Source organism: Choloepus didactylus, chromosome 3 (genome assembly GCF_015220235.1).
Source record: "Choloepus didactylus isolate mChoDid1 chromosome 3, mChoDid1.pri, whole genome shotgun sequence".
NCBI lineage: Eukaryota > Metazoa > Chordata > Mammalia > Pilosa > Megalonychidae > Choloepus > Choloepus didactylus.
In genome coordinates this window covers 244,752-388,930 of record NC_051309.1, presented here as the reverse complement: position 1 = coordinate 388,930, position 144,179 = coordinate 244,752, and the positions used below count along the sequence as shown (strand labels likewise).

The 144,179-nt window shown below is 46.4% G+C and overlaps 2 protein-coding genes across 7 annotated transcripts; one reads left to right on the top strand and one right to left on the bottom strand.

Annotated features, from left to right (window-relative positions):
- The first annotated feature begins 26,403 nt into the window (after positions 1-26,403).
- Positions 26,404-27,729, top strand: TMEM271 (transmembrane protein 271). The gene is given in 2 exon segments (XM_037829176.1): positions 26,404-27,196; positions 27,198-27,729. Coding segments are annotated over 2 exon segments (1,125 nt in total). The 5' UTR covers positions 26,404-26,458; the 3' UTR covers positions 27,585-27,729.
- Positions 27,730-34,318: 6,589 nt separating this feature from the next.
- PIGG (phosphatidylinositol glycan anchor biosynthesis class G) lies at positions 34,319-125,584 on the bottom strand. 6 transcript variants are annotated; one of them, XM_037829170.1, is made up of 14 exons: positions 125,371-125,584; positions 125,113-125,294; positions 123,906-124,111; positions 114,904-115,113; positions 112,555-112,743; positions 111,462-111,603; positions 109,852-110,064; positions 104,502-104,719; positions 104,028-104,309; positions 102,060-102,502; positions 91,328-91,513; positions 88,435-88,744; positions 84,857-85,020; positions 60,336-60,552 (listed from the first exon to the last, which is right to left on the bottom strand). In XM_037829170.1, exons 2-14 carry the CDS (start codon positions 125,264-125,266, stop codon positions 60,336-60,338), a joined length of 2,934 nt encoding a protein of 977 aa, XP_037685098.1. In that variant the 5' UTR covers positions 125,267-125,294; positions 125,371-125,584. The 6 variants fall into 6 exon arrangements, with proteins under 6 accessions (XP_037685100.1, XP_037685099.1, XP_037685098.1 ...); XM_037829172.1 differs by lacking the exon at positions 60,336-60,552 and adding an exon at positions 34,319-34,763 and having other exon boundaries at positions 125,113-125,584; XM_037829171.1 differs by lacking the exon at positions 125,371-125,584 and having other exon boundaries at positions 59,942-60,552; positions 125,113-125,266.
- Positions 125,585-144,179: the final 18,595 nt, after the last annotated feature.

Below are 144,179 nucleotides of genomic sequence, written 5' to 3'. Positions count from 1 at the left end.
TTATAAGAGATATTGTCTTTGTCTGGTTTTCATATCAGGGTAATACTGGCCTCACAGAATGAGTTCTGAAGTATTCCCTCTTCTTCTATTTTTTTGGAAGAGTGAGAATAATCGGTACTAAGTCTTCTTGAAATGTTTAGTGGATGCACCAGTGCAGCCACCGGGACCGGGGCTTATCTCTATGGTGGGTTTTTGATTACATATCTGAATCTCTATACTTGTCGTGGATTTATTCAGATTGTCTATTTCTTCAGGACTCAGTTTCAGTAGTTTGTGTCTTTCTAAGAATTTGTCTATTTTCTCTAAGTTATTTAGTTTATTGGCATACAATTGTTTGAAGTATTCCTTTATAATCTTTTTTATTTCTGTAATGTTGGTAGTAATAACCCCTGTTTCATTTCTGATTCCAGTAATTTTAGTCTTATTTTTTTTCCTAGGCAATCTAGCTAAAAGTTTGTCAGTCTTTTGTTAATATTTTAAAAGAAATGGCTTTCAGTTTCATTGATTTTTTCCTACTGTTTTTATATTGTCTATTTCATTGCTTTCCACTCTAATCTTTACTATTTCCTCCCTTTTGTTTGCTTTAGATTTTGTTTGCTCCTCTTTCTCAATGTCTTAAGGTAGAAGATTAAGTTTTTATTTGAAATCTTTCTTCTTTCTTATTATAGGCATTTACAGCTATACATTTCTTCCTAAGAACTACTTTAGCTGCATTGTGTGCATTTTGTCATGTTGTGTCTTTGTTTTCATTGATCTCAAAATATTTCCTATTTCCGTCTTGATTTTTTTCCTTGTTCCACTAGTTAAGAGTGTGTTGTTAATTTCCACATATTTGTGATTAGCTAAAATTTTTTCTGTTTCTAATTTCATTCCATTATTATCAGAGAACATACCTTACATTATTTCAGTCCTTTTCAATTCACTGAATTTTTTTTCCGCTACATTATATCTTCTTTTGCACATAAGGAAAACAACCCATTGACCAAGCAGTTCTAGAATTATTAGTGTTCATTAATCAAGAAGGAAATAAGGTCAAAAAGCAAACTTTGCATCTCTTCCCAAATATATATTGCAAGTTGTGATGGTTAGGTTCATGTGTCTACTTGGCCAGGTGATGGTGCCCAGCTGTCTGGTCAAGCAAGCACTGGCCTAACCGTTGCTGCGAGGATGTTTGTGGCTGGTTAATAAACCAACAGGCTGGTTTATTAAATCATTAGTCAATTGACTGCAGCTGTGACTGATGACGTCAATGAAGGGCGTGTCTTCCACAATGAGAGAATGCAGTCAGCTGGATGTAATCCAATCAGTTGAAGACTTTTAAGCAAGACAGATAGAGGAACTTCACTTCTTTGGCTGCCCAGTGAAGCTTTTCCTGAGGAGTCCATTCAAGTTGCCAGTTTGTTTCCTGAGGAGTTCATCAAACACCTTCACTGGAGTCACCAGTTTGCTGCCTGCCCTGTGGAATTTGGACTCGTGCATCCCCACAGTTGCATGAGACACTTTTGTAAATCTTATAGATATTTATAGATATGTCTTGAACCTGTTTCCCTAGAGAACCCTAACTAATACACGAACATCACAGAAACTTGCAATAACATGTGCAGCAGGGGCTGGTTTTCAACAGAGAGCCCAAACGAGAAGGGTGAGTATCAAAGTCAGACCAGGAGCAGCACCCAGAAGCAAAGCTGCCCAGCCCACGTCCACGCGTGAAGTCCATCGCCCACATCAGACCCAACTCCAAGCACCTCTTCCTCCCACATTCCGGGCCAATCACTTCTTGCTCTTCCAAGGTGGCTCATCCGTAAGCAGAAACTCAAGCAGCTCCAAATCCACTTGTCCAGCTGTGCTTCACCCGGCACCTCCCCAAGCGAGGCCTCGGCTAAACTCCACATAGCAAGCTCCCGGGGCTGTCCAAGAGCCCTCGCCCGTCTGCACCACTTTGCGGCTGGAGCTCTGGTCGTCTGGCTCCCCCGGCTTCCTCATTCGCAGCCCATCCTTTCCCCAGGACCTCACGACTGCTGGGGGAGAACTTCTGCACTCCCTGCAGTGGGCTGGGGCTGCAGCTGGCACAGCTCCCTTTCCCAGCACTGGATTCCTTTGCTCCTTCCCTTCTGTCTCCGTGGCATATTTCTCCGGCAAGTGCCCAGCTCCGCCCTTTCCACCTCCGAGCGGGACTTGGCCTTTGGCGCGGCTTCCTCCGTTGGCGTCAGCTGAGACCCCGGTGAGAGTGGCCGGCAGAGACGGTCTTCCCAGTGGCCTGGAGCTGCCGGTGCCAACAGCTGGCCCAGCTTTCTCAAGGACTTTTTTTTAATGCAGATCTTACAGAGATATATTCGCATACCCTACAGTCATCCATGGTGTACGATCCGCTGTTCACAGTATCATCATATAGCTGTGCATTCATCACCACAATCAACTTTTCAACATTTTCATGACTTCTTAAGGACTTTTTGATCCTGCTTCAGTTTCTGCGCCAATGTGGGGACAATCTTGCTTTTTAAAACCCTTCAGATGTCATCAGTGCTGATATCAGACCCTGCAGCCAATCTGGGAACTGGCTGGGACTCTGCGGATTCCTTATGTAAACACCTGATCTGCCTCTCAGCTCCCCGTGCCAGGCCCCGGACCTGCACCAGGCACCTCCACTCGCCTCCAGCTTTCCTCTGTAGTTTCGGGGCCCTGGGGGGCGAGAAGTGACGGCAGAGGCCACCGTGGAGCAAGCTGCGTGGCCCGAGGGCCTCGGCTGAGTCACGAGCACCCGGCCCTCTTCTCCTCGGCCAGGTCTGTCGGCCTGAAGCTGGCTCCAACAGGTAAGTGTGCTGCACTCCCTACACGCCACTAACGAAGGGTGCGTGTTCCCGAGGGAGCTGAGCCCCTGCCCCTGCGCCCCACCTGCGGTGAGGAGAGCAAAGGGAAGGAGCAGGTCCCCGTCCCTGAATGTATTATGTCCTCCAAAACACAGGCTCCCGGTCCCAGGGGACCACCCGCCACCCCCGGGCTGCACGCCCAGGTGAGCGACAGCCACGTGGACTCCCCGGCTCGGCCAGAGGAGCGAGCAGCCACCCTGAGGCCCGAACCCGAACGCGCAGCGCGGGGCGCGGCGGCCCCAGCCTGTTTCCTGGCCTGGGTCCATCCTGGAGCTCGTGCCCTGTGCACTTGGGAGGTGGAGGCTGCTGCGGTCACAGAGCATCTAGAGAAGGCTGGACTTCTGGTCATCGAAAGGCCCATTTACAAGGGATCACCTCCACGGGAACGGATCCTGGGTACAGAGCTCCAAGCCACCACGTTTGAAAATTAATTTTTACCAGTTTTCGCTCTATGGGAGTGAGCCCACAGAGTTCATCCAGTCGCCATGCAAGAAGTGAGTATCATCTTCTTAACTGCGAGTTGTTCTAGGGCTCCAAGTCTGATCACCTCTCTTTCCTGATTAGAAACCTTAGTGGCCTCCCGTTACCTGCAGAACACATTCAACACCTTCTGCATGGAACAAGGCCCTACAATACTTACTTTGCTTTTCATTTTACACCTGTAGCTGTGACATGACTTGCTATTTCTTGCAAAATCCACTATGAATTTTTATAACTCCTTTGCCAACAACAGGGTCACAAAAGTAGGCCTGAATAAATACTTGATTACCGCCTGTGCTGGTTTGAATGTATTATGTCCTCCAAAACGCCATTATCTGATGTAATCTTGTTGTGGGCAGGTGTATCAGTGTTGATTAGATTGTAATTCTTTGAGTGTTTCCATGGAGATGTGCCCCACCCATTCAGGGTGGGTCTGAATTAAATTACTGGAGCACTATATAAGCTCAGACAGAAGGAGCGAGCTGCTATAGCCAAGAGGGACACTTTGAAGAATGCACAGGCGCTGAGAGAGGAGCTGCAGATGAGAGACAGTTTGAAGACGGCCATTAAAAGCAGACTCTTGCTCCTGAGAAGCTGAGAGAGGATAAATGCCCCAAGAGCAACTGAGAGTGACATTTTTGAGAACTGAAGCCTAGAGAGGAACATCCTGGGAGAAAGCCATTTTGAAATCAGAACTTGGAGCAGACGCCAGCCACGTGCCTTCCCAGCTAACAGAGGTTTTCCGGACACCATTGGCCACCCTCCAGTGAAGGTACCCGATTACTGATGTGTTACCTTGGACACTTTATGGCCTTCAGACTGTAACTGTGTAACCAAATAAATCCCCTTTATAAAAGCAAATCCATTTCTGGTGTTTTGCATTCTGGCAGCATTAGCAAACTAGAACACTATCTGATTCAGAAAAGTTGTTAATTCAACTCTAACTTGAATGTTGCTTGCCTTTTCAGTGGATTGATGAATCAAATGGAAGTGAAACAAGATGAAGTGTCAGAACGTCACCTCATCAATAATGTGAGTAACTTCTTTGTTGAATCACATGATGGTTTTCAAATAGTCAAAGAATATTTCCACAATTTTTGGTGGTATTCACAATGTAATTGCTATAGCCACAACACACTTTTGAGTTTAATCTGCATTTTCATCACTTTATTAAATTTAGATAATCAACAAAACAGTAATCAGCTCTAATGTAGCATTTTTCCGTTTCAGTGCTGTGAATGGTCACCATGAACAATTTGTTCTGCCCGTGTGGAGTCCTGGACATGAGGCTGGGAGGAGGGTGTGGGAGCACCAGGCAGGCCCACGAGCAGAGTGACCTGAAGAATACAGAGGGTAGTGAAATGTCGTGAAACAACGAGAAAGTGGTGCCTTTATGTTTTAATAGAATTTATTTAATTGTAAATTTATATCATTTAATTTTTAGTAATATTTATATTTAACAGGTGGCTTACAAATTCCTGAAAATATAACAGTCAGGTCCTGGGAGCCAGAGTGAACTGGCCGCAGCGCACGTCGGCTGAGGCTGCAGGAGGGCGGCGGGGACACCTGTCCTGTCTCATGGCCCCCGGAGGGGCCGTCGATGAGCTCTCCAGGCGCCAGTAGCCAAACGAGGTGAAGCTTCACCTGCCCCAAGGCTAAGGGCACTCGTGGGGGCGGTGGGCAGAGTTCTGAGATGATCCCAAGATTCCCACCTCGTTATTAGGTCATGTTATATGGCAAACGGGATTTTACAGATGTGAATAATATCCACAGCCAGCTGACTTGAGTCAATCAAAAGGGAGATTGTTTCGGGTGGGCCCGACCTGCCCAGGTGAGCCCTTGAAGAGACGGAGAAGCAGCAGGGGCAGCTCTCCTGGCTGGAAGGAAGCACACGGCCGTGCTGCGAGCTCCGAAGGAGAGTGGCGACCTCCGGGAGTTGAGTCCTCACTCCGACTTGCACACAGCTGAGTTCTGTCAACAACCCGAATGGGCTCGGAGAGGACCCCAAGTGCCTTCACCCCAGCCTGCTGACACCCCGGCGGTGACCACCGACCTACGGAAGCTGAGACAGTCAATTTGTGTGGTCTTAAGCTGCTCAGTTTCTGATAATTTGCTATTCAAAAATAGAAAAACTAATACAATGAACGAATTGAATCCTTTAGTTTGAATTTGAACTCATAAAAGAAAAACTCACGTATCTGTACTCCCTCATGACTTTTTAAAGTGGTGTCAACACACTGAAAGACACTGAGATAGGGACACTCAGCTTTGAATTCAGGAGCGGGGGGGCAGAGACCAGCTGTTCTGTGTGCAGGAAAGAGAGAGAGATGGAGAGATGGGGGAGGCAAGAAGGGGAGTCCAGAAAGAAGCAAACAAGAGCCAGGAGCTGGCGGGGAACCGAGCCAAGAGGCCCGTGTCTCTGAGGCGAGAGGGAGATTTGACGGATGGGGACTTTCTCTGAGATGCTGTCCGCTGTGCGACTCCTCTTCATCTCTCCCTTGAAAACCTGAGTGAATGCTATGTTGTTCACAAATACACAAGAAAGTCGTTTTGGCTTTTGGGTTTTTGTTTCTTTGTTTTTTGGATGGGAGTGGGAGAAGCTCAAAGAAGTGGATGAAAGGACAGTTGGCTCATGCTGCAAAGGAAGTAGTATAAGATCTTTATTAGTAGAAACAATGTTTTCCCATTCCCTATCAAATACATGTTGACTAAATACCTAAAGAACAGTACCCTAATGAGGCATTAAATTACAGCTTCCACAGGGTTTCCCCAGCATGGGCATATACAGAGTAGATGGTCAATAAAGTGGTCGACGTACTTAATGCCACTGAATTGTACACTTAAAAGTGGTCAAAATAGTTCTTATGTCATGTAAAACTATTTTTAGACACTGGAGAGCATCTAAAAGTGGACATAAACCAGAGGAGAATTTAATTCAAAAAAAATTCATCATGAGTCTGTGGCTTCTTGGCACGAAATCACTGCCTCATCCCCATTCCCTTGGCTACAGAAAATGAGGTGGGAGAAGACACGGTGTTAGATGAGATAAACCACAGGGCTTGGAAAGCAGTTGGAAATTGAAAGGCGACATTCCCAACAAGTGTAGGAACCGCAGAAGGAGAGCGATGTGCGCCCACACCTGGCCGGCAGACGCGCCACACGTGCGCCAGGGGCTCGCTCAGGGGAGCACCCACCCTGAGAGACAGGGCTCCGGGGCCAGAGCTGTGCAAAGGTGCTGCGCTCAGCGGCTCCCCACAAAGGCCCCTCAACGGGCCCCGGAGGCCTGGGGTGCCAGAGGCCAAGGCTGGAAGACAAGCCAGAAGTTAGGGGAAACGTGGGGGTGAGGGTGAGCGTTGTCTCTGCCAAATCCTTGGCTGACTGCCGAACGTCACAGGTACAGGAGACACCCAGGAGCACATCTGCAGAGGCGACAACGAGAAGACAAGGACGGGGCAGAGAGGTGAGAAGCTGCACACTGCAGGGGAGAAAAAGCTCACGGACTCCAGGCATCTTAACTTCTCACGGGAAGAAAAACTCAATAATCTCTAGCATAACGTGAAGAATCTATTCAAATCAGCATTTGACCTAGCTTGGTGAATGCTCCACGTGCAGATGGAAAGCATCTGTACTCTGAGCTGTGGTTATTGTGTTCTATAAATGCCAATTAAGCTGATGCGGTTTGTGGTGTCGTTCAGGCCTTCTATATGATATATTTTTTGTCTAGTTCTATCCATGAAAAGTGTATTAAATCTCCAGCTGGTTGTAGATTTTCTATTTTTCCCTTTGTTTTTGTCAGTTTTTGTTAATATATTTTGACACTTTCTTATTAGACATGCATGTTTATAATTGTTATATCTTCTTGTTCTTTGATTTTTTCATCATTATGAAGTATCCCTGTTCGATTCTTATAATACTAATTTTCTTGAAGACTGTGTGCTATTAATACAGCCACTGTAGCTTTCTTATACTTCACATATCATGTCCTTAAATTTTAATTTCCACCTATTTATGTCTTTGTATTAGGAATATATCTATTGTAAACAACATAGTTCTTGGTTTTTTATCCAGTCTGACAATCTCTACTTTTTAGATTGGAGCATTTAATCTATTTATTTTTAATGTAATTACTGATATGGCTGTAGTAAGGTGACATTTTTGTCTTCTTGTCACCTATTTGTCTCGTCTGTTTTTTGTTTCTCCATTTCTTCCTTTCTTCTTATTATTATTCAAATATATTAAAATTTTTATTCCATTTTAATCGCTCTTAGTCTTCTAACCTATAGATCTCTTTGCAATTTTTTTAGCGGTTGCCCTGGGAATTACAATATGCATTAAGGTTTATACTAAGGTATTCAGACTTGCTATTAGTCAATAGGTTCAATACAATCTCAATCAAAATCTTAATACCCATTTTTTTGGTAGAAATCAGCAAGCTGATTCTAACATTTATTTGGAAATGCAAATAGCTAGAACAGCCAAAGCAAGTTTGAGAAAGAAGTAAAAAGTTGGAGGACTTACACTACTTGATTTCAAGATTTACATAGAGTTACAATAATCAAGACAGTTTGGTATTGGTACAAGGATAGATATGTAGATTGATGGGATAGCTTTGAGAATCTAAAAATACACCCAAATTTTACAGTCAATTGATTTTCCATAAGGCTGCCAAGGTAATTCAATGAGAAAGGCGAGTACTTTCCACAAATGATGCTGGAACAATTAGACATTCATGTGCAAAAATTAAAAACATGATCATTATCACATTCTGCATATAAATTATTAATTTGAAATGGATCATAAATATGTGCATGAGTTAGAACAGTACAACTTGGGAGACAGAAGAAGATGGCAGCATAGAGAGGAGTGGAAGCTAGTTTGTCTCCCTGGAACAACTAATAAGCAACCAGGAACAACTAGTAAATAATCTGGATTAACTGTGAGGGGACAAATGTGACCATCCACTCATCATACACCAACCTGAATTGGGAGGAATGCCCAAGATTGCAGCATAAAATCTGTAAGTAAAAACTGCAGATCCAAGCCGGAAGCCCCCTCCCCCCATGCCCTGAACTGCAAAGCCTCAAGGTGCTACACAGCAGCTCTCTCCGAGGAAGTGAATACAGCTCAGCTGCGCTCCTGTGTGGACTGCTCGATACAAGCTATGAATCCTCAACAAGCAGACAGAGGCTTTTGGTGATGACTGACCTCAGAGAGTCAGAGGGTGGCCACGGACTGGCCCTGAAGGGGGCTTTCTTTCCCTGTTTTGGCTCAGTGGAGAAAGCCTCAGCCATTTTCAGTTCCCAGCACTCTGACCAGACAAGGGTAGAGATAGCACAGGCAGAGAGTCTATTTAAATGTAAATAACCTCATCCTAGGGTGTGTATCTTCCCTAAGAGGAAAGAGGTGGGGCTCAGCTCCACTACCCACCTTCCATTCAGAACCAGACCCCAGAGCCTGGGGGAAAACAGCCATGGGCCACACCTCCTTACACCAGTCTGGAGCTACAGGCTGACAGGTGCCACCTGCTGGGCAGAAAAGCACAGTGACCTGAGGCCTCACAGGGTGTACCAATCTTGTAAGACACCCTCAGGGAAACTGGATACTATTCCCTCCTTCCAATACCTGAGCCCATTCTAGTCTAGGAAAACCTGATTGGGGTAACCAAGGAAACCAGATGCCTTGACAACAGAAAACTACAACCTGCACTAAGAAAAATGAAGTTATGGCCCAGTCAAAGGAACAAACTTACACTTCAACTGAGATACAGGAATCCAAACAACTAATGCTAAATCAATTCAAAAAGTTTAGGGAAGATATGGCAAAAGAGATGAAGCATATAATGAAAACACTGGGCATACATAAGGAAGGAATTGAAAGTTCAAAAAAACAACTGGCAGAATCTATGGAAATGCAAGGCACAACACAAGAGATGAAAGACAGAAGAAAATGAAATGAAAGAAACATGTATGAAAATAACACACAACAGCAGATCTCAAGTGGCAGAAGAAAACACTGAGGAACTGGAAAACAATTCACCTGAAAACCTACACGCAAAAGAACAAATAGAGAAAAGAATGGAATGCGGGATACTGATCACGTGCTTCGACTTGGCGGGCCTGGGCTGGGGGACCTGATCAGCCCCTGGGGAGGGTGGTGGGCACGGGCGACAGCGCCCTCCACTGCCCCCCAGGCCTGGGAAAGTGAGGCCGGAGGCAGGCCCCATTTCCTCACCCAAAATACCACCGTAGGGGAGGCTTGCCGGAGGGAACCGCCTTTTCCCCACCCCCTTATCTTGCCCCTGACACTCCCCATTGCCAGAGCAACTCCCCCACCGTCAGTGCGCATGCGCAGTTACCAAAACTACTCCCGCCCCTTGTCATTCAACCTCCGCGCCCTCTCTGAACCAATCCAAGCCTTCGACCTCTATAGCTACCCTGCCCTCTATTCGCCCAATATAAGCTGGTGTTCTCCCCTAATAAAACTCTCTTGGTTTCATCATCCCTCAAGTACCGTGTCCTGCCTGTTCCTTCTCGCCGCCCTCCACACCTTGCACGCCCCCCCGCCGGGGACCTGGCCAAATCCCCCGCCTCGCCCTCGCCTCCGGGAAAGAGCCCCCGCCGCCGGTACCTTCAGAGCAAGCCTGGGAGCCTAGGATTTAGCTACCGGCCGCCACCCCCCCCCCCAGACGAATCAACAGCGACCGCAATGGAAAAATATGAGTAACATCTCTGGGAACTTAAGGACAAAATGAAATGCAGGAATGCACATGTCATTGGTGTCCCAGAAGAAGAGAATGGAAAAGGGCAGAAGCAATAATAGAGGAAATAATCATTGAAAATTTCCCATCTCTTATAAAAGACATAAAATTATAGATCCAAGAAGCACAGTGTACCCCAAACAGAATAGATCTGAATAGGACTATGCCAAGACACTTAATAATCAGATTATGAAATGTCAAAGATAAAGAGAGAATCCTGAAAGCAGCAAGAGAAAAGCGATCCATCACATACAAAGGAAGCTTGATAAGTTTATGTGCAGATTTCTCAATAGAAACCATGGAAGCAAGAAGGAAGTAGGGTGATATACTTAAGATACTGAAAGAGAAAAACCACCAACCAAGAATCCTATATCCAGCAAAACTGTCTTTTAAGGGAGAACTTAAAATATTCTCTGACAGACAATGACAGAGTTTGTGAACAAAATACCTGCTCTACAGGAAACACCAAAGGAAGCACTGCAGACAGAAAGGAAAAGACAGGAGTGAGAGGTTTGGAAAACAATTTTGGGAGATAGTAGTATAGCAGTGTAAGTACACTGAACAAAGATGACTGTGAATATGGTTGAAAGAGGAAGGCTGGGACCATGTGGGACACCAGAACAAAAGATGAACGATGAAGACTGGGACTGTGTAACTCAGGGACACCTAGGGTGCTCAATGATTGTGATACAAGGTACAAATATGTTTTTACATGAGGTAGAACAGATGAATGTCAACATTGCAAGGTGTTAAAAATAGGGTGGGATTGGGGGGAAAATACAATCAATGCAAACTAGAGAGTATAATTAACAGAAACATTGTTTTATGCGTCCTTTAATATAACAAAGGCAATATACCAAAGCTAAATGCATATGGCGGGTGGCATAGGGGAAGGGTATGGGACTCCTGGCATTGGTGATGTTGTCTGACTCTTTACTCTACTTTAGTTTAATGCTATCTTCCCTTTTGTTGCTTTCTAGCTGTCATGTTTTTCTCTCTCTTTTTTCTTTTGCTTTTATCTCTCTAACTTCTTTGACTCTTCCTCCTTCTTTGTGGAAGAAATGGAGATGTCCTTTTATAGATAGTGGTGATGGTGCTGAATACATAAATATGTGACTATATAGGGAACCAACAATTGTTGACTTAGGACAGAATGTGTGGTGTGTGGACAAAATCGTCTTAAATAAGATGGGTTGATGAAGAAACCTTGAGGGCACTATATTGAGTGAAATGAGACAGACACATAAGGACAAATATTGCAGGGTCTCACTGATATGAACTAATTATAATCTTTAAACTCCTAGACATGAATTATAAGTTACCAGGATATAGAATGAGGCTAAAGAATGGGGAGCAGTTGCTTATTATGAGCAGAATGTTCAACCAGAGTGAACTTAAACATTTGGAAATGGACAGAGGTGATGGTAGCATGTTGTGAGAATAACTAACAGTGCTGAAAGGTGTGTGAAGGTGGTGGAAAGGGTAAGCTCAGAGTCATGCATGTCACCAGTAGGAAAGTTGGAGATTAAAAGATGGGAATGTATAAAACAGTGAATCTTGTAGTGGACAATGTCTGTGATTAACTATACAAATATTAGAAATCTCTCTCATGAACTAGAACAAATGTATGACACTATAACTAGAAGTCATTAGAGGGGCATAGAAGAAAAAATATATACCTATTGCAAACTATATACTACAGTGAGTAATATTTTCACATTCTTTCATCAACAGTAACAAATGTACTATACCACAACTATGAATCAATAATGGAGGGGTGGTGGTGGTTAAGGGTATGGGAGGATTTCAGTTTCCTTCTTTTGACTTTATTTCTTTTCTAGAGTAATGAAAATGTTCTAAAAACTGAAAAAAATTAATTGTGGTGATGGATACATAGCTGTATGATTGTGCCATGGGCAATGATTGTACACTTTGGATCTTTGGATGGTTGTATAGTATGTGAACAATCTCAATAAAAACTAAAGAAATTAAAAACAAAACAAAACAAAACAAAAATACAACTTATGGAAGACATAGGAGAAAATATTTGTGACCTTGGTTTAAGCAAATGTTTCCTAGATACAATACATAAACCATTAAAGAAAAAAGTAATAAATTGGGCTTCATCAAAATTAACATGTTTTACTTTTAAAAGATACTGATAAGCAAATAAAAAGGCAAGCTGTTCTAGTTTGCTAAATGCTGCTGGAATGCAAAACACCAGAGATGGATTGGTCTTAAGGCCATAAACAGCAATCGGGTACCTTCACTGGAGGATGGCCAATGGTGTCTGTAAAACCTCTGTTAGCTGGGAAGGCACGTGGATGGCGTCTGCTCCAAAGTTCTGGTTTCAAAATGGCTTTCTCCCAGGATGTTCCTCTCTAGGCTCTAGTTCCTCAAAAATGTCACTCTCAGTTGCTCTTGGGGTGTTTGTTCTCTCTTAGCATCTCTGGAGCAAGAGTCTGCTTCCAACGGCCATCTTCAAAATGTCTCTCATCTGCAGCTCCTGTGCTTTCTTCAAAGTGTCCCTCTTGGCTGTCTCTCCTCTTCAAAACATCACTCACAGCTGCACTGAGTTCCCTCTGCCTGTCAGCTCATTTATATGGTTCCACTGATCAAGGCCCACCCTAAATGGGTGGGGCCACGCCTCCATGGAAATATCTCATCAGAGTTATCACCTACAGCTGGGTGGGGCGCATTTCCATGCAAATCTACTCAGCACCAAAATATCTGCCCCACAAGACTGCATCAAAGAATACGGCATTTTCTGGGGGACATAATACATTCAAACTGACACACAAGCCATAGACTGGGAGAAAATATTTGCAAGATATTTGTCTGATAAAGAGCTTATATCCAGAATACATAAAGAACTCTTACAAGCCAACAATGAGAAGACAAACAATCCAATTTTTTTAAATGGACAAAAAATTTTATCAGGTGCTTCACCAAAGAAGATATATGAAAGGCCAATGGCTTTATGAAAAGTGGATCAACATCATTAGTCATCAGGGTAATGCAAATTAAAACCAACACGAGATTCCACTTTGGACATACCAGAATGGCTGATGTCAAGAAGGCTGAAACACCAAGGGCTGGTGAGCACATGGGATAACCGGAACTTTCATACCTCGCTGTAGGGAATGCAAAATGGCCCAGCCACTCTGGAAAGCAGTTTGGCAGTTTCTTATAAAGTTAAACATAAACTAACAATATGACCCAGCAATTCCATGCAAATTGTATCTCAAAAAGGCATCAAAAAACTGAAGAAATGTGTTGCTTGTGCCCCAGTGGTTTCACTCTCAAGTATATATCCAATAAAACACACACCCAAGTGCATCAGGCTCCAAACTGCTTTTATTCACTTAAGCCCCAAACTGGAAACAGTAAAATGGGTAAATACACTGTAGCATATTCACATGCTCTGGCAATGAAAGTGAATGAACTACAGATACATGCATCAGCGCTGCAAAATCTCACAAAGTTGAATAAAAGAAGTTGGACTGTAAGAATCAGACTTATTCCATTTATGTAAGTTCTAAAACAGGCAAAACCCACTATGGTATTTAAGGGTGCACACGTATGTGATAAAGTATAAATAAATGCAAGGCTGTCTGGAGGGATCTAAAGGAATGCTAAAAAGGGAATTAGCAAGATCCAACACAAGATGAAATTGGCCTAATTGAGCACTTATGTCCTGTAACAAGCTATGTCTGGTACCACTGCAAACACAGGAGGGGTGACTTTGTCACATTCTCTATAATCAGTGATCATCTGCCAGGCACTGTCAGGCTTCTTCTCTGGCCAGACTGGGCTATCAAGTGGGCTGTGAGTGGGGATTACAACGCCCACTCCTCCCAGTTCCTTAATGGTGGCAGTGAGTTCCTGATGGCTGCCTGGTAACTTATATTAATGCACTGCCACCGTGTGTCTAGTGGAAGGAATCTTTACCGGTGACCACTTAGCATGTCCTCTTTGAATGGTTTTGACAACCCAGCACCAGAGACAGAATTCACCCACAGCAGTTTGCAAAATGACATTTTGCAAAATATCAATTCCCAATATATATTCTGGAATAGGAGATATGTACACTGTATACCTCTGAGGTGGTAACCAGCCAATCTGTATTAACATTTTTTCTTTTTTCTGTTTTTATAGCTTTCAAATTACAATTTAACTAGTAGCTATAGAACAAATTTTAAAGGATGCCATGGGTTACAGTTCCATCATTTCAATTCTTTCCTTCTAGCTATTCTAATACCCTAGCAACTAAGAAAAAGAAAATTATATAGATTCAGTATTAACATCCTTTGTTAAATTCCTTCTTGTCTGTTTCTACTGCTTCCCCTAGTTTAATCCCTTTCCCGATCTTCAGGGATGACTAGCCAGTGGCCACCCTAACTTGTTCATGTTGACAAGGGGTGTTGACATTACGGGAAAAGGGAACACATCTGGTTGATGTTCCTGAAGAGGCTATTGCCTCTGGGTTTTGGGACTTAGCTGGCATAGAAATTCTCTGAAGGATTTAAGTTTCTGAAAAATAAACTTAGTGAGTGAAACTTTTATAGAGTCTCAGGGCTCTGGGTATTCTTTAAGGCTGTCAGAATTACTGTTGATTGGGCTTATCATACTGTGGTCATTTGGCATATCTAGGTGAAGCTTACATAGGAGTAACCTCCAGGACAGCCTCTTTTTTAAATGCAATTTTATTGAGATATATTCACATAACATACAATCCTCCAAAGTGTACAATCACCTGTTCATAGTATCATCATATAGTTGTGCATTCATCACAATTAATCTTTGAACATATCATTACTCCAAAAAATAAAATTAAAATACAAAAGAACATTCAAAACATTCCATTCACCTCCTTCCCCCATTTGTTCATTTATTTATTTACTTTTATTTAACACTCACTCATTGTTTTTTTTAAAACTTTATAAAAAAATTTAAAAACAAACAATAAAAAACAACTTTTCAAACAAAATTATAGGAAAAAACAAATAACCTAAAATAACTACATTGTTGCCAACTTGTTCCTACCATACCCCCCAAATTAACAAACAATACTAGATCCTGAGCATTCCCATAACATTAACTTTACCCTCCATAACTGTCTGTTCTTACTAGATTATCGTTCCCCCTTCACTATTTGCTGTCTATCACTAGGTCCCCCAAATTCTACAATATAAACTATTTATTTTACATTTTTCACAGAGTTCACATTACTGGTAAAATATAATATCTCTCTTTTTGTGCCTGGCTTATTTCACTCAGCATTATGTCTTCAAGTTTCACTCATGCTGTCACATTTCATGATCTGGTTCCTTCTTACTGCTGCATAGTATTCCATCATGTGTATAAACCACACTTTGTTTATTCACTCATCTGTTGAAAGACATTTGGGTTGTTTCCATCTCTTGGCAATTGTGAATAATTCTGCTATGAACATTGGTGTGCAGATATCTGTTCGTGTCACTGCTTTCAGATCTTCCAGGTACATACTGACAAGTGAAATTGCTGGATCGAAGGGTAACTCTATATCTAGTTTTCTAAGGAAACACCAGACTGAATTCCAGAGTGGCTGAACCATTATACAGTCCCGCCAATAATAAATAAGAGTTCCAATTTCTCCACATCCTCTCCAGCATTTGTAGTTTCCTGTTTGTTTAATGGCAGCTGTTCCAATTGGTGTGAGATGGTATCTCAATGTGGTCTTGATTTGCATTTCCCTAATAGCTAGTGAAGGTGAACATTTTTTTTTCATGTGTTTTTTGGCCATTTGTATTTCCTCTTCAGAGAAATGTCTTTTCATATTTTTTGCCCATTTTATAATTGGGCTGTTTGTCCTATTGTTGTTGAGTTGTAGGATTTCTTTATACATGCAAGATACCAGTCTTTTGTCAGATAGATGGTTTCCAAAAATGGTTTCGCATTGAGTTGGCTGCCTCTTCACCTTTTTGACAAATTTCTTTGAGGTACAGAAGCTTTTAATTTTGAGGAGTTCCCATTTAACTATTTTTTCTTTCATTGCTTGTGCTTTGGGTGTAAGGTCTAAGAAGTGACCTCCTAATACAAGGTCTTGAAGATGTTTCCCTACCTTATCTTCTAGGAGTTTTATGGTACTGTCTCTTATATTGAGGTCTTTAATCCATTTTGAGTTAATTTTTGTGTAGGGTGTGAGGTAGGGGTCCTCTTTCATTCTTTTGGATATGGCTATCCAGCTCTTTCAGCCCCATTTGTTGAATAGACTCTTATGTCCCAGTTCAGCAGTTTTGGGGCCTTATCAAAGATCAGTCGGCCATAGATCTGGGGGTCTAGCTCCAAATTCTCTATTAATTCCATTGATCGATATGTCTATCTTTGTGCCAGTACCATGCTGATTTGACTACTGTGGCTTTATAATAAGCTTCAAAGTCAGGGAATATAAGTCCTCCCACTTTGTTTTTCTTTTTTAGAATGTTTTTAGCAATTCGGGGAATCTTCCCCTTCCAAATAAATTTGATAACTAGCTCTTCCAAGTCTGCAAAGTAGGTTGTTGGAATTTTGATTGGAATTGCATTGAATCTGTAGAGAGTTTGGGTAGAATTGACATCTTAATGACATTTAGCCTTCCTATCCATGAATATGGAATATTTTTCCATCTTTTTAGGTCCCCTTCTATTTCTTTTAGTAATGTTATGTAGTTTTCTTTGTATAGGTCTTTTACAACCTTGGTTAAGTTTATTCCTAGGTACTTGATTTTTTTAGTTGCTATTGAGAATGGAGTCTTTTCCTGGAGTGTCTCTTCAGTTAGGTCAGTTCTGCTTGTATAGCAACACTACTGACTGTGCCGTTTTGTATTACATCCCCAAAAACACCATTATCTTTGATGCAATCTGTGTGTGCAGATGCATTAGTGTTGACTAGATTGTAATTCTTTGAGTGTTTCCTTGGATATGCAACCCACCAAACTGTAGGTAATAACTCTGATTAGATAATTTCCATGGAGGTGTGGCCCTGCCCATTCAGCACAGGACTTGATTAGTTTACTAGAACACTATATAAGCTCAGACAGAAGGAGCAAGCTTGGTACAGCCAAGAGGGACACTTTGAAGAATGTACAGGAGCTGCAAGAGGAGACAGAATGTGAAAGCAGACTTTTGCTCCCAAGAAGCTAAGAGAGGAAAAATGTCCCAAGAGCAACTAAGAGTGACACTTTTAAGGAGCTGCAGCCTGGAGAGGAATGTTCTGGGAGAAAGCCGTTTTAAAACCAGAACTCTGGAGCAGTTGCCAGCCATGTGCCTTCCCAGCTAACAGAGATTTTCTGGATGCCATTGGCCACCCTCCAGTGAAGGTATCCGATTGTTAATGACTTATCTTGGACACTTTATGGCCTTAAGACCGGAACTTTGTAGCCAAATAAACCCTCTTTATAAAAGTCGATCCATTTCTGTTGTTTTGCAAAAAGGCAGCATTAGCAAACCAGAACACTGACTTATGTGCATTAATCTTGTATCCTGCTACTTTGCTAAATTTGCCTATTAGCTCAAGTAGCTGTGTCGTCGATTTCTCAGGGTTTTCCAGATATAAGATCATATCATCTGCAGATAATGACAGTTTTACTTCTTCCTTTCCAATATGGATGCCTTTTATTTCTTTGTCTTGCTGGATTGCCCTGGCTAGCACTTCCAGCACAATGTTGAATAATAGTGCTGATAGCGGGCATCCTTGTCTTGTTCCTGATCTTAGAGGGAAGGCTTTCAGTCTCTCAACATTAAGTACTATGCTGGCTGTGGGTTTTTCATGCATGCTCTTTTTCATACTGAGGAAGTTTCCTTCGATTCCTACCTTTTGAAGTGTTTTTATCAATAAACAATGCTGGATTTTGTCGAATGAGTTTTCAGCATCTATTGAGATGATCATTTGATTTTTCCCTTTTGATTTGTTAATGTGTCGTATTTCATTGCTTGATTTTCTTATGTTGAACCATCCTTGCATGCCTGGAATGAACCCCACTTAGTCATGGTGCATGATTTTTTTAATGTGTCTTTGGATTTGATTTGCAAGTGTTTTGTTGAGAATTTTTGCATCTAGATTCATTAGGGAGATTGGTCTGTAGTTTTCCTTTCTTGTAGCATCTTTACCTGGTTTTGGTATTAGACTGATATTAGCTTCATAAAATTAGTTAGGTAGTGTTCCATTTTCTTCAATGTTTTGAAAGAGTTTAAGTAAGATTGGTGTCATTCTTTTTGGAAAGTTTGGCAGAATTCCCCTGTGAAGCCATCTGGCCCTGGGCATTTATTTGTGGGAAGCTTTTTGATGACTGATTGGATCTCTTTGCTTGTGATTGGTTTGCTGAGGTCTTCTGCTTCTTCTCTGGTCAGTCTAGGTTGCTTACAGGTTTTCAGGAAATTGTCATGACACTCTCTTGTCTCTATTTGAATTCTCTTAGTCACTAAAACCTTATTTTGTTGCCTTTCTTTTCCCCTTTTTGGTCAAAGAGTGCGGGATACTGATTACGTGCTTCAACTTGGCGGGCCTGGGCCGGGGGACCGGATCCGCCCCTGGGGAGGGTGGTGGGCACGGGCGACAGCGCCCTCCACAGCCCCCCAGGCCTGGGAAAGTGAGGCCGGAGGCAGGCCCCATTTCCTCACCCAAAATACCACCGTTAGGGGAGGCTTGCCGGAGGGAATCGCCTTTTCCCCACCCCCTTATCTTGCCCGCACACCCCCCGTTGCCAGAGCAACTCCCGCCACCACCAGTGCGCATACACTGTTGCCAGACACCGTTGCCAGAGCAACTCCCGCCCCTTTTCAAACTACCTCCGCGCCCTCTTAGAACCAATCCTAGCCTTTATCCCCTCAGCATTGGCTTGTAACAACCCCCGCCCTCTATGCCAGCCTATATAACCTGTGCTCACCCCTGAATAAACCCCCCTTTTTGTTCTACCCCTACTGGAGGAAGAGTGTCTTGTCTTTCCCTTCTCGCCGCCCTCCACACCTTGCACGCCACCGCCGGGGACCTGGCCAAGTCCCCCGCCTCGCCCTCGCCTCCGGGAAAGAGCCCCCACTGCCGGTACCCTCCGAGCAACGCCGAGAGCCGAGGGTTCAGCAACCGGCCGCCATCCCCCCCCGACACAGTAGATGCGACCGCAAAAGAGGAATTCTCAATCCCTTGATTCTAGGTTCAGGCTATTCCTGGAATCTGTGTCCCACATTGCCAAGGAGACTCATTCATCTTGGGGGTCCTGTCCCACATCGGGGGGAGAGTGATGGGTTTATTTTCAGAGTTGGGCTTAGAGAGAGAAAGTCCACATTTGACAACAAAAGAGGTTCTCTGGATGTGACTCCTAAGCATAGTTATAGGAGGGCTCAGCCTCCTCTTTACAGCCATAAGTTACACCTGAACAAGCCTCAAGATCGAGGGCTTGACTTACAGAGTACGGGGTTCCTAAGCTCACATAGCATATGTTACAGCCACAATAGTCCATCCATAGCTTACATTATCCTCACTTTTGTACAATCTTCATCACTCTCCATTTTAAACAATTCTCATGACCCAAAATACCTCCTAGCTCGTCAGCCTTAATCATTTGTCCCTAGTATTTGTGTAGTACTAGTATAGTATTCCTATTAATTATAGTCCCTAGCATGCAATAGGTAGATTTTTCCATATACCTTTGTGTTTTCCACTCTCTGTGCTAGTGTCATAACTTAGAAGTATATCATGCAAACACCTATCCATATTTATGGTGCTGATCTGTGGGAAACATGCCTTTAAATAATCCTTTTCAATCCTATTTGCCTTCAATAGAGCTCTAATACTTATAATCCCATTAAAAACAATCATCACCCCTATGCATTCCCATACCTTTGAGTTCACCATCATTAACACATCTGAACATATTAGATTATCACTCCCCCTCACTGGCTTCTGTCTATCATTAGGTCCCTAATGATAGGTGTACATTGTAAGACATTGATTTTACATCGTTCAGAGAGTCCATAGAAATGGTAACATAATCTCTCTCCTATTGTGTCTGACTTCTTTCACTCAGCATTATGTCTTCAAGGTTCATCCATGTTGCCGTATGTTTCTGTACCTTGTTCCTTCTTTCTGCTGCGTAGTGTTCTGTTAGACCACATCTTGTTTATACACTCATATGTTGAAGGACACTTGGACTCTTTCCATCTCTTGGCAATTTTGAACAGTGCTGCTATGAACGTCAGGGTGCAAATGTCTGTTCATGAACCTGCTTCCAAATCTTCTGGGTATATACTGAGAAGTGGGATTGCTGGATTGTAGGGTGTGCCAGTTTGAATGTATCATGTTCCCCAAAATGACAGTATCCTTGATGCAATCTTGTGTGGGCCAGCGTATTAATGTTGATTAGATTGTAATTCTTTGATTGAGTGTTTCCATGGAGATGTGCCTCACCCAACTGTAGGTGATAACTCTAATGAGATCATTTCCATGGAGGCGTGGCCCCGCCCAATCAGTGTGGGCCTTGATTCGTTCATTGGAGCCCTATAAAAGCTCAGACAGAAGGAGTGAGCTTGCTGCAACTTAGAGACATTTTGAAGATTGCGGTCGCAGTTAAATCGTCTGGGGGGATGGCGGCCTGTTGCTGAACCCTCGGCTCTCGGCGTTGCTCGGAGGGTACCGGCGGCGGGGGCTCTTTCCCGGAGGCGAAGGCGAGGCGGGGGACTTGGCCAGGTCCCCGGCGGTGGCGTGCAAGGTATGGAGGGCGGCGAGAAAGGAACAGGCGGGACGCTTTTTTCAGGAGGGTAAAGCCAAGAGCGTTTATTAGGGGTGAGCACAGGTTATATAGGCTGGCATAGAGGGCAGGGGTTGTTACAAGTCAATGCTGAGGGGATAAAGGCTAGGATTGGTTCTGAGAGGGTGCGGAGGTTAGGATTGGTTCTAAGAGGGCGCGGAGGTTGTTTGAAAAGGGGCGGGAGTTGCTCTGGCAACGGTGTCTGGCAACAGTGTATGCGCACTGGTGGTGGCGGGAGTTGCTCTGGCAACGGGCGGTGTGCGGGCAAGATAAGGGGGTGGGGAAAAGGCGGTTCCCTCCGGCAAGCCTCCCCTAACGGTGGTATTTTGGGTGAGGAAATGGGGCCTGCCTCCGGCCTCACTTTCTCAGGCCTGGGGGGCTGTGGAGGGCGCTGTCGCCCGTGCCCACCACCCTCCCCAGGGGCTGATCAGGTCCCCCAGCCCAGGCCCGCCAAGTCGAAGCACGTAATCAGTATCCCGCAGAAGATGGCCGTTGATAGCTGCAGAGACGTTTTGGAGAATGCAACCTAGAAACAAGCAGCCACCTAGAGAGGAACGTCCTGGGAGAAAGCCATTTTGAAACCAGAACTTTGGAGCAGACGCCAGCCACGTGCCTTCCCAGCTAACAGAGGGTTTTCCGGACGCCATTGGCCATCCTCCAGTGAAGGTACCTGACTGCTGATGTGTTACCTTGGACACTTTATCGCCTAAAGACTGTAACTGTGTAACCAAATGAACCCCCTTTATAAAAGCCAATCCATTTCTGGTGTTTTGCTTAATGGCAGCATTAACAAACCAGAACATAGGGTAATTCAATATCTAGTTTTCTGACTGGCTCGCCAAATGCTCCAACCCAGCTCAACCCCAAGACCAAAGAAGACACCAGGCAAAAAGTTACTCATGCATTTTAATTAAAGACTTATGTACAGGAGGATTTTTCCCAGTGGCAGCTGGTTGGGAGATGGAAGTAAATGATCCACAGACAAGATGAAGAGGAGTGCCCTACATAGCTCAGCAGTGCCTCATGAGATTTGGTTACAAAGGAGCCTCAGCTGAGTCTCATGGAAGTTGATCATCAACAGTGATTAGGCTCAACGACCTCCAGTGTCTGTGCTCTGGTCATTCAGGCTGCTGTGTGCTCAAGACTCCACCCTTTTCCCTAGGGGTGGGGGTTCTGACCCCTGGACTGCCACAATAAGTGAATTAGAAAAAAATAATTCACATTGGCCAAATTAAAGTCATAACTCTAAGAGATCAAATTTTGAATGTTAATAAACATGCAAATATTAAAATAAGATTTAAAGGTGCTAGAGAAAGTATTCAATTCACACACAACTATTCTTGTAATCAGATAAACATTCTTTTCCCTAAGCGTCTGTCTCCTCTTTGGGTTGACACTGTTTACCGCACATGGAGGAGGCTGTAAGGATTAGACCTAACTCTGGGCATGAAGGCACTTGGCAGGGGTGGGTCTTGTGATTTTTAAAATAACTCTCTTTCCCTGAAAACCTACAGAGAATTCATTTCTGTCACTGCTGCAGTGATGGTGTGGTGCTTCTTTCCAGAATGGGTACCCTCCTTAACCCTGGGAACCCCAAATCACCAGACTGTGGGTTTCAGCTGTTCCTGGGGTCCCCACTGTGGCCTGCTGAGGAAGCCAAGAGACAAAAGCTATAGGATGACCAGGGGAACCAAGGCTTCATGGGGGTGTTTCCAAAGGACTCAGCCAGAGAGAATCTAATGAGCTCCTGAAATGTGCATCAGCTTTATCAGTTTACACTCCTTGGTTTTAGGTGTCAGAAACCAACTCAAGAGCAGAGGCCATTGCCATGAAGGGGGAGGCAGTTAAGGGTCCCTATGAGCTTGACAGATAGCCTATTTTAGTTTCCTTATTGCTAAGGCAAATACCATGCAAAGGCTTGGCTTAAACAAGGGGAATTTATTGACTCACAGTTTTAAGGCTAGGAAAATGTCCAAATCAAGGCGTCATCAAGGCTATTCTTTCTCCCCAAAGACCTTGGTGGTCTGGGGCTGGCTGCGGGTGATCCTGGGGTCCTCGGCTTGTCCCAGGGCAAGGCACACGGCAATGTCACTATGTCCTTCCCTTCTTTTCTGGGTTCAGCTTTTTGCCTCCTGGGGCTTCCTCTGCATCTGTCTGAATTTCATTCTCTTGTAAAGGACTCCAGTAATAACAGGATTAAGAGCCATCCTCACTGGGCTGGGCCACACCTTAACTGAAGCGGCCTCCTCAGAAGATCCTGCTTTCAGTGGGCTCACACCCACAGGGATGGATGAAATTTCAGAACATGTTTTTCTGGGGTGCACAGGTCCAAAGCAGCACACACCCTCAGAGTGAAGCTCCTGGGTCTGCAGCTGAGAGGAAGGAGGTACCTGAGGGCCATCCCGGGAGGATGGTCAGTCGTTCCTCGGGGAAGATGGACTGAGTATCCACTGAGGGCCAGGCAGGGCCGGGGGGCTGGGGGCAGACAAGCAAACCGCGATGCATGGGAGACGCTCATGACGGGAAAGGATGGCCCAACCCCCCAGTCCTTATCCCACCTCTACCTCCCAAACCCAGTCTTCCCACGGCCAGCCCTCTAAAACCCAGGCATGACATCCTTCCGCCCTGCTGGGTTCTCTCCCGGCCTCAGGATAAAGCCCAAACTTTCCAGCATGGCTCAAAAGACCCTTTGCAACGGGCCCCTGAAGCCTGTGCCCGCCCCCTCAGCCTGTCCCATCCGGCCAGGGGACCCCCCTGCATGCCCTTGAGGTCTGGCACTCGCTCACCTCCTGGCCTCTCCTCTCCATGCCTCTTCTCCTTGTGAGCAGAGCAGACCGACATATTCTGTCACAGGAATGAGCAGCCTGAGGCTGCAGACCACCCACTCATTCATTTGCTCACTCATTCATTCCACACAGCCAGGACAGGGCTGAGTCCTGATGGGGAGAGGGGAGGGCGGGCAAGTCCGCATAGACCCTGCCTGCCCTGAGCTCCCAATCTGGAGGGTGTTTATGGGGGAGGTTTGTCTGGAGCTGGAGCGAGTGGGGGATGGGCAGGGGGCAGTGCACAGCCCGGGTTTGAATGTCAGTGCCACTGGTACTGGTTTTCTCACCAAATACTCCATGAGGATACGAGGACCATCTCCCACAGGATTTGTTGCGAGGACTGAATAAGAAAGCCCTCGAGGACGTTAGGCACTGGACACAAGTTGGTTACTAACAAGCCTCAGTTAAGATCTGAGACACAAGGAGGCAGAAGCCAGGTGAGTGGGGAGAGTGTGTGCAAAGGCCCCGTGGCAGGAGGGGGGCACAGTGAGTGTAAGGAACTGGAGGTGGCAGTGTGGTGGACGCTGTCTCCGAGGAGGCCAGGCTGAGGGACGGCAGCGACCAGAGAACTTCCCACAGGACTGACCTGGTGCCTTGGGGGGGTCCTGCCGGTTCATTCTTCCCTGGACTGCGGGGGCCCCAGCCCTGCTCCCCCACACAGACGCAGGCTTGCTTTGGGGGAGAAGAATGAGCCAGCGTTAGTTCACTTCCTCCCCCCAAGCCTAATCCATCCGGCGGCAGCGTCACCGCGCGGGGAAGAAGGAGGCTGCTCCACCCGTCTCTGCCCAGGTTGAGGAAAACCTCGTCTCCCTGGAAACCGAAATAATCACTGGAAGCTAGCTCATGGCAACTCTGCTGCGCACCCGCGCGCGTGGGTGCCACGACTATTATACAAGCTGGTTTACACACTGTCCTTTTAAAATTTATACATCACAAATGTGAAGGAAGTCTCACTATTCCTACTTCTCTGGCAAGGCATCGTACCCGAGGAGTCTTAGCTCGCGGTGTTCTAAAAGCTGCATTCCCTGCTAAAAATACAGCGAAGCGCGCGGCTTCTCCTTGTAGCTATCGCCTTTGAAATGAATCCCACGCAAATGTCCAGAGCGCAAACGAAAGGCCCGCACATGCTTTCACTCCGGGCAGATGGTTTCCGCGAAACGTGGGCGAGCGGCCCCTGCAGCCTTGCGCCTGCAGGTGCGGCTTTCGCCGCTCCCACCTCTGCTCTCCAGCACCCCTTCATCGCCCGCGCCCTTTAAGGGCATGAGCGTGAGCTGGGAGGGGGGGGGAGGATGTTTCCACAAGCCAGGAAACTTGCTGAGGTGGGTGGTAGGAATGGGGGTGGGTTCTCCAAGCACCCCTGCACCTCCCGACGCCCCCCTCCCCCAGAGAGCATTCTCCTGCTGCAGCCACCGCCTGCTTCTCCTGCTGGATCCAGCGCAAAGTTATTTAAGCTGCAATTAACCGGCAGGGTGAGTCATCAGCTCCCTGGGCCTCGCTGCTGCAGCAGCAGAAACGGACTGTGGAAGAGGCCACGGAGTCCAGCCCCAGCCTCTGAGGGCCGGTGGGACCTCAGGGGGCCGTCCGGACGCGTCCCCCCACCCTCCACTGCAGCTGCCTACGACCCAGTCGGGCCTCTTTCCAGAAGACCAAGGAGGCACGTAGATGCCTCGGGGCCAAGGGCGCCCTACTCCCGCAGGCCTTCTTCTCACCCGCTTGGAGTTCTCCTGGTCACCTCCCCCCCCCAACCGCCTTCTCATGGATTCATTCACGTGCACGCTTGTCTGGGGGAGAATTCCCTCCGATCCTGGAGAAAGGCTCTTTAGACTAAAATCCACACGAGACTCATCTCAAGTTCCCTGAGGCTTCACCCCCAATTCTGCTGCAATCCTTTTTCTGGGCGGCAGCATCATATCCAACCCCCACCCCCCAAACACGAACATGAGCGCACCCTTCCCAGCCTGGGCTGGAGGGACCAAGCACCCGGGCTCCCTCCCCCTGCTCCCCCCGCACCCCTGGGCTCCCTCCAATCTCCCGCGCCCCCTCCCCGGCACCTGGGCTCCTTCCCCCACATCCCTCAACTCCCTCGCACCCGGACTCCCTCCTCCATCTCCCCCCAACACACAGTCCCCCCCGCCCCCGCCCTCCCCAGGCCAACAACTTCTTCTTGTTTCCCGGCTGCCCGCAGGCCGGGTGGGCGTGGAGAGCGGTCCGGGCCCAGTCGCCAGGGAAGCGCAGGGAAGGGGCTGGGAGAGGTGGGAGGTGCTGTGCTGGAGCCCGGAGAGTCCGGCAGAGAGACCCCGTGGATGGGGGTCGTTCCCAAAACGTCCAGCAGCAGGTGACGCTGCCGGGAGGGGGAGGAAGGCAGAGGGTTCCAGCGAGGGGGCAGCGCGCTTGGGGAGGCGCCGGAGGGGCGCCCAGGGGCGGTGGGGCTTGTGGCGAGCGGGGGAGGGCGGTGCCAGGGCGAGGCGCGCGGGGCCGCGGGCTGCGGGGGGTGCGGAGAGCTCTGGGAGGGGCCCCGCGGGCTGGGGAGGGGGCGCGCGCGCCCTGCGGTCCTCGCCGCCGCATCGGTTCCCGGCGCGGGGCCGCGGCGGCGGCGGGAGGCGGAGGATGCGGGCTCCGGCGGCGGCGCGGACCCGGGAGGACGCGGGAGGATGAGGAGGAGGCCGGCGGGCCGGCCGCACGGCGCCGGGAGGAGGCGCAGGCGGCGGGGGCGGCGGCGGGCGGCGGCGGCGGGCGCGCGGGGTGCGGGCCGGCTCGGGCGCGGAGGATGAAGTGGAGCGTCCGCGGAGCCTGCGCCGCGCTCTCCTCCTGCCTGCTGCTCGCCTGCGCGCTCAGCGCCGCCGCCGTCGGCCTCAAGTGCTTCTCGCTGGGCTCGGAGCTGCGCGGGGAGCCGTTCCGGCTGGGGGCGGCCGCCGGCGCCTTCTACTCCGGGCTGCTGCTGGCCGCGGGCCTCTCGCTGCTCGGCGCCGCCCTGCTCTGCTGCGGGCCTCGGGACGCGCCCCTCGCGGGGCCGGGCCCGGGGCTCGGGGTCCCTGCGGCCGCGACCGGGGCTCCGGAGGCCGCGCCAGGCGAGCCCGGGACCGGTGCGGGGCCCCCGGGGCCGGTGAACAGCCAGAACCTGCTCCTGCTCGGCGTCCTCGTCTTCATGCTCGGCGTCCTCAGCGCCTTCGCGGGCGCCGTGATCGACGGCGACACCGTGTCGCTGGTAGAGCGCAAGTACTCCCACTTCTGCCTGCCCCCGCGGGCGCCGGCCGCCGTCCCCGGCCCGGTCCCGGGCCCCGCGGCCGCCGCCCCCGGCCCAGCCCCCGGAGCGACGCGCGCCCGCAGCGCCCTGGACAGCGCCACGACCGCCAAGTGCCGCCAGCTCAAGGACTACCAGCGCGGCCTGGTCCTCTCCACGGTCTTCAACTCGCTCGAGTGCCTCCTGGGCCTGCTCAGCCTCCTGCTGGTCAAGAACTACAAGTCGTCGCAGGCCCGGCGCGGCCGGCGCGGCCGGAGGAGGGGCGGGCCGGGCCCTGGCGCGGCCCCGCGGGTGTCCGGGGCTCCGGGCGCAGCCGCCCGCCTCCCGGGTGCGGCGGGGCCGGCGGGGCCGGCGGGGGCGGCGGCTGCAGCCGCGGCCGAGCGAGGCCTCCATCCTCTGCCCGGAGGATTCGGACTTCGCGTCCCCGGGGGCCTGCGCGGACTTCGCGGCGCACCACGCCGTCTCCTACATCAACGTGGGCGTCTTCCCCGCGCTCGACGAGGCGGGCGTGGAGGTGAGCTGCGGCGGGCACCCGTCCGTGGAGCTGCCGGGATACGCGCCCTCGGACCCGGACCTCAACGCCTCCTACCCCTACTGCTGCCGGCCGCCCTGCGAGGAGGCGCGCCCCTGGGGACCGAGCGGGCCCTGCTGAGCCCCCCTGGCCGGCCCCGGACAGACCCTGCCCGCCTCTCCTCCGCGGACCCGGCGCAGCCGCAGGAGGGCGGGAGGCTGCGGTGGGGTCGAGGTGCGGCCTCGCCTTGGCGTCGCATCGTCGGGGGCAGCCTGGCCTGGCGCCCCCGAGGGCCGGGCGAGAGTCTCCGGGCTCCCGGGGCACAGAACCGGGCCTGCTGGTGTTAGGATTTCAGTGTCTGGGAAGCTTCTCTTTTCTGTGTCTGTTCGTATCCGGATTCCATTTTAAAGTTTACAATAAATGTCTTGGGGTTGGCTTACCCCAACCACACTTCTCTTTGGCAAGTGCGTTCCCGAGGGCGAGGCGCAGGCTGTGGGGGCCCCGCTTGGGGCGCGGGTCTCCGGTGCCGGCAGGTCGAGGCAGAGGAGGGAGCGCGGCAGGAAGAGCCTGGTGCGCTCCCAGCCGAGGACCTTCCAATGAGGAGAGAGAAGAGAACACCGACCTTCAGGAATGAAGGAAGTGAAAACACACCCAGCAGCAACACTGTACACTGATGTGCCTGCTTTTGTCGATACTTTCTTACTGTGAAGCTTTCCATGAACAGTGAAAATGTTTGGTAAATTTATTGCAATTTAAAATTGGTGAGTTCCTTTATTAAATTACTTGATAAGTTATTGAGGAATATTCATCAGGGTGGAGTTAGAGGATGTTTGGGGGAACGATTGAATGTGGTCAAATGTTGATTTTGAACAGTTGTGTTCTGCTAGCTGCCTGACTAAATCTATCCTTTTTTCTGAAGCTGATTTTTCTGTGTGTATAGACAGATCTGGTAGATTTCTTTTTCTTCTCTTCTTCCTCCTTCCCTCCCTCCATCTTTCTTTCTTTTTTTGGGAAACTATCATGTTTTTTACTGCACAGCAGAGCTTATTTTTGGTCAATACCTATGAATAATTCCATCCTATTTTGGAAAATTGTCAGTTTTTCTTATTGGTTAATCCATTAATCTGATATTTTTTAATATTATAGCATTTTACTTAAAATATACCCTTCACATGGCCTTACTTGCTGTGCAGACCCCACCTTTAAGCAGGTAGGATGTTTGTGTGTGTGCACACAGTACATGAGATGAGCTGTGCACTAGATGTAGGTAAAGACGACGGTGATGTGTGTTCCCATCTGACCTGTTGGGGCGGCTGGGACTTGGCCTGGCCCAGAGCCTTAGGGAACATGTGACCTGGCTCCCATGTGCCCGGAAACGTGTTGTGCCACTGTCCTCCCCAGCGCTGAATGGGGTGCGCCTCCTGCAGAAGGAGATGGGGACACACCCAGTGCTTCCTGGGCTGGGCACCAGGTGAGAAAAACTAGGGAAACAATGTGTAATGTCTTCAGAGTGTATAGGAGTCCAGGTGAAAAAAACGTTGGGGTGTAGTTCCCAGGGTCCAGCACCGGGGTAAGAGCCTCTCCTCACCCCCCAGGAGCTCTGTCCAAAGCCTGTGGCCCTGCTGACCAGGGCCCACATTGCCCTGGCTGGGACCTGGACAGGCTGCCCGCTGCTGGGGGCGCTGGTTAGAGGCCAGTGGAGGAAGGTGTCCCTGGCTCCCTGCAGAGGGGGTGACCTGTGGCCACTGGGTCTGACGTCTGGAGGTGGCTGCTCGGCACAGGCTGTCACTCCGCCATGCCTGGTCAGCTTAAAGAGGCACCAGCGGCCTTTCCTTGCTGTGCTGATGCAGCCTGATGAAAAAGCACCATTCACGGCCAACTGACCAGACGGCTCGCATCGCAGGCTCCTTCAGATACTGGTGTGGTGACCTGAGAAAGGGGGTTCAGCCGGACGTGGGCACAGCCTGCCTGGAACCTCCCGCTCCCAGGACAACTGGCCCACTTAAGATCGCTTAAGCAGAAAACGTGATAGGTTGCACCAAAAAGCAACTTTTTAAAACGGTTTTTCCCCATCTTCATAAAGCGAATTGATTTGGCATGGCCGAGTGTTTTCCCCTATTGGCGTGTAGCTTCAAGGCCCACCTTCCCAGAGCTACGCAGCGGAGCCTCCGGGCTGGTCTGCACCAGGATGGTGGGACACGTGGGGGCTCCCCGCAGGGGCTGCTGGGCCGGGAGGCTCTGCCCGCAGGGGACGCGAGCACCTGCAGCAAACAGAAGACAAACCTCCCAGTACCCTTTTGTTTGCTGAAGTGTTTAGTCTCACATAATATGTACAGCTTCAAATGTTAGATGCCTTAAGAGTCTTTCAAATTTGCAATCAAAATCAGTGACCTCTCCAAAATTTTCAGACTTTTCTTGGGGTAAAATAGAAAGCAGAACATAGGGCAAGAGGATGGGGCCTCTGTCCCGGCTCGGATGGCCTGGGCCCCGGGGGCACCTGGGGGCACACACAGCACTGCTTTCCCGGGCCCAGGCCCGGTGAGCTGCCCACTTCCACGGGCCCAACAGGCAGAACAGCTGCTGCCTTTCTGAGGCAAGCACTCCTGACTCCACGAGTGCTGTTGGCTCCACTTTTATGGAGTTGATACAGTGATTTGGGAAACCAGATGACCAGAGGAACCAGCATTGCAAATATCCCTAAACTCAAATTGTTCCAAAGATGAGTACTCAGGGAAATGAGTGGAGAATCATGAAGCTACCTTCTTGCAGTTAATAGTTCAGCTCTAAATTTCTTAAAAGGTCACTCAACTCATGGCAGCATTTTTTATTCTACTTTTTTGAAATTTTTAGTTAGTTCTTTAGAATTGGCTACTTATACTACTTAGAAAATATTTCCAGTTCTTTACCTTTCTTAAAATGAGCCTTAATCTTCCCCACAAAAAGCTTATGATGATGATGAGATACCAAAATTAAACTAAACACATTTTAGCATTTTTATGTGGCTTTTAATGCTAGTTTCTAAGTTATTATTTTAAACATAAAGAGGTAATTTGGTTCAACAGAAGGAGTTCTCTGCTTGTGTACTAGTTGTTCATTTAAGGGAATAATTTATAAAGACCACCTCAGTGTCGTACACAGAATTGGCAGTGTGTTCATCAAACAGGCCTGTCTTAGGCTCACAAATGAGAGCCCCCAGTCTCAGAGCAACTGGGTTTCCATGTCTTTCTGCCTGTGACAACACTATTCTGAATCACATAACTGAATCTTTTACTGAAAATTCAATTAAATGATCATTTAATTTTAAAAATCAGTTAGACGGTTGATTGTTGTGAAGAACATATTGCTGGTGATTGAGGTTTTTACCGCTGGCTGGTGTCCTGATGCAGTGCAGGCTGAAACTTCAGCACAGACATGCACACGTGCACATGCCTGTATACAAATACGCATACACACACACACACTGGTACACACTTGCCCACATGCACACTTGCATGCACACCCATACACCTGCATGCATGCACGCATGTACACCCACACACATGTACACATACGCACACACCTAGAAACACGTGTGTATGCACAACACTGGCATGCACACACAATGCACACTTGCATGCACACCCATACACCTGCATGCATGCACACGTACACCCACACGTGCACACATGCACACCCACACATATGCACACACCTACAAACACGTGTGTATGCACAACACTGGCATGCACACACAATGCACACTTGCATGCACACCCTACACCTGCATGGATGCACACATGTACACCCACACGTGTACACCCACGCACACCCACACATATACACACACCTACAAATGTGTATGCACAACACTGGCATGCACACACAATGCACACTTGCATGTACAGCCATGTAGACACAGATGTGCATGAACACACATGCATAACCTCCTGGGTATGGGCTGAGGCTCTGGGGGAGCCTGGGCTGGGCGGAGTGCCCCAGCCGTGCACAGGGGCCTGGCCAGCCCCTGGCTCAGCGTCCTGGGATAAGCACATGGGAGCCTTTGAGGTATCCCCCTTCAGCCCTGAGGGGCCTTTTGGTGCCAAGCATCACATCAGGGCACATCCAGGTGGGAGCCGGTGGGGACGGCCCCTCGTCTGTGGTGTCGGCACAGCACAGTGGGGTCACGGCGGGAGGTGTGGTCCGAGGTGGGTCGCTGTGGCACTGATGCCACACGGCACAGCCCCTTTGTGGGACCTGGGCTCCACTCAGATGACGGCCCACGATGCATGTTTGCTCGGGCTGTCTGCTGGTGCTGCTCAAAGTCATCGCACAAGAGGATGGTTTCTCATTAAGATATAACAGAAATTTAACAAATGATAGATACCTTAAGAAAAGTAAATTATAAATAAATAGTTTCCATATCCATGTACCCAATTTTCAAGAGAAAAAGGCAGCAGCCTAATGCCAATTGATTTACTTTATAAATTATCCAAAATCTTGCTCTTTTGCTACCTGTAGTACTGTAGTTGACAGAAAAAGATATCCACAAAATTGGAAAAGAAACCAATTTAATTTAGGAAAACACTATGCAAATATCACGATCTCCCCAGGTTTAAATGCTCCCCAGAACTCTGGGGCTGCAGAGCAGAGCCCTGTGGTTTCTGTCACATGCTTGTGTGTACACCACCATTTTAAAACTGTTCAGGAAGATTTCATAAAATCTCCATGTTTAGAGGGAAATCTACTTATACATGTGAATTTCACGTGAAGAAGTTCTGATCAGATTTGCCACTGAATTCTGCAGGATGTCAGTTAAAGATCTTGCCACACTAAGATCAACAAAACCTGTTTTAAAGCACGATACACCCCACACACCATCTTGTACTCCTGAATCTGTGCAGCTGCAGCCCTGCTGCTTCTGGTGGACTGTCAAAGAAAGTGGCCAGCTCGACCCCAAAGCGCTGAGGCTGGTTAGGGCTGAGCAGACAAATGGACAATCAACAGCTGCCCTGGGCCTCCGTTCCCCGCTGTCTCAGCCCCAGGCTCCCCGTTCTGCCCACAGGAGTCTCGTCCAGGTGGGCGCCTGCAGAGGTGTGTCCCAGCTCCCCACCTTTCCCTGGATCGGGCGCTCATGGGAGCAGATCTGTTCTGAAAGGAGCTTTCTCCCCAGCACCGGATTCCACCAGAACTCGGGCTCTGGGCAGTGGCCTCATCCTGTTCAGGTTCCTCACGAGTGTTTCCACCTGGCCCTGCTCTGCCCGCCGCCAGCTGCCACCCGTCCTGGCCCGCTGGGAGGTCGCCTTTGCTGGGGAGCCTTCCCGGGCCTCACACCTGCTATCCACACCTGCCCTGGATCCCTCCAGGTACGGGGCACCGCTCGCTCTCCTCCAGGGGAACAAGGGGTCTGCATGGGCTTGTGTGGGAACGTGAGGGGCCCTGCTGGCAAGAGCCCCTCTGGAGCCACCACCCAGAACCCACTGCCTTTTTAAGCATAATTCAGGTTATTTTTTCCTTAAATGCGTGACTGCACATTCTCCCACGTTGAAGCTCATCTGCCACTGTGGATCCCACACACATGCATGTGAGCTCTGCCTCCAGGGCCCCCCATGCCGAGCCTGCTGCTGCTGAAGGGAGCCTGCTCTCCTGCACCCCTAACTCACTCTGTGCTCTCAAGAGGCCTCACCTGTGCCCTCCCGCCTGGGCCGCACCCCCACCCTCCCACCTCCCCTTCCGTTGTTCAAACCTCAGCTGGAAAAGAAAAGGAGGCTCTGTGGCGGCCCTCAGGTGCCACAGGCTGGAAGTGACCACTCCCCTCATCTGCTCCCCAATGGTTTGTACTTCCTGTTCAGCAGTTACCATCCGATGAAGATGATAATGCTGCATCCAAACAAGCACTGAGGCAGCGCCTCCCACGGGCTGCCCTGGGATTCGGCAGGAGCCAGGCGGGAGCCCTCCCGGAGCTTACACGGCAGCTTGGCCGTCCCCTCGTCGGGCCAATCTGCGCTGAGGGTTCTGGACCAGGTGCTTTGGAATCCTGGAGGCAGGTCCTTTACAGGTGGGGTCACAGAGGCTCGGGAAACGCACTTCATGCCCCCAGTTACGTGGTGCCGGAGCTGGAGCCAGCAGGCGTTTGCGAGCTCAGCCCCTCTCGGACGCCTGGGACCTGGCCTGTTCCAAGGCTCTCCTGGGCAGTCCCTGTAGGTGCCTTCCAAGGCCAGGTGCAGGGCGGGCAGCGTCGCAGCCCCATCTCTTCCAGGCCTCCGCCCTTACGTCCTGCTGTCTGCTCACCTCCCTTACTCAGGGACCCCAAGCCTGCAGACACCACCTTTCCTCCCAATTGCGACACCCCTTTCTCACCTAGAACCCTGTCCTGCTGCCCCACATGCACTGGCCAACAAGTCTGTCAATTTGGCACTCAGTGCAAATGAACTTCATTCATCTCACTGCTCAGCTGGCCAGATGCCACGCTGGACGCTGGGAAGGCAAGAGGGGCAGCCCCCACCCCAGCCCCTGACACTTCCCCTCCAGTCTGTGCACTGCCCTCAGGCTCGACTGCAAATGGGGTGACGACAGAGTGCCTCTCAAACCCGAGTCTGGGAAAAGACTCTCAGACCTCCAATATCAACAAGTTATCCTATTCTGCTCTTTAATATGTACATATACAAATTGCATATAATCCTACTTATACTTTGTTTACAACTATGCAACCCAAAGTGTAAAAGCCAGAAAACTTAGAAAAACTAAATTTTAACTCAGTATGGCAGACAAAATCACTTTTCCGAGCACCAAAGCAAGGTTCTTCTCACAATAATTTGGTTCTCCGTTTCTGTGCCTGCAGCTGCAGAAACCAGCCCGGTCCCCCCCCTCGCGGCTGCACACACCAGCCAGCAAGTAAACCCCAGGAAGGGCCGAGAGGATGACGCCTTGGCAGGGACAGACTGCTCGGAGCAGGGCCCCCAGAAGGGTCTGCGCCTCATCACGGAGCCACAGGCGAGCGGATGCCTCGGCGCCCAGGCCCTACCTGGTCTCTCGAGGACGACTTGCCACCTGCGGCAATCTCTGCCCGTTCACTCCCTCCCTCAGGCAAGAATTGAGTGCCTACTGCATGCCTCCTTGAGGGGCTAAAGCAGTGCCGCCTGAGAGAAATGGGACACGAGTTATTTTTAATTTCTAGCAGCCAATTTGAAGGGGAAGAAACAGGTGGGATTAATGTTAATAATCACACACAAACTTCTCCATCTTCCCGGCAGCGCTGGGTGGCTTGTGAGGACGCATACTGTCCACGGGGAAGGCACGTCCATTCCGAGTCTGCCTTTCCTCTCTTGGACAACTCTTGTTCTCCTGGAAATTAATAATTGACTATGTTTGTCTGTGAACCTCTCTCTCAGTCTGCTCAAACGTGGCGGGTGATCCACGGTTGCTCTTTTCTCGCAGACCCCCTTCCGCCCACCGTGCGCACCACGAGCCGCAGGCCGTGCAGGCCCCGCGCGGTCCGGGCCGCCTGCCTTGGCGTCCCTCGGTCCCACCACCAGCTCCAGACGGTGCCCGGAACCCCGAACGTCCTACTCGGGTCCCCAGGACACGAGCCTTTCGCCCCCTGCTGCAGCGGGAAGGTGGGGAGGGTCCTGGGGTCAGTGCGCTCCTCTGCGCGGCCCTGCGCGGCTGGCAGGGGTTTCGCCCCTTTTGACTCCCTCGAGGCAGACATTTGAGCTGCAAAATAAGCCGCCACCGTTCCTTTGCTATCCACCTCCCCAAATTGTTGACATACCGTCTGCTATCTCCTTTCCATTCTTTGTCCCTGCTGGTTTATATCTTTTTTTTTTTTTAATTAAATTTACTGTCCTTTTAGAGGAGTTTAAAGAGAGAAGAGGTAATGCATGTGCCTAATCTGCAATGTTCAACAGTGGGTATTACTAGGTATTCTTTCCTTCCTTTGCTGCTGGTTCTTTTATTTTAAACACATTTCTCTAGAGAGAGAGAGAGTGAGAATATAAAAATTTTACACAAATGCATAAATGTGATTATATCATCTGCGGGACACTGATTACGTGCTTCGACTTGGCGGGCCTGGGCTGGGGGACCGGATCCACCCCTGGGGAGGGTGGTGGGCACGGGCGACAGCGCCCTTCACAGCCCCCCGGGCCTGGGAAAGTGAGGCCGGAGGCAGGCCCCATTTCCTCACCCAAAATACCACTGTTAGGGGAGGCTTGCCGGAGGGAACCGCCTTTTCCCCAACCCCTTATCTTGCCCGGACACTCCCCGTTGCCAGTGCAACTCCCATCACCACCGGTGCGCATACATTGTTGCCGGACACCGTTACCAGAGCAACTCCCGCCCCTTTTCAAACAACCTCCGTGCTCTCTTAGAACCAATCCTAACCTCCGCACCCTCTCAGAACCAATCCTAGCCTTTATCCCCGCAGCATTGGCTTGTAACAACCCCCGCCCTCTATGCCAGCCTATATAACCTGTGCTCACCCCTAATAAACTCTCTTGGCTTCTCCACCCTCAAAGAACCGTGTCCTGCCTGTTCCTTCTCGCCGCCCTCCACACCTTGCACGCCTCCGCCGGGGACCGGGCCCAGTCCCCCGCCTTGCCCTCGCCTCCGGGAAAGAGCCCCCGCCGCCGGTACCCTCCGAGCAACGCCGAGAGCCGAGGGTTCAGCAACCGGCCGCCCCCCTCCCCAGACAATTCAACTGCGACCGCAATCATCCATTTCTTCTAGATTTAGAAATCTGTTATAAAGTTTTAGGTTATCTTTTTATAATTTAACCATTTATTAATTCATTTAAAAAAGATTTATTGAGCAACTACTTTGTAGCAGGAATTGTTTTGGATATTGATCATGGTGATTCATTAACAAACAAACCAACAGAATTCCTTTTCATGGAGTTTGCATTCTCTTGGGAGTGTAACCTTTGAATCTTTATTCTTAATCATATACTTTTGATCATTTCTCCCCTTAATCAGAGTTTAAATTATGTAAATATTTTCAAAGAATCAGCTGCTTATGAAGAAAGACTTGGGAGGGTCAAGATCAGAAACGGGGACGGGGGTTGAGATGACTGCACGCCCCTCGGTGGTAGTGGGTCCCGCGTGCCCAGACCAGGCTCCCTAAAAAAGACTGATGCTCATGCGGCTTTGTGGATGGGCTTTGGGGGAAGGGGCGGAGCGACTTGGGCACAGAGCGCTGCGTTTGAATTGGGAACTGAGGACACAGTCGCTGCTGGCGGGGCAGTGGAACAAGTTTGGGGTGTGGCCCAACTAAATGAGGATGAGTCTTAATTCAGATTACTGAAATCCTTTATAAGCAGAAGAAAATCAGACATAGAGAGAGAAAACCACAGAGAGGAGCTGGAAGCTGGAAGTCAACAGAACCCAGAAGAGAAAAGAGAGGACATCACCATTTGATGGGAAAGCCAATGAACCAAGGATTTCTGGCCAGCCAGAATTTTAGGGACCCTAGGAGGAAGCAAGCTTCCAAGCCTCTGAAATGAACAGGGAGGCGGGGCAAGATGGCGGAGTGGTGAGGAGCAGAATTTCGTCTCTCCCCTAGAGCAGCTGGCAATTACCCAAGAACTATCTGAAACAGTGTTTTCGGGGTCTCCAGTAACCAGTCACACATTGGACACAAGTTTGGAATTGGAGGAAAAGCTGAGATCGCAGCGAACATTGTAAGTTCCCCGGACCAGGGGTCTGGCGCCCCTCCCCACCCAGACCTCACAGACTGTCTTGCTGCCGGCTCCCTGAAAGGGGGGGGGGACAAAAAACAGCAATCTGCTGAGGGCAAGAAGGGAGGCTCAACCCAGCCTCAACTGCAGAATTAATTAACAAATTAATTAACTAACTTTGGGAGCTGGGGTGCTAAAGAAGGGCTGGGCTCCGAGAAGTGGGGGCACGTAAAAACGGGCACCCATTCCCAGACTCCAAAAAAGCCATTTTTTTTTTCCCCTACATTTTGTCCCTTCTGGCTTCTCGCTGATCTCTTATCTTTTTGCATTTCAATAGCCCCCGGCAGGGATGGAACTGAGGCGGTTGGAGAGTAATTGTCGGACAGTAGCCCAAAGCATATCTTTAAATGCTCTATTCTGACACTGACAAAACTTCCAGGCTGGGGAAAGACTTTTAAAAGAGACTCTTTTTTTTCTTTTTTTTTTCCTTTTTCCTTTTTCTTGATTTCTTTTCTACTTTTTTTTTTTTTAATCTAAAAGTAATATATGTGGTTATTTTCTATTGGAAAGCCCAGGTTGAGGGACTAGGCTGGGCTTGGGGGAGACAAAGTACCCACAGTGTCTTTGAATTCCATATTCACTACTGAAGGCCTCCACCCCCATCTTTAATTGGCAACTCAGGCTGACCAAGGAATCTACCTGGAGAGGCCCCAAGGAGGAGAGAGGAGAAGGGAATAGTGCCCCTGAGAGACAACTGGAGTTATAAGGATTGGGAGAGTAGAGGGGGGTCCAGCTCAACTGCAGTCCTCCTTCTGGGAATTCAGATTCCGGCTTCAGTCAGCCACGCCCCCGACAGGATCAGAGTCACCAGGAGAACTAAAGGCTCCACACCTCCTTACACTGGTGGGGGAGCTGCGGGCTGGCCAGCGCCCCCTGCTGGACAGGAGAGGAAAAGCACCAATTCTAAAGGCCTCATAGGAGGGTCTCATTCTCAGGAAAACTCCATACCCTCCCAATGAGACCTGGGCCTCACTAGACTGGGAAAATATGACTAGGGTCGACCATATCTGAGGAGACCCACTCACAAAAAGGTTACATAGAGGCAAAGCAAGAAACAGAAAAACAAGAGGGGAAAAATTCTGATCAACTAAATAGAACCTAAGTTAGAGGTCTAGAATAAGTTGAACTGAATAACAGAGGCCAGAGAACAAAGCCAACCAACAAGAAAACCACTAGGTAAAAGACAGAAAACAAGCTCCAAAATAAACTAATCAAGACAATCAGATGCCTAGACAACTTAAGATAACAAGCCATACCAGGAAACACGAAAACATGGACCAGCCAGAGGAACAAACTAATAGCTCAGCTGAGACACAGGAGTGGAGGCAACTAATGCTAAATAAATTTGATGAAATGAAGGAAGATATAGCAAAAGAGCTGAAGGATATAAAGAAGACACTGGCTGACCATAAAGAAGAATTCATAAACTTAAGAAAACAAATGGCAGAACTCATGGGAATGAAGGCCACAATGGAGGATATGAAAAACACAATGGAGGGACACAACAGTAGATTTGAACAGGCAGAAGAAAGGATCAGTGAACTGGGAGACAGGTCATTTGAATTCATACACACAAAAGAACAGATGGTGAAAAAAAATGGAAAAATATGAGCAGGGTCTTAGGGAGCTGAGTGACAACATGAAATGCACAAATATACGTGTTATGGGTATCCCAGAAGGAGAAGAGAGGGGAAAAGGGACAGAAAGAGTAATAGAAGACATATTCACTGAAAATTTCCCAACTCTTATAAAAGACAGAAAATTAGAGATTCAAGAAGTACAACGTACCCCAAATAGAAAAGATCCCAATAGACCTACTCCAAGACACTTACTGGTCAGATTGTCCAATGTCAAAGACAAAGAGAGGATTCTGAAAGCAGCAAGAGAAAAGCAATCCATCACATACAATGGAAGGTCAATAAGACTATGTACAGATTTCTCTGCAGAAACCATGGAGGCAAGAAGACAGTGGCATGATATGTTTAAGATACTGAAAGAGAAAAACTGCCAACCAAGAATTCTATATCCAGCAAAACTTTCCTTCAAAAATGAGGGAGAGATTAAAACATTTTCAGACAAACAGACACTGAGAGAGTTTGTGAATAAGAGACCGGCACTACAAGAAATACTAAAGGGAGTGCTACAGGCTGATAGGAAAAGACAGGAGAGAGAGAGTTGGAGAAGAGTGCAGAAATGAAGATTATCAGGAAAGGTAAAAGGAGAGGAAAAAATAAGATATGACATATAAATTCCAAAAAACAAAATGGTAGTAGAAAGTACTGCCCTTACAGTAATAACACTAAATGTAAATGGATTAAACTCCCCAATAAAAAGACACAGACTGGCAGAATGGATTAAAAAACAGGACCCATCTATATGCTGTCTACAAGAAACTCACTTGAGACACAAGGACAAACATAGACTGAAAGTGAAAGGTTGGAAAAAGATATTTCATGCAAACAACAACCAGAAAAAAGTGGGAGTAGCTATATTAATATCAGACAAGTTAGACTTCAAAAGCAAAACAATTAAAAGAAACAAAGAAGGACACTATATACTAATAAAAGGGTCAATTCATCAAGAAAACATAAGTCATAAATATTTATGCACCAAACCAGAATGCCTCAAAATTCATGAGGCAAACACTGTGATCACTGAAAGGAGAAATAGATACCTCTACAATAGTTGGAGACTTCAATACACCACTCTCATCAATGGATAGAACATCTAGACAGAGGATCACTAAAGAAACAGAGATGTTGAATTGTATGATAAATGAACTAGACTTGACAGACATCTATAGAACACTACATCCAACAACAGCAGGATACACTTTTTTCTCAAGTGCTCATGGAACATTCTCTAGGATAGACCACATGTTGGGTCACAAAGCAAGTCTCAACAATTTAAAAATATTGATATTATACAAAACACTTTCTCAGACCACAATGGAATGAAGTTGGAAATAAATAAAAGGCAGAAGGTCATAAAATTCACAAACATATGGAGGCTAAACAACACCCTCTTAGAAAACCAGTGGGTAAAGGAAGACATTACAAGAGAAATTAGTAAATACCTCGAGGCAAATGACAATGAAAACATAACTTATCAAAACTTATGGGATGCAGCAAAGGCGGTGCTGAGAGGGAAATTTATTGCCCTAAATGCCTATATTAAAAGAGAAGAGAGAGCAAAAATTGAAGAGTTAACTGCTCACCTGGAGGAATTAGAGAAAGAACAGCAAACTAACCCCAAAGCAAGCAGAATGGAAGAAATAACAAAGATTAGAGCAAAAATAAATGCAATTGAGAACAGGAAAACAATAGAGAGAATCAACAAAACCAGAAGTTGGTTCTTTGAGAAAATCAATAAAATCGATGGACCACTGGCTAAGCTAACAAAAAAAAAAGAGAGAGCAGATGCAAATGAATGCAATCAGAAATGGGAAAGGAAATATAACTACTGACCCTGCAGAAATTAAGGAGATAATGAGAAGATACTATGAGCAACTATATGCTAATACACTAGACAATTTAGATGAAATGGAAAACTTCCTAGAAAGCATAAACAACCAACATTAAGTCAAGAAGAAATAGATGACCTCAACAAACCAATCACAAGTAAAGAGATTGAGTCAGTCATCAAAAAGCTCCCAAAAAGGAAAAGCCCAGGACCAGATGGTTTCACATGTGAATTCTACCAAGCATTCAAGAATGAATTAGTACCAATCCTGCTCAATCTCTTCAAAAAAATTGAAGAAGAGGGAAAGCTACCTAACTCTTTCTATGAAGCCATCATCACCCTAATACCAAAACCAGGCAAAGATACTACAAAAAAAGAAAATTATAGACCAATTTCTTCAATGAATATAGATGCAAAAATCCTCAACAAAATACTTGCAAATCGAATCCAGCAGCACATTAAAAGAATTATACACCACGACCAGGTGGGATTTATTCCAGGTATGCAAGGCTGGTTCAACACAAGAAAATCAATTAATGTAATACACCACATCAATAAATCAAAGCAGAAGAACCACATGATCATCTTGATTGATGCAGAAAAGGCATTTGACAAAATTCAACATCCTTTCCTGATGAAAACACTTCAAAGGATAGGAATAGAAGGGAACTTTTTCAATATGATAAAGGCAATATAAGAAAAACCCACAGCTAACATCACACTCAATGGGGAGAGACTGAAAGCTTTTCCTCTAAGATCAGGAACAAGACAGGGATGCCCACTATCACCATTGCTATTCAACATTGTGCTGGAAGTTCTAGCTAGAGCAATTAGGCAAGAAAAAGAAATAAAAGGCATCCAAATTGGAGAGGAAGAAGTAAAACTTTCACTATTTGCAGATGACATGATTCTATATGTAGGAAATCCAGAAAAATCTACAGCAAAGCTACTAGAACTAGTCAATGAATACAGCAAAGTAGCAGGCTACAAGATCAACACGCAAAAATCTGTAGTGTTTCTATACACAAGTAATGTGCAACAAGAGGAGGAAATCAAGAAAAAAATCCCATTTACAATAGCAACCAAAGGAATCAAGTATTTAGGAATAAACTTAACCAAGGACACAAAAGACCTTTACATAGAAAACTATAAGAAACTGCTAAAAGAAATTGAACAAGAACTGAAAAAATGGAAGAACATACCATGTTCATGGATTGGAAGACTAAATATAATTAAGATGGCAATTTTACCTAAACTGATTTACAGATTCAATGCAATACCAATTCAAATCCCAACAACTTACTTTACAGAAATAGAAAAACCAGTAACTAAATTTATTTGGAAGGGTAAGGTGCCCCGAATAGCCAAAAATGTCTTGAGAAAGAGGAGTGAAGTGGGAGGTCTCACACTACCTGACTTTGAAGCATATTACAAAGCTACAGTGCTCAAAACAGCATGGTACTGGCATAAGGACAGATATACTGATCAGTGGAATCGAATTGAGTGTTCAGAAGTAGACCCTTACATCTATGGACAACTGATCTTTGATAAGGCAGTGAAGCCGAAGCAATTGGGAAAGAGCAGCCTGTTCAATAAATGGTGTTTGGAGAGCTGGATATCCATTTCCAAAAGAATGAAAGAGGATGTCCATCTCACACCTTATACCAAAATTAACTCAAAGTTGATCAAAGACCTAAACATTAGCACCAAGACCATAAAACTCTTAGAAGAAAATGTAGGGCAATATCTTAAAGATCTTGTGAAAGGAGGTGGTTTCTTAGACCTCACACCCAAGGCACGAGCAACCAAAGAACAAATAGACAAATGGGATCTCCTCAAAATTAAACGCTTTTGTACATCAAAGGACTTTGTCAGAAAAGTCAAAAGGCAACCTACACAATGGGAGATGATATTTGGAAACCACATATCAGATAAGGGTTTAATATCCTGAATATATAAAGGAATCCTGCATCTCAATAACAGAAAGACAAACAATCCAATTAAAAAATGGGCAAAAGACATGAACAGATATTTTTCTGAAGAGGAAATACAAATGGCTCAAAAGCATATGAAAAAATGCTCAACTTCACTGGCTATTAAGGAAATGCAAATCAAAACCACAATGAGATATCATCTCACACCTACCAGAATGGCCATTATCCAAAAAACAGAAAATGACAAGTGCTGGAGAGGATGTGGAGAAAGAGGCACACTTATTCATTGTTGGTGGGAATGTAGAATGGTGCAACCACTCTGGAAGACAGTGTGGAGGTTCCTCAGGAAGCTAAATATAGATTTGCCATATGACCCAGCTATTCCATTGCTGGGTATATACTCAGAGGAACTGAAACTTAAGACACAAACAGACATTTGTAAACCAATGTTTATTGCAGCATTATTCACAATTGCCAAGAGATGGAAACAGCCCAAATGTCCATCAAAGGACGAGTGGATAAACAAACTGTGGTATATACACATGATGGAATATTATGCAGCTGTAAGACAGAACAAAGACATGGATCATGTAATAATTTGGATGAACCTTGAGGACATTATGTTGAGTGAAGTTAGCCAGAAACAAAAGGACAGATTCTGTATGGTCTCACTAATATGAACAAACATTAATGAACAAACTTTGGGAGTTAAAAGCTGACAACACAGGCGACGAGGAGATAGTAAGAGGGCAGAGATCAGCCATTTGATGCTGAAGGACTACAGAATGTTTAGGATTGATTGCATAGATCCAGAAATAGATAGCATAATACTGTGTGATGGTAGCATGGTATTGTAAGTACACTGAACAAAGATGTCTGTGAGTAAAGCTGAAAGAGGTGGGATAGGAGAATGTATGACACCAGAGGTAAAGATAGATGATAAAGACTGGGACTGTATAACATGGCAAAAACTGGAGTGGCCAATGACTGTTACTAAATATTCAAATATAAAAATGTTTTTGCATGTGGGAAAGCAAATGAATGTCAACCATGTAGAAATTTGAAAAAGGGATGGTATTCGGGAAAAAACATAATCAAAGCAAACTGGAGTCTATGGTCAACAGTAACATTGTAATATACCTCCATTAAATGTAACAAAGGCAATATGCCAATGCTAAATGTATATGAGAAGGGGATATAGGGGAGTAATATGGGATTCTTGGTAGTGGTGTTATTTGCTGTCCTTAGTAGTATATTGTATTGTATGACATGTTATTTTTCTTTTTATCATTTCTTCTTATTGCTAAAAAAAAAAAACAAAAAAACAAATTTTCTTGTAGTAATCAGTATGTTCAAGTGCTGATTGTGGTGATAAATGTACAACTTTATGATGATACCATGAACAACTGATTGTACACTGTGGATAAATATATGGTATGTGAATATAACTCTATAAAATTGTAGGAAAAAAAAAAAAAGACTGATGCTCTTCAAAAGGAAGTGTAGCTGCTGGGGCAGTGGCTGATTCCCTGTCTGGGGCAGGAACACGTGTCTCACCAGAAAGCAAGAGCGCGGCTAGGCACCACGGACCACCAGTGCAGAAGAACAGAGGCCTCCTTGGCAGGTTTTAAGGAAACTCATCTTCTGTGATCCGAGGTGAACTGTGCTGTGGATCAGACTGTGCTCAGGACAAGACTGGGAGGTGAGCAGAGCTACAGTAAAGGCTGGATCCTCAGTGCATCTGCTGTGGAGTCAGGTCCTGGGAGGGAAAGAGGGCCCTCAGCCTGGAATGGGGGCCCCTGGAGGCCCGAAACTTTGGCCCAAGTGCATGGCTCCCTTCCCTTTGCTGGAGGACACCAGCCTGCCCTGCCCGAGATTACGAAGAAGCCCCAGCAGAGGTGGGTACCCAGCAAGACAACATCGACAACCTGGGCAAGGACTAGTCCTGCTAATGGAGAGGAGTTCCTGCCTGATGGAGCTGCTGGGTCAGCAAATACACACCAGCAGGAACTGGGGCAATAAGCCTGAGGATATTCTTGATCATGTGTGTGTGCATGTGCAGGTGTGTGCTTATGCATGTGTGAATACGCATTTTATGTGCACGTGTATGCATGTACATGCATGTGCATGTACATGCACGTGTGTGAATGTGCCTTGTATGTGTGTGTGCATGCATGCGTGTGCATGAACAGGCATGTGCATGCACGAATGTGCCTTGTGTGTGCACATGTCTGTGTGTATACATGTGTGTGTGAATGTGTTTTGTATGTGTGGGTATACACGCATGTGCATATGTGCATGTGTGCGTGTGTGCATGTATGTGTGCATGAACATGCATGTGCATGCATGAGTGTGCCTTGTGTGTGCACATGTGTCTGTGCCTTGTGTGCACGTGTCTGTGTATGCATGTGTGTGTGAATGTGTTTTGTATGTGTGGGTATACATGCATGTGCATGTGTGCATGCACATGTATGTGCATGTACGTATGCATGTGTGTGCATGCACACATGCAAAATGAGGTGGGATGGGAGAGTTTGTCTCCCTGGGGCGTTCACCCACGACTTAGGGTTTCTCTGCCTCAGCAAGGGCAGCCGGCTCCAGTGCTGGGATGTCTCCTGGAAACCTAGAAAATGTGGTGGCCTCTTTCAATGAGTGAAGATGCCAGAACTGCCTTGGCAGAGTGTTGAGAAAGGAAGCAAAAGGTGAGTGAGGTGTGCGTGTTAGAATGGATCTACAGCCATCTTGCCATCTGGGGTTTCCCGTGCTGGTAGACCAGCAGACACAGAAAGGAATAGCCATGTGGCAGGGTTACTGACCCTGCTTATCATGAGGAGGTCAGGATGCTGCTACATATAGGGGCTTGGGGGAGTTCATCTGGGGTCTAGGGGATCCACTGGGTCATCTCCTGGCTTCTGTATCTGGTTGGGAAACCACAGCACCATGGCTTGAAACAGGCATGATAACTGGAATCCCAGGCCCTACGTGGATGAGGGCCTGGGTTGCCCACCAGTCAAGCCCCTTAGAAGTGCTAGCCAAGATTAGGAAAATCCAGAATGGGTGGTAGAGGAGGGAGATAATGAATCTCAATACTGGCCTTGGGACCAATGCAGTCACTAATCCTCTTCTTATAAATATTTTCCCCTGAAACTTGCTACTGGCCACCATCTGGAAAAATCGGTGCAGGGAGCTTAAAGTGAGGCATGAGTAGAAGTGCACCGTGCAGGGAGTGTGGAACTCAGCAGACTGTCAGGGCTCTGCCGGTAGACCTGAGACAGCCTTACCATTTCCCAGCATGGGGACTCTGGGTGAGCTTTCATTCTGCTTGGCCAGTATCTTCATCACTGTTGGACAGCTGCCCTCAGGCTACTGGAGCCCATTTTGCCTTTGGCAAGCCTGGAGATTTGGATATATTATGTCCCCCAAAACGCCATGTTCTTTAATGCAGTCTTGGGGGGTCAGATGTATTAGTGTTGATTAGATTGGAATTCTTTGATTGTTTCCATGGAGATGTGACTCAATCAACTGTGAGTGAAATGTTTGATTGGATAATTTCCATGGAAGTGTTACCCCGCCCATTCAGGGTTGGTATTAATTGGATCACTGGAGTCGTATAAAGGAGTCCACAGACAGAAGGACCTCAGAGCAACTGAGAGAGGCATTTTGAAGAGGAGCTGAAAAGCAACCTAGGAGCAAGCAGATGCCAGCCACTTGCCTTCCCAGCTAACAGAGGTTTTCCAGATGCTGATGGCCTTTCTCCAGTGAAGGTACCCTATTGTTGATGCCTTACCTTGGACACTTTATGGACTTAAGACTGTAACTTTGTAACCAAATAAGCCGCCTTTATAAAATCCATTTCCGGTGTTTTGCAAAATGGCAGCATTAGCAGAACACTTGGTAGGTGTGGTCGCAGTTGATTTATCTGGGGGGGGGGGCGGCCGGTTGCTGAACCCTCGGCTCTCGGCGTTGCTCGGAGGGTACCGGCGGCGGGGGCTCTTTCCCGGAGGCGAGGGCGAGGCGGGGGACTGGGCCCGGTCCCCGGCGGAGGCGTGCAAGGTGTGGAGGGCGGCGAGAAGGAACAGGCAGGACACGGTTCTTTGAGGGTGAAGAAGCCAAGAGAGTTTATTAGGGGTGAGCACAGGTTATATAGGCTGGCATAGAGGGCGGGGGTTGTTACAAGTCAATGCTGAGGGGATAAAGGCTAGGATTGGTTCTGAGAGGGTGCGGAGGTTAGGATTGGTTCTAAGAGAGCACGGAGGTTGTTTGAAAAGGGGCGAGAGTTGCTCCGGTAACGGTGTTCGGCAACAATGTATGCGCACTGGTGGTGATGGGAGTTGCACTGGCAACGGGGAGTGTCCGGGCAAGATAAGGGGGTGGGGAAAAGGCGGTTCCCTCCGGCAAGCCTCCCCTAACAGTGGTGTATTTTGGGTGAGGAAATGGGGCCTGCCTCCGGCCTCACTTTCCCAGGCCTGGGGGGCTGTGGAGGGCGCTGTTGCCCGTGCCCACCACCCTCCCCAGGGGCGGATCCAGTCCCCTGGCCCAGGCCCGCCAAGTTGAAGCACGTAATCAGTGTCCCGCAGGTAGGGAAGGCAATGGTTGATGAATGTGGAGCAATCAATACTTCAGTTTCCAAGTCCCTCTTTGGAATAACTCTAAAGTGAGACACATAGTCTCAAGAGCTCCCTGTGAAGCCAAAGTTGTCCTCCAGTGGAGTTTATTTGATATCACATCGTCACTTGGCTTTCTTCCTCTCCTGGGTCCAGTTCCTTGCACCCGCCCCCACATACACACCAGTTTCTCCTGCAGACACTTCTGAAAAACTCACTTTTACATAAATGTTCATCTCAGGATCTGCTTCCGGGGAGTTCAACCTGAGACACCCCACAACCCTTTACATATGAGGATGTATATATTTTATATGTCTGATATATCATGGTAAAAATGTGGGAAAATGCATGCCTAGTTCTTAGAATTAGTTCACCTAGTGGTACAGGGATGGACACACACACACACACACACACACACACACACACACACACACACACACAGAGTTTTGTGTTTGTGGTAGTCACTTGTTAATTTTATCATTTTATAAGAGTAATCTGATTGAAGGAAGAAAGGCATCCAGAAAGAAAAGAAGGATGAAAGAATAAATATTGGAAGGAGTTCTGGCTTCTGCTAATGATCAGACTAACCTTCTCACAAATAATAATTATGAAATCTGAACAAAAACCTGTAACTATTTGAGGCACTGGAGGGTTACTAAAGCAGACAGAAACTGGAAGGAAGTCTACTCTTGAAGAATAAACTGAACAGATGGGATTTATAAGTTTGAGGTCTTCTGCTTGAAAGTACTTCTTGAAGTGCCATAGAGACCAGGGCTGAAAGAGCAGCCAGAAAGCTTGGAAGAAACCTGGAATGAAGGGAGAAACAGACGTGATGAGCCCCAAAATATACATTTAAAATCCTTGGCTAACCACTGAAATATGCAAGTCCAGGGGTTACATCAAGGTGCCCAGCAGAAGTGCAGCACCTGGAAGCTGAAAGAACTCAGCAGAAGTTTCAGCAGAGGAAACACAGTTTGAAGTTTGACTCCAGCCAAGTTAACTGCCTTCTAGAACAAAATTGCTCTTCAGAGGTACTTGGATCCAGAGTCTCTACAACATATCATTCATAATCCACTTAAAAATAACTAGACATGCAAAGAAAGAGAAATGTGACCTATAATAAAGGAAAAAAAGCCAATAGTCAATGGAAACTGACCCCAAGATGACCCAAATGTTGAAATTAACAGATAAGGGCTTTAAATCAGTGTTTACAAATATGTTCAGGAACTTAAAGAAAGATACATAAATAACAAATAAAGAGATGTTATATCTCAATAGAGGAATAGGAACTACTAAAAAGAACAAAATGGAAATTCTAGAGCTGAAAAATACAATCGCTGAAATAAAAATTCACTGGAGGCTTTTCAACAGATTGGATATGGCAGGAGAGAATCAGTGAACTTGAAAATGGATCAATAGAAAATTTACAATCTGAGGAACAGATAGGAAAAAAAAGACTGAAGAAAAGTAAATGAAGTCTCCGATACCTGTGGGTCAATATCAAATAGTTTAATGAATATGTAATTGGATTACCAGAGGAACAGTAGACAGAAAATAGGACAGAAAAATATTGAAGAAATAATTGCCCCCAAATTCTCCAATTTAGTGAAATAAATCAACTTAGAGATACAAGAAATTCTAAAAGCTAGCTAAATACTGAGAAATCCACATCAAGGCACATTACAGTAAAACTTGCTGAAATCCAAAGATAAGGAGAAAACCTTGCAAGCAAAGAAAGATGACAAGTAATATACAGGAAAAAAATGATACAAATAATGGCTGACTGCTCATAAGAAGAAAATAGAATGACATCTTTAATGTGCTGGCAGAAAAAACAAGAACTGTCAACCTAGGATTTTATATGCAGCAAAAGAATCCTTTTAAATAAAGATGAAGTAAAGAATTTTCACACAAGCATATAGAGAGAATTCACTGCCAGCATAAGTGCATCACAAGAAATACTAATGGCAACTTGAGTCTACACTAAAAAACATAAAGCCACTAGAAATTATATACATATGTGTGTGTGTGTGTGTGTGTTTCCTCTTTTAATTTCTTTAAAATATATATGACTTCTAGAACAAAAATTATAATACTATATGATGGGTATGTATGTAGGTAAAATATATATGACAACCATAGTACAAAGGAGGGGAGGAGGTTAAATGGAGCCATATCATTACAAGTTTCCTTTATTTTAAGTGAAATATTACAGTATTAACTCTAAGGAGACTGTGGTAAACTGCAAAAGATGCATAATATAATCCCCAGAGAAAACACTAGAAATTAATACTAAAAAGCCAATAATGAAAATAAAATGGAATACTTAAAAGCTAGTAAATTAATCCCAAAAAAGGCAAGAAAGTAGGAACAGAAGAATAGCAGCAGCAGAAAATAAAATTGAAATAAATAGAAAAAAGGCAGATCTAAATCCAATCTTATGAATAATCACATTAAATGTAAAGGGGCTAAACACTCCAATTAAAAGGCAGAAATTATCAGACTGGATAAAAAAAGCAAGACCCAACTACTTGGGGTTACAAGTGCCAAACTCTATATACAAAGACAAATAGGTTGAAATTAAAAGGATGGAAAATATATACCATACAAACACTAATTATAAGAAAGGTGGATAGACTGTGCTAATATCAGAATTGTGTCTAAAAGACTAAGAGTATTACCAGAGATAAAGAGGGACATTTCATAGTGACAAAAAGTCAGTATGTCCAGAAAATCTAACAAATATAAATGTGTATGTGTTTAGCAACAGATCTTCAAAATATGTGAAGCAAAAACTGAAAGACCTAAGAGAGAAACACATAAATCCACAATCATGGTTGGAAATTTTAGCAACCCTCTATCATTAACTGATAGAATAAGTAGACAGAAAGTCAGTAAGGATATAGAAGAGGTAATTGACATTAATCATGTTGACCTAATTTGTATTTATACAACATCACACCAAACAACTACCAAATCTACTTTTTTCTATTGAATATGGAATGTTCATCAAGATAACCAAATGTTGAGCCATATAAGTATTGTAGAAAATATTTCAAACTGAATCTCAGTAAAATAAAGCATATGAAAATATGTAAATGCAGCAAAAATAGGTGCTTACAGGGAAATGTATTGATTTAAACACTTACATTGGAAAGCCAAAAAAAAAAAAAAAAAAAAAAAAAGGCTTAAAATTGACCTAAGTTTCCATCTAAAGAACCTAGAAAAATTAAGTTAATAAAATGAGAATAAGTAGGAAATGATAACTAATAAAGATAACAGCAGTAATTAATAGAAACAGACAATGGAGAAAAGTTGATTCTTTGAAAAGAGTAATTAAATTAATTCCCAGAAGTAGCAAATAAAGATAAAAGAGAGAAAGTGGAAAGAGAGAGGAGAGGGAGAGGAAGAGGGAGGGGGAAGAGTGGGAGGGAGGCAACTACCAAAATCAGGATGAAAGAGAGGCATCATTACAGATCCTACAGATGTGAAAAAGATAAGAGGATGTTAAGAAGAAATTTACACCAATTTAGGTGAAATCAAAAATTCCTGAACTTTTGAAAACACAACTTAGCAAAACATTGGACACAAAATGAAACAGAAAATTTTAATAACACTATATGTATCAAAGACACTGAATTTGTTATTGAAAACTTCCCAACAAAGAAAACTTCAGGCCCAGATGGTTTCACAGGTAAATTCTAACAATAAGGAAAAAATAATACCAAATTTACATAAACCCTTTCAGAAAATAGAGGAGAACAGAATGTTTCTTAACCAATTTTATGAGCCCAGAATAACCTTCATACCAACCCCTGTAGGAATATAGATATGAAAATTAATTAAATATTAGTGAATCAAATCCAGCAATATATAAAAAATACATCAAAACTAAGTGAGTTCAAGGTAATTTAAAATTCAAAAATATAAATGTAAATTCACCATATTAACAGAGTAAAGGAGAAATACCATATGTTCAACTTAATACATGCCCAAAACACCTTTGACAAAATCTAACACCTTTTCATGATAGAAAGCAAAACTAAACTAAACTACACTCTCAGAAAACTAGGAATAGAGGGGAACTTTGTCATTCTGATAAAGAGCATCTCTTGCATCATATTTAAGGATGAAATACTGAACCCTTTCACCCCAAGATTGGGAACAAGGACATGAATGTCCCTTCTCACTATTTCTATATAACGCTGTATTAGAGGTCTCAGTTCAATAAGTCAAGAAAAATAAACAAAAGGCATAAAGACTGAAATAGAAGAAATTAAACTCCCTATTCACAGATGACATAATTGTTTATGTAAGAAATTCTAAGAGGTCATCAAAACATTTAATAAAATTAATAAGTTTAGCAAGGCCTCAAAATACAAGGTCAATATACAAAACAAAATAAAACAGAAAAACAACCCAACAAACAAAAAAACACAAAAAACCAAAAAACAAATGAACCAAAAAACCCTATTGTATTTTTCTATTCCATCAACAAACAATTGGAAAACAACATTAAAAAGACAATTGTATATACAGTAGAATTAAAAATACCAGAAAAAATACAGGAATAAATTTAACAAAGGATTTGCAAACCTCTGCACTGAAAACTATAAAACATTGCTTATAGAAATTTCTCTCTTTTTTTTGCTGAAGAGTTTTTTTTTTTTTTTTTTTTTTTTTTATTTTGATTGTTCACATACCATACAATTATCCAAAGATCCAAAGTATACAATCAATTGCCCTGGGTACCATCATATGGCTGTGCATCCATCACCACAATCAATTTTTGTTCAGTTTTTAGAACATTTTCATTACTCCAGAAAAGAAATAAAGACAAAGAAGAAAAAAAAAAAAAAAAGAAAAAAAGAAAGAAAGAAAAGGAAACTCAAATCCTCCCATATCCCTAACCACCCCCCCTCCATTGTAGACTCATAGTATTGGTATAGTACATTTGTTAACTATTTATGAAAGAACATTGAAATACTACAAACTATAGTATATAGTTTGCAATAGGTATATATTTTTTCCCTATATGCCCCTCTATTATTAACTTCTAGTTGCAGTGTCATACCACAGGAACTCACATTCATTGCTGGAGGGGATGCATAATGATACAGACACTTTGGGAAACATTCTGGCATTTCATACAAAGTTAAAGATATCTCATCATGTGACTCATCAATCACACTCCTAGGTATTTACCCAAGTTTGTTTGACAAGTATAGATAACATTTTAAAAACAGCACAAATATTTATAAGGAGTTTTAGCTGTAATGAAAAAATAGAAGAAACCAAGATGTATTTAAAAAGGTGAATGGAAAACCCAACTGTGGTACAACCAAGCCCTAGGGCACTACTCAGCCGTAGAAAGGAAGGAGCATCCTGCCACACAAGGACATGGATGCATCTCAAATTCATATTTCTAAGAGAAAGAAGCTAGTCAAAGAAGGCTACGTACTGCATGGTAAGATTATATCTATTAATTCTGCAAAAGGAAACATTACAAAGATGATAAGATCAGTGGTTGCCAAGGATTCATGATGGTAGGGTAGAAGATTGAATAGGTAAAGCGTTCTGTATGATACTGAATAGTGGATAACTGTCACTATGAATTTCCAAAACCCATAGAATTTTACAGCACAAAGTATAATTCTTAATGTAAGTAAAGTTTAAAAAATCACTTGATGTAGATGTTATTCAAATGCGACTTAAGAATCTAAATGTATTACAAATATATGAAGGAAATTCTCTGCAAGTTTTCTAAGTGAAATCTATAAGAATATGGGGAAAAGCAACTGTGAGTAAGCAACGAACTCTGATAAAAGTTCTTGCCCATGGGAGTACTGGTTAACAATTGTGTAGCTACTATACATGTACAATGGAATTGAACAATCAACTCAAGAGATGAGAGATGGTGGAAAACAGGTTTTTCACTGTTGGAGTAAGAGGTTACAGATAAATCAGGGGAAAAAGCTAGTATGATCCATTTGGTGATGGAGTAGAGTTAGAGACATGGGTATGAACTCATAATTAGCTTAACACAGGATTGTTCCATATAGAAATACTGATACCAGTTAAGTACACACACACAGCTTAATATAAGCAGATGGATTTCCACACTGGCACCTGTGAATGTAGAGATACACTGAAATACGTAGTGTATTTCACTCAGCACCTCCTAACAAAGAACTTGGTCCATTCCAAAGTAGTAAGACTACTACTACTGAGACTCTATAAAAGTTTCACTCACTAAGTTTATTTTTCAGAAACTTAAATCCACCAGAGAATTCCTATGCCAAACTGCGGTCGCGTCTACTACGTCGGGGGGCAGCCGGTTGCTGAACCCTCGGCTCTCGGCGTTGCTTGGAGGGTACCGGCGGCGGGGGGCTCTTTCCCGGAGGCGAGGGCGAGGCGGGGGACTGGGCCCGGTCCCCGGCAGAGGCGTGCAAGGTGTGGAGGGCGGCGAGAGGAAACAGGCGGGACGCGTTTCTTTGAGGGTGAGGAAGCCGAGAGCGTTTATTAGGGGAGAGTACACGTTTATATCGGGCGGTTTAGAGGGCGGGGTAGCTGTAGGGGTTAAAGGCTTGGATTGGTTCTGAGAGGGCGCGGAGGTCGTTTGAAAAGGGCGGGAGTCGCTCCGGCAACGGGGAGGGCGGGAGTTGCTCTGGTACCGGGCAGTGGGCGGGCAAGGTAAAGGGGGCGGTTTTCTCCGGCAAGCCCTCCCCAATGGTTGTACTTTGGGGTGAGGAAATGGGGCCTGCATCCGGCTCCACTTTCTCAGGCCCGGGGGGCCGTGGAGGATAGTACTGTCCGTGCCCCACTACCTTTCCTAGGGGCTGATCAGTTCCCCTGGCCCAGGCCCGCCAAGTCGGAACTCGTTAACAGTGTCCCGCACCAAACAATCCTAAAACCCAGAAGCAACAGCCTCTTTAAGAACATCAACCGAATGTGGCCCCTTCCCCATAAAGTTAACACCCTTTTTAATATGAATGAGTTAGGGAGGCACTGCCGAGACACACCTGAAGATCAAGAAAGTGATTAAATAAGAGGAATGGGTAGCAACAGACAATATAGGATTTTTTAAAAGGATTGTAAGTACTGAATATATAGGGTATTAGAATAGCTGGAAGGAAAGAACAGAAATGGTGGAACTGTAATCCATAATATTCTTAGAAATTTGTTCTATAGCTACTTATTAAATTGTACTTTGAAAGTTATCACCTTTCTGTATATATCTTGTATTTCACCATTAGGAAATAACTGAAACTGGAACTGTAACCAATAACATTCTTTGAAATCACCTATGTAACTACTTGCTATATCATACTTTGAAAGTTATCACCTTTCTGTATATATGTTAAATATCACAATAAAGAAATAGCTGAAAATGTGGAACTGTAACCCACAACATTCTTTGAAATTTGCCCTCTAACGACTTCTTAAATTGTACTTTGAAAGCCGTCACTGTTCTGTATAAATGTTAAATTTCACAATAAAAAATTTATTTAAAAAAGTACATTTTTACATTGAAGACACCTGAGAAAATCCAGGCAGATGACGAAGGTTAGCATCCACAGTCACAAGTCATCTTGAGAGTATGAACCCTTCCCATGCAGTGATGGGAAAGGCATTTCACCAATGTCGTTTCCATCCTGATGACATCAGCCCACAAAGCAAGTGCGGCCTCCATCGAGGAGGCTGGTCCTCTGGCACTACAGACTCCATGTCTGGCACCACTGAATACAACAGTTTGCTTTTAGCTTTCTCCACGATCACTTGAGATGCCTTCACGTGAAGCTCATGGATGTCGCTGAAATTCCTGCCTTGGTGTACTTGCTCAAAAACCTCTGTGAGTGGTCCCCGATAGGCAGTCTGAACTCTCAGCCTGGCCATGGTCTTTGAACAAGAGTTTGATACGGGAATTCTTCCCACTTTGGAACGGACCAAGTTCTTGGTCAGGAGGTGCTGAGTGAAGATGAACTACTCTGGCACTTCCACCAGTGCCAGATGCCTGTTCTTCAGTGAACACAGTCTGGGGAAGAGGAGTGGCCATGCAGCATCTGGCGGCCTGGCCACTGTGACCTTTGCCCTTGAAGGCACAGGGACGTGCACCCCATTCTCCATGCAGCGGAATCACAACCGGAGCTTGCACAAGGCACTTTTTGGGAACCCAGCCCACAGTTGGCCTTCCTTGTTGTGCATTATTCCTACCTATTTGTTGCAGGTTTCTTGGCAGTGCCCAGGATGCTGCCTTGTTCCTTAAAGGCTGTAAATTGTAACTCCTAAAAAATGTGTATGTGTCATGAATGGATTTTATACAGTGGCCGTCAGTATGTAAATACTTCCTTGTGCTCCTTTTTTTTCCCCTAAAGATTATTTTCTCTTAAACATGTCCAGATGCTAACACAGCAGACCTCATGAATTTACACTGGAGAATGTTTCACTATATAACTATCTCATAATTTGCCTGTTGGTTTTTCCAACACCTGCTTATAGAAATTTAAAAAGGCCTACTTAACTGGAGAAATATATCATGCTCATGATTGAAAGACTTCATATTGTTAAGAGTTGTTTCTCTCCAAATCAATCTATGGATTTAATGCAATCCCAGTATTAATACCCACACATTTCAAAAAATAGAAATTGATATGCAGATTCTAAATTTATAAGGAAATTCAAAGGACCTAGAGTAGCCAAACAACCTTGGAAAAAAACAAACCTGGAGAATTTGTTCCATCCAACTTCAAGACTTAGCTATAGCTACAGTAGCCAAGACTCTACGGTATTACGTAAGAATTACGTAATCCATGGAACAGAGTCCAGAAATTGACTGTCATTTGTATCATTAATTAATTTTTGACAAGAAACCAAAATAACTCAGTGGAGGAAAAAAAGTCTTTGCAATAAATAGTATTAAAATAGACAGGTATTTATGCAGAATAAAAAGGAAAAAAGAACTTGACTATTACATTACACCATATACTATTTGAGAAGGATCGCAAACCTAATATAAAAGCTACAACTGTAAAGATTTTAGAAGAAAATAGAGGAGTATCTTTGTAACCTGAATAAAGATTTTCTTAGACAAGACACTGAAAAGAATAACCATAATAGAAATAATTGATAAATTAGAATTCAACGAAATAAAAAACTTTTGTTCATCAAAGGCACCCATTAAGAAATGATTAAACAAGCCACATATTGGGAGTAAATATTTCCAAAACACATCTGATAAAGAACTTGTATCTGGAATTATAAAGAACTCATAAACAATTCAATTTAAGAAACGGTCAAAGGACTTGAACAGGCACTTCACCAAGAAAGATACAATAAGGAAACAAAAAAAGTTCCTGACGTCACTGGTCAGTCACTGGTCACCAAGAAATGCAAATTAAAGCCATGGCGATATACTGCTACACGACCTTCAGAACTGCTGAAATCTAAAAAGACTGACAACACTAAATGTGGCTAGGATGTGGGGCAACTGGAACTCTCATACATTGCTAGAGCAAATATAAAATGGTACAACTATTTTGGGAAAATATCTGGCAGTTTCTTAGAATTTAAGCATCCATTTACTCTATGATCCAGCAATTCCAGGCCTAGGAATTTCTTTAAGAGATATGAAAACATCCACAAAAAGACTTGTACAAGAACATTCACGGCCATCTAATTCCTGCTTACCAAAAACTGGAAAAAATTCCAAGGCCCATCGTGGGAGAACGGATAGACAAAGTGTGGTGTGGCCTTACAGCGAGACCCCACTCAGCTACAGAAAGCAAAGAACTTGATGCACACACAGACATCGGTGAGTCTCACAGACATTCTGAGAGAAGCCAGAAACAAAAGAATACAGACCATATGCCTCCATTAATTGTAATTCTACAACAGGCAAAACTAATCTAATTTAAACAGTGCTTTTCTCTGGGAAGGACCAGGATGGAACTTTCTGAAAAGAGGGGAACATTCTGTCTTGACAGAGGTGCGGGTTACCAGACATATCCACTCATATACGAATCCACTGTATAGCTATGACCTGTGCATCTCAGTGTATGCAAACTGAATGTATTACTACTTAAAGTATACTTTGAAATATATCACCTTTTTGCATAAATGTTATATTTCACAATAAGGAAATAACTGCAACTGTAGAACTGTAACCCGTAACATTCTTTGGAATTTGCTAACTACTTTTTAAATTGCACTTGGGAAGTTAACACTTCTGTGTATATGTTATATTCTACAATAAAAAATATGACTAAAAAACCCAATAAATATAAATCTTAACAGAACGTGTGGGGAGAGTCCCTGTTGTGTTACAGATACAACCGGTTAAACACTGGCTCTCGCACTGACATTGTGGAAAGGGCGCTGACAAAGGGGGGTGAAGAGGTGAAACAGAGGGTTCCAGGTAATGAGGACAGCACCCAGGAAGGCAGGGAGGCATCACCCACATCCCACGTTTGGGTCACGACGGGCCGTGCCCTCCGCGGCACTGAGGCTCAGTGTGCGAGGCTGACAGCAGCTGACGGAAGTGCCAACCGCCAGGAGGGGTCTGGATTCTGTTCCAGGGAAACGAAGTCAGCCTGGGAAGGTTTCGACTGGGGTAGGGGAGGGGGTGTGGGCTGGCTTCATGTTCAAACCACTGTGTCTGCCCTGGGGGCCAGTGACCTGGGCAAGGTGGTGGTGGCACCTGGGGCCAGGGTGACAGGGCACTGGGACGGCACGTGCAGGCACCTCTGGGTTGGTCTCCGTACACGGTGCAGACGAGAGCTCAGGCACGGAGAGCAGGAGGCTCCTGTCCTCACATCCAGCCCGAGGGGCCACCAGCCCTGGATGCTCCCGAAACTTGGCTCCAACGTGCTTTGCACCAGCGGCTGAGTTGGCCAAGGACCCGCAGATGTCACTCTCTTCCTTATCAGGAGCTAGCAGAACACAATATCCTCGGTGAAGCAGTAAAAGGGACCCTGAGTACAACTCGTTGCCCTGATCTGATGAAACAGGACGCAGGCAGAGGCCCACACAGATCTAGGCACTGGTCTCCAGGAGAGCTGGGAGCAGAAGCTTTTTCATGGATGGTGCTCTAACTAACTTGAAAGGATGACTGACAACCTGGCAGTCACATTTGGGTATTTGGCATTTTCTTGAAAATGAACAAAGTGGGACTGTCACTTCAAGGAAAGCACACTATTTGCTGTCAATGATAAAATTTGAGTTTTTCATGTAAATGTTAAAGAAGTTTGGAAAAGTTGTATCTGCCACTGTGAGCTTCCCAATACTTAAAGACTTTTCTGATGAGGTTGCGGGTGATATCAACAAAATTTAAAAAGTGATTTTTGGTACTGATCTGGGAGGTTTACATAAAATTCAGGGAGCCGTTACTGACCACATGATAGTGCAGCTGTTGCACCTCGTTCCTGGGTAAAGATCTGTGCAGCGCTCAGGCCTGACAAGTGGATTTCAACGTACAGACCACAAAAGCTCATCTGCATGGTTTCAGACTCCATGTTGCAGATAATCTTTTCTTTTTTAAAATAATTTTTTCTTTGAAATAGTTTAAGACTTGGAGCTCCTTGTGCCCTTCACACACAGCCACAAACACTGTGAAACCAGCTGACCAATTGACATCTGTCCGATCTTATAAACCCCAGTGCAGATCCTATTTGGGTTTTCATGTATTCATTTCTTTTCTTTTTCCAACTAATCTTTCAGAAACTACCAGTTGTTGAGTCTGGGCATAGTACTAAAATGAACATCCACAACAGTTTGCAAAAAGCTATCAAAACCCACTTTCCTTTCTAATGCCTATCTGTGCAAGGATGGACTTTCTTCTTATACGTCAACCCAAAACACCTATCACAGCCGAGTGAGCACACAAGCAGGGATGAGGAACTGCTGGCCTCCGGTGAAGCCAGGCATTTAAGAGATTTGCAAAAATGTAAAATAAAAAAATTTGTTTGTCTTGGAAATCATAGTTATTTTTCTTAAATACATGCTACATTAATACACAATAGTTTTATTATTTTTTAAATGAATAAATATTTTTAAAATTTCTTAGTTTTAATTTCCAAAACCATCTACATTCAATGGCTATAACCAACATAAACAAAAGCTCTTTGGGGTCCCTGGTAGTTTTCAAAGCGTAAACAGATCCTGAGAGCCGTGTACCGAGTGCCCCTCCCTCACAGAGCACCCCCTCCTCTAAAATTCAAATACACCCAGACAAAGGCCGGAGCTTTTTTATTCACAGATGTAAACACACACATATTTGGGTCATATCAAAACTTATCCGCTATAACTCCCCGGGATGATTCTGGACTCAACGTTGTGGGATTGAGAACATCTTCCTGACCAAAAGGGGGAGGCGAAATGAAACGAAATAAAGTTTCACTGGCTGAGAGATTTCAAATGGAGTTGAGAGGTCACTCTGGTGGACATTCTTAGGCTCTATATAGATATCCCTTTTTAGGTTTTAATGTATTGGAATAGCTAGAAGTAAATACCTAAAACTATCAAACTCCAACCCAGTAGCCTTGACTCTTGAAGATGATTGTATAACAATGTAGCGTACAAGGGGTGACAGTGTGATTGTAAAAACCTTGTGGATCGCACGCCCTTCATCTAGTATTTGAACAGATGAGTAGAAAATGGAGACAAAAACTAAATGAAAAATAAGGTGGGATGGGGGGGATGATTTGGGTGTTTTTTTTTACTCTTATTTTTTATTCTTATTCTTATTCTTTCTGGTGTAAGGAATAGATTGGGATGATGAATGTACAACTATTTGATGGTACTATGAACAGTTGATTTTACACCACGGATGACTGTATGGTATGTGAATATATCTCAATAAAACTGAATTAAAAAAAAAAAAAAACTCATCAGGAGGCAATTACAAGTTCAGAAGTTTCGGAGGGCCTGTCAAGAAAGGGAAACACTCGTGATATAAACTCAAACAAATTATTTCTAAGTGACCTTTTTTTAGAAAGAGAAAACATATTATTAATCCATTTGCTATTTAACTTAAATTCAAGTGCAGTAGTCCAAGAAATTGATATTCATCAACTCTGTAGAATTCACGTCTTTTTTGTTAGAATGATCTTTTTCACTTCTCAAATCCATGAAGTAAACAGCAGACTTAAAAAATATAGTATTTTTCCAGTGTCTTTAATAGCTTAGTTTAAGATTTTGTTAGCTTGGTTTGATCCAAAGCTGTGAAAAATATACAAATAACAGCTGTAATGAGAAGATGCATTCCTTCATAGAGAAGTTTTGGAGAAAATACACTCCATATAAATAAATGATAACGCAGAGACGTCACCAAAATGATATATGCACAAACCGGAATAGAACCCATCAGTGCATAGCAGAAGCAGGCGTGCCTCAGTGCTGAACTGCTGTTAATAAAACAAAGAAAACATGCATTAGTGTATGCCACTTACGTATCGGACAAGGCAAGGCTAGATACGTAACTATATTTTTATTTTGAAAATGACTATGGTAATTTCTGCTCCTGGGCACCTTCGTTCATTGACTCACTCAGACATAATAATTACTCTGTTTACTGAGTGCCAGATCTTCCTCTAGATTCTCCAGAAAAGGAAGAAAAGAAGGGAAAACCCAGTCCCTGCTCCCTGGGAACTACATTCTAGTGAAGGGAAGACAAAGTGCAGCAGACGGGAGCGTCGGGGAGGGCTCCTGTGTTCCAGAGCACACACCCTCGAATGCCCCTGACATGACCCAAAGCTTTATAAAACGACCTGGGGTCCTGGACGAGATGGTCATTTCTGTGTCCCCCACCCCCACAGCAATCAAGATTGGCAAATCTGGGCTGGGGCCACGTTAGCATCTCCAACACGCTGCCACAGAGAAATACCTTAGAAGACACACCTCCCAATGTTGCATTCATTCATTTTTAATATGTACTTGTTCTACTAAACTAATACATCACAAATATGATAAAATAAAAACAAATAGAAAATCACAAGGAAAGGAGATACAATAAACAAAAGTAGAAGTGTTAAACTCTCCTTCCTGCCCTTCCGAGCATCCTGTCTGCACTCACCGCCTCGGAGACGATGCTCCCTGCGGGACACTGATTACGTGCTTTGACTTGGCGGGCCTGGGCTGGGGGACCTGATCAGCCCCTGGGGAGGGTGGTGGGCACGGGCGACAGCGCCCTCCACAGCCCCCCAGGCCTGAGAAAGTGAGGCCGGAGGCAGGCCCCATTTCCTCACCCAAAATACCACCGTTAGGGGAGGCTTGCCGGAGGGAACCGCCTTTTCCCCACCCCCTTATCTCGCCTGGACACTCCCCGTTGCCAGAGCAACTCCCCCACCGCCAGTGCGCATGCACAGTCACCGGAACTACTCCCGCCCCTTGTCTATCAACCTCCGCGCCCTCTCTGAACCAATCCAAGCCTTTGACCTCTACAGCTACCCCGCCCCCTAAGCGCCCAATATAAGCTGGTGCTCTCCCCTAATAAAGCTCTCTTGGCTTCTTCACCCTCAAAGAACCGTGTCCTGCCTGTTCCTTCTCGCCGCCCTCCACACCTTGCACGCCTCCGCCGGGGACCGGGCCCAGTCCCCCGCCTCGCCTTCGCCTCCGGGAAAGAGCCCCCGCCGCCGGTACCCTCCGAGCAACGCCGAGAGCCGAGGGTTCAGCAACCGGCCGCCCCCCCCCCCAGATAAATCAACTGCGACCGCAGCTCCCCAGCTGTTCACCAAGCAAGTAACAGAGAAGACGAGAGTCAGCAGAGGAGAAACAAGCCCTGAAAGCACTTTCCTGTCCTCCATTTGTTTTCAAACCATTAATATGATAATTACATGAATCTTTAAAGCAGGATTCCAAGGCCCTCTATTTTTAAGCTGAGTACTTTTTAAGTTCTTTACTTTTCAATACTTCATGGTTATTAAATTTTAGCTAACATATATTTAATGAGTTACTGGAATCTTATTACTGAATATAAAAGTACTTGCTAGTATTCAGGCAATAATGCTGAGTTAACCCAATGGATGCCACTGGCATTACTGCTACTGTAAAAATCCTAAGAAATCTGGGCCTGAAGGAGCAGAAGAGGCCTGGGAACCCAAGAGAGGGGGAGAGTGGGTTTTGTGCTCCCCTGCTGACGGGCGACAGTGTCATGGGGCTCACTGCCTGTGAACGAGCAAGAAGCAGCGAGGCAGTCGTAGTCACATCTGACGTATTCTGATATTCACTTCTTAAAAGTTTAAGGAGGGGGGATGGTGGGAAGATGGCGGAGAAGGAAACTCCAGGAATCTGTCCCTCCACCAAAACAACTGCTGAACTGGCAGGGACAGTCTGAATCAGCTATTTTGGAATTCTGGAGTCTAGTGGGCACTGTGGAGCATCCAGGGAAGAGCTTGACAAAAAGGCTGGTAAACTGTGGTAAATGCTGGTAAATTTCACTGCCTCCCCCCACCCCCAGGCACGTGGCAGGCAGCAGTGGGGCAGCTGGCTGGCGCCAGGGTGGGCTGCAAGGACCTCGTCCTCTGGAGTCTGGGGGTGTGTGGCCCACTCCCTGCTTGTGAGCAGCTACTCAGATGGCTGGGCCGGCTCTGCGGGTGGCCCCTGACTTACCCCCTCAGGGAAAAGCTGCAGAGGAGTCTACAGACGTAGGACCCGCCACCTCCCCTTTTACCCTTTCTTCTCTTTTTCTCTTTCCATTCCCTGCTTGGGTGCAAAAATAGTCCCGATTTAGCTCCACCCTCCAACAACAACAACACCTCAAACCAAAAAACCCTGGCCACCCAGGAGTGAGAGAACTAGATTTCCGGAGTTATAACAATGTAATATTCAGAATGTCCAGTTCTCAGCAAAAATTTAAAAACACACAAAGAAACAGAGGGTATGGCCCAATCGCAGAAAATTTTTTTACCAGAAACCATCCCTGAGGAAGTACATTCTAGCCAAAACTTTTAAATCAACTGTCTTAATTATATCCAATGAGCTAAAGGAATCCATATACAAAGAACTAAAGGAAATTAGGAAAATGCCATCTGAACAAACTAAAGGGATAGAAATTACAAAAAGGAACCAAACAGAAACTTTGGAGCTGCAAAGTACAGTAACTGAAATGAAAAACACACTGAATGGATTCAACAGCAGATCTGAACAGGCAGAAGAATGAACCAGTGAACTTAAAGATGAGACAATAGAAATTATCCTCTGTGTGTTTGGTAAAGCTGCTGAAATGCAGTATACCAGAAATAGACTGGCTTTTAACAATGGGAATTTACTAGTTCACTAGTTTTACAAGCTTACAGTTCTAAGGCCATGAAAATGTCCCAATTAAGATATCAGCAGGACGACACATTCTCTGAAGACCGGTTGCCGGTGAGCCTGGGTTCCTGCGTCACACGGGAAGGCACATGGCAACGTCCGCTGGTCCCTTGCTCCTGGGTTTTATTGTTTTGGCTTCTGGCTTCTGCATCTGTGGCTTTTTCTCTAAACTTCTCTGGGCATTTCTCTCTGTTTCCTATGTGTCCCTTATCCTCTTATAAAGGACTCCAGGAAGAGGATCAAGACCCACTGGGACATGCCTCAGCTGAACCTCACCCAAAGGTCCCACCCACAATAGGTCTGTGCCCACAGGACTGGATTAAAAGAGCACGGTCCTTTCTGGAGTACACACAGCCTCTGAACTACCACACCCAAAGTGAGAAGCAGAAAGAAAAAGTAATGAAGAAAAATGAGCACCACCAAGCGTACCAACATACACATCACTGGAGTCCCAGAAGGATGAGAGAGAGAGAAACGGGCAGAAAAAGTATTTGAAGAAATAACAGCCCCAAACCTCCCCAATCTGATGAAAGATATGAACACACAAATCCAGGGAGCCTGATGGTCTCCAAGCAGGACAGACTCTAAGAGATTGAGACAAAGACACATTATAGCAAAATTGTCAAAATCCAAAGACAAAGAGAGAATGTTGAAAACAGGAGGGAAGTAACTTGTCCTGTACAAGGGCTCCCCATTAAAGCAGATTTCTCATCAGCAACCATGGAGGTAAGAAGAGGGTGGGAGGGAAATACTTAAAGTCCTTAAAGAAAAAACCAAGAATTCTAAATCCAACAAAATTATCTTCCAAAATGAAGGAGAAATCAAGAGATTTATGGATAAGCCCAATCTAAAAGGTCATCACCAGCGGCCCTGCCAGAGTCCTTCAGACTGTAAAGTACCCTAGACAGTCACTCAAGGCCAGAAGAACAGGTAAAAATGAAACCCTGTGTTATCGTCGATTTTATTTTAAAAGCTGCCCACGCCTTGCTGGGGCAGTCACAGACACTCGCCCACTGGCCCACTCCCAGCCCTCGCTCACAGTGCCGCTTTTCTATACTGTGACAAGGTTTCAGTCTGTTTCCATCCACAGCCGGGGGAGACGTTAGGTCTAATGAGAAGGCACAGCCAGACCTGAGACCTGGAAACTGGGAACAAGCAGCCCCAGACGCTCCTCAGGGCAGGGCCCCCGGTGTGGTAGGAACACCTCACCCTCGAGCAGCACAGGCGTGTCTCTCCTCTCTGACGAGAAGAGATGCCATCCGCCGACCCGCCAGAGCAGCTGGCCTCCGGAGATCAGGCACGGAAGCCTCACCCCCTGCCTGTGGACCTCTGCGCCGTGTGATAACGTGGTCCTTTGCTGGAAGCTTCCGTCATGCCTGAGCCTGTGTCCCTACGACAAGCCACTCAGTCTCACTCCACAGCCTTATACGACTTGAAAGGCAAATGAGTAAATAACAATCATAATATATAGGCAAATAGTCTCTAGAGATGTAATTTGCAACAGTGACAATATAAATAGGAGTGATGGAGACAGAGGAATAGGGTGTGTGTAAACTCCTGAAACGAAGTTGGTACTGGTTGAACTAGGTTGTTATTAGTTTAAGTTGTTAACTACAAAGGTAACCGCTAAGAAAATAAAAAAATGGAGAAGAGGAATGAAGAAGGGAATCAAAATGGTACACTACAAAAAAGAAACTAAATACAAAAAGAGGCAGTAATGGAGTAATTGAGGAACAAAAAACATACAAGACACACAGAAAACAAACAGCTACATGGCAGAAGTAAATTCTTCCTTCTCAGTTATTACCTTAAATATCAGTGGATTAAACACCCCTAAAAAGGCAGAGATTGGCAGATTGGAGGAAAAATGTCTCTTCTAGACAGATGGATATGCTGTCAGAAAGGGACCACTTTATATACAAAGACACAAAGAGGTTGAAAGTAAAAGGGTGAAGAAAGCTATTTCATGCAAACAGTAATCAAGAGACCCAGGGTGGCTAAATTATTGTCAGACAAAATGGACTTTAAGTTAAAAAAGAGTACAGGAGATAAAGAATGATATTATATACTAATAAAAGGTTCAATCCAGCAAGAAAATGTAATGATTATAAACATAGATGTACCTCACAACACAACCCCAAAATACATGAAGCTAAAATTGACAGAATAGAAGGGAGAAATAGATATTTTTACAATAACTGTTGGAGACTTTAATACACCATTTTCAATAATTAACAGAACATCTGAACAGGAGATCAGTAAGGAAACAGAGGACTTGAACAACACTATTAACCAATTACACCTAACGGACATATACAGAACATTCCCCCCTCCACCCACCCACCCACCCAACAGCAGCAGAACACACAGCTTCTCAAGTGCACATGGAATATTTCCCAGGATGGACCATATGTTATTCCACAAATCAAATATTAATAAATTAAAAATTTTGAAATCATACAAAATATCTTCTCAGACCACAATGGAATAAAGCAAGAAATCAATATCAAGGAAAACTGGAAAATTAACAAATATGTGGAAATTAAACAACAAATGGGTCAAAGAGGAATTCACTAAGGAAATTAGGAAATACCTTAAGATGAATGAAAACAAAATCACAACACACCAAAACTTATGGGACGCAGAAAAGGCAGTGTTCAGAGGGAAATTTATAGCTCTAAATACCTTAATTAAAAAAAAAAGAAAGATCAGAAACCAATAACCTAATTTAACATCTAAAGAAACGAGAACAAGAAGAGAAAACTAAACTCAAATTCAGCAGAAGGAAGGAAATAGTAAAGACCAGAGATAAATGAAAAAGAGAATACAAAAATAACAGAGAAAACCAACAAAACCAAAAGTCAGGGGTTTCCAGTTGGCCAAGATGGCAGCAAAACACTCCAAGGTGCTGTCCCCACAGAATCTCTGAGCGACTGGCAACACTGGCAGAGCCACCTTCCCCCCAACTACAAAACAGTTAAAGGACTGCAGTAACCAAGTGAATCCAAATCAGGAAAAGAGGTTTAAAGATGGTGAGAGAAGTGTGTGGCACCCTGCACTGCCAACTTGGGCCCCTGGTCTTATTCTTGAGGGGGCAGAGTAGCCCTGTGCGGTGCCAAGCTATTGGCGGCAGCTCTAAACCTGAACCAGGAAGCTCGTCTGGGGCTCCTCTTCCCAGAAACTGCCCTGCAGGCAGAAGCAGCTTGCAGACAGCCAAAGCTGTGTAAGAAACAAGTCTAAGAGGCCCTGTGCATGGGCTTACCTGCTTTAAGTCATAACAGAGCACAAGGAGTGGAAGAAAGTCTGTTTCATAGGGAGTAGAGGGGACACTCGAATTCCTGTAAACAGGGGAATTCCTAAGGCCATGAACAAGAACAAGCCCAGGATAAGAAGCAGATTCAGAAAAGACGGAGGGGACTCTGCACTTCACATGTGCCTCGAGTTGATCTTCTTGATAGGAGGCCTAAACTCTGAAGGCAACCACTAGCCAATGCAGAGACAATTTTCAAAGTCTGTGAAAGGTGTTTTTGTGTTGGGTTTGTTTTTTGTTAGCTGCTGGCACTCGAGGAAATCTCTGTCCTAACACTAGTTGGACATAAACTTAAGGAAGGGGACAGCTCAGGAACCAGATTCTGGAGTTAACTCTTTAAAATATTAAAATGTACAGTGTGCCACAAAGGAAAGAAAATGATGGACCATCCAAAGGAACAAGATAAAATCCAGAAACCAGCAATGTAGATAAGACTTAGGACATATAGGAGGAAGACTTTAAAAAAATGATCTTCAGTATGCTGAAGGAGATAAAGGAAAACATGGAAAAGAACCAAAGGATCTCAGGAAAACAATGAATGAACAATATGAGAGTCTTGATAAAGAGACAGAAATTTTATTAAGGACCCAAACAGAAATACTGACATTGAAGACTCCAATAACTAAACTGAAAAATTCCCAAGAGGGTTTCAACAGCATATTGCAAGTGGCAGAAGAAAGAATCAGTGAACCTGAAGACACCTGAAATAACTCTGGCTGAGGAGCAGAAAGGAAAATGAAACAAATAGCAAACAGAATCTAAGAGACCTGTCAAACACCATCAAGCACATTGATAATACACATTATGGGAGTCCCAGAAAGAGATGAAGAAATAATGGCAGAAAAATTCCCAAATTCAATGAAGGACATAAAGATGCACATTCGAGAATCCCAACAGGCTCCAATCAGGATAAACTCTAAGAGAACCACACATGCCCAGACATGTAGTAGTCAAACTTCCAAACACAAAGACAAGAAGAGGGTTCTGAAAGCTACAGGAGAAAATCAACATTTTATGTAAAAGGGGAGACCAAATAAGATTAAGTGCTGACTTCTCATCAGAAACCTTGGAAGACAGCAGTGGGACAAAATATTATATCCGACCAGACTGTCTTTCAATGAGGGAAAGATCACAGCATTCATAGACAATAAGACCTGAGGGAGTTTGTTGCCACTAGTCCTGCCCTACAAGCAATGCTAAAGGGAGCCCCTCGGGCTAAAAGGAAGAGCACTGGACAGTAAATCAAGGCAGCACAGAGAAATAACGACCTTCCGTAAAGTAATCATATGGGTGATTATAAATGCCAGTAATATATTATTGTATTTTTTGGTATGTAACTCCACTTTTTACTTCTTAAAGATTCTAAAATGGAAATACATAAAAGGTAATGATAAATCTGTGGTTTGGACATGCACTATATAAAGATATAATTTGTAACAAGTACAACAAAAAGGTGGAACGGCAGAGAGGTGTATGCATGCTATTGAAGTTAAGTTGGTTTCAAGTCATACATAATTATTATAGATAAAGGATGTTAAATTTTAGTCCTATGGTAACAACAAAGAAAAAATTATGAAAAATATATACAGAAAGAAATGAGAATGGACTCAAAATGGTACAATTACAAAAATCAAACAAATATGTAAGTAAGCATTAATGGAGGGATTGAGGGACCAAAAAAAAGTATATGAATTACAAAGACCAAATAGCAAAAAGGCAGAAGAAAGGCCTACATTATCAATAGTTACTTTAAATGTAAACAGATTATACTTTAGTCAAAAGGCAAAGATAGGCCAAATGAATAAAAACCATTACCCAACTATATGCTGTTTACAAGAGACAACCACCTTAAATTCAAGACACAACTAGGTTGAAAAGAAAAGGATGGAAAAAAATATACCATGCAAATTATAACCAAAAGAGAAATGTTTAAGCTATACAAATTTCAGACAAAATAGACTTTAAGTCAAAAACTGTTACGAGGGACAAAAGGTCACTATATTATATAGAGATAAATGGGGTAAATTCAACAAGAAGACATAATAATTATAAATATATAAGCACTGAGGGGACAGCCACAAAATACCTTAAGCAAATACTGACAGATTTGAAAGGAGAAATAGACAGTTCTACATTAATAGGAGGAGACTTTCACTAATGAATGGAGGCAGGAATTTGAAGGGCAGGGAGTAGTTGCACAACCCGAGTTTTCCCCATGACTTCAGACGCCAGAGCCTTGTTTGGAGACCTGCCCGTGGGGAAAGGGACAGTGGAGAAGTTCTAGCTGCAGTCAGACCTGCTGAAAGTGGACATCATCTTCTGGGGCTGCACTATCACAGCTTGGGGGTCAAAGACAAGCAGAGAAGAGCCTCAGACATGGTCCTGGCTTTGCTGAGTTGGAAGGGTACCTCCAGAAGCAGCCTTACTTTAGAGCAGTGGTTGGGAGGACAGCCAACTGGACCACCAGGGGACATTCATGCTGATGGGAGGAAGTACAAGCCACCAGCAACGGGCCCAACAGTCTGCACGGAGGACCAGAGGGTTTGCTAAGATCCTCTGGACCCCTCAGGGGCTGTCAAATGGCGTCTAGTTCTCACACATCAGTCTAGACGGTGAGGAGGGCTATCATGGAGAGTTGCAAGTCTGGGTGACAAACACACTGGATGGCAGGGAGCACAGGCCGTTAGACCACACCATTCAGCCTGACCAACCGTTCTTTTGTTGTTGTTGATAACAAGAATTAGTAAGGTTTACTGAATACTTATCATGTACTAAGTATTTGTAGCATTGTTCATGTAATGACTCATTTAACCCTCAGAAAGCCACCTATGAAGTAGATATTATTACAATTCCCATTTTATTTTAACTTTATTAAAAAATTAAAAAACAAAGAAAAAAACATTTCAAACAAAACCAAAACAAAGAAATAAGAAAAACAAATAACTAACCAAAAGTAACTACATTGTTTCCAACCTGTTCCTACCATATCCCAAGAAAATTAACCAACAATAACCAAAGGAATAAGAAAAACAAATAACCTAAAATAACTACATTGTTTCCAACTTGTTCCTACCATACCTCCCCCAAAATTAACAAACAATACTAGTTCCTGAGCATTCCCATAACATTAAGTTTACCCTCCGTAACTTACCCGTTCCTATTGTGTTATCGTTCCCCCTCCATTAATTCCTCTCTATTGTTAGTTCCCATACATTCTATATTACAAACCATTTTTTTTTACATTTTTCACAGTGTTCACATTAGTGGTAACATACAATATCTCTGTTTTTGTGCCTGGCTTATTTCACTCAGCATTATGTCTTCAAGTTTCATCCATGTTGTCATGTTTCATGATCTGGTTCCTTCTTACTACCGCATAGTATTCCATCATGTGTATATACCACATTTTGTTTATCCACTCATCTGTTGAAGGACATTTGGATTATTTCCATCACTTGGCAATTTTGAATAATGCTGCTATGATCATTGGTATGCAGATATCTGTTTGTGTCACTGCTTTCCGATCTTCCGGGTATATACTGAGAAGTGAAATTGGTGGATTAAAGGGTAACTCTATATCTAGTTTTCTAAGGAAACACCAGACTGTCTGCAAGAGTGCTTGTACCATTATACAGTCCCACCAGCAAAGAATAAGAGTTCCAATTTCTCCATATCCTCTCCAGCATTTGTAGTTTCCTGTTTGTTTAATGGCAGCCAATCTAACTGGTGTAGATGATATCTCATTGTGGTCTTAATTTGTATCTCCTGATTAGCTAGTGAAGATGAACATTTTTTTTCATATTTTTCAGCCATTTGTATTTCCTCTTCAGAGAAATGTCTTTTCATATCTTTCGCACATTTTTTAATAATTCAATTTTATTGAGATATATTCACATACCATACAGTCATACAAAGCACCCAATCATTCACAGTAGCATCCATCACCAAAATTAATTTTTGAACATTTTCATTACCACATACATAAAAGTAATAAGAATAAAAATTAAAGTGAAAAAGAACAATTAAAGTAAAAAACATCACTGAGTGCTTTCTTTTTTTTTTTTTTGCCCCCATTTTTCTACTCATCCATCCATACACTGGACAAAGGGGAGTATGGTCCATATGGCTTTCCCAATCACATTGTCACCCCCCATAAGCTACATTTTTATACAATCGTCTACAAGATTCAAGGGTTCTGGGTTATAGTTTGATAGTTTCAGGTATTTACTGCTAGCTATTCCAATTCATTAGAACCTAAAAAGGGTTATCTATATTATGCGTAAGAGTGACCACCAGAGTGACCTCTCAGCTCCTTTTGGAATTGTTCAGCCACTGAAACTTACTTCATTTCATTTCACATCCCCCTTTTGGTCAAGATGTTCTCCACCCCACGATGCCGGGTCCAGATTCCTCCCCAGGAGTCATGTTCCACGTTGCCAGGGGTATTTACATCCCTAGGTGTCAGATCCCATTTAGGGGGAAGGGCAGTGATTTCACCTGCCAAGTTGGCTTAGCTAGAGAGAGAGGGCCACATCTGAGCAACAAAGAGGCATTCAGGAGGAAACACTTAGTTTGTACTACTGTCTTTGAGTTGTAGGATTTCTTTATATATGTAAGATATCAGATTTTTTGTCAGATACATGGCTGACAAATAATTTTTCCCATTGAGTTGGCTGCCTCTTCATCTTTCTGACAAATTTCATTGAGATACAGAACCTTTTAAGTTTGAGGAATTCCCATTTATCTATTTTTTCTTTTGTTGTTGTGCTTTGGGTATAAAGTCTAAGAAGTGACCTCCTAATACAAAGTCTTGAAAATGTTTCCCTACATTATCTTTTACATACTGTCTCATATTGAGGTGTTTAATCCACTTTCAGTTAATTTTTGTGCAGGGTGTGAGGTAGGGATCCTCTTTCATTCTTTTGGATATGGATATTCAGCTCTCCCAGCCCCATTTGTTGAATAGACTCTTATGTCCCAGTTCAGTGGTTTTAAAGATCAATCACCAGATCTGGGGGTCTATCTCCATATTTTCAATTCAATTCCATTGATCAATATGTCTATCTTTGTGCCAGTACCATGCTGTTTTGACTTGTGTGGATTTATAAAAAGCTTCAAAGTCAGGGAGTGTAAGTCCTCCCACTTCATTTTTCTTTTTTAGAATGTTTGTAGCAATTCAAGGCATCTTTCCCTTCCAAAATAAATTTGATAAATAGCTCTCCCAAGTCTGCAAAACAGGTTGTTGGAATTTTGATTGGAATTGCATTGAATCTATAAATGAGTTTGGGTAGAAGTGACATCTTAACAACATTTAGCCTTCCTATCCATGAACATGGAATATTTTTCTGTCTTTTTAGGTCCCCTTCTATTTCTTTAAGTAAAGTTATGTAGTTTTCTATGTATAGGTCTTTTACATCCTTGGTTAAGTTTATTCCTAGGTACTTGATTTTTTTAGTTGCTATTAAGAATGGAATCTTTTTCTTGTGTGTCTCTTCAGTTAGGTCATTTCTGGTGTACAGAAACATTACTGACTTATGTGCATTAATCTTGTACCCCGCTACATTGCTAAATTTGCTTATTAGCTCAAGTAGCTGTGTCGTCGATTTCTCAGGGTTTTCCAGATATAAGATCATATCATCTGCAAATAATGACAGTTTTACTTCTTCCTTTCCAATTTGGATGCCTTTCATTTGTTTGTCTTCCCGGATTGCTCTGGCTAGCACTTCTAGCACAATGTTGAATAACAGTGGTGATAGCGGGCATCCTTGTCTCGTTCCTGATCTTAGAGGAAAGGCTTTCAGTTTTTCGCCATTGAGTACTATGCTAGCTGTGGGTTTTTCATATATGCCCTTTATCATATTGAGGAAGTTTCCTTCAATTCCTACCTTTTGAAGTGTTTTTATCAAAAAAGGATGCTGGATTATGTCAAATGCTTTTTCAGCATGTATTGAGATGATCATTTAATTTTTCCCTTTTGATTTGTTAATGTGTTGTGTTACACTGATTTTTTTTTTATGTTGAACCATCCTTGCATGCCTGGAATGAACGCCACTTGGTCACAGTGTATGATTATACTAATGTATCTTTGGATTTGATTTGCAAGTATTTTGTTGGGAATTGTTGCATCTATATTCATGAGGGAGATTGGCTTGTAGTTTTCCTTTCTTGTAGCATCTTTACCTGGTTTTGGTATTAGATTGATGTTAGCTTCTTAAAATGAGTTTGGTAGTGTTCCAATTTCTTCAATGTTTTGAAATAGTTTAAGTAAGATTGTTGTCAGTTTTTTCTGGAAAATTTGGTAGAATTCCCCTGTGAAGCCATCTGGCCCTGGGCATTTATTTGTGGGAAGCTTTTTGATGACTGATTGGATCTCTTTGCTTGTGATTGGTTTGCTGAGGTCTTCTATTTCTTCTCTGGTCAGTATAGGTTTTTCATGCGTTTCCAGGAAATTGTCCATTTCCTGTACATTATCTGGTTTGTTGGCGTACAGTTCTTCATAGTATCCTCTTATAATTTTTTAAATTTCTTTGGGATCAGCAGTAATATTGCTTGTCTCATTTATTATTTTGTTTATTTGGGTCTTCTCTCTTTTTGATTTTATTAGTCTAGCTAGGGGCTTGTCAATGTTGATCTCGAAGAACCAACTTTCGGTTTTATTTATTCTCGCTTTGTTGTTGTTGTTTTCTATGTCATTTCTTTCTGCTTTAATCCTTGTTATTTCTTTTCTTCTGCTTGGTTTAGGATTAGTTTGGTGTTCATCTTCTAGCTTCTTCAGTTGTTCCATTAGTTCTTTGATTTTAGCTCTTTCTTCCTTTTTAATGTATGCATTTAGAGCTATAAATTTCCCCCTCAATACCACCTTCGCTGCATCCCATAAGTTTTGATATGTTGTGCTCTAGTTTTCATTCGTCTCTAGATATTTAGCAACTTCTCTTGCTATTTCTTCAAGCCACAGATTGTTCAGGAGTGTGTTGTTTAACCTCCAGATATTTGTGAATGTTCTAAAGCTCTGATGGTTATTGACTTCTAATTGTATTCCACTGTGATCAGAAAATGTGCTTTGAAGAATTTCAATCCTTTTAAATTTATTGAGGCTTGTTTTATGTCCCAGCATATGATCTGTTCTGGAGAAAGTTCCATGAGCACTAGAGAAGAATGTGTATCCTGTTGATTTGGGATGTAATGTTCTATACATGTCTATTAAGTCAAATTCAGTTCTCACATTGTTTAGATTTTCAATTTCCTTATTGATCCTCTGCCTGGTTGATCTATCTATAGGAGAGAGTGATGTATTGAAGTCTCCCACAATTATTGTGGAAACATCTATTGCTTCTTTCAGTTTTGCCAATGTCTGTCTCATGTACTTTGATGCACCCTGATTGTGTGCATAGACATTTATGATTGTTATTTCTTCTTGTTGAATTGTCCCTTTTATTAGTATATAGTGACCTTCTTTGTCTCTTATAACATCCTTGCATTTAAAGTCTATTTTATCTGAGATCAGTATTGCTACTCTTGCTTTCTTTTGGCTGTAGCTTACATGGAATATTTTTTTCCATCCTTTCACTTTCAATTTCTTTGTGTCTCCGGGTCTGAGATGAGTCTCTTGTAAGCCACATGTTGATGGTTCATATTTTTTTTTTCAGTATTACCAATTTTTATTCAGAAACTTTGTGTAGCAGCACACAAAGGCAATATGAAAAGCAGATGTCAATTTACTAATTACTATAAGGATAACCTTAGCTGTTTCTAGACATGATGTATTTATATTGATTAAATATGAAGCTTCTCTAGATTGTTTTAAGTGTGGGCAGTCATAAATTTTGACTAAACACTCTTCATTTTATTCCTCTCCTGCAGGTATCTTTTTCCAATATCTCCAAGAATAAAATTCCTTGATATGAATCTTTTTGGCTGGAATCTTAGCCCCTTTGAATTCCACTGCGGCAAGGTATTTTGCAGAAAAGGTTTTGGTGAATTACAAGTCAACTTAACCTCATATTAGATTCTCAAATTCCTGAGGTCACCTTACCAAATGCTCCTCCATTATCTTCACATCGGGGAGCCGGAAATGGGCATGTCTCAGGATTCGCCTCAATTTATGTCCTGACTCTCTGCTTTGCATTCTTAGCTTTGGCCTCAAAACAGGGGCTGATAGCACCAGATTAAACCAGGGCAAGTGAAAACAACAGAAAGATGAGCTCGTTGGAACAAAACTCGATGGTTCATATTTTTTTTAATCCATTCTGCCAATCTATATCTTTTAATTGGGGAGTTTAATCCATTCACATTCAATGTTATTACTGTGAAGGTATTTCTTGAATCAGCCATCATAACCTTTGGTTTTTATTTGTCAGCTGTATTTTTTCCCCTCTCTTTTTTTTTATGTAACCTTACTAAAACTCTTTAGTTCTGAGCCCTTCTCCATACCTCTCTCTCCCTTCTGTTTTTCTCTGCTGGTAGGGCTCCCTTTAGTATTTCTTGTAGGGTAGGTCTCTTGTTAGCAAACTCTCTCAGCATTTGTTTGTCTGTGAAGATTTTAAACTCTCCCTCAAATTTGAAGGAGAGCTTTGCTGGATAAAGAATTCTTGGTTGGCAATTTTTCTCTTTCAGCATTTTAAATATGTCATACCACTGCCTTCTCGCCTCCATGGTGGCCGCTGAGTAGTCACTATTTAGTCTTACATTGTTTCTCTTGTATGTGGTGAATTGATTCCCTCTTGCAACTTTCAGAGCTTGCTCCTTCTTTTCAGCATTTGACAATCTGATCAGAATATGTCTCGGAGTGAGTTTATTTAGATTTATTCTGTTTGGAGTTTATTGGGCATCTATGATTTGCATATTTATGTCATTCAGAAGGGTTGGGAAGTTTTCCCCAACAATGTCTTTGAATACTCTTCCTAGACCTTTACCCTTCTCTTCCCCTTCTGGAACACCAATGATTCTTATATTTGTGCGCTTCATGATGTCCATCATATCCCTAAGATCATTTCAAATTTTCTGATTTTTTTCTCCATTCGTTCTTTTGTACTTTCACTCTCCAGAACATTTTCTTCAAGTTTGCTTACTCATTCTTCAAGTTCATCCAACCTGCTGCTATGTGTTTCTAGGACCTTTTTAATTTGATCAACAGTTTCTTTTCTTTCCATAAGCTCATCTATTTTTCTATTTACTCTTGCAAATTCTTCTTTATGCTCTTCTAGAATCTTCTTGATGTCCTTTATATCCTGAGCCATGATCTTGTTGTTTGTGATTACTTCTTTGATTAATTGCTCCAAGTTCTGTGTCTCCTCTGGTTTTTTGATTTGCTTTAGAATTTTCTGTTATTTTTGGCCTCTTGGCATTTGCTTATCTTGATAGGGTTCTTTTAAGATATGCAGGCTTATTTGAACAATTATCTATAATTTGACACAGCTAAAGCTTGGTGGAGTGCACTTTCCCTGACCTGCTAGCAGATGGTGCCCCCGAACCACCTATTACCCTCAAGTCAGCTCTCCCCAACATCATCTATGCAGGGAGTGGGGGTCCAAACCTTGTGGAGGTCCAATCAGTACACCAATTTTCCGTCTGCAGTTGGGACTGCCAGCCCTGAGGGAGGGGGTGTGCTCTGTGCAGTTAGGGAGGGAAGACAGCTTTAAGACCCAGAGCTCCCAGCTGTTCCTGGGGCTGCGACTGTAATACCCTAGGGTTGTTGCATGAGTCAATCCTTTAGCTCAGATTCCCCACAGTCTCTCTGTTGCAGATCCACAAGCCCCTGGGACTGGTGGTGGGCTCTTGCAACTTCCATGCAGGACCCTGCCTCTAAGCTGTGCACTCCGCAGGCCTCCATGGAGGAAGACTGAGCAACATCACAGCGAGCAGAATCCCCAAGGGAAGCTCTCGGCCATGGTGCCACAAAAGGGTGCCTTCCAGACTGCTGAAAAGATGGCTACATGGGGCTTGGTAACTTCCCACTTCTGCAGTACTCCGCCTGCTGAAGCGGCCCATTCCTGTCTCTAGGACAATTAGCTGCGGGTGTGCAAAAGTCTATCATCCACGCCAGATACTGGGGCGGGTGCCCAGGGCATGGAAGGCACTCCCCACCGCGCCCGAATGCACAGCTCTTGTTGTGGGATCTGCAGCCACTTTCCAGGTTTTTAACTAACCTGCCTCCAAACGCCGACCCCAGTTTTCTCCCCACTGCAGTGTGGCTCAGCTGCCATTTCCCCAGCAGCCTCAAACACTTAATCAATTCTGAATGCAGACTCTCTGTTTCGCCAAGTGCACAGTCACTGTGGATATAGCGGACCTTGTCCAGCCAGCAGAACCCTGGAACTGCTATTCTGGAGCACTTTCTATCTCTTATCTAGAGGAGTATTTTGCTCTGTCTCTCCTAATCCACCATTGTGGATTCTCCTCAACCTGGCAGGCCAGGGCTCTCCAAATATACATGACCATGAAGTCGTCAGAGGAGCTGATGCTTCTTCGCCTGTGGATGAAACCCTGATTCCTACAGGTTGGCAAATTTAAACTTTTCGTGGGATTGGAAAGCTGGAGTATGATTCAAGGAGCATTAAAAACTTCATTTACATAAAACTGTCTTTCCAGTTGGCCTGCCAAAATGTCCGTACTTACCCTTATTAGTCACTGGTTTTGGTTAAGTTTGGGTGAACATGCAATTTAACTTGCAAGCCAGGACAGTTTTGAGAAAATGTATTAACAACACTTAATTACATATGTGAATGTGGTTAAAAGGGGAAATACAAGGTTGTGTGTATGTCACTAGAATAAAAATTAAAAAAACAACAACATAGGACTGCACAACACAAACAATGAACTTGATTGTAAACCATGGACTTTAGCTAATAGTAAGATTATAAGAATGTTCTTTCATGAATTGTAACAAATATGCCACACTAATGCAAGGTGTCAATAATAGGGTGGTATATAGGAACTCTGTATTTTACATATTTTATGCATGACTTTTCTGTAAATCTACAACTTCTTTAACTAAAACAACAACAACAACAAAATACAAACTGAATCCAACAGCACCTGAAAGGATTACCAAGTGGGATTTATTCCAGGAATGCAAGGATAATTTGATAAAATCCAATATCCTTTCATAATGAGAACACTCAGAAAACTAGGAAGAGAAAGGCAATTTCTCAACATGATAAACGGCATTTATAAGAAACTCACAGCAAACATCAAACTTGATGAAAGACGAAAGCTTTTCCCCTAAGATCAGGAACAAGAGAAGGATGTTTGCTGTCACCACTATTATTCAGCATCGTCCTGGAAGTTCTAGCCACAGCAATCAGGCAGGAGAAAGAAATAAAAGACGTTCAAGTTGGAAAAGTGCGGGATACTGATTACGTGCTTCGACTTGGCGGGCCTAGGCCGGGGGACCTGATCAGCCCCTGGGGAGGGTGGTGGGCATGGGCGGTAGCGCCCTCCACAGCCCCCCGGGCCTGAGAAAGTGAGGCCGGATGCAGGCCCCATTTCCTCACCCAAAATACAATCGTTAAGGGAAGCTTGCCAGAGAAAACCGCCCCCCTTATCTTGCCCGCCACCCCCGTTGCCAGAGCAACTCCCGCCACCGCCAGTGCGCATGCACCGTTGCCAGAGCAACTCCCGCCCTTTTTCAAACAACCCCCGCCCTCTATGCCAGCCTATATAACTTGTGCTCACCCCTGAATAAAGGCTTGCTTGTTCTACTACCCTGAAAGGAGAGTGTCTCGCGTTCCTCTCTCGCCGCCCTCCACACCTTGCACGCCTCCGCCGGGGACTCGGCCAAGTCCCCCGCCTCACCCTCGCCTCCGGGAAGAGCCGCCACCGGTACCCCTCAAGCAACACCGACCGCAGAGGGTTTCGTGGGTGCCCGCCCCTAGCTGCGACCGCAAATGGTACACGGGCACGCTCGATTCAGGGGCAGAAGTCTCTTGCATGCCCGCTCAGTATGCCACCATGTGCATGGTTCTCGATGGTCCCTCGGTAGTGGGAGCCACCGGTACCTCCACTTCTCTTCAGGCCATGGGACCCATTAAGTGGGAGGATGAAGAAGGCCACTCAGGCACCTTCCGCCCGTTGTTCCTACACACCATAGACCAAATTTTATGGGGCCGTGATATCCTCGCCGCCTCTGGGGCAGTGCTTACCACGCAGCCCCCCCAATAATGTGCGCCACTGCTCGTTTAACACCTCCAGCGCCCGTTCCTCTGCAGTGGGATACTGAGGAACCTATATGGGTAGAGCAGTGGCCCCTTCCCACGCACAAATTAGTTGCACTCCAAGCCCTTGTCCAAGAACAATTGGACGCAAGCCACATAGAACCTTCTACTAGTCCCTATAATTCGCCAGTGTTTGTTATTCATAAAAAAGCCACAGGGAAATTTAGGCTCCTCCATGATCTGCGGGAGATCAATAAGCATATTCTTCCCATGGGTTCCCCGCAGCCTGGCCTCCCCCATCCGGTGGCCATCCCGGCTCACTATCACGTAGCCACCATTGACATCAAAGACTGTTTCTTTTCCATCCCACTACATGAGCGAGACCGCCTGCGCTTTGCCTTTACAGTTCCCGTCCCCAATCACGCGGGCGCGGCTAGCAGGTACCAATGGAAAGTCCTCCCTCAAGGGATGCGTAACAGTCCGGCCATCTGCCAAATGTATGTTAATCACACAGTGGCCCCCCTGCGAAAGCGGGCCATGCTCATCCACTACATGGATGACATCTTGGTGGCCTCTGAGGACGCCGAGGCGCTTCCTCTAATCCTCAAAGACCTCACCACTAATTTAGCTGACCTCGGCCTTACGGTTCAGCCCGAAAAGGTTCAGATTGTGCCGCCATTGGCCTTCTTAGGGTTTAGCATTGATAAAACCATTGCCCCGTCCGCTCCCCAGCTGGACATACCAGATCGGGTCACCATCACTGAGCTCCAACAGCTCTGCGGTCAAATCAATTGGCTCCGCTCTGCGTTGCCGATCACCACCGCGCAGCTCCAACCACTCTTTATGCTGCTGAGTGTCCCAGAAGCCCCGCCGCTAGCGGTCTCCCAGCGCATTAAGCTCACCCAGGAGGCAAAGGAAGCCATTGCCGCCATTAACAAGGCGCTCGCCGCCTGCTGTCTCAACAGGTTCAGCACTAGAGAGGGCAATCTTATGGCACTCATCCTTCCTACGCCCGGAACACCCATGGGCTGCCTGTGGCAAGATGGCCCTCTACTTTGGGCGCACCCCGCTAAAAGCCGGCTTAGAAAAATTTGCCCCGCAGTGCGGCTCTGGATCAGCCTAGCTTCAGATCTAGTCACCCTGGCTGTTCATGTATTTGGAGCGCCGCCGGAAAAAATTGTTTGGCCCCTGGACGCAGGCCAAACCCACCTGCTTATACGTGATAACCCGGACATGCAAATCCTTTTAGAAGGATTTCATGGGAAATTCAGCTGCCACTATCCTAGCCATCGACTGTTACAGGGGCTCGCCAAGCTTCCTTTCCGCAGCCCCTTCCACCCTTTCCCCTCCTCTGCACCCATCCCGGGTGCCACTACCGTCTTTACTGACGCCTCCAAAACCCGTTTCGCCTTCCTCTCTTATCCCCCAGACCACCCAAAACCCCACCTATTTAGCTATGTCAACCTTCACTCAGTCCAAGTGGGGGAAATCTTGGCGGTGTCATACACGTTAAACACCCATTGGGACCACCCAGTAAACATCTTCACTGACAGCCTCTACACTTATCAGGTCTGCCGAGTCCTCGTGTTTTCCACCTTTTTCCCAGGAAACTCGGCCATTGATAAAGCACGTAATCAGTATCCCGCAGAAAAGAAGAAGTTAAATTATCCCTATTCACAGATGACGTTATCGTATACATACAGAATCCCAAAGAATCCACAAGAAAGCAACTAGAACTAAGTTCAGCAAAGTTGCAGGATACAAGATCAATATACAAAAATCAGTTGTGTTTCAATACAACAGTAATGAACAATCTGAAAAGGAAAGTAAGAAAAAAGATTCCATTTACAACAGCATCTAAAAGAATAAAATAGCCAGCAATAAATTTAAACAAAGAGGTGAAACACTTGTACACTGAAAGCTACAAAACACTGCTGAAAGAAATTAAAGAAAACCTAAATAAATGGAAAGGCATCCCACGTTCAAGGATTCCGAGAAGTAATATTGTTAAGATGCCAATACTATCTAAAGTGATCTACAGATTCAATGCAATTCTTATCAAAACTCCAGCAGCCTTCTGCAGAAGAGGAAAAGTTGGTTTTCACATTCATATAGCATTGCAAGGGGCCCCAAATAGCCAAAACCATCTTGACAAAGAATAATAAAGTTAGAGATCTTGCACTTCTTGATTTCCAAACCTACTACAAAGTGGCAGTAACTAAAACCAAGTGGTACTGGTATAAGGATAGACAGACATACAGACCAATGGAGTACAATAGAGAGTCCAGAAACAAACCCACATACTCATGGCCAGTTGATTTCAGACAAGGCAATCAAGTCCATTAAATGTGGAAAATAGTCTCTGACAAATGGTGCAGGAACAACTGGAAATCCACATGCAAAAGAATGAGTTGGGATCTCTAACTCAAAACGGATCAGTGACCTAAACGTAAGAGCTAATACTATCAACTCTCAGAAGAAAACATAGGGAAATATCCCTAGGACCTTGTATTAGGCAACGGATTCTTAGACTTTATGCCAAAAGTATGAGCAACAAAAGATGAACTGAATTTCATCACAATTTAAAACTTTTGTATGTCAAAGGACATTATCAAGAAATTGGAAAGACAACCTACAGAATGGGAGGAAAATGTGTAAACCGTAAATCCAATGAGTTTAATATCCGCAATATATCAAGAACCCCTACAACTCGACAACAAAAAAAGCCAACTATCGAATTAAAAAATGGGCAAAGAATTTGAAGTCATGTCTTAAGAGAAGATACACAAATGGCCAATAAGCACATGAAGAGATGCTCAACCTCATTATCTGTTAGAGAAATGTAAGTCACGAGCACAACAAGATACCACTGCACACCCACTAGGATGACCGCCATCACAAACACTGAAGATAAAGTGCTGGCGAAGATGTGGGCGAACAGGAGCCCTTGTACATTGTTGGTGGGAATGTAAAATCGTGTAGCTGCTGTGGAAAACAGTTGGTGGTTCCTCAGAAAATTAAACTGAGAAATACCATATAGCCTGGAACTCACTTCTAGGTGTATACCCCAAAGGACTGAAAGCAGGGACCCCAGCACACCACTGTTAACAGCAACATTATTCACAACTGCAAAAAGGTGGAAGCAACGCAAGTGTCTGTCAGCAGATGAAGGGTTAATCAAAATGTGGAATATCATACGACAGAGTATTACCCAGCCAGAAAAGGAAGTGCTGGCACCTGCTACAACATGGAGGAACCCTGAAGACATCATATGAGTGAAATACGCCAGGCACAAAAGGACAAATATTGTACGATTTCTTATATGAAATACTTAGAATAAGCAAATTCATTGAGACAGAAAGTAGAATAGTGGTTACTAGGGATGTGGGGAATTATTGCTAAATGGGTATGAGTTTGGTTTGGGATGATGAAAACAGCCTAGAAATAGTGGTGAAAGTTATACAGTATTGTCAATGTACTTAATGTCAAAGAACTGTCCACTTACATGGTTACAATGATAATTATGTTATGTATATTTTACTCACAATAAAAAAAAGTCACGGAGAAAATACTTTTAAAAATCAAAGGAGAAATGTTCCTTAATTACAGAAACGTTCATACAATACTCTCCAGCTGATATGATGCTTTCAGTGCATGCCTGCCTTTTTTTTTTTTTACCCAAAAAACAACATACCTGGCTGTGTAATAGCCCACCATAAGCTCAAAGCCCCAGGGCAGGCTGATCCTCCCCAAAGATCTATGGCGAAACCTGCAGAGAGAAGCATCTACTGCTCTCTGTGTCTGGCTCTCACTCAGCCTGGTTTACTGCTCGGCAGGTGTGGACATTCAGAGTTCTGGGGCAGACGCATGCACCCTGCCCTCCTCCCAGGCCACTGCTGGCTCCGAGCCCTGGTTTGCTCGGGTTTGTTTACACTCCACCTCCCAGAGACACGTAGTAGGCCGTGAAACCAAATCAAACCACACTTATTCCCAGAAGGATGCTGGAGGCAAGTGTGGACAGGAGCAGGCTGCAGGCTGGTAGCTTCACGGCCTGACGCCGGTTTCTAAGTAAAGGAAAAGTCTGGAAAGGCGTAGCGGAGGGGGTCCCTGCTGGTGGTGTACGGAGTGGCCATCACTTCCCTCGGCCCCAGGCCAGCACCCCATTTGCTGGTGGCTCCAGTCTGGGGAGAAGAACAGCAATGACAAGTAGGAAGTACGTGCACAGACTGCCCCAAGCGGCCACAGGAGCCCGAGGAAGCCTGCAGGCGGCTGGGGAGTAAGTTGTCACGTGGAAAATGCTGGAGGAGAGGAGCTCCAAGCCGGCTCCCAGGAAGGGGTGCTCTGAAGCAGCCAGTCCCGAGAGAGCCCACTGCGCTCCCCCCGCAGGAGCCCTCAAATCAATGCCAAGTGAGTGAATGAGCGCGGCCATTCTTGGGCTTGTGGCGTTTTCCATGACAGCTGGAAATGAGTGGAGACGTCAAACCGGGAGCCAGAGGAGATGGGAGCCGCGAACATGAACCAGGTGCTCAGAAGCCAGCTGGTGACAGCTGGGGGAGAACCAAGCAAGGAGCAAGAGGATCTGGTTCTTACAGATGGGGTGAAGGAGCCCACAGAGAAGAAGCCAAGGTCAGAGTGGAAGCTGCCAGAACCAGTGGGTATAAGGAAGCCGAGCTCTCTAAGGGTCAGCGGAAGGCCTGCAGAGTCAGGGAGTCAGCGCAAGGGGTCACAGCCCACAGCAAGACTTTTTTTTTTTTTTTTAATAAGGGGCAGGGAAGCGGGACTGGGGAACCGGATGACAACACTCCCACATCGGACCCTGAGAGTAGAGACACGAGAAAGCAGGAGCTGTGTCTTCCTGGGAGGATGGCCAGGAGGATGGGGTTAGAGGGCCTGTGGGGTCAGGAGGCGAGGAGGATGGAGCAGGGGAGAGCAGCGCCTTCCTGGGCTCAGGGCCCCTCTGCCACTTACTAGCTGCAGCTCTCATGGCCCATCCAGAACGTGCAAGAGTCTGGTTCCACCACCCCAGAAGCAAAGACTCACACTTCCTGAAAAGGCAGTTATATATACCAATTGTGGTACTAATTACTGAGAAACAAAGGAGCTACTGGGAACTACTGCCTGCGACTGGTGGCAGGACAACGCCAGGACAACGGCGAGGGCAGATGCACCAGGGAGGGCCCAGAATCACGCAGCTCCCCCACATTACAGGTGCGAAGACCAAGATCAAGTCCCAGAGCCTGCCTGGTGGGCAGGGACCCCCGTCTGGCTGGAGGACGCTGCCCCTCACAGGGCCTGGAAAAACCACAGGGTCTCGCTCGCCCGGATGTGCCAGGCCCCGAGGCCACTCTGTGAGCAGAACCCCTCAAGTTCCAGCAAGGTAACAGGGAGAGGGACCCGCCAGAGCGTCCGGAGCCCCCAGGGGTGCACTGGAGCAAGGCCCCGAGGGAAGTGAGGGTGGGACAGTGTGGGTGTGGGGTAGCGTGGAGCCTATAGGGGCACCTATACACGTGAGGCCAGCATGTATAACCCCTGTTCTCCGTGTCAGCACCAGCACCCACGGTGGGCAGAAAGGGTGACGAGGACGTGCCTTCCCCCAGCAGGCAGCCCCTCACGGGCTCCCTGGGGATCCTCCCACTTTCTAGGGTTTGTGGGAGCCAGAGCCCCAAAGGCAAAGAACTCTCTCTGTCTGCGTGGCCACAAGCAGAAACACCTGGGACGGCAAGAAAGGAATCTCCCCTCCTCAGCCTCCAGAAGCCGTGCTGCGACACCACCTGGAAAGAGGTGGAGGCTGAGTGGACCCAACACACCTCCACGGCCAAACCCCGCCTGGGGAGCGGCCTGGGGCCTCCGCACTTTGCACTGTCCCTTCTTTCTCGAGGAAAAGAAATGGATAAAAACGCCCTTTGGACTCCAGAAAAACAAAAGACGCAGCTTTACCTGCTTGTTTCTGAACTCAGGTAGTTCACCAGGTGACTGGCCCACAGGATAGGGCCCGCGTACGTGGCAAACGCCGTCAGGAGGATGGTCGGGATCTCCACGTAGTCGTCCAGGCCCACGAACCCGGCCGAGACGTCCACGGAGGCGATGTTGTTGGAGTTGCCCTGCAGCACATGGAGGTCTGGTCTCAGGGCCCACGGCAGCCACCGGGGCCGCGACACGCACGAGGCAAAGCTGCCGCGAGCCAGGCGGGGACCCAAACCCCCGGGCTCGGGAGGACCAGGGGGCGGGCGCAGCAGCTGTGCTCCTCACGCGCCCGCTCTCCACTTCTGGTCTCACTGACCTCGGTGGCCCACATCTGTTTCCGGGGCTTTCCCCACACCCTCCCTTACAAGATGCAGCGCACATTCTGCCATTCTGTGTCTTCATCCAGGCCCATCTGAGGCCCCTCCCCAGAACCACACGTCTCAAACCCAAGATGACCACCCTGCGCCCCATCCCTCAGGCCCCTCGCCTGCACGGCCAGCGGTCATCATGCCATCCTCATCTGCCTCCAGAAAGTACACTTGCTCCCACTCTTGCCCTCCCCTTTCAGTTCACAACTCGGAACCAGAGGAGGACGCTTATCTGATCATCGTCTGACCAGCTAACTCCTTTCGCCAGAGCCTGAGAAGTGGAGGCAGAATTGCTGAGACAACCAAGGCGAGCAAGGAGGGAAGCGGGAGGGCCGGTTCTCCAGGCTGCCACAGCCCTGAGGGCCACCATGATTGTTACAGCAGCTAAATCGGGCACAGTGGCACGTTCTCGGACTTTGCTTGAGCTAATTTAATCCTCTCCATCGGCCTCATCTGTTGGACACCAAGAGATCTGAGATCTGTCTGGGGCTACCGGGCACTGCCCCCCACTGGCGAGGGTCACTGGGCCAAGGTGGGGGCAGCAAGCAAAGGCTCCCTTTCGAGGACCCGAGAGCAAGGGGAAGGAGAGCGACAGGCAGAAGGCCCCAGGCGAGGACAGGGGAGAGACAAGAGAGGATGGGGGGGCCCTGCAGGACCTGGGGTGCCCTCTGGGCCGTTCTGCTCTGCTTGTGCTCACCCAGAGCTTGCTCCCACTCTCAGACCTGCTGTGGGATCTGTCCATCTGGAAAAGGGCTGCTCTCTCCCGGGGCTCGTCACCATCAGATAGACACTCTGGCTGAGCTGGGAACCATCTCTGAATTTCCTAACCCCAGTGGACATGTGCCAACTCGGTGGGAGCAGGTTGCACTGCAGAGGTGACCCCTCACCCAGGGTCATCACTGCTGGGCAGTGTGGCCACAGCTCAGGTTTTTCCGGCACCGAGGCCACACTCCAGGCCATGGCCTTACGCCTGCCTGGTGATCCCTGCCCAGGTGGATGCCCGTGCCGGCACCCCCACTGCAGCTGTGAACGCAGGTGAGCGTGCCCGCAGACATACGCCCTGACTGGCGCTGTGGCTTCAGTCTGGGTCTCCTCCCTGGCCAGAACCTGCTCCGCATTCCTGTGCATGAGGGAGGGGACACAGCACTTTCTTGTGGCATCAGAATCCCACTCCCTACTCCCTCCTGGCAGGCTTTCCGAACAGGGGTGACTGGCACAACAGGCTGCAAAACTGCTTCCAGATACGGACAGTGGAAACTGGGACTGACATAGATCACTTGGGTATTTCTGAAATGAGCCCTTTTGCACCAACACGTAGTTTAGCAACAAATGGCTAAGTACCCACAGTCTTCACACAGGAGTGCAATTGAACAAACGCCATGTGTGGCGCAGCAAGAGGTCCAAGGTGCCCTTCTCCCTCCTCTCCCACTCTCTCGTCTGCTTGGTACCAAGTGGGGACCTGATGCCTCCTGTGCGTCCCGTAGCTGCAAAGCCCATGGCCTTCTTGATCACTGCTGCTGCCAGGCACGTGCCCTGACTTTGAAATACAGATGCGAGACGCCGTGAGGACACAAAGAACCAAAACAGTACGGGGTGTCGCTCAGAGGTCTACAGGGCTGGGGCCACGGTCAGCCAGCTGCTGTATGTGCAGGGACCGCCCCAAAGGGGCTGGGAGCATGCCCCGGGTTCCCAGCGAGACCAGCGCGGGCAGTGTAGGGCGTGGGTGGGCGTGCAATCCGTGCCTCCAGCCACTCGCCCCGCGCTCACTGGGAGCCTCGGGGCAGTGTTTGTGGCCCTGCAGGAAAGGGGGCAAAGTGCACTGGCACCTCTCGATGCCACTCGCAAGGCCCACGAGTTCCAGGGACAGTCCTCTGGCCCAGACCTGGATGAAGAGCAGCACTTCTGGGCAAAACACTGTTCCACACGCGCGAGGTAATTTCATGCTCACAACAACCCCAGGAGGAGCTGAGTGTTTATCACACCCATTTTACGACCAGGCCGTCTGGACACCGGAGCCCAGGCCTCTCGCACCCGGCAGTTCTGCTGGGGTGCTCAGATCGCCAAGCACACCTGCCTTTGCTTCTCCCACAGGTAGGCGGCACAAGGCTGACAGTGGGGCAGACCCACATCCCAGGAGCTGCACCCTGGAGTGAAAGGGAAACGAAGACGAAGGAGACTCAGAGGGGCCAGCGAGGAACCGGGAGGGTTAGGGACTCTGTCCACATCACACCACGACTGTGCAGATTTTGGTAACTTTGCCAATCTCTCCCCCTTTTTTGGTTGCTTTTATCTAAGTTGGCTTCAGGGTCAAAGGAATAGAGAAAAGCTGAGCAACTGCGGGTGGGTGAAGCTGGGAAGGCCACACGGAGTGAAGAAGTAGAATGGGGAGAAGCAGTGGGAGAAGCAGCGAGAAGCCAACGGCCAAGCAGCCAACTGACCTGCTGGGGCACCCCAACCAGAGAAGTCTCCCCAGGACCAGCGGCGAGCCAGCACCACAGAGAAGACGAGCAAACAACCCACAGGTGTCAGAGAGCTGGTCAGCGAGGCCCAGGGCTGGGAGGGGACAGGGACCGCGGCCCAGGAGGGACCACTTGGTGGAGGTGCTGGGTCCCTCCAAGGCCAGGGGCTGCACCCGGTGTCCACGCGCCCAGAAGGGCAGGGTCTCTGGGCTGCAGAGAGGCAGCCGTCCATCTCCACATGTGAACAACCAGGTCTAGCTCAGGGGTGGCTTGGGCTTGTCTCCAACAGGCCTTTACACATAGAGAGAACACGTTAGTCCAGCCGGGTGGGAGGTGGTGGACACTGGATCGCACCCCTGACACCCAGGGGCAAAGGGCCACGGAGAGCACAGCTATTTTATTCATTCAGTAAAGCAACAGGAAAACATGATGTGCTTCCTTAACTGCTTTCCGTAAATAAATCTGCAGCTAACCCAGTAGACAATCAACACATTGTCTCGAGCACTCGTGTATCTACACATACAATGTCTGTTTTAAGTAACTATTTTATTTTGTAAAATACATGCATTTTAAACATAATTCACCATGCCCTACTGACCAACAGTTCTTTCACAAAGAAACATAATTTTCCAACTTACGGTTAAAAATTTTCTCAAAGAAACAAGAAATAAACAACCTGTAAAAAGATAACTGTCTTCTACCTACAATGATAATGAAAACATACCTGGAAATAGAAGAATGCTTGGCCGAACCAGTAGTGCATTATGGTAATCTCAGCTGCGTCGTGTTTTAGGGGCTTCCAGATGAATTTAGTCATTAGGATCTGGATCAAGAGGCTGAACACCAACACGGGAAGATTGTGGGGTCTAAGCAGCAGTGCTGCCAGGAGAACCAACCCGCTGTGTATTTCCCACAAGCCCACAGTCCTGGAGCTGGAATCTGCAGCGACGACTTGAGATTTAAGCAGGTTTCTGGTGCCCGTGAACAGAATGCCAAGGACAAGGACATAAACAAAACGAGCTTCAACAACACCCCTAAGGAAAGCAAAGCAAGTTAGGTCGTTAGCACCAGCTAGAAAAACTCAAACACATATTTTCCATGGAAAACACGTCTAATTCAGAAACATGTAAAGGCACCAGAGCTGCTGCTAAACCCAGAGCCCCCACGGCCCTGCAGGTAACTGCGGAAATGAGGCCTGTCTGCCCCCGTCGGCGAGGCCACCCTGCGCCCGTGTGCCCACAGACCGCGGGCACGGGGCAGGGCCCACACCGGGGCCTGCGAGGGGCAGACGGGAGCTAGCCGGGCTCTACCCCCTACCAGCCCTGCAGTCTGGGGCAAGTTAATTAAGACGCCCGAGGCTCTGCCTCCTCATTTGTAAAATGAAAGCAGGACCTACACCCTACAAGCTTATCCTGGGAATTAAATGAGAGAAAGCACATTCAGTAAGTATTCACTACTAATATGAATTAAATATTTTAGTGCTCCATTTACAGTCATCTGCAGAGTACAATTCATACACTATACTGAAGAATTTCACCTTATGAAACATATATTCTTAAAACATAATGTTTTAAATAAATTTTTATACACTAGAGAAGATGATTGTTTCAAGTAACACTAAGTAAATAAATTTTTAAAGAAAATCACCGTAACGTTTTGAAAAACTGAATTTTCCTATATAAATTTTTCTTAGAAAAGTTTATGTACTTTTTAAAAAATTCCCCTTTTTCAGTATAATCAGTTTAATTTTGCGTTTCTTTGCGTAGTCTCCGCATGTGCCTACTACACAGGAGATGTGGATCCAGCCACAGTGGAGGAGCTGGCGGGAGGCAGAGCCTCCACTACTGAGACACAAAAGCAGGTCCCAAAGCTAGAGCTGGTGGCCACCCCCACGGGGCCCAGAGGAGAGGAGGAAGGAGCCGCGCCTGTGCTGGGGACGGAGGGAGCCAAGGGAAGGGGTCACCGGGAGCCTCCACAGACCCTCCTGCCCCCAGCGGGTGCCCCAGACCCTTCGGCTGTGGGGGCCGTGGGCTTCTGTGCAGAAGAACGTGGAAAGGGTTTTGGAATGGCACTCAGAGACAGAAGCTGGGGGAATGGAGAGGAGGGGGAGGCTGTGACCGGGCTGCGGGGGGTGGGGGGAGGGTGCATTTCAAAGGAAGACCATGAACCAAGCAGAGCCAACTGAAAGAAACGTCACACTGGCTATTTTCTAGACACCAACAAGGGACAAGCTCCTGTGAGCATGTGAGGTAAGGGGAGATGGGCGAAGTCCGGAATGAATGAAGCTAAACCGAGCATGGAGACCATGACGAGAGCCTCAGCCTCCGAATCGACAGCGCCTGAGTCTTCGCCACTGGGGGTCCCGGCACCTCCTCGCCTTCCTCTCCTGCCTGGCCCCGACCCCCTCGGCCAAGCCCCAGCAGCACCTTGGCTTTTCCCACAAGCGTGACCAGCAGCTGCCGCTCAGCCTCCCCACGGCTCCAGAGGTGCCCTCTGCACCCACTGCCCCTCGCATGGCTGCAGCCTCAGCTGAGAGGCCTGTTTAGAAAAGCAGCACGTGCTCTCCCCTGATCACAGAAACAAGACCTGTTAGTTCTAGACACAAACAAGTGTAAAAAAGAAGACTGCAATTCACCCAATTCCATGTCCTAAAGGTAGTCAGAAGCAGTATTTTATACATTTGTGTTACATGTGAATATGAAAAAAAAAACATATACATTTACCAAGTTGGGATGATGTTAGTTTTACATCAATTCTTCCACACATCTTTAAAAGTCCTATGAAAATTTACTATTTAATTGCTCTAGGTTTCCACTGTGTAGCTTAAACACAATTCAGATACTCATTCCATGAATGTTAGACAAATTACCTTGTTTTTTACTTTTTGCACCTGTAAACAAATGCTTCAGTAATCACCCTTGTAACTCAATGTCAGGTTACAGGTACATCTCTGATTATATCCTTGAGATAAATTCTGTAACAGGGATGACCAGCTTTCTGTTTATCCCTCTCAGACGTGAAGCAAGCCTATTTCACACATCACCACTACTTTGATAAAGTTTTGCCTGAATTACTGTGACAGCCTGCTGACCCGTCTCCCACCTGAGAGTCCTCTAACTGAGCCTCAAGTCTGCCCTTCACAGGCTCAGTCAGCATTTGTTCCTGACCCCTTAAAAAGGTTAACTGTACATTATGTGGAAAATTTAATTTTCTAACATACTTCATTTCTCAACCACTATTATTATCCTCATAACTGTAGTTGCATCTTGACTAAATAAAATTAAATCCCAGCAACTAAATGTTGCAGTTAACTTAAAAAACAACTCAGACCTGCTCTGTCTGTTCTATGACATACTCTGCAGTTTTATTTGTTTTCTATTTTTAAAATAAATTTCAATGACCTTGCTTCGCAGTTATTTATCTCTCAAAAAAAAAAAAAAGTGCTCACAAAATCGGATAACCAAGGTTTTCTTTAGATGGGCTGCAGTAATTGCTGTGAAATCAGAGCCTAAAAAACCACGTTCTAATGCTCTGAAGATCAGTAAGGCACTTTTCCATACTAAAAACAACGAAACAGATCTAAAGCAATAGAACCACGTGTTCGGCAGGGCACCTACTTGGAGACGTTGTCCCGTTGCCACGGGAACAGCACGTTGCCTACGGCAGCCCGGTAGCAGTAGACACCCACCAGTCCGAGGGCCGTGGCGCCCCTCGATACGGGGGAGCACCTCCTCTGAAGCAGAACGAAAACCATGACGAGGGACAAGGCAGCCAGGACAGAGAGTGCTGCTTTGTGATCAGAGCTGAAATTACATGGAAAATGCCCCAAATTACTACAAACATAACTACTGATGCCATGAATCTATACCAACAAGCCTTCTAAGGACTGTATTAAAACAGCTGATTTTACTGAAAAGAAAAAAAAAAGGAAGGAAAATTCCTGATTATGCTGGTTTCAATCTGTTATGTACCCCATAAAAACCCATGTTTTTTTATGCAGTCTTGTGGGGGCAGACCTATTGTGTGTGGGATCTTTTGATTAGGCTGTTTCCATGGAGATGTGGGTGTGATCTTTTGGTTAGATTATTTCCATGAAGGTGTGACCCCACCCATTCAGGGAGGGTCTTGATTAGTTTACTAGTGTCTTAAGAGATCTAAGAGCTGACACAGACCCAGATGGTTGGAGATGCTAAGCTGAGATGAAGCCCAGAGTTTGCCCTGGAGAAGCCAAGTGAGAAACCACATACGCTTAAAGAGAAAACCACTGGAATCAGAAGCTGAAAGCAACGCAACCCGGAGCAAAGGACCAGCAGACGCCAGCCATGTGCCTTCCCAGCTGACAGAGTTGTTCTGGATGCCACTGGCCTTTTCCTTAGAGAAGGTATCTACTTTTCGTTACCTTAATTTGGATATTTTCTTGGTCTTAGAATGGCAAATTTGTAAACTAATCACCCCCCCCCCCCCCCGGAAAAGCCAATCCATTTCTGGTATTTTGCAGTCTTAGAAAATAGGAACACTGATTATTTAAATTCAAACAAAGGTTCTTAAAATGAAATAAATAAAAGACTCTTTACTCAAAATATTTTTAATTCACAGAGATTTTCCCACCATTAGCTCTGGACTGGCTGGGGCCGCTGTCCTTGGCTACCCCTTGCCCCGTTTCCTGGGGCCGGCCCCACTCTCCCACCCCACAGAGAAACAAGGTGCTGTGGAGGCACCTGACACGCCACCTACTACAGCAGTTTAACCACCGCCGGTCCTCCCCATTCACAGCAAAGACATCACATGCCCTCCACACCAGCCACCCCTCACCCACTCACCCCCCGGCCTCCCGGATGTAGGCTGTCACCATCCCCAGAAGAGAGGGCGCAGGGGCTAGGGCAGCCACTACGTGCGGGGTCAGAACCCACCCGAGAGCCCCCCGGCCCGTGCCGCCACACCACGCTGCCCTGGCCCTGAGGTGTGGCTCGGGGAAGGCGTCTCTCCTGCTGTTAAAGGACCAAATAGTTTTTTCAAGGTTCATACAATAAATAGAAAACTACTTTTGAAAAGCTAAGGAATGTGACAGTAGCAAACTGGCAGAGTTGGCAGCTCTAAACGCCTGTTCCTCCATAGAAACACTGAAATCAAGCAGAAACCATCAGGACTGTGCTTGTCAGAACCCTGGAAAACAGTCAAAGGGTTACAGCAACCAAGTGAACACTGAGTCAAGAAAAAGGCAACTTTAAAATGGTAGGGAAAGCTCTGTAGTATTCTCACTTGCCATCCCCTATCCCCTCACCAGCTCAGAGGCGATTCTGAAGACAGCAAGCTGCGTCCCCAGAGTGGAACCCTGGTCCTGGCTCCACAGGGACAGGGCACAGCTTGTTTACATGTTACCGTGTTTTTCTGTTCTAACCTGCTTAGTTTGAGAGAACTATAATCCTCAAGGTAATCACTGATAACCGAAAACTATACAGAAAAGGAAAGAAGGAAACCAAAGTGGTATGCTAAAAAACAGGCAATAATGGAGAAATTAAGGAACAAAAAACATACAGAAAACACTAACTAAATGTCATAAGTAAGTCCTTCCTTATCAATAATTACTTTAAATGTAAATAGATTAAACTCCCCAATTAAAAGGCACTGACTGGAAAAATGTATTAAAAAAACATGAGCCATCTATATGTTGTCTACAAGAGACAAACACACAAAAAGATTGAAATACAGAGATGGAAAAAGATACTCCATGCAAACAGAGAACCAAAAGAGGGCTGAGGTTGCTATATTATTGTTAGACAAAATGACTTTAAATTTAAAAAAAGCTGAAAAGAGACAATGAAGGATATTATTTATATACTGATAAAAGGTTCAATCCATCAAGAAATATAACAATTACAAACATATTCAAAGCTAAAAACAAAGCCCCAACATATGTGAGCAAGAACTGACATATTTGAAGGGATAGACAGTTCTACAATAATAGTTGGAGACTTTGGTGCCGCACTTTCAATAATGGAAAGAACGAGACAGAAATCACTAAGGAGACAGAGGATTTGAACAATGCTATAAACCAATTAGACCTAACTGACATACATAGCACACTTCACTTAACAATAGCAGAATACACATTTTTCCCAAGTGCAAATGGAACATTCTCCAGAACAGACCATACGCTGGCCACCATTAAATCTTAGTAAATATAAAGGATTAAAATCACACAAAGTCTTTTCTGACCACAATGGAATGAAAGCACCAATCAATAACAGAAGGAAAACTGGAAAACTCACATGTGGAAATTAAACAACATATTGTTAGACAAACAATGGGTCTAAGAAGAAATCACAGAGGAGATTAGAAAATATCTTGAGACAAGTGAAAATGAAAACATATCATGCCAAAATTTATAGGATACAGTGAAAGCAGTGTTCAGAAGCAAATTTACACCCATAAATACCTCCATTAAACATGGAGGAAAATTTCAAATCAGTAATCTACCTGTACATCTTAAGGAGCTAGAAAAAGAAAAGCAAATTAAACCCAAAGCTCACTAAAGAAAGGAAATAATAGGATTACGGGGGAGATGAATAAAATAGAGAATAGAAAAACTAATTAAAAAATAGAAAAGATTCAATTTACTAACATCAGAAATTAAAGAGGAGACATTACAAGTGACAGAAATAAAAAGAACTATAAGAAAATATTAAGAACAACTGTACACCAACTGGATAACCTAGATGAAACAGACAGATTCCCAGAAGCATGAAAAACTACCAAAAACAATTCAAGAAAAATAGAGACTCGGAATAGACCTATAACAAGAAAGGATATAGAATCAGTAATTAAAATCCTCCCCCAAAAGAAAGTCCAGGACCAGATGACTCCTCTGGTGAACTCTATCAAAGATTTAAAAAAGAATTAATACCAATCCTCAACCTCTTCCAAAAAATTGAAAAGGCAGAAACACTTCCTAAGTCATTCTATGAGGCCAGCATTATCCTCATACCAAAGTCAGACTAAGACACTATAAGAACACTACAGACTAATATCCATTTATTAACATAGAGGCAAAAATCCTCAACAAAATACTAGCCAAGAGATCTCAGCAGCATATTAAAAGGATTATATACCAAGATTAAGTGGAATTTATCTTAGGAATGCAAGGGTGTTCAACATACAAAAATCAATGTAATACACCACATTAACAGAATGAAAAGAACCAAACAATCATCTCAATTAATACAGAAAAAAGCATTTGATAAAACCCAGCACGCTTTCTTAATGAAAACACTCAGAAAACTAGGAATAGAGGAGAACTTTCTCAACATGATAAAGGGCATACATGAAAAACCCACAGCTAACATCATATCAGTGGTGAAAGACTGAACACTTTTCCCCTAAGATAAGGGACAAGATGAAGGTGCCTGCTTTCACCACTTCTAGTGAACATTGTACTGGAATTTCTAGCCAGAGCAAACACACAAGAAAAAGAAACAAAGGCATCCAAATTGGAAAGCAAGATGTAAAACTATCTCTAGTTGCAGATGACGTGATATTATACCTAGAGATCTCTAACAAAACCACAACAATTTTGGATTAACACACAAAAACCAGTTTTATTTCTATACATTACCAATAACCAATCCAAAAAGGAAATTAAGAAAACAATGCCATTTACAACAGCATCAAAAATAATAAAATACTTAGGAATAAATTTAATCAAGGAACTACATGACTTGTACACTGAAAACTACAAAACATTGCTGAAAGAAATTAAAGAAGACCTAAATAAATGGAAATACATCTCATGTTCATGCATTGGAAAACTTAATATTATTACATGACGATGCTACCCAAAGTGATATACAGATTCAATGCAATCTCAACTCCCAATGGAAAAACCCATCCTAAAGTTCATATAGAATATCAAAAGACCCAGAATAACTAAAGGTATCTTCCTAGCTAAAGAAGAACAAAGGTACAGCGACTCACCCTTCCAGACTTCAAAACTCACTACAAAGCTACAGCAATCAAAACAGTGTGTTACTGATCACAGGACAGACATATAGACCAAAAGAACAGAATTGAGAGTTCAGAAATAAACCCTCATGTATATGGTCACTAAACGGGAAAAAACAGTCTCTTCAACAAATGGTACTGGGAAAACTGGGTGTCTTACTGTAAAACAATGATCCTTACCTCATAGCACATACAAAAATTAACTCAAAATGGACCATTTAAGAGCTGAAACTATAAAACTCTTAGAAAACATAGTAATCTTCATGGCTTTGGATTTGACAATGGTTTCTTAAATATATCAAAAGTACAGGCAACAGATATAGCCAGCAACAACTAGTAAATAGTCTGGAACAACTGTTGGGGAGCTCCGTGACTGGACACGCACCGTACACCAGCCGGGAATGAGATCGCAGCACAGAACTGTAAGTGAAGCTCCCAAAACTGGGGAGCCAGTGCCCCTCCCCCACGGGCACTGCAGGCTGAGTTGGAACACTTCCCTGTGGGAAAAAGAAGCAGACTACTAGGAGCAAGGGAAGGTAGCTCAACCAAGCTCCAACTACAGTTTTAATTAACAAATCTGGACTACTGAATACAGCTATGAGCACAGATAAACCCAGAGCAAGCAGGAAAGGAACTGGAGGTTTCTCCCGGCAGAGAGGAGGCAGGGTTCATGGGAAAAAAAATACATAAATAAAAAAAGAGGCTTTTGGAGTCTGCTGAGCTCAGAATACTGGACAAGGGCTGTGTCCCAAGAAAAGGAACACATAGAACCGGGTATGAACTCTGGTCAATCGGTCAAACTGGGGGGCTGGGGACTGGCTCTGAAAAGGGGATTTCTTTTTTTTCTTCTTATTCTAAGTAGCTAATTAGAGAAAGCCCTCAGGCATTTTCAATTGTCAGAGCTGTTCAGGGAAGGGTGGAGTTAAGATAGAGAGAAGGAAGAAGTCAAGTGTAGGAGACAATTCCCTAAAGGGCTTATCTTCCCTAAGAAAAGGGGGAGGCAGGGCCCAGTTCAAGTGGCTGCCCTGCCTCAGAGAACTCAGACCCTAGGACCTGGGGTGGGCGAGGACAACAACACAAACAGCTTAAGCTTGGCTTCTGACACCCTCAGCCCCTGGCAGGAACAGGGTCTACTGAGAATTAAAGACACTGCACCTCTTTATGCCACTGGGGAGCTGTGGGCTGACATGCGCCACCTGCTGGGCAGGACAGGAAAAGCACAGACTCTAGAGACCTCACAGGAAAGTCTGACAATCTGCTGGGCCTCACCCTCAGGGAAACCTCATACTGAATAATACAGCCTCCTCCTAAGACCTGGGCCCATCTGGTCTAGGAAAATCTGATTGGGGTAATCAAGAAAACCAGATGCCTAGACAACAAAAAATTACAAATCACATTAGAAAAAAATGAAGATATTGCCCAGTCAAAGGAACAAACTTACATTTCAAATGAGATAAAGGAGTTGAAACAACTAATTAAAGATCTTCAAACAAATATGTAAATCAAATCAATGAGTTGAGGGAAGATATGACAAAAGAGATGAATGCTGTAAAGAAGACACTGGGGGAGCATAAGGAAGAACGTGAAAGTTTGAAAAAACAATTAGCAGAACTTATGAGAATGAAAGATACAATAGAAGAGATGAAAAACAAAATGAAGACATACAATAGCAGATTGAAGAGGCAGAAGAAAGGATTCAGGAACTAGGGGATAGAACATCTGAAATCCTAAACAAAAAAAGAACAGATAGGGAAAAGAATGGAAAAATCTGAGCACGGTCTCAGGGAACTGAATGACAACATGAAGCACATGAATATACATGTCATGGGTGTCCCAGAAGGAGAAGAGAAGGGAAAAGGGGCAGAAAGAATAATGGAGGAAATAATCACTGAAGATTTCCCATCTCTTATGAAAGACATAAAATTACAGATCCAAGAAGCACCGCATACCCCAAACAGAAAAGATCTGAATAGACCTACGCCAAGACACTTAATAATCAGATTATCAAACGTCAAAGACAAAGAGAGAATTCTGAAAGCAGCAAAAGAAAAGCGATCCATCACATACAAGGGAAGCTCGATAAGACTATGTGTGGATTTCTCAGTAGAAACCATGGAGGTGAGAAGGCAGTGGCATGATATATTTAAGATACTGGAAGAGAAAAACTGCCAACCAATAATTCTATAGCCAGCAAAACAAAAACTGTCCTTCAAAAATGAGGGAAAGTTTAAAATATTTTCAGACAAACAGACGCAGAGAGAGTTTGTGAACAAGATACCTGCTCTACAAGAAATACTACAGGCAGATAGGAAGACAGGAGAGAAAGGTTTGGAGAAGAGAGTAGAAATGAAGACTATCAGTTAGGGGAGAGAGAGAGAGAGAGATAAAGAGAGGGGGGAGAGAGAGGGAAAGGGAGAGAGAAAGAGAGGGAGAGGGAGAGAGAGAGGACATATAAAATCCTTAAGACAAAATGGTAGACAATAGACATTACACTGAGTGAAATTAGCCAGAAACAAAAGGATGGACACTCTATGGGCTCACTAATATGAACCAACATTGATGAAAAAATCTGAGAGTTCAAGTTGAGAACACAGGTTGTCAGGAGATAAAAAGAAGTTACAAAATGGGCATTTGATACTGAAGGAGTACAGAAGATTCAACAGGATTGTTTACATAGATCCAGAAAGGATAGCATAATACTGTGTGATGGTAGTACAATATTGTAAGTACTCCGAACAAAGATGAGTATGAGCATGGTTCAAAGTGGAAGGCTAGGGGCATATATGACACCAGAAGGAAAGACAGAAGATAAAGCCTAGGATTGTATAACTCAGTGAAACCTGGAGTGGTCAATGATGGTGATTAAATGTACAAATATAAGAATGTTTTTAAATGAGGGAGAACAAATGAATGTCAACTTTGCAAGTTGTTGAAAATTGGATGGTACAGGGGAAAAATACAATCAATGCAAACTAGAGTCTATACTCAATGGTAACATTGTAAGATGCTTCCATTAATTGTAACAAAGGCAACAGACCAAAGCTAAGTGTTCGTAAGAGGGAGATATAAGGGAGTGATATGGGATTCTTGGTGGTGTTTTGTCTGACCTTTTAATTGTCTTTTATTTTATTTTTATTTTTTTCTATTTTTTCTATTTATATTCTTCATTTTTTTTCTCCTTTTTCTCTTTCTTTGTGGAAGAAATGAAAATGCCCTCCTATAGACTGCGGTGGTGAATGCATAATTATGTGATTATACCGGGAATCACTGATTATTTACTTGGAATAGATTACATGGTGTGTGAATAAAACTGTTTAAAAAATAAATAAATAAATAAATAAATAAATAAATAAAGCACAGGCAACAAAAGAAAGAATAAATTGGACTTTATCAAAATTAAAACCTTTTTGTGCTTTCAAAGATCATCATCAAGAAAGTGAAAAGGCAGAGCAGAGAATGGCAGAAAATTGTGAAAATCATATATCTAATAGGAATTTATACTTAGGACATAAAAAGAACTCTTACAACTCAACAATAAAAAGACAGATATCCAAAAAATGGGCAAAGGATCTGAATAGAAATTTCTCCATATAAGATAAACAAATGGCCAATAAGTACATGAAAAGATGCCCAATATCATTAGCCACTAGAGAAATGCAAATCAAAATCACAATGAGATACCATCTCACACCCACTTAAAAAAAAAAGGATTCTAGGATGGCTAGAATTAAAAAAAATAGAAAATAAGTGTTAATGAAGATGTGGAAAAATTGGAACCCTCTTCTATTGCTGGTGGGAAGGTAAAATGGTACAGCCACTGTGGGAAACAGTTTTGTGATTCCTCAAAACATTAAACATGGAATTACCATATAATCTAGCAATTCCTAGGTATATATGCAAAAGAAATGAAAACAGGGACTCTAACAGATACATATACAATAATATTCATAATTGCACTATTCACAATAGGCAAAGGGCAGAAACAACTCAAGTGTCCATCAAGAGATGAAGAGTTAAGAAAAATATGGCATACCCATACAATGGAATATCATTCAGCCATGAAAAGAAATGAAGCTCTGATCCATGCTACGACACAGAGAGCTCTGAAAACATGCTGAGTAACATAAGCAAGACATAGAAGGACAAATACTGTTCGATCCTACTTATATGAAATACCTGTAATAGGGAAATTGATAGAGAAAGAATGTAAATTGGAGGTTGCCGGGGACCGGGGACAAGGGGGATGGGGAGTTACTGCTTAATGGGTACAGAGTTTCTATATGGGTTGGTGAAGAATTTTGGAAATAGTGGTGATGGTTGCACAATGCTGTGAATGTAATTAACACTGACTTGTCCACTTAAAAATGGTTCAAGAGGCTATATATACATATACTTCTAAGTTCAATTAAAAAAAGCCAAAGAAAGAAGTCACCCACATCAGGGCGTGGGGCAGCTTGGGACAGAGCGGTGGTGACGGGGCCACTCAGGGGCCTGAGCCCCAGGGGCTGCCAGCACTGTCCCAGCCTTACCCCGGGAGGGGGCCACGGGTGCTCATTACTGTGGTCCTTTAAGTTGCATGAACATTTACACGCTCTTCTACATTGCCGCATCTCCCTATTAAACGAGAAAGAACTAGGGAATGAGGAAACGGAGAAGGCACGTTTATACATCTTGTGTGGGGCGTTTTGCTGAGAGAAAACGGAAATGGAGCAGATGCTGGAGTGGGAAGTGGGGTCTGCAGAGTGGTTTCTAAGGATGTGTGATGCTCCACCCTGTTCTAGTGGTGGGAATCATTCTGTTATGGAGGAAAACGGGCGCTACAAGAGATGGGGGGCCTCTGCTAGGGAGGACGGCAGCCCACCCTGGAAAGCAGACGAGGCAGGGTCACAGCGAACACACCAGCACACACACTTTTGTGCATTTAGTCTCTTCTAGTGCTTGACTTTTCAAAAAAAGAAGTGAGGTCAGTAGGTGAGATTGTTTCCCACGGGAGGCGGGGCTGCGTGTGAACAGGGGCCATGCAAGCCCGCCCAGGTGTGGCCATGGGCCCTCCCGTGCAGGTGTCTTAAACCCTCTCTGTGTCTCTGCAACGGGACCCACGTCACTGCAAAAATGTGATGAGCCGATAGCTGGGCACACAGGTGCACCAACAAACATCGCCCAGTATTACTGTGGTTACCAAGGTTTTGCAAATATATTTCATGTGTGATAGGCAACTTCACGTATCAAGGTTTCTCTGTTTTTGAATTATTTCCTTAGGACAGATTCCCCACAAGAATAGAATTATGTGGTCAGAGGAAAACATAATTTTATAGCTTTGATGTATGCTTCCAAACTATCTTTCCAAAGGTTGGGGCCAGCACGCGGCCCAGTCGCCTCACATGGGCACTGAGACGAACTTTTCATTTACTTTGCTTCAACCTTAACAAGTATAAAATCACACCCATCGTTCATTTAACTGGAAGTTTCCCTGCTCTTTCCAAGTTAACACCTAATATCCTGTGATTGGCATGCAGGAAATTTTTATAGAAGTTCTTCACAGCAATCAAATATCGACCCATGTTTGTCATACTCTGTAAATATTTTTCCCTTTTGCTGTTTTCCTTTTACTTTAGTTTTCTAAGTATTCACTGTCAGACAATTAAAATTTATAATATGGCCAAATCTTGATCTTTTCTGTTCTAATCTCTTCTATTACTTCAACTGTTATACTGCTATCATCTGTCCCTATATGCTACACTATCTACTAAATTTTCTAGCCACTTGTATAAAAATTAGAAGGGAGTTAAAGATTCAGCCCATCGCCCCCCCCCCCCCCCCCCCCCCCCCCCCCGGCTCCAACCTGTTCATTTCAGGGATGGGACAAAAAAGGACAGGACAGGGCGGAGAAAGGAGAAAACCTCCTTGTGGCAGCTGGGATCGCTCAATTCCGTGGCACTTTCAGCCTCTGCAGTGAAACTTCCCTCCACCCTCAGGAGTGGGAAGTGTCTGCCAGGCCCCCAGGACACCGCGCAGGCATGTCCCCTGCGCAGACAAGGAGCGAGAGCCGCAGCCCACAGCACAGCCACCCGCGGCCCGGAACAAGCTGCCAGTGAATTTCTACTCAATCATCATTTTAAAACTTACAGGTCACGAACAACTGTGCTGACTCAGCACAGGAGGCAGGCCTCAAAGTAACTTCACTTTTCAAATTCAGTTCATGAGTTATGGTCTAGTCTTCTGTTTCTGTGAATTTCAATACTATTCCTATCCTTAAGAAGAAAAGCAGGTCTAAATTTAGAAAAAGAAAGCTGAGCATGTCAACAGTCGGCCCGGGGGCCCTAGCTCAGGCCAGCGGACCGGAGCTCTCACCTGGCGAGCCAGTGCCCGAGGGCAGGTCGATGGGCCCACTGCACACCTGTCTGGTTTAGCGACCGAAGCAGCCGACAGCAGGTGAGTACTGCCCAGGGGCTTGCTAAGACCATCCACTTCTCGTGGGCCCCCAGCACGTCAGAGGCAGAGGAGGGCTGCTGCGCCCCGTCGCCCTCTGAGTCACTCCCGCAGCTCCTGAAGGGCAGCACGGGTGCGGCGCCGTCCGATGCTCGTGCCACGGGCAGGTCAGGGTCGTTGCCTAGGAAGCAGTTACTGTAGACCTCCCGGCAGAGCGCCAGGCACAGGGTATTGACGAGGAAATACCAGGTCTGGTGCTCCTCCTCTATAAAGCTGCTGGCACCCAAACTCAGGACATGGCCCACGGTTCCCGACAAAATAAGAAGGTCTAATTCCGACCACCGGGAACTGCAGTGAGCTGGAATCTGTAAAAAGGAAAATGCATTTTGTAAGTGATAATCTGAAAACTACATACATCTTGCTGCACGTTCTTGAAGTACTTGCTCACTAAAAACAATCCCCTGTACAGACATCTGCTGCCCCACATGCTCAGCACCCGCTCCCCCTGCTTTCTGGGAACAGCCTCATAATCCTTTTCTCTTTGGATACGGTCTGGAGGGACTATCGGTCAGCACAGCCCACTTGCCCCAGCCGGGGGGTGGTCAGTCAGCTATCCTCACCCTTGAATGCCAATCTTAAGCAGAGTGATAAAGAGACTGAAAATGGTTAGAGACAAGTTGCCCTGGCAGGGGTGCTGCTCACGGGAGCACTGCCAGCCCTGGATACCCCCCTGCCTCCTTTAACCATGTCCATTCTGAGCCTGGGTCTAGTTTTTGTTGCTTACAATCAAAGAACCCTAACAAGTCATTCCCCCACACCAGTCAGTCATCTAATTCCTCCACAGATTTCCCAGAAAATTTCCACGAAATGGTTAATCCTACTGAAATGACAAAGTTGGCAACATGGTACTATCCCTTAAATATACTAACTTTAAAACATTTTAAAGTTAAAGGACTCGATACTGTCATTTTCCTTTCTGGTAAATATTTATTGTGTGCAGCTAAGTATATGATACAGATATCATGAGCCTAGTCAGGCACTGGAGGTCCAAACATGAATGAAGACAGAACCCCTGCTCCAACGGAAAGAAGCTTGGATGATAAATAAGACAGTGTGGCGGGCTTGGCACACACAGACACAGAGGAAAGCACGTGTTTGTCCTCATAGGGAGGGGAGGCAGCAGCAGGCTGCACGGGGCGTGTGTGTGAGTGCACACGCGCTGATAAACAAGGTGCTGAGCACATCTTGGAGGTGCTGTCTTGGGTCGCTAGAGCCCAGACTGCAGGCACTGTGGGTCCACTCTGACTATCCAGCTCTTCCTCACCACCCCTGCTACCACCATCCGGCTAAGGAATGAAGCTCTCGCGCTGAAGACCAGGTAAAAGTTACACTCTAAGAATTTCAACGGAAAGCTTTTTCCTTGAAGAGAAAAAAGAGACACACGCTTAAACAGCAGAACAAATCCCTGGGGAGGGGTATGTGCGAGAGTGGTGGGGGCCAGGCTCCCTGAGGCCTTCCTGGGGTGCGTAGCGAGCTGCACGTCTTCTTTGTGAAACGGGCCTGATCTGTACACTTCCCTGGGCAGCAACTGCCTAGTCCTGAGGCCTGCAGCTCTTCACAGGCACCTTCACTAAATTCACAGGGACCCTGTTTAACAACTAAAATATCCGTAAGCTGCACACAGGGCTGCGCTACCACAAGTCCTTCTTAGAACGCACGGTAACTGGGCTAGGCGCTAGCATCCCGTCTCCTCTCCAGGGCACCTGCACAACACTGGGCCTGGGACCTACAAGGCATTTAACCGATGCCTGGTGGGTGAAAGCTCAGCTGAATCCACAAAGAACAGCCTGCACGTAAAGACAGTCCCACATTCCCAGGAACGGGTCTTACCGTACTCGGAGGCTTCACGGTGACAGACGTCCTTGTAAGAGCAGAAACCACCGCACAGAGCAGCAGTGAAATCAGCACCATCACCCCGCCCGCCGTCAGCCACGACAGGCTACAGAAGTAGCAGGAACTCTCGGCCGAGGTGCACACGATGATGTGGACGGCAGAGAGAGCCAGAAGCGTCAAGTAAAACAGCAGAGAAAATAAAGGGGACGACAGGGGGACTTCCAGCTCGGCCTTGCTGCCCAGTGCCTTGGGGATGCTGAGCAGAAGCAGAGTCAGGACCTGGAGCAGAGAAAACACGATCAGCCCACTGATGCTAGCTCAGAGAAAGTGCGCCACGTTTAACCAACAAGAAAACGCAGGCTTTCCTACTTCTAGCCCTGCATAAATAGTGTGTATGTTTTTAACTATCATATTTTGGCTGTTAACAAACTAATTTAAAACCTGAGCTGCAACTTTGACCCGAGAACCCACCTCCAAAACCACAGCTGTCCCCACGGCCATCGAGTAGGCATCGTATGGGGCCACCTGTCTGCTCAGCGAGAGGCTCAGGGTCTCCAGCGCATCCCGGTACTGCCTGCGAACCTTGGCACCCAGGTGGGAAAGCACTTCGGAGTTACTTTCTTCTAAGTAGAGTTTGATCCAGTTCCCATGCAACCTTTCCGACATTTTAAACTGCTCAAATCCAGGATCTAACAAGAAGAGGAAAAGATTTTTTACATATCACAGATACACATTTATAATTTCAAAACACAGTTATTCACTGCATATGGCAAAGCCTTCATTTTTAAGAACCAACGGCTAACGAAGATGAACTAACTGCTGTGCGGGTGGGGAATGGGGAGATCAGCAACATCTCTGGCAAAATGGCAGAAGCTAAAAATGCTCACCTACTCATCCAGAGCCTTCTTGTGTAGCTGCCACCCGCCAGCCCCTCATGACACTAGGCCTAGGGCAGCACACAAAATGCACCCGGTCATGGAGGTGCACCACAAACAAATCTAACAAGTGGGATCCGGAGTGCCTTGCTGTGGGCAGGTGCTGGGAGGTGGGAAGGGTGGGCTCTGTGGTAAATGGGGTGGTCGGGGAAGGCTTTTCTGAAAGAGTAACATCTAAGCAAAGACCTGAAGGCTTCACTTCTAATTTTTCTTTTCTGAAAAGTTCTCTATCTAAAAACCCAAATCAAAAAGACCTCTTCATGCTACCTCCATATCACCCCAAGTCACACAGGGCCAAACCCCAAGGCCCGGGGCCCTCTCCAGCCAGTGGGTTTTTAAAATGAGCATTTGTAAACACGATTCAGACAAATCACAAATTAAATTACCTTTGGACACGGTTCATGCCCTTGAAAACACGCAGACCCTGCGCTGGGCTCGGGACCGGACTCAGGGAACACATGTGTTTAGGTAAATCGGCACTAGCATGACACCACCACAGGGAGGTCTAAAAAGGCTCTGCCTCTTGGACAGGCCACGTCCATGACACGGAAACACCAGGGCGACGCGGTGTGTTAGCCTCAGCTGGCCGAGGCGGGGGACGAGGGACAGGCCTCACCAAGGCCGAGAGTCCTGGGAAAGAAACTGGGTCTCCCTCCACTCCACGCAATTAGAAAGGGAGAGCAGGCAGGGGGAGAAGGGAGTCCCTTCTGTTCCTATGCCAAAGGGACAGAGACTCACGAAAATGAAGAAGAGAAGTAATTCCCCTAAAAGAAGAGAGGAGGGGGAGGAGGGGGAGGGGAGAGAAAGGGAGGGGGAGAAGGGGAGGGGAGAGAAGGAGAGAGGAGGGAGGGCAGCAGCTCACCCTGTCTGCCCTGGTGAGGGCACCCAACACAGGCTCCTACAGAACTCTGCTTTTCCGGCACGGCAATTATCGTGATTGACATTGAACAATCAGGACGTATTTGTTTAAAATCTGTCTCCAGTATAGGGCTGCCAGCTCCGAAGGGATGGGGACCCAGCCTCCGCCCCAGGCTGGCTCATGTAAGTGGGAGCTCAATAAAGCTCTGTTGACTGAGTGAAAGGACTTAAAAAACAAACCTGTAAGGTAAGTTTAGGTGCATTTTGTTTATCTCAGGGCATGATTGCCTCTGCACCCCCGGGGCAGCTGGGACACAGGTACCCACAGTGCCTTCCACATCTCTCCAGGCCCTGCCTGCTCTCTCTCTGCTCCCTCACCTGGCCTCACCTCCTTCCACCCCTTTTCTTTTTTTAAAGTGCAGTATCATAAATCCTGAAATGCATTACATTAATAGACATGTGGTTTCACAAATACTTAACACAAATTCTTTCTAGCCCAGCACTGCACGAGGACAGAACGGGCAGGTGGCCTCACATCTCCGCACCAGGCCCACTCCCCAACGCCGGCTGCCCCGCTTCCCTCTTGCTGGTGCCCCCCACTCTTTAACCAAGTTCCCCTCTTCCCAAGTCCCCTGTGGGAAGGGATGCTTCTTAGCCCCCTTCTGTCCATGATGGCAAACTATTTCTCTACTATGGAGCTGTGTTTTCTAGTTTATCCGCACCCACTGCAAAGCAAGGGCCTGAGAGATACAACCCAGCACTCGTTGCTTCTGACCCCCTCTGGCTGCAGGTCCCTCCTTTCCTGAGCTGGCTGTTGAGGCTCCGCCGGATCAGGCTCACTTCTGCCGAGCCTGGTCTACAAATGCCCGGCCGTGGCATTGGATGTGCACTTTCTGCTGCTGGCAGAGCCGTTCTCAAGGGTGGTCGCAGCTATGCCTGTGCACAGACTCCATCCAATCCCCAAACGTCTGCACCAGTTACTCTGGGAGCACCTGAGGTCCAGCCAAACCCCCGTCTCAAAGCTGCCAAGACCTGGGGACTATGGCCAAGTTCCCGCACATCCCCAACACTTCCAGACCCACCACATGCTGCAGCCCCCAGAGGTGGCCCCATGAACCACGCACTCACTGGGCCTGGCCGTGCTTTAGGCATGGAACTCATCTCATCTCCCCATCAGCTCAGTAACACAAGGACAACGACGAGGCCCACCCCATAGTGGAGACAACTGAGGAACAGAGAGGCTGCGTAACTTGCCCAAGGTTGCAGGGCTGGTGAGTGAACGCTGAGTCGAAACTCACTTGGTCTGATCCCAAAGCAGCCTCAGCCACTACTCTCCACCCTTCTACCCCCAGAGTGACAGAGGCTGGGGCGGGGGTGCCCTGTGCTACTTGCCACCCTCTCAGCCCACCATGGAGTGACAGAAGCTTGGGGGGAGCCCTGTGCTACTCTCCCCTTTTTGAACCTACCACGGAGTGACAGAAGCCACGGAGGAGCAGGGGGCAGATCTGAGCGTGCAAATTCCTACTGAGCACTGACTGTATGTCAGGTGCTGTGCTTGGTGCGAGGGAAACAATGGTGAACAACTGGGAATCATTCCTGCCTGTTGGGACCTGTAATTCAGTGGGGTTCACACACAGACACAGACATAATTACAAACTGGGAAAAATACTATATACAAAAACCAGAGGGTATAGTGATAAACTCTGGCAGTGGGGACGGAGTCTGCTTTATTTCTGGGAGTGGGGAAGGCAAGGAAGGCCCAACATTTAAGCTGAAAAGAAAAGAAGCCCAGGAGCTAGCCAGGCAGGGCCAGGGAAGGCCATCGCGGCCCACGGGAGGAGCAGGTGGAAGACCCCACCGGGGCCGAGAGAAGCCAGACGAGCGACGGGCAGGCCGTGGACCTCCCGCTCGGTCCTCAGGCCTCGGCGTGGGTTCCCAAGAGCATGCAGGGTCAGAACACGGATTGAGTTTTATTTTGGAAAACGTAATCATGGATTGTGCAGACAAAGGGCCTCCTAGGGTGTCAGACACCAGGAATGCTTCTTACCCGAGACTGGCCTAACTGCTCTTCAACAGGCGACTTCCTCCCACACCCACCTTGCTCTGAGCCTCTCCCTGCTGTTTCTGAAATAAACAACCAACCCCCTCTGCTGACGCTTGTTGTTGTTTTTACCGCTTGTCAGGAAAAAGGACCTGTGTTAACAGTAACAGACATGTAAAGGCTACCAAGCTAGTAAGTTATTTTGGAGGCAAAACAAAACAGAGCAACAATAAAATTAACCGTTGTTCCTGGTATTGACTGAAACACACTGTGGCCAGGCCTTGCCTTGAGCGCACCCCTCCCCGGCCTTCTCACAGAGCCCCTCTGAGGACTGAGAGCCGGCGCTCGGGCAGTTCTCTCTGCCGTCTGCTGGACTTGGGCCCCAGAATCCCTCACCTGATCGGGCTTGTCTTCTGCAAGAGACTCAGCAGGCCAGTTTACACCTCACAGCAAACTCATGGGGGTTCAGTCTACTTGGCTGTGTCCCACTACTTCCAGCAGCAAAACCTGCCCACATCACACTGAATACAGCAGCCTCCTCCAGGTTCTCAAACAAGCCCCAGTGCCAAGCACGTCCCCCCTGGATTTCCTGGATGTGCACAGCAAGTGCTTTGACAGCTCTGCCCTCCTCTCCGGGATTGTTCCTGTCAGCAGCTACACACCCTCTAACAGCTCCCAGCTCAAAATTAAAAACAAAATAACCCCTCTTGACCCCACAACCAACCAGTCTGTTACCCACTCCTCCCCGGGGCTGTCATATTTGCAGACTCCACTTCCTCTCGTCTCACACTGGTCCCCTTTCCAGTGAGGCTTTCAACCAACTCTCCACACAAACTGCTCTAGAGGAGGTCCCCACTAACTGTGCACCGCCAGATGCAATGGTCACTTCTCAATTTCTCGTTTTTATTTTATTCAACACAGCTGCTCACTCCCTTCCTGAAATTCTTTCTTTACTTGGCTTCCTGGATACCAACCACATGCCACCCCCACCCACAAGCTCCAAGTCTTGTACGCTCCCCACCTCAGTAATTCTCTTCTTTGGGTTGTTCAGGCTGAAAATCCTGGAGTCAATCCTGAAGCCTCTCATTCTGAGAGCTCGCTTCCAGTGCATCAGCAAACCCTGTTGGTGCCATCTTCAAAACACAGCGGAGTACAACCGCTGCTCCGACTCCACTACTACTGCCGACCATCACCACCACCCTCACCTTTCATGCCAGTCACGCAGCGGCCTCCCAATGTCACCCACAGCACAAGGCAGAGGCCTCAACATGGCAACCCGAAGCAGCCTATTATGGTCTCAGGCCCCACCTGGGACTGTGCACTAGCCCCCCCATTTAACTCAAAATAAAAGGCCTGACCTGGTCCTCACGTCTCTCCAGCCTCATCTCCTGCTTGGCCCAGGTCCCTCTGCTCCAGCCACTCCAGGCCCTGTTTTCTCCTTGGCCTCGACGTGTCCCCACGGCAGCGCCTGGTGCCCGCCATCCTCTCCGCAATGCTCCCTCCCAGATCCCACTCGGTTTGCAGGTCCTTGCCCTAAGGTCAGGCCCTCCCCAACCACCCCTGCCCACTCCACTCCCTACCCCCTTCCCCAGTTCTGTTCTTTTCCTATGGCCCTTATCACCACCTGGAAGACTATTATTGAACTTTTCCCCTCTCTCTCCCCTTTCATGAGAGCAGAGCCCTTTGGAATGTTCAGTGCTGCCCTTCCAGTGCTTTGAATAGTCCTGGCTCTTAACAGAAGCTTAGTAAATATTTGTTGAATGTATAAACTTATTAAAGAACTTGATTTAGATATTGCAACTGTGGGTGTTGCTAATGGCGACAGTTAGGGTTCTAGGAAAATAGGAACAACAATCTGCATAATCAGAGAGATGACTACGAAGAATTCCCATTACCAGATGCACACTACAAAAGTACCACTAGGAAAGCACTAGCTCAGTGGAAGCATAAAGTCTGAATAGAAGTTGGAAACTATTAATTAGCTTACCTTTCTTATACAGTGGCACATTCTCTTGCAACAATTTGACAAGCTGCACTGTATTTAAATGTAAAAATCTTAATTGTTCTCTCATTGGCCTTCTTTCTACAATTGGGAATAAAAGACTCCCCACACTGTTCTTTGGAATCGGCAAACCAAGCCCTACTGCTAGTGTCACAGCCAAGTCAGTCTGTTGAACGTGCTTTGGATGTCTGATATCACCTAGAAAAAAGAAAACAGTTTCTTAAGTGACAGCTTCTAGAAAGTGTCAAGCTGCAGTCATTCCTGAATTTGGCCTACTATAACTAATGTCCATTCAATGTAGATTTATACAGAAGAGAAATTACCTAGTTGGTTTTTTATCTCAATAAATTTACTACCTACCCATTGTATGCCAAGCACAGTACCCTGAAGTAGCCTACAATATACTGGAAGGGACTCAACACGGAGCGAGGAGCCAGCGACAGCGTGAGGGGCAGATGCCCAGGGATGGTCACTGCAGAGGAGCAGCTTCCCTCACTCCCTGTGCAGGGGCAGAGGACCGTCCCGCTCTTTGGGATTCAGAACGCTTTGCACACCGCTCTCGACACACGCACACAAGGAGCCTGAGCCAGAGCCACTCGGAGGCCGGTCCTCAGGGGCCCTGAGCAGAAGCAGGCATTCCCACTGCGAGAAGAGGGGCTGGGTTCAGCAGGGGCCTTGTTCTGTAACCAATTCTGATAAGCCAAACAAAACCAAGCGATGGGATCTGAATCTGCTCAGGCCTCTGCCGAGGACAGGAGGACCTGGTGGACAGCACAGACAGCAACTGGCAAAACCCAGACTGCAGCAGACTCCAGGGGACAAAAAGCAGGCTCCTTCCACAAACAAACTGCAGGAAAATAAAAGAGGATGAAGGAGAAACCTGTAGATTAAAAGAGGCAGCCCAGAAAAATACACCAGGAAACAGAAGTTAAGCCAGAAAGGAGACTGGGTGAGCCCTGACACTCAGGGAGAAACCCGGAAAAGTGCGAAGTGCTAGAGGCACAGTGGTCAACCAGGCTGAGGGACACTAAAGGGCTGAGTGAGGAGAGGCCAAGTGTCCACTGGCTTAACAGCAACACGGGGAGAACGGGTGAGCCCACCATGAGCAGTGTTGGCAAAGCGAGCAAGTGGCGCCTCTGCGGTGGGAAGACGGGACAGGGCAGCAGCCAGGAGGCCACAGAGAGGCAGGGTGGAGGCCTGTGGGCTACGGGTGGACGAAGGGGACATGGGTGCTGTGGGGTGGGAGACACTGGAATATGTCCTTAGTATTCAATGTATTCAAAATAATGGATACGTTCTTACAAGTTCAGGCATTGACGTTCCCTTCACTCATGTAAACTGCCTATTTTATTAATGGTTCCAGAAGTCCAGGCAGTAACATTCATAAACGAAACTCCTCAAGAGTATTTGCATTTTAAGAACTGAACAAGGAATGCAAATTCCAAATCCTGACTGTCCCTCACCCCATTAATTTATATTCTCGCAGTGATCAGTGTATTTCAAAAGTATGCAGCTTCCAAAAATGACTTACAAATTCAATTCCGAGTATGGAAAACAGAAATGTTTCAAGGAGTTAAACATTCCCAAATTCTCACCAGTTTTCCTTTCAAAGGCAGAACTGATGAAAATCAGAGGCGTGTTCACTTCTCCAACTGAAGAGGCCCCGTGACTCCCCGTCTCCGACATGCCGTGGTCGCCGCACAGAACCAGTGCACTGGGCGGGAGCACTCCTGCCTCCTGTGAGCCGAAGGGAAGAGCACAGCTTCAGAGTCCAGCTTTACTCTACAAATAGCAGGTCCTTCTAAACGAATCGGACCGTTCTTCCTAGGAGCTGATAAAGAAGTCAAAGTCACGACTGAAGCAAGGAGAACGGGACGCATTTGGCATCCGAGTCCAGTCCCAGAGCACAGGGGCGAGTTTAGGGCTCGGCTGAGATCAGAGCTTCTGTCTCTGCCACTTCCTGGCAGTGGGGACTTGGGCACATTACTTCTTGTGCCTCAATTTCCTCATCTGTCAAATTGAGATACCAGGAAAATCTATTTTGCGGGACTGCTGAGGATGAAACAGAGAGAAAGCGCTCCGAGCCGCCCAGAGTGCCCAGGAGGCTGCCCCTCCACCCTGCCCCCTCGAAGTGGACCTGCCAGGCAGGCTCTGCCTCTTCCTTCTGCTCTCTGCCCGGAACACCCCTCCGCAGACGCAGGCGCACGCTGCCCCTCCGGCCCCTCCTCCCTCCTTCTTCCCCTCCATCCCTTCCCCACCCACCTACCGCCCTCCCCATACCCTCCTCCTTTCCTCCCACCCTCCCTCCAAGTCTTCCTCACGGCTCCCCTGAGGCAGGTGCCGCTCCTCCGCCCTCATCTTCCCCTATGGCACTGGTTACTTTCTAGCATACGTGTAATCATACTTAGTTATTACGTTTCTTCTTTGCTATTTGTCTTTCCCAGTCAGAACATAAGCTCCCCAAGGGCAGAGATCTTTGACTCTTACTGATCTGACCCCAAGGCCCAGGTACTCAATAAATACCTGTCGAATGGGTGAGTGAGCGAGCAGGCGCTCTCACACTGGCACCAGCGGTAGCTGTCCTCTAGGACCGCAGGGAGCTCATGCGGGTTTCCCCGCGTGTTCTCTCCCAACGATGGTGGGTACGTGGAAACCCATCACCACACAGGACTTCCAGAAAGCGCCTACCCTGGACAGCAGAGAGGTGTGGATCCGCATGAGGACGCCGTCCATCTCGCTGAGCTTGCGTCCTACGAGGGGGCTCTCCGGCCCAGACGCGTGGCCGATGTGGTCCAGGCCCAGGTAGTGGAGGATGAGCACGTCCCAGTCGTCCCTCTCTAGCACTTTATCCAGGTGTCTCGTGACGTTGTCGTCAACCTTTAAGGGGGGGAAAGGCCGAATCAATCTTCATTCCCCAAGGCCATTTTAAAATCCAGGGGAACAGGACCCATAGGAATTGAGCAGACAAAAAAATTAAAGTCATAAAAAAATTAAATAAACATTTGCATTAAATTAAGCTTTTACTAATATAGTTTTTATGAATCCAGGTTGCAGATGGAACATATTATGCAGATAATTAAAATGAGCAAAAGTTGTTCTAGAAAAAACTTATTGTGGAATCACTCCTAGACTTAACTAAAGCTCAGCAAATCATCAAGTTAAAAAGTCCCCAGATGGTTACTGAGGTAACCAAGGGCTAAGCAAGTTAATTAACGACAAGGCAGGACCAGAACGAGGGGCAACAAGCAGGAGGCGCCGTCGTGCCCTGAGCCAAGGGAGGGAGGGGCCCAGTGCTGACGACGGCCTTTATGTCTGAAACCGGCACCTCGTGGAGACGAGCAGCCGAGCCCCCGCCCCGGCAGAGCCGCGAGCCTTGTCAGCCCTGGTCCCTCGCCTCGGCTAGCTCACCTCTCCCACTAAAAAGGTCCACCACAAAGAAAAGTGTTTGAGTGATTCCCTCCTTCCTTACTGAAAGGCAACTGATGTGTCTGCACAGGGAAGTGTGGTGGTGTGAAGCCGCATGGACCCCACAAAAGCAAGTTCTTAGAGCCACAAAGTCATCGTGAGGATCATTTGGTGAGTAGCCGCTGAAGTTGAGACTGACCCACCTCATTCAGCGTGGGTCTTAGTCCTCTCACTGGAGTCCTTTGTACGAGGATAAAAGACAGAGAAAAGACACAGAAAACGTCCCAGAGAAGCTCGGACAGAAAAGCCGGGGCAGCTGAGAGACGGAGCAGCCGGAAGCGGAAAGCAACGGAACCTGCGAGAGACGGCCCATGGATGCAAGCCTTCCCACATGACCGAGGAGTCCCGGGCGCCGGCAGCCTGTCTTCAGGAAGAAGGTCTCAAACTGCCGATACCTTGATTCGGACATTTTCACAGCCTCAGAACTGTTAACTTGTGTGTTAATAAATCCCCATGGTAAAAGCCAAGTCATTTCTGCCATATTGCATTCCATCAGCATCAGCAAACCCAAACACTAAGATTCAGAAAAGCCCATCAGCGTTGGCAGGAGTGCAGACGCCCCCGGGCCCAGCAACCATGAGGGTGTGGGTGAGTGAGGCCACCCCCTCCCCACACTGAGCACCTACCCCTGCCTCACGAAACCCCACAGCACCCTGCCCCCGGACCAGCCTTCCTCTGCCACCAGTGCCAACGTCCTGATCCATGGACCTCGCTGGCCATTCCCCTGGTGCCCCAACCACTCACAGGACAGACTCGCTCTACCCGCCTCATCTCCCCTCACTGGGCCCACGCTCTGGAGAGCCCTGCTAGGCCTTGTAGGTCTGGGGCTCTGCTAAGTGCAAATTCTGCCACCTCATTGTCCACTTGGGAAAGTGCATGCCCTGAGCAGAATGTGGCTCCAACGGCTCCTCCACCGTGAAGCCCTGTCTTCCAGCTTCCCAGCTGCAAGAACAAATACCTTATGATGGGCTGGCTTAACAACAAGAATGACTGGCTCACAGTTTCAGAGGCTAGAGGCTTGCTTCCTCCCAGGATCACTGGCCTCATTCTTGGGGTTCTTGGGCTTTCCAACACACGGCAATGCACATGGCGGCATCTTCCTTCTCTTCCAGGTTCTGTTGGTGTCCAGCTTTGGATGCTCCTGTGGCTTCTCTCTCCGTGGCCTTCTCTATAAGGCCTCCAGGAACAGCATTAAGACATTGCCCAATTCAGCTGGGCCACACTGTAACTGACGAAACTGATGTAACCTCATCAAAGGGTCCTATTTACAAGGGTTAGCACCCACAGGAATGATTAAGATTAAGAACATGTTTTTCTGGGATACAAAGCTCCAGGCCACCACACCCCTCCTGATTCTTTTAACTTCCTCTCCACGAGGCCTTAGCTGTTCCAAGCTTTGGGCTCCAAAGAACTGTATGTGCTTCCATTGTTTACACGAATAAGTTTTAAATCTTTCTACATTCATTCCCAATATATTAATAAAAGCCACATACAAAATAATACTGGTTCTCATTACATAACAGAGTGCCAGGCTCTATCTAGTACAACATACTTTCCATTTTAAAAACTGACCTCTGTATAATCTGACACAAAAAATGAAGTGGTTCCATCGTATTCCGTAAAATGCTCTGGGAATAATTTGACCCATGTTTCATCTCCATAAAAGATAATTCTTTTCCCAGCTGCTTTTGCCTGCCTCAGCACACTGTCTTCCAGTAGGGCCGGAGAATCGAAGTTCCTCACGACATCAACGAAGCCAGGGAGGCTCCCTGTCATCAACGCCTGCAGGAAGAAGCATTACGAATTAGGCCACACAATAAAGGCTGTGGAGAGAGAATGGCACTCAGGGTCACTTTCCAGGTGAACAGGCGAGCGTAAGACTAGGGCAGTACCAGACCAACAAGAGGACAGCAATCAGGAAAAAGAGGACAAAGCTGAACAGCACACTCAACACTGGAGACTTACAATGGTTAAGAACAATCCTTTCCGCTGATAAGAGGTAAAGGAAGACACTGCAGAGACAGCTCCAGGAGAGCACCAGCCAGAGGAGAAACTATGGATTAGCCACAGAACTGAGCAGAGAGCAGCAAGTGTGGTGAGCACTGAAAACACGAACGTGCGTCTTCAAGCCCACCGCCAGGTTCCCACGGAAACTTCACATTTGCTTCCTATGACAAGCCAACTCCAAGCACTGATCTTACACCCCAGCTACTCTAACGTCCCACCTAGAGTGAGAAAACAGACTCACACAAGGAGGAAAACAATCTTTAAGCATGAATGCTGAAAGTAATTCTCAAAGCAAGCTGGCCAGTGGTCAAGGGTGGGGCCACCCATTCGCCACACCCCAGCTTCAGTGCTGCATCTCACTCTGCGGGGTGGGTGGATACCATAACAGGGTCGGGGGGCTCTAATTCCTCCCACGGCATTTTTCACACCTTTCATGACTGAGAATTAAGTCAGTCATTTCATGTTAATAATTTTCAACTCAAGGCTATAGTGCTGGGTACTGGGTCTCTGTGAGCTGGATTCATACAACAAGCTCCAACACTGCAGCCAGGGGGCTGTGCAATGAAAACAGACAGTGATCTAGGTGATGAGGTGATGCTAACAGCTGTAATCTTTTGCCAAGACTCAACAGCAAATAAACGCAAGCATGAATTGACTGGGCTTCTGGAATTCCCGTGAGGAGGGCAGCAAATTCTCCTCCCCCAAGTCAACATTCAAACTGGTTAAAATGGACAAAAACAACTACTTCAGAACTTCGGAAATTCACCAAAGATATACAATAACAAATTGAGGAATACATATTCAGGAGAAACTACTGAATCTCTGTAAGACCAGCAAGTGTCTGGCATTTTAATGAGGTGCTGCTCCCACCCCCCGCCAGCTCTGCCACACCACAGCAACGCAGACCAGGGGGTCTGACGTGATCTGGCGTTCTATGAAAAAGCCCAAGGATGTGGTAAAAAAACACAACAGCAACTGGTAGGAACAAGGCAGAAACCTCTGTAGTGCACACAAGTCCAGGAAGTAAAAGTCTTGGTAACTTCAGACCCAAATCTGTTCATGAACAGAGGATCCTCTTCCAACGGGAGGGCAAACAATGTGCAGAGCGGGCCGAAAGAGAAGTCAATTCACCTGGCAGCTGTCTGAAGCAAGGTATCCACAGCTCTTCTTCAGCAACCAGAGTTTCTCTAAGGTGGGAGCAGCAGGGAGCAGGGGTCAGAAAACTGACTTAGTCATATACTTGATATCCCTGTCTATCTCAATTGCGAAACGAAGATCGTAATTGCTCTTCCTACAGAGCATACCTACAAGTGCACACAAAATATGATGCTAATATCGTTTACTGGTGCTCCTTAAAATCAGGGCCCCTGAATACCAATCGTGGACCTGAGGATTTAAACAAAGATTACAGTTCCTTGGGCTAATGCTATGTTAGAGGTATAAAAGTAAAACACTATGCTGTGACACTGGATTACCTCATTTTGCAGTCCTCAATCACGCTCAATTTGCTTTCTGAGCAGTGCAGGGACACTGTTATTCCATGTGGCCAGGATGAGGGACCCCCTTACACCTGTTAACCCCACAGGCACTAGCTGACCTCAGAGAGGCCTTGCCTTAGAGTTAGAACCAGTTAGAATCGTGCCTGGAGTAAGGTCTACTTTAGATGCCCGGCCAATGCCTAGAGCAAACCCTGACAAGACTGACAGGAGAGAAAGAGTTTGGAGGTTGAGTCCTGCTAAGTTTCTGGTGAGGGACAATACCACCTTGGGTGTCTTCACACATCTGCCTGGCAGACTGCATTTTCCAAAAACGGCCAGAGTATTCCTGGTCCATGCTCTTCCAGACCATGCCACCCACATGGAGAGGTCGATCGTTTCCCCTTTCTCTGAACCTCAGGGGGTCCCTGCTTGCCCGTAACACGCAATATGCTTTCTGCCTGGTGTGCTCTCTGAGAACGGTCACTGTAGGACCCCGGTCAGCACGCTGTAAAGAAGCCCAAGGAGCCCGTGTGGGGACACCACACGGAGGAAGTCAGGATCCTGGCCAGCAGCAGCTTCAACCACCACACATGGGTGAACCAGCCCCTGGCGACTGTGGCCCCAGCTTTCTAATCTTCCTGCTGGGGCCCAAGACGTCAGGAGCAAGGACAAGCCATCCCTGACCCAGGGAATCAGAATGTTCCATGTGGTTTTACACCTTTAAGTTTTGGGGTAATTTGTTGTGTAGCCAGAGTCACTGCAACATGATGCATTAACAAAAACATAAACATGTGGCAGTAGCTGCGGTTGGCTGGTGGGATTTAAGAGCCTTGAAGAGACCGTTAACGGAGGTGATGGCTCCGAGGAAAATGTCACTGGGATCTGGAGGAAAGGGGATGCTTGTTATGAGAAGAGGTTTGAGTGAACTTTCTATGGTGATGAAAGCGTTCTGTATTGTTCTGTATCTTATGTGAGACGGTGGTTGCATGGGTATACAAATTTATCATAACTCACAAAGCTAGAGACTTAAAAATGTGCACACTTTATTGTTTGGAAGTTGGATCCCAACACAATTGAGTTTTGAAAATGTGAGCTTTCACCAAGTTGACGGAGTGAAACCCGCACTCCAGGGTTTTGTTTTTCCACAGAAACTTTAAACAAGCAAAATCTGGCAAAACCATCTCACTCAGAGCTTTCTGGAAAACAATTACAAGGCTGCAGTGAAGGGGCTAGCACGAAATCTAGACAAGGCAGGAACGACTGTGGGAAGACGGTGGAGCAGGAAGCTCCAGGAATCAGCCCCTTGACAAAAACAAGTAACTGGCAGGAACCATCTGAACCAACTATTTTGGAATTCTGGAGTCTAGTAGACACTACAACACCCAGGGAAGAGCTGGAGAAAGACGCTGGTAACCTGTGGTAAACACCAGTGAGTTTCACCCTCCGTGCACCAGGCTACCATGCCCCCACCCCTAGCCATACAGCCCGGGCTCCTGGTGCAGCGTGCTGGGGCCAGGTGGGCTACGACGACCTCGGCCTCCAGCTACAGAGTGTGTGGTCTGACTGCTGAACAGAGGTCTGGATCAGCTACTTCCGACTGCTGAGGGAGCCGGCTCTGAGGGCAGCCGTTAATCCAGCTCCCCTTAGGCAAAGGCAGCAGAGGCAGCACCTGCTTGAGGCGCAACACCTACCTTTTTTCCTTTTCTCTTTTCATTTCCCATTTGGCAGCATACAGAGTTTGGAAAAGTCACAGACTGACAGCTCCAACCCTCAACAACAACAAAATGAAAAACCCTAGCAACCCCAGAGAAATGGGAAAAAAGGATTTCCAGAAGTACAAGAAAATAATATTCCAAAATGTCCAGTTCTCAACAAAAATTACAAAACACAAAAGGAAACAGGAAAGTATGGCCCATTCACAGGAAAAAAAAAGAATTTTCCAGGAACTATTCCTGAGTGAGTTCATAAATTGGAATGATCAGTCAAAGACTCTAAGTCAACCATGTTCTACATGTTCAATGAGCTAAAGGAATCCATATACAAAGAACTAAAGAAATTACAAAAACATTGTCTGAACAAAATTAAGAGATAAAGATTATAAAAAGGAACCTAACAGAAATTTTGGAGGTGCAAAGTACAGTAAGTGAAATGAAAAACTCACTAGAAGAACTCAACAGCAGATTACCAGTGAAAACTCGGCTAACACAAAGACAACTGAAATTATCTAGTGTGAGAAGCAGAAAGAAAAAATAACAGAGAAAAAAATGAGCAGAGCCTGAGGGACCTGTTGGACACCATCAAGCAAATTAACATATGCATGCATCACTGGGGTCCCAAAAGACGAGAGGGAGAGAAAGGGGCAGAAAACATATTTGAAGAAATAATGGCCGAAAATCTCCCCAATTTTATGAGAGGACACGCATACACATATCCAGAAAGCTCTGTGATCTCCAAGCAAGACAGACAAAGAGCTCTACATCAGGACACATTATAGTGAAAATGTCAAAATCCAAAGGCAGAGAGAGGATTTTAAAAGCAGCATGAGGGAAGTGACTTGTATCATACAAGGGCTCCCCATTAAAGCAATTTCTCATCAGAAACCATGAAGGCCAGAAGATGGTGAGAGGGAAATAAAGTCCTTAAAGAAAAAACTGCCAACCAAGAATTCTATATCCAACAAAATTATCTTTCAGACTGAAGGAGAAATTAACAGATTTACAAATAAGCAAAAGCTGGAAGAGTTCATTACCAGAAGACATGACCTACAAGAAAGAGAGTCTTGACTACAGAGTATAGAGCAAATCCCTTTATCTAAAGGCCATGAGGGGAAGACTTATTGGCAAAGGAGACTTAGAAGGGGCAGGCAAAGGCAAAAGTAAAACTAGTAAAGTCTGCTGTCATAGAAGCCAAGAGAAGAGAGTGCATCAAGGAAGGAATGGTCAACAGTGCAAATATCACAACAAAAAAAGAGACAAGAGCTAAAAACACTTACCCAGTTAAGCAAAAATAAGGTCATTAGCGACCTTAATGAGTGCCACTTTGGTGGTTGGGATGTGGGGAAAGATGAGATGAGAACAGACTGAGGGGGAGGTGAGGAAATGGAAAGTAACTATAAAGCGTTCTTTTGAAAAAAAGGCTAGGAAGGGGAAGAGACAGTGCAGTGGTTGAAGAGAGAGGTGCAGCCATGGAAGGGTTATTATTTAAGCTGGGAGAGGACTGGACATGGTGAAAAGGCAAGTTGAAGATACAGGAGAGAGTGCTCACAGCAGCACAAGCTGTTCCGAACACGTCAGACGGAACGGCTAGCCGTAAATGGGAGAAAATGATGAGTACACGTGCAGGCTGGTTCAGGTTTGCGCACAGGGAGCCAATGGGCTATGCCTTCTATTTAAGATGCTCCTAATTTTGTGCCATCATAAGCAATGCTAAAATGAATGTCATTATAACTACACTCAAATGACTGAGTCAGCTCACATTCACACCCACAGCACACAAGAGTGCCCGCTCACCTCATTCCTGTAAAGAGCAGACATGGTCAATCTTTAGCTTTTTAAAATGCTGTAGGAAAAAATTGACCTTATGGATTGTTTTTAGTTTGCATCGCTTTGATTATTAATAGAGCTGAGAATCTTTTTATGTGTTTACTGGGTGTGCTGGTTTGGATGTATTATGTCCCCCAAAACGCCGTTATCTTTGATGCAGTCTTGTGTGGGCACGAAACGTATTGGTGTTGATTGGGTTGGAGACCTTTGACTGGAAGTTTCTCTGGAGATGTGCTCACTCAACTGTGGGCAAGATCTTTCACTGGATAATTTCCATGGAGGTGTGGCCCTGCCCATTCAGCGTGGGCCTTGATTAGTTTACTGGAGCACTACATAAGCTCCGACAGAAGCGAGCTTGCTACAGCCAAGAGGGACACTTTGAGGAATGCACAGGAGCTGAGAAGAAAGGAGCTGCAGATGAGAGACAGTTTGAATTCAGCTGTTGAAAGCAGACTCTTGCCCCGGAGAAGCTAAGAGAGGACAAACACCCCAAGAGCAATAAGAGTGACATTTCTGAGGAACTGCAGCCTAGAGAGGAATGTCCTGGGAAAAAGCCATTTTGAAACCAGAACTCTGGAGCAGACACCAGCCACATGCCTTCCCAGCTAACACAGGTTTTCTGCACACCCTATTGTTGATGACTTCCCTTGGACACTTTATGGCCTTAAGACTGTAACTTTGTAACCAAATAAACCCCCTTTATAAAAGCCAAACCATTTCTGGTGTTTTGCATTCTGGCAGCATTAGCAAACTAGAACACTGGGCCATTTCTTTTTCTTTCTTTGCAGATATATTTATATCCTTTGCCCAGTTCCCATTGGGTTGTTTGTCCTTGATTTGATCCTCTTCACATAATATGGACCTTAACGTTTTCTATGTTATGTCCACCATAAAAGATTTTTTCCACTTTATTGTTTGCAGTTGACTTTGTTTACTTCTGCCATATAATTGTCTGTTTTCATGTAATCAAATCTGTGTATTCTTTCCTTTGTATAAGTGTACTTCTCACACTACTTTGGATTGCCCCCGATATTTTTAAAAAGGGCAAGTACTTTTTAGGATCCCCTCATCCCAAGTCAAATACAGGCAGCAATCAGAGTGTAGCTGGGAACTAGGAAACCTAAGGGATGGCTCAAATTTGAAATCTCTTTGGATGCTGTCCCTTGGGTGCTGTGGCCTTGCAAAGTATAGCCTTCCCAGAAGTAAGAAAGGCTCTGCAAGCATTACTTGAAGAGGAGTTTGACCTCTTGTCCTATTTTGCAATATAGCTGCATAACCCACTATGGCCAACAGGCTCTGGAATCACTGATGCTGACTGTGTGATGTTAGTCCCTCAGGTCTCCACTTCCTCCTCTGAAAATGCTGAAGCCAGCAGTGCTGACTGACAGGCTGCTGTGGGAGTGCATATGAAAGTACACGAGCACGCAAGGCCCGTGCTTTACCTGCCACAGTACATGGCACAACTGATAAGCAGCAGTAGCTCTTTATTGTGACTATAAATTCATTGAAGACAGCAAAGGCACTAAAATCATTCACAGACAGTGGTCAATAAAAGTCAGCTAACATTATGCCTATAAATTCTCTGAAGAAAGAGAAGGCATGCAAAAATTACATATATTTTTTTTAACTTACTGCAACAACTTAATCTTTGAAAAGATTACCAGGAACTAGTAGAGGATTACTAGGTTGGTGTTTTACGACGATTAAGTTCTTTCTCTAACTATAGGTGGAGCAATGGATTACACCCCTTGGTCATCAACAGTCCATCGCACCAAATTCCTGAGCTGTGTGACTCTAATTCCAGGTGAGGCCCTCTTGTCCTACTCCTCCCAGATGGGAATGAGGAGCAAGATCCTGCATAGGGCTAAAGACAAAAAAAAACCATTACCTTTGGGGTGAAGCTCCTGAGAGAGAGCAGAAGTGAAACGGATGGGCTGGAGTCTGGGTACCCTAAGAACCACACAACCGGTGCACAAGCATGACTACAAATGAGAACCCCATGCACTCATTTATATACTCTTTTACAAATCTGACTAGTTCTTAATTAGCATTTTTCTTAACAGAACAGAGGAAAAAGGGGCTCACTTCCACAATCAAGAGATCCTGATGATCAAGGAGCCTGGAGGCTTTTCTTCCAGCCTTCTACAGAACTGGACCCACCAGAGACAGCAACTCCTCAGAGATGCTGTCCTGATCATCTCTATCAAAGTTGCTCTCTCCCTTTCCCCCGACACTCTATCACATGCTCCTTAATCACTCTCTGAAACAATCGCAATGATTTATTTGTACACTTACATTTTTTTCTGTCCCACCCATTAGAAGGTAAACTCCATGAGACAGGACCATTGCTGCCCTGTTCTTCACTGCATCCCTCTTGTCTACAACAGTGTGTAACATAGTAGATGCTCAATAAACACTGCTGAACGAAGGACACGCCATATCCAAATGCAGCAGAGTGAGGAACTCAAGAAAAAAGTCATGAAAGATGTGGCACTGATCCCGTCCACCACAGGCTGCTTTATTAATTCAACAAACATTTACTGAGCACCTACTAAATGCCTTCCCCAAGCCTTAAGAAATAAAGAAGTGGCTCTTTCTCACCAAATAGTAAGATGTCACTTGATCAGCCTTTGATGTACGGCTCAGTCAGAGACTTTTATGCCATACTAACATGCAATATAACCACAAACAAAATTTTAAATTCCTCTTCCCTCTCCACCCCTACTCCTTTACTTACCCTTCCAGACTCAGCTTAAATATAACTTCCTCAGGCAGACTTTTCTGAGCACCCAGTCTAAAAGCTGCACCTTCCTACCCATCACAGGTCATCACCTGTGGTTTTTTTCTATCGTTGCACAAAATCCCACTTTATAACTGGGCACTGATTTGTGTGTTTATTTGTTTCATGGCTGTGTCTCCTCCCAGAGACCGAAAGCTCCATGAGGGCAGAGACACTGCTTTCTCCCAAATGTGTATCCATTACAGCATCAGCACATGGCAGCGCTCAATAAACAGTTCTTGATCCAATCAATAAAGCTCCCCATTTTTCTTTACCTGTGGTTCTTGGTAAAGCATTATGCACTTCAAAGCTACCCTCAGTAGGGTGAACACCTGAAGTAGAAACAGCAGTAACTGTTGAGGCCAGACGGTACTATGTATATGATTTTGAACAAATCTTTTAACTTCTCTGAGTTTGTTTCTTCACCAACAAAGTCAAGAGTTGTACTGGGTAGCCCTAAAGATTCCTATCAACTGTAAAACCTACAGGATCCCAACAATTAAAGAAGAAAGCAGGGTGCCAAGGAGAATGGATGGCCTGGCCCTGGAGATCGTCTCCTTCATGTTTCCCATGAAGCCTGGGCTTTGGCTACTTTGAGGGGCACAAATCATGAGTCTCAACTCCAACCTATTGGTGTGCACTCTTTTGCACTAGCAAACTAATTTCCAGTTAGCTAAAATAAGATTTCAAACAAAGACTACAGAGAGTCCTTCTAAACCTCCCAAAGAGCCAAACCATCATTATAGAACATTAGGCCAAGTTCTTTACCTTGATTCGAGGCATGGTAACAGTGGGTGGCTTTGCTTCAGCCACAAAACTGTGAGATGCTCCTTTTTCCACGAGATAAGTTAAATAGGGCATGAATTTCACACCCTTTGACCCAAACACAAAATCATCTCTCAAGGCGTCGATTAGCATAATAACAACTTTACTGAAGAGAGGTGGTGGGAGCTTAGTCCAGTTGGAACTGGCTCCTAAAATGCATTTGAAAGAAGAAGAAGAAAAAAAAAAGAAATTGAATTTTAATCTTTTTTTTTAGCATTCAAGGACCTTCATAATTTAGCTTGTGCCTACTTCTCCAGCACACATCCTGTCATAGCTACATATCCTGGCCCAAAAAGAAAAAGGCCTGTTCTTGCTAAGCATTCTGGGGTTGGGAGTAGGGAGTAAGCTCAGGAAGCCCCAGCAGTAGTGAACTGCCCTTAGCTGAAGCGAGAACGAGCATGAAACAGAACCGAGCAAGGGTAACAGGTAGTACATGAATAGCAATGCTGGAATAAGTGTGGGCATAGAAATGAAACCAGGTTTTATGTAGGGCAGAGGACTACACAGGGGAGTCCCCACATGGGGTCGTGGAATGGAACACTTAGAAGATGACTTAAAACACAGTGTTGCAGGTGGGGGGTGGGCCAGCATTTACAAACCCTGCTCATATGGTCAGGGAGTGGCATTGGGTGGACCCCGTCCAGAAAAGGAAAACCTTTACCTGGGATGTACTGCTGGGCAGGTGAGGGCTAGGGAGGGGGCTACGGCAGGGAGATCATAGAAGACAAGGTGAGGGGGTTGGCAGGAATCTTATCTGATGTGTCCTATTGGGCAAAAAGGGTGCCTGGAGCAAGGCTGACCCAAAGGCCTGCTCAGGAAAGGAGGATCACTGGATGAGTACAGCTGGGCAAAGGCGGGAGCCTGGTGTGGCGCTCAGGGAGAAGGGTCGAGGTGGGGGAGGTAGCAGTGATTGCCACAAAGCTGTAGTGGGAGGAACACGGGAAGGACACAGAAAAAGAGGCTGGAGAGCTAAGAAGGGTCCTGGAGGTGGGGGACCAGAGTGGAAGAGGAGACAAGGGAAGAGAGAAAGGACCCCCGGTGAAGCGGCCCCGTCTGTGATTGGGAGCCCAGGAGGAGGGTCCTCTGGGGAGAGCGGGCCCCGGGGAAAGGGGTCCCAGTGCATGGGGAAGGTCCAGAGACGGGTCCGTACCAGACGAGGGCTCTGGCGCCGGGGGTTCGGCTCGGTGCTCGGTCCTGGAAGGGGAACGCACGGGAGCCGGGAAGAAGCCCCGAAGGAAGACAGCGACCCCGAGCACCTCGATCGCTACGCAGCAGGCGGCGAAGGTCCCGGAGCCCAGACGCATTTCGCCAGGCTGCCCGCGGGACCGGAGCCTGCCCTTGGGACCGGAACCTGACCGCGGAGCCGGAGCCCGCTCGCGGGACAGGACCCCGCTCGTGGGACCGGAACCTGCTCGCGGGACCGGAACCTGCCCTTGGGACCGGAGCCTGCCCTTGGGACCGGAGCCTGCTCGTGGGACCGGAGCCTGCCCGCGGGGCCGGAACCTGACCGCGGGGCCGGAGCCTGCTCGTGGGACCGGAACCTGCCAGCGGGGCCGGAACCTGCCAGCCGGGCCGAAGCCTGCCGGTGGGACCACAGTCTAAGTCTTGCCCAGCAGCAGGTGCTTCCGGTTCCGACGAGCGGCCTCTGAGCATGCGCGAAAAGGTAGGCCTGTCAATAGCGGGTTCCCAGAAGCTTACGTCACGCACGTATTTCTTAGCGCGCCGGAAATACGCAAGGGGGCGTCCCGCTCCAGAGAGGGTCGCCTGCAAGTCTCCGCCCCATGCTCCGCCCCCAGAGTCCCCGCCCCCGAGAGGCCCCGCCCCTGCTCCGCCCTCCCCGCCGCCCACGTAAGAGTTTCTAACTACTGTTTACTTTTCGGGCGTATTGAACACCCACTATATGCCATACCTCATGCTGGGAGCGTTCACACGTATCACTTCATTTCTTCCTCGCATTAGCCAGGTGGTAAGTGGAGAAATTGAAAACCTCGGAGCCCTTGTGCTCTTGGGGCCGGTCTGTCGGGAGGTGTGGCTGCGAGTGGGGTTTGCCGTCGAATCGCAGAGCGGGCCCGGGCTTCCGTGTCTGGATGGCGCTGGTGGGCGTGGTCGGTGCCCCCCAGATACCCCGTCACAGGCTGGTGCGTGCACGCACCGCGGACAGCTCACAGCTGCAGCCTCCTCCGCACGAGTGCCCTTGGCTGGTGGGGAACTGCGGAGCCCTGGAGGTCACCCCCACCCGCCATGCTGGCGCAGAGACCGACCGGGGCTGGGACCTAATGGCACAGCTCCTTGGTCTCAAAGGGGTTTCTCTGTGGTGCTGAGATTTACCCACGGTTGACTTTCTGCCAGGCAGTAGGTCAAGCCCTTCGCTTGATCATCACAACAACCTTCAGAAGTAGGGAGTCATTCCTCTTTATTGCAGACAAAGAAACCGAGGTGGTAGAAGTAAAGTGGCATGTCCAAGTGACCCAGCCTGGGAGCCAGGGGTCCGAGCACCAGACTGACCAGAGCCTGTGCTTTGCAGCTCCACATGCTGCCGACATCTCAGAAGGAAAGGATCTTCTTCCTTCCGAGGGCCTGGTATTAGTTTTTAGAACAAATCATCACAAACTTAGCAGCTTGAAACAACCCACATTGATTACCTCTTAGTTTCTGTGGGTCAGCAGTCTGGGTATGGTGGCAATCAAGATTTTGGTCAGGATTGGGTTCTGATCTGGGGACTTGACTGGGAAAAGACCCACTTCCAACCTCACTGAGGTTGTTGGCAGAATCCGTGTCCTTGCAGTGGCAGGACTGAACACCAGCTTCTCGCTGGCCGTAACCTGGAGCCTGCCCTCAGCCCCTTGCCACCTGCTCCTCCCAACAGGTCCGCTTACTTCTACAAAGCCAGCAAAGGAGTCTCCAGAGAGTGTCTGCTGTCAAGATGGACTCTTGTGGAACATACTGTAGTGATGGAAGCAACATCCTCGCCCACTCGCCACATTCTATTGGTTGGAAACAAGTCGCGGGTCCTCCTACACCCAAGTGGAGCAGATTATACGGGGCCATTGACACAGAATGTGCAGATCATCAGAGGTCATCTTACAGCCCCCAAGCATGCACACACATGCACACACACACACATGTGCGCACACACACATACACACTGCCTGCCACGGTCCTCCCTCCGCCCCTGGTGATCCCCATCTCTCCCATGTCCATAATAAGGATATATTCACCCTTCCCAAAGTCCCCAAAAGTCTCATCCCATTAAAATCAGTTCAAAGTCCAAAATCTAGTCCTCTAAATCAGGTCTAGGAGCAGATGAAGACGAGGCTCCTCAAATGTAAGCTATTGAGAATGGCCCCTGGTCCAGGCACCTGTGAAACTAAAGAGACAAGTTATATGCCCCCAACGCACAGGACAATAGCTGCAGACACAGCTGTTCAAAAAGGTGTCTCCGGTGCTGAGCAGCCTGAGATCCAGCCAGGCAGGTGTTGGCTTTTCCTCGACGATGCTTCAAGGCCTGGGGGTGGTTCTCACTGATCTCAGCTCTGCCCTCCAAGTCATCCTGCTTTCCTCACAAAAAGAAGCTCTATGTGACTGAAAGCTCTGCTGTGTCGACTCTTCTGAGGTTTCAGAAAAAGGTTGTACAGTCACACTGTTGGCTTTTCCTGTACGCCACATTTTCAGAAGCCATTTGTTGGTTTAAGCATCATTGCCACCTGGAGAGAGTGAAACTTGTCAAAATCAGAAAGTCCTGGTTCCTTTTGTTTAACAGTTCTTCCCTCAACTTATCTCTTTCCTCTCACGTTTTACCATAGGCATCAAGAAGAAACCCATGGCACCCTCAATACTCTGTTTGGGAATCTCCTTAGCGAAATAACCAAGTTCATCACTTACAAATTCTGCTTCCCACACAACTTCAAGAGACGATTTCACTACCCTTTCTGTCGCTTCGTACACTACGCCTTCTTCCAATTTCCAATCACGTGTTCCTCACTTCCTTTTGAGCCCTCACACACAACAGCCTTAAAGTCCAGGTTTCTACTTAAAATTCAGGGTTTCTCTATCATGCTTCTCAAAACTCTTCCAGCCCCAACCACTGCCTGGTTCTGGAGCCACTCCCTCATTTTTAAGTGTTTGTTATAGCAGCACTTCACTTCCAGGTAACCAAGGTCTGATTTGTATATTGATCTCCTACCGCAGAGTAATTGCTAAATGACTATAAGTTTTGCTTAGGATGATGAAAATACTCTGGAGTTAGTGGTGAAAGTTACACAGTTTTGTCAATGTGCTTAATATCACTTAAAATGGTTAAAATGATTTTTACATTCTGCATATTTTACCGCAATTAAAAATAAATTTTAAAAACCACTTCAAAACTCTATTTACAATAGCAACCAAAAGAATCAAAACTTAACAAAGGCCACAAAAGACCTATACAAAGAAAATTACAAGAAACTGCTAAAAGAAATCGAACAGGACCTAAAAAAATGGAAGAACATACCATGTTCATGGATTGGACGGCTAAATATAATTAAGATGTCAACTCTCCTTAAACTGATTTATAGATTCAATGCAATGCCAATTAAAATCCCAACAACTTACTTTGCAGAAATAGAAAAAACAATAAACAAATTTAGTCAGAAGAGCAAGGTGCACTGAATAGCCAAAAATATCTTGAGAAAGAGGAATGAAGTGGTAGATCTCACACTACCTGACTTTGAAGCATATTACAAAGCTACAGTGCTCAAGACAGCATGATACTGGCATAAAGGACAGAGATACTGACCAAAGGAATAGAATCAAGTGTTCAGAAATAGACTCTCACATCTATGGACAATTGATCTTTGATAAGACAGTCAAGCCAAAGAAACTGGGACAGAGCAGCTTCTTCAATAAATGGTGTTTGGAGAACTGGATATCCGTCTCCAAAAGAATGAAAGAGGACTCCTACCTCACACCTTATACAAAAATTAACTCCAATTGGATCAAAGACCTAAACATAAGTGATAAGACCATAAGACTCTTAGAAGAAAACGTAGGGCCACTACCTTAAATATCTTGTGATAGGAGGTGGTTTCCTAGACCTTACACCCAAAGTGTGAGCAACAAAAGAACAAGTAGACAAATGGGATCTCCTCAAAATCAAATACTTTAGTACATCAGAGGACTGTGTTAGAAAAGTAAAAAGGCAGCCTACACAATGGGAGACAATATTTGGAAACCACATATCAGATAAGGGTTTAATATCCCGAATATATAAAGCAATCCTACAGCTCAGCAATGTCAGGCCCCAGAAAAAGAGTCTAACGTATAGAAGGAATGTCTGATCCATGGGCCCTGCTGCTTATCCCATAAATACCAGGTGTGCCATAAACTAAGGGTTGAAGGCTGTTTTAGGAATCCCAGTCACAGTGGCACCTAGACTCCAGGAGGTGGACAAGGCAAGATCAGATATGCCCATAAAGATGAATGACCACAAACAAGCCAAAAGGCCTGCTTCCTCCACATAGATAATACAGTGCACATCAAAGAAGAGAAGTGTGTTAAAACCCTAGTAACCAGTCAGCAGAAACTGATAAGCACTCACCCAATCAAGGCCCAGAACACACTCAGCAGGGCCTTCCCCCCCAATACCCAATGTGGGTTTTTCCTTTAAAAAATGCTGCTCTCAGAAAGAGGGCCGGAGCCATTTTTCCTTTCTTTCTTTTCTGATGGCTCCCACCTGCTTTCTTCTGCTTTCTTCCTCTAATAAACCCTAAACTCTCTGCTTAAACCATGACTCACTGCGTTTGTGTGGATTCTTGAACAGCTCTGAACCTAATAAGCAACAGAAAGATAAACAACCCAATTAAAAAATGGACAAAAGACATGAACAGACACTTTTCCAAAGAGGAAATACAAATGGCTCAAAAACATGAAAAATGCTCAACTTCACTGGCTGTTAGGGAAATGCATATCAAAACCACAATGAGATACCATCTCACACTTATCAGGATAGCCATTATCTGAAAAAAAAAAAAAATTACAAGTGCTGGAGAGGATGTGGAGAAAGAGGCACACTTATTGATTGCTGGTGGGAATGTAGAATGTTGCAACCGCTCTGGAAGGCAGTGTGGAGGTTCCTCAGGAAGCTAAGTATAGATTTGCCATACAGCCCAGCTATTCCATTGCTAGGTATATACTCCAAGCAACTGAAAGTGAAGACACAAATGGACATTTGTAAAGCAATGTTTATTGCAGCATTGTTCATGCTTGCCAAGAGATGGAAACAGCCCAAATGTCCATCAATGGATAACACAGATAAACAAACTGTGGCATATACACATGATGGAATACTGTGCAGCTGTAAGACAGAACAAAGACATGGAACATACAATAACATGGATGAAACTTGAGGACATTATGTTGAGTGAAGTTAGCCAGAAACAAAAGGACAAATACTGTATGGTCTCCCTAATACGAAATAACACTAATGAGCAAACTTTGAGAGTTAAAAGCTGACAACACAGGCTACCAGGAGATAGAAAGAGGGTAGAGATGAGGCATTTGATGCTGAAGGACTACAGAATGTTCACCAGGATTGATTGTATAGATCCAGAAATAGATAGCTAAATACTGTGTGGTGGTAGCACAATATTGTAAGCACATGGAACGAAGATGTCTGTGAGTAAAGCTGAAGGAGGTGGGATAGGGGAATGTATGACACCAGAGGTAAAGATAGATGATGACGACTGGGACTGTATAACTTGGCAAAAACTGTAGTGGCCAATGATTGTTGCTAAATGTACAAATATAAAAATGTTTTTACATGTGGGAGAGCAAATGAATGTCAACCATGCAGAATGTTGAATAAGGGATAGTATTGGGGAAAAAACATAATCAAAGCAAACTGGAGTCTGTGGTCAACAGTAACATTCCAATATGCTTCCATTAAATGTAACAAAGACAATATACCAAAGTTAAATGTGTATGAGAGGGAGGTATAAGGGAGGGATATGGGATTCTTGGTAGTGGTATTGTTTTTTGTCCTTACTATTATTGTATTGTATGATATTTTTATTTTTCTTTTTATTATTCACAAAAAAACACACTTTTTTGTAATAATCAATATGTTCAAGTGCTGACTGTGATGATAAATGTACAGCTATTTGATGATGCCATGAACAACTGATTGTACACTGTGGATGGCTGTATGTTATGTGAATATATCTCTATAAGATTGTAGGAAAAAATATAAATAGAGGTAAAAGTGCTGGAGAAAGCATGGAGAGAGGGATGTACCTAGTTACTGTTGATGAGGAGGCAGAATGGTGTGCCCTTTCTGGAGGTCAGTGTGGTGGCTCCATAAGAAGCTAAGTATGTGGGGGCCATAAGGTCCTACAACCTCATTATGGGGTATGTATTTGGAAGATCCGAGAGCAGAGACATGAATGGACACTTGCACACTGGTGTTTATGGAGGCAGTATTCATGATTTGCAGTGGGTGGAGGAGGCCTAGGGGTACACTGACTGAGGAACAGAACGGTGAATTGTGGTGTACGCATATAATGGAATATCGAGCAACTCCGACAAGGAGTGAAGTTGTGAGACACACACCGAAGTGAATGGATCGTGTAGACAGCATGTTGAGTGAAGTATGTCAGAAAACAAGGCAAACACTATAATGCCTCACCAATATGGACTAACTACAAGGTGTAAACTCAGGATTAAAACTTAGAGCACAGCCTAACAGGGAAATGATTATTGTAATAGTCTCTACATTGTAAGCTCTTACAGCAGTCAAATCTATTCCTGAATTCTAATGGCCGTCTCCAGACTCTGAGATGTTGATCCCTTAATGTATAATTGGTCTCTGGAACATTGGGTATCTGTGTTGCACCTGAAACTCAGAGCTAGAGCTCGGCAGATATGAATATCAGTATTAACGCATACAGCAACTGTTAAAAAAAAAAAAAAAAAAAAAGCTGAAATAGAGCCCAGACTTCAATTAGAGATACGAATAAAGCAGATCTGGTTAAGACTAGAGCAAATCAGACCAAAGGGTAAAGGTTGAAACTGACTGTGTTCAAACTTCAAATTCCATGTGAGACCAAGGGAAGAGATGTTTATTTGGTGTAGGATCTGTATTTTCTAAACAGTATAACTTCTATAGTCTGTTCAAACACTACAAGTACATGGAACTTTGAATAGGAAGTGAGCTATGGTAGGTCTGTATAGATTAGAATGAAATGGCAACACATCCTAAAGTAATTTGGGTGGAGAGTAAAAATATATATTCGCCTCCCCCCCCCCCCCCGAAGAGCTGGGGGAGGATGCAGAGGTCTTGGACTTCCTCACCTGGATTGTTGCTGATGTTCTCACAGACACTGGGGATGGACGGCTTGATGTGCTGAGCCCTCCGTCTTGGGGCTGCCCCTATGGAGCTTGTTGCTGCAAGGAGAGGCTGAACCTGCTTATAATTGTGCCTAAGAGTCTCCCCTTAGTGGTAGGTCCAGAGCCGTTCAAGAATCCACACGACACAGCAAGTCATGGTTTAAGTAGAGAGTTTAAGATTTATTAGAGGAAGAGAGCAGAAGAAAGCAGGTGGGAGCCATCAGAAAAGAAAGAAAGGAAAAATGGCTCCAGCCCTCTGTCTGAAAACAGCATTTTTTAAAGGAAAAACCCACGTGGGGAGGGAAGGGTGTTGGGGGAGAAGGGTCCTGCTGAGGGCGTCCTGGGCCTCGACTGGGTGGGTGTCTGTCAACTTCTAGGCTGACAGGTTGTTAGGGTTCTAGCCCACTATTCTTCTCAGAAAAGCAGCTGCGTTATCTGTCTAGGGAGAGGGGGCCTCTTCGGTTATTCGTCTTTTGGACATATCTGACCTTGCTTTTACCCACCTTTTGGGGTTGGGACACCACTGTGGCTGAAACAGCCTTAAACTATGTCTTTGTTGCTCAGATGTGGCCCTCTCTCTCCCTCTAAGCCACCTTGGCAGGTGATTTCACTGCCCTCCTCTCTACAAGGGACCCGACTCCCAGGGGTGTGAATCTCCCTGGCAACGCAGGATATGACTCCCGGGGATGAATGTGGACCCGGCATTGTGGGATTGAGAACATCTTCTTCACCAAAAGGGGGATGTGAAATGAAATGAAGTTTCAGTGGCTGAGAGATTCCAAAAGGAGCCGAGAGGTCACTCTGGTGGGCACTCTTATGCACAATATAGATAACTCTTTTTAGGTTTTAATGAATTGAAATAGCTAGTAGCAAATACCTGAAATTATCAGACTACAACCCAGTAGCCTCGACTCTTGAAGACAATTGTATAAACAATGTAGCTTACAAGGGATGACGGTGTGAGGGTGAAAACCCTGTGGATTGCAGTCCCTTTATCCAGTGTATGGATGGATGAGTAGAACAATGTGGACAAAACCTAAATGAAAAATAGGGTGGGATGGAGGGTGATGATTTGGGTGTTCTTTTCTTATTTTTAGTTTTTATTCTGATTCTGATTCTTTCTAGTGTAAGGAAAATGTTCAAAAATAGATTGGGGTGATGAATGCACAACTATATGATGGTACTGTGAACAGCTGATTGTACACCATGGATGACTATGGTATGTGAATACATCTCAATAAAACTGAATTTTTTTTAAAAAGATTAGAAAATAACAAATAAAAAAATAAATTCATAACTATTACAATAAAAAAAATTCAAGTAATCTTCAAACAACCTTGAAGAAAGCTAATTTGCCAAACCAAAAAATTAAAGAAAATCACAGCGGAGGAGGGGTGCGGATGTGGCAGGGAGCGGAGAGGGGACGGCGGGGGACGGCGGGGGCCGGGGCCTGGGAGCACCTGCCGGGCACACTGTGCGGGAAACGGGGCTGGGCCCGGCCGGGGGAGGCACGAGGCTCCGATGTGGAGGCCCCTTGGCTGCCCGTCAGGGGGAACAGGGCGCGGCGAGGCCTGTGCACTCGCTGCCGCGGTCCCCGCCTGCTGCCCGGCTCTGAAACCCGGGCCTGCCCGCTGATTTCCGTGGCGACAGCTCCACCGCCTGCAGTCTGGTTTTCCTTCTGGAAATGGACGTATTTCAGCCGCTGCCTCTCTGTGCTCGGTTTGACAACATTAAGTGCTTTGACTTTCACTAGAATTTGGACAATATTCTTATAAAATCTTGTAATATTTCCATAAATATGTTTTCCAGTATAATTTTACATCGTGTTCTTCCTTAATTATCAAATTAACATTTGCTTTTTCTCTTCAAGCCTTCAGATCACAGAAATTCATTCTCTCACAGTTCTGGAGGCCAGAGGTCGGGAACCAAGGTGTGGGTTGGTGCTGCTCCCCCCGGCGCGGTCCCCAGCTCTCCTGTCTCCTAGGAGGACACTTGTCACCTGGATTTGGGACCCACCTGGCAATCCACGATGCTCTCACTTCAAGGTCCTTAATGACACCGTCAAAGGTAATGTTTTCCAGGTGAAGTCACTTGCACAGGTTCCAGGAGGACGTATGTGTAGTGCCCCGGGTGGTTGTGGTGCACAGCCTGGGCGGTTGGGATTGAGTCTGTTCTCCACCTTCCCGCTGGATGGTCTCGATGGAACACCCCTGGGGCCGCGAGCAGAGGCTGCTCCCCGTGCAGCTGCAAGACCTGCACCTTTCTTAACCCACAAGCTCTCAACTAGCATCTTCCTTCGTCCCCAAACCCTCTCCCGGATGAAGCATTTGTGCGTCTGTCTCTCCTGTGCCCCACACAGCCTCATCACCTCACTCCTGGGCACCTTGGCCTCACTTTCTTCCAGGGACACAGAAGGGGCTGCCAAGACCTTTCTCCAGGAAAGTTCCCACCAACCTGGGGGGCTTCGTGTCCAGGCACAATAATGTCCCATCCTGCAGCAGCCCTTCCCACGCAGCTCCGGGAGCGCCAAGCCTCCCTGGGCACCCCAAGGAGAAGCTGCTTCTCAGTGCCCAGACTTCTCCGTCTGGCTCATGCCCTGGCACTTGGCCAGCTCCCCTTGCAGCTGCGTGGGAATGGCTGGTCCCCCACCTCCTACATGTGTCCCCTCTGCCCCACCCCTGATGACCCACCCCTGCAAAAACCCTTACCTCCCTTCCACCTTCCCTCTCTCTCACCCTGCCCACCCACCAACATCCCAGTGGACTCAGGAGCTGTCTGCACTTTGCAGATGCAGGAATTGAGGCTCAGAGAGGGTGGCCGGCTCGGGGTCATGCGGGCAGCAGGAAGCAGCGCAAGCCCCCACCCAGCTCCCCAGCCGCTTCCTCCTCCAGGACTCTGAGTCCCTGGTACCCAGGGTGCAGAGAGTGTGGGGGCTGAATCTCAGGTGCAGGGACTGAGTCCCAGGAAAGGGGTTCGGGGTGTGCCGGGGGCTGAGTCCCAGGAAAGGGGTTCGGGGTATGCAGGGACTGAGTCCCAGGAAAGGGGTTCGGGGTGTGCTGGGGGCTGAGTCCCAGGAAAGGGGTTCGGGGTGTGTGGGGGACTGAGCATGTTGGGGTCACGGCTGTGCCCTCTGCCCTCAGCCTCTCAGAATGGCGCCCAGTGCATGAATCCTGGTGGGCGGGAGCTCGCACCTGCAGGAAAGAAGTGTTACACGCTCCCTCCTTTCATGGCCCCACCTGGGCCTGTCCACCGCCGCACAGCTCACAGACTGTCCCACCTACCTCAGCTCTTCACCAAATGTCCCTTCTCCAACCGCACCCTGCTCTTCCCTGTCTTCCCTTCCCCATTGTGCCCGAAACTGCTCTTCCCCGTCTGTCACTGGGATATTGACCACATCAGCCTCAGCTCTGAGACCACGTCTTGGGTCTTGGGTTCTCTTTTTCCACTCCTCCCTCAACTGGCTCCTCACCAGCAGCCCTTGAAATGGTTCAGACACCGTCCTTGAAAAAGAATCAAAACGTTCCTCCTGCGACAGCATGCGAGGGCCATGTTACCTACCTGGTAACCTGCTCCCCAAACCTGCCTTTCTTCAAGACTCCAGAGACACACTGTCCCCCAAACCCGCATGGCTTCCAGGGAGGTCTCCCCTGTCCGTCCCAAACCATGTCCGAGCCCAGGGTGGCCTGAAGTCGGTGGGGAATCTCCCACCAGGCGCTCCCTGGACATGTCCAGTCCCTCAGGCTCCTCTTCCAGCCCTGTTCTCCTGGGGTTTACAGGACCTCCTTCTAGGAGGAGTGGCACCTGCAACCTTGGAGTCACCTTGAACCCTCCCCCACCCCCCAGCATCCCCAGTTCTTGACTCCACATCCGGAAAGCAGCCACCTCCCCCCACGTCTGTGGCCATCGTCATCTCTCCCAGATGCCTGCACCCGTTTCCTACCTGCTCCCCCTGCCCCTGCCCTGCTCCTTCCATCCACCCTCCCCACAGTGAACTCTCTGAACCTACACAACATCCCTCCATACCTCCCACAGCCCTGGAACAGGGCCCCCATCTTGCCACCCCTTTGGTTGCTCTGCCTGCCACTCTCTCCCTATGACACTGCGCCCAGGACAGTGAGGGCTTTCCAAGAAGGCCTTGTGCCTGCAGAGCTGCCGGCTCCTCTGGCCCTGCTCTCACCCCCACGTTTGCTTACCTAAGGCCTGCATCAACAGGAACCTGGACAGGGGGCCTCTCCCTCCACCACCCCCTGCTTCCATCTGTCTCCAGGGAGGTGACACAAGGCCAGAGGGGATTTGTTGGCCCCAACTGCAAGCTGAGCTGGTGCAAGGGGTCCGAAAGCCCAGGGGAGATCTGGGACCCACCAGACAGGACTTAACGTGGACAGAGTTTGGGCCATAATGTCTGGATCCAAACCCAAATTTTGCCACAAATGGGCTGTGAGGTCTGGGGCAAGTTACCAAAAAAATGGTTTACGTAGAAATACGTAATTGTTGAGACTCTTTGCCTCAGCTTTCCTTTTCATCTATCATAGAAGCACCTAGGTCTCTGGCTTGCTTTGAGTTTTAAATGAGTCCATATATGTGACGTGTAGATGACAGTGACAGGCAGGGATTAAATGAGTCTGTATATGTGATTTTAGGACAGTGACAGGCCTGGATTTTCTTGGTCCTTATATGTGGTATGTACAGGGCAGGGATGGGCAGTCTGTACTCAGTGTTAGTTGTCTGTAGTTCACCAGCTGTTGAGACGCTGAGATAACTTCTCAGACCCTTGGTGATTCCTGCCCAGTCACGGCGTTGTCCTGAGGCTCCAAGTAGACAGTTGCCACATCCAGCACCCCCCAGCCGGAAAATGAGAGGACTCAACTCCCAACTGCTGGTCTAGGGCTTGCCTTACCCGGCTGTACACCGGAATGACTCGGGGTATTTCCTTTTCATGCAACGAAAGTACTTATTTATTATTGGGACATCAGGTTCGAGGCCAGCTCCCCTCCAGGAGGAGGCCCAGCCTCAGGGCCAGCTCCCCTCCTGCCCTCCTGGGGTGGATGTGTGGGGCTTCCCCTCCCTCATGTTGTGAAGATGCTGACGGGGCAGCCAGAGCCTCCCGGTCCACCTCCAATTCACTTAGGGTCGTTCTGCTCCCAGGGCTCGGTTTGTCACTGATGCCACTGTTCCAGCCCCTGCCATGACCCCTCCACCACCTCCTCCAACTCCGGGGCTCCTCCAGACCAGGTGGAGCTCAGCTAAGGACTCCCTCACTGTCCAGTCCCTCAGGCTCCTCTTCCAGCCCTGTTCTCCTGGGGTTTATGGGACCTCCTTGTAGGAGGAGTGGGTTGCAGGTCATCCCCAGGGCCTGGTTTCCTCGGGAGCTTGTTCACAACTTCCTTGTGCATCTGCTAATGTGCTCGGAGAGAGCTGGCTCTCCAGGATGCTCTTTAAAGCCTGTCCTTCCTGGGTCACCAAGCTGAGAAGGCAAATTTGCAGCAATCTTAGTTTTTCTGGCTCACGCATTCTGAGTGCATTTTTTAGTTCAGACATTTCCTTGGAGAGATTGTCATTAAAATTCGTGGTTGCCTCAGAAGCTATTTTATAAATTCAAGTTGTTTTCTTGCATTCTGAGAATGTTTTAACTATAAGCTTCATTGCTTTAGACAACTGTTGCAACTCCAGGTCAGTTTTTTGTTCATGACATTGCCATTCTTTGCTCTCTGTAAACAAATGAACTCCAGCAAAGAAACCAGCTCCTCAGACAATACGCCGGCAGGACAATTGGTTGACGTCAGTCCATGGGCAGGGGTCCTCTGGCCACAGGAACACCAGCCCCTTGGCACAGTGAGTTGTCAGGAGAAGCTGAACAACGGTGCTCTGAACAGGTCTGGGCACTGCTGGGGCCACAGTGCTAGGCCATTGTCCACCGAAGTTTCCTAGCCTGGTCCTTCCATTGAAAGGTCCATTCCAGCCTGAGCTAGTGGCCTTGGGTTTCTCTGTGGGTCATGATGCTTCCCTCTTTGCTGGACTGTCTTCAACTCTGTTTATCCTTTCAACCCTGTTTCTGGATCCTCCATTTGTTTTAAAAAATAATTGCCTTGTGATGACACAGGAAGAGCTGATGTGATGAGTTCTTCCTTTGTTGGCTCTTGGGGTGCCATCTGATGACCAGGGATATGGGCAGGGTCAAGGGTGCCAGGAGGCAGTGGAAGCTTCCAAGGCTGCCCTCCTCACCCTCAGCAACCCCTGTGCTCAGGTTCTTGGCAAGCAGTGTAGTTGTGGGGTCCCAATGGAATGGTCTGAGGCATTCCTCTTCTGCTAGGTAGCAGTTGTGTCCCACACAGCTCCCTGAACCAGAAAGAGGGCCTGATAGCCAAAGGCAGGCAGGACTCGGGTATCTGGGATAACACCAAGGCTGAACAACTGGTCCAGAGGCAGGCAGGGGTCTAAGGACCCGTGAGTGTGAGTCCTCAGCTGATCACTGTAGGGTTGGGCAGAGAAGGTAGAGGGCTGAGGTGGGTCTGCAGGAGGGAGGGAATCCAAGGCATTCTGAGTGCAGGACTGAGACTGCTCTTCAGTGAGTGTTGTGTCAAATGGGGAGACTTTGGATGGAGGGTTCACAGGTGGGAGGGAGACAACGGAAAGCTGAGCAGGACTGCAGCTCTCCTGGGCTAAATGGGAAGTCTAAACCAGAGACCTCAAATGGAGGGCTCCCTGGTGACCTGGGGTCCACAGCATTCTGTGTGGCAGTCTGTGGTTGCCCTTGGATGAATGTAAAGTCCAATATGGAGAATTTAGGTGGCACATTCGCTGGGGGTGGAAATCCAGTGTATGCTGACTGGGGTTCCTTGGACTCCTTGGAATAAGTGTAGAGCCCTCTGATGAAAACTTAGATGGAGAAGTCACTGGCATAGCAGCATCCACAGCACTCTGAGTGGGAGACCGTGATTGCCTTGTCTGAGTGTAGAGATGAATAAGGAGACCTTCAGCGGAGAGCCTGGTGGTGGGCTGGGAGTCTGGTACACTCTGCAGTTGTGATTGGTTGACTAGTGAGAGCTACAAGACTATCAGTGAAGGGCCAATTTTGCCTGTGGTTGAGTGTGGAGTCTTATGAGGGTCCTTGGATGGAGGGTTTGCTAGTGTGCTAGCATTCTGTATATTCTCAGTGTTAGTCTCTGTTTGCCCTTGGTTAAGTGTCATCCAGGGTAGATACCTTGGGTGGTGGGTTCACTGGAAAATAGGGATCCACTTGCCCTTGGACAAGGGTCGAACACAAAGAGGAGACCTGGTGTGGAGTGTTTGCCAGTGGGCAGGGTCAGGTGTACTCTGAGTGAGAGTCTGAGATTGTGATTGGCTGAGTGTGAAGTCCAATGTGGAGACCTTGGATGGAAGGTTCACCATCAGATGGGGGTCCACTGTAGTCTGGGTGTAGTCCTTGGTTGATTGTAGACTCAAATGAGAAATCTGTGGGTTGAGGGTTTGTGGCTGGAATTCTTTATACTCTAAGTGATAGTCTGTGATTGTCCTTGGCTGAGCATAGAGACCACTGCAGAGAACCTGGATGGATGGTTCACTGGCATATGGAGCTCCGTGACTCCTTGAGTGGTGGTCTGCACTTACCCCTTGGTTAAGCGCAGGTTCCAATGAGAAGACCTTGGGAAGAGGCCTCTCAGATGAGTGGGCTTCCTGTGTACTCTGAGTGGTAGTCTGTGATGTCTTTGAGCATGGAGTCCAAAGTGGAAACCTTGGATGGAGGTATTTCTGGTGGGTGGGTTCAATGTGAATTGAGTGGGATTCTGTGATTGAAACTGGATGAACATGGAGTTCACTGCAGGGCCCTTGGATGGAGACATTTCTGGAAAACAGAGGGCGACAGGACCCTGTTTGGGGTCTTTGATTGTGATTGGCTAAAAGCATAGTCCATGGCAGAAGCCTAGGATGGAGCATTCACTGGGAGGTGAGGGACACTGCCACTCAGAGCAGGGATGAGCAGTGGCACCTGGCTGGGTGTAGAGTTGAATGGGGCAACCTTGGGTGGAAGGTGTGTCAATCGTCTGGGGTCCTTTGAACTCAGAATGAGAGTATGAGGCTGTGATTGTCTGAATGTGGAATCCACTGTGGACACCATGGAGGGCACTGCAGAGCCATTGGATGGAGGGATTGCTGGTAGGTGGAGGTTCATGGAGTGTAGACCTAAGGTTGCTCTTGGCTGAGGGTGGAATTCAATGCAGAAAGCTTAGGAGGAGAGTTTACTGGTAGGCAGGTGTCCAGTAAACTTTCCTTGGGGTGGTGTGGGAAGGGAGGGTTCCACGGTTACCCTTGGCTTATTGTGGAGCCCAATATAGAGACCTTGAGTTGTGGGGAGGGGAGTACACAGCACCCTCTGTTGGAACTTGCAGTTGTGATTGGCTGAATGTGGGGTCCATGGTGGAGATGTTGGATGGGGAGTTCACCAATAGACAGGAGTCCCAGCACTCTTAGTGGGTGTGCCAGTTTAAATGTATTATGTCCCCCAAAACGCCATTATCTTTGATGCAGTCTTGTGTGGGCAGACACATTAGTGTTGATCAGATTGTAATTCTTTGATTGAGTGTTTTCATGGAGATGTGACACACCCAATTGTGTGATAACTCTGATTGGATAATTTCCATGGAGGTGTGGCCCCGCCCATTCAGCGTGGACCTTGATTAGTTTACGGGAGCACTATGTAAGCTCAGACAGAAGGAGCGAGCTTGCTACAGCCAAGAGGGACACTTTGAAGAATGCACAGGAGCTGAGAAGAGGCGCTGCAGCTTACAGAGACATTCTGGAGATGGCCTTTGAAAGCAGACTTTTACTCTGGAGAAGCTAAGAGAGGACAAATGCCCTAAGAGCAACTAAGAGTGACATTTTTGAGGAGCTGCAGCCTAGAGAGGAATGTCCTGGGAGAAAGCCATTGTAAAACCAGAACTCTGGAGCAGATGCCAGCCACATGCCTTCCCAGGTAACAGAGGTTTTTTAGATGCCATTGGCCATCCTCCAGTGAAGGTACCCGGTTACCTAGGACACATTATGGCCTTAAGACTGTAACTTTGTAACTAAATAAACCTCCTTTATAAAAGCCAAACCATTTCTTGTATTTTGCTTAATGGCAGCATTAGCAAACCAGAACAGTGGGGGTGAATGGTTACGCTTACCTGACTGTAGTCTAAAGATGAGAACTTGGGTGGAGAGTTTACTGATGGGTGGGTGTCCTGGGACTCTGATGAGGATACTCAGATACCCTAGCTCAACGTGGAGCACACAGCAGCTGCTGTCAGTGATGGGTCTGCTGTCAAGTGAGGTTCCATAGCATTGAGGGTGGGTTTCTGCAGTTGCCCTTGATTAAGTGTAGAATCCAAAGAGGAGAAAGTGGAGGGAGTATTTGCTGAGTGGTGGACAGCCTTGACTGAGCAGAGTCCAAAGTTGAGACCTTGTATAAAGCGATGGCAAGTGTACAGTGTATTATGTCTTCTGAGTTGGAGTCCATAGTTGTCCTTGGCTGATGGTGGAGTCCCATGTAGGGACCTTGGGTGGGGGGTTCCCTTGTGGTCAGGGGTCCACAGCACTGTGTGCTTCAGTCTGTGATTGTGATAGGGTGAGTGTGGGATCCAAAGTGGAGAATTTGATTGAAGGCTTGATAGTGGACAGTCATCTTGTGTATTCTGAGTGTGAGTCCATGACGGTCCTGACTAAGCATGGAGTCCAAGGTGGAGACATGCATGGAGGAGTCAGTGATGCTTGGAAGTGCCTTGCACTCAGAGTTGGAGTCTGTGGCTGTGATTTGATGAGCATGGAGTGCACTGTGGAGAGCTTGAATGGAGGAGTTGTTGGCAGATGGATGGCCACAGCACTCTGTGTTATTCTGTGCAGTTGTGATTGGCTGAAGGCAGAGTCCACAATGGAGACTTTGAATGGAGTGTACACTGACGGGCAGGAATTCCACACACTTTGGGTGGGTATCTGTGGTTGCCCTTTGCTGCATGTAGAATCCAATGAGGAGGCTCTTGGTAGAGGGTTTGTTGGTGGGTGGGCTTCCAGAGACTCTGAAGGGATGTATTTGGATACCCTTGGCTGAGCAAGGAGTCGCATGTGCAGAACTGGTGCTGAGAGCAAGCTGGTGGTCTGGCATCCTTAGTTCTCTGAGTGGTAGTCTGCAGTGGCTCTTGGCTGAGCACTTGGAGTCCATAATGGAAAACACTGATGGAGATATACTGGTGTGTGGAGGCCCAGTGCATTGAGACTTGGGTTAGGGTTAGGGTTAGGGTCAGGGTGATGGTTGCAAATAGTTTTCTTCAAATTATCTAAGTTCCCTTTTGGAAGGACCCACTTCCATATGAGCCTCTTGAGATTGTTCCCCTGATAAGGATCCAGGAACCAGGTCTGGGGACACTGAGGAAGGGATCTCATATACAACTTAGATTGCTCACCAGGTCAACAGATAAGCCTCCAGAAATCTCCAGTCACACTTGAATTTTTGGGGGGAGGGTATTCCAAACACCTTTTTGGGATCTGAGGGCATATGATGCATCACAAAACCTTCCCATGTTCACACTGGCTGATGGAAACAGCTGGAGTCCGACTTGGAGCAGGAGATCTGGGGTCCCCCAGGCCCGTAGGTCTGGTCTGATTCTGGTTGTTGCTTCTCGGTTGTGGGACCATCCTGAGGATTTTTCAAGTCCCCATTATGTACCAGCCCTCCTGGGAGGCTCAGGAAAGACGCCCCATGTTGCTCGGGGGAAATCTCAGGCACCGCTCAGAGAATGAGATTCTGAATAGTTTTCAAAGTCCCTCTCGGTGGCCTGGACTAGACCCTGCTGACACGAGAGGCCGGGGGAGGCCCTTCCTGGCCTCTGAAACCTGCGGAGGACCCGCAGATCCTGCACCCCGGTGCCTGCCAGGGAGGCCTTGGTGCGGTGCCTCCTGATCAGCATCCGGCCCTGCCGGGATCCGGTGGTCTCAGGGCCCTTCTGAAAATATTTTCACAGGCTCCTTCAGCTCCTCGGGTCTCCATGAACCTGCTTTGAACGTGGAAGGGGCCGGGTGGACCTAAACTGAGCAGGTGGGTGGTTGTCAGGCGGAGATAGTGCCTGGAGGCGCCTTCAGCATCTGGACGGGGAGGTCGGCGCCCCCGAGGCTCTCCTGTTGGGGGAACCACCCCCCAGCCACTTGGGTGGGTACAGGCACCTTGGCGAAACCCGCCTGGATCCCGCCCACCGCCTCGGAGGCAGCGCCCCCTCCTCACCCTCTCCTCCCTCCTGCCCCTCTTCACCTGCCCAGGCCTGGACTCCCGCAGTGTCGAGCACCCGCCCCGGCCCCCAGGACCAGGCCTGCGCATGCGCATAAGTGCAGGGCGCCGCTGGCGCCAGGTGCGGAGCCGCGCTGGCCCCCAGGTGTCCTGCCCCGGGGGCTGCGGGAAGTAATTAGAGCCTATTGGTTCTTTGAGGGAGGGGCGGCTGCCAAGAACAATGAGCTCCAGGTGTGGTGAGGCTGCGGGGCCGCCAGGTAGGTGGGGCAGGGGGCGATGGGAAGCCGTCGCGGTGCTGCTCCTCTGCCCTGACTGCGGGATGGACGGAAGAGGAAGACGGAGCCGCAGTCACTTCACCTGCGACACCTGTCACCTGCGACACCTGTCACCGGCCACACCTGTCACCTGCCACACCTGTCACCGGCCACACCTGTCACCGGCCACACCTGTCACCGGCCACACCTGTCCTGACGCCACTACGCCAGCCTCAAGGTGGGTCCCGCCGCCTCCTGCGTCAGCAACCGCAGCTCCATCCCCACACCCCTGAGGCAGCCCCTCTGTGCTGCTTCCCCGACACCCCACTTCCCACCTTCACATACACA

Bases quoted from the DNA above. Each gene is read 5' to 3' on its own strand.
- PIGG (XM_037829170.1), bottom strand. From the start codon at position 125,266: ATGCGTCTGGGCTCCGGGACCTTCGCCGCCTGCTGCGTAGCGATCGAG. The intron at 124,112-125,112 runs GTACGGACCCGT...AATGCATTTTAG, and splicing joins GGCGCCAGAGCCCTCGTCTG to GAGCCAGTTCCAACTGGACT. The intron at 112,744-114,903 runs GTCAGTTTTTAA...CCCCCCTTAAAG, and splicing joins TTGTGTCAGATTATACAGAG to GTTGACGACAACGTCACGAG.